At 45.8% G+C, this 104,116-nt stretch overlaps 2 protein-coding genes and 2 pseudogenes across 3 annotated transcripts; 2 read left to right on the top strand and 2 right to left on the bottom strand.

Moving 5' to 3' along the window:
* Window positions 1-7,216: 7,216 nt before the first annotated feature.
* On the bottom strand, window positions 7,217-52,498 carry EFCAB8 (EF-hand calcium binding domain 8). Its single transcript, XM_090285041.1, has 26 exons — window positions 52,489-52,498; window positions 51,827-51,982; window positions 46,156-46,274; window positions 44,132-44,235; window positions 41,641-41,776; window positions 38,790-38,895; window positions 38,488-38,572; window positions 37,867-37,991; window positions 36,850-36,923; window positions 33,785-33,915; window positions 30,376-30,443; window positions 29,885-30,036; window positions 28,370-28,507; window positions 26,856-26,969; window positions 25,403-25,630; window positions 24,618-24,688; window positions 23,652-23,856; window positions 22,609-22,821; window positions 21,357-21,485; window positions 17,843-18,064; window positions 17,134-17,271; window positions 14,554-14,722; window positions 10,702-10,831; window positions 8,737-8,941; window positions 8,552-8,650; window positions 7,217-7,854 (listed from the first exon to the last, which is right to left on the bottom strand). The coding sequence occupies exons 1-26, from the start codon at window positions 52,496-52,498 to the stop codon at window positions 7,744-7,746; spliced, it is 3,438 nt and encodes a 1,145-aa protein (XP_090141167.1). The 3' UTR covers window positions 7,217-7,743.
* Window positions 9,423-9,936, top strand: LOC150003419 (large ribosomal subunit protein eL21 pseudogene; annotated as a pseudogene).
* Window positions 52,499-65,636: 13,138 nt separating the features above from the next.
* Window positions 65,637-96,530, bottom strand: MAPRE1 (microtubule associated protein RP/EB family member 1). 2 transcript variants are annotated; one of them, XM_090286229.1, is made up of 7 exons: window positions 96,416-96,530; window positions 90,776-90,899; window positions 77,997-78,142; window positions 75,483-75,690; window positions 72,891-73,012; window positions 67,871-68,023; window positions 65,637-66,004 (listed from the first exon to the last, which is right to left on the bottom strand). In XM_090286229.1, exons 2-7 carry the CDS (start codon window positions 90,894-90,896, stop codon window positions 65,948-65,950), a joined length of 807 nt encoding a protein of 268 aa, XP_090142355.1. In that variant the 5' UTR covers window positions 90,897-90,899; window positions 96,416-96,530; the 3' UTR covers window positions 65,637-65,947. The 2 variants fall into 2 exon arrangements, with proteins under 2 accessions (XP_090142355.1, XP_090142356.1); XM_090286230.1 differs by lacking the exon at window positions 96,416-96,530 and adding an exon at window positions 96,086-96,162.
* LOC150003417 (heterogeneous nuclear ribonucleoproteins A2/B1 pseudogene) lies at window positions 78,884-79,892 on the top strand (annotated as a pseudogene).
* Window positions 96,531-104,116: the final 7,586 nt, after the last annotated feature.

Genomic DNA, 104,116 nt, shown 5'->3' with positions numbered 1-104,116 from the left:
TCAATTGTTTTTCCCATCCCCTATTTTATTAGCTCCAGTATCAGACACTAGTTGACCACTTTACTGTTCTTCCTTGTTTGCTGCACATGAGGCCCCTGAAAGCAGGTACCATGTTGGTCTTACCCACACTGTGTCCCCAGAGCCTAGCATAGAGCCTGTCACACACTTGGTGCTCCATAAACACTGGCTGGGCAAGTGGACAGCACACAGGAGGGGTACTGACACCCTGAACTGCCCAGGGTAGGGACAGCAAGGCTCAGACTCTCAGAATCAAAGGACAAACAAGGACAATTATTTGCAACAGGCACTGGTGTAGCGTGAGACCCATTAAGGATGAGCAGAGCTGGTGTGGCCTAGGCTCCCCCAAATCCCCAGGGGACGCTCCTTAACCATCCTCGCCCAGTCTGTGGTCATGTCACAGGAGCAGCATTCCCTGGAGAACACGGTGGCTCAGATGGGCAGGAGGGGGACAGGGTTGGAAAGTGGGAGGCCTGGGACCCAGCCAAGTCCCTCTCTGGCCTTAGGTACCCCGTCTACATAATGGTTAGGCTGCCTCCTGCCCTTTGACTTCATATGGTTGATGAAAGGTAGGAAAAGCCTTCAGAGAGGCAGATGCTGCCATTTGTCACCCAGGAGAACTGAGGCACCCTGGGCTGGGGCTGTGCAAGAGACAGGCCTGATCTCCTGTGTGCAGGCAGGCCGAGAGTCGGGGGGTGCTCATGCCACGGGGGCTTACTTGGACAATCTTCATGGTGATGCCACCATCTTGATATCCAGGACATTGGACGGAGGATCCCTGGAACCAGGCAGCCTGCAAGGTTCGGGTGTTGGTACAGGCTGGGCCCAGCAGCCTTGCCCTGCTCCCAACAGCGTCCTCCCTACAAGTCTCTGCTTATTTAACAACTATCTCTCTTGCTCTATAAACTAACCTTCCTGGAACCACCATCCCCTGGTGTCTGAAGGTCTCCCTGTGTGTTTGGGTTTCACTTACCTTGTCACCATTTCCTGTCTTCACACCTGTAGAGGAAGGCTGGGTATTACCCAGGCCTGTGCCTTCTCTACCTGGTGGAAAGGGAGCAGAATTGGCGAGGGGCCAGGGAGACTCCCCCCAGGCTCCAGAGTAAAACCAGCTCTGCCTGTTAAGAAACATCAGCTCTCATTCCACTAGGGGGCGCTCCTTCTCCAGCAGGATTGCCCTAAGTATCTAGTGCCTTGTTTCTGTTCTAGAATACACTGTCCACGTAATTAACACCAGCTTTCCGAGGAGAAAAAAATTCATTGACTGTAACCATCAATTTTGAGACACATTCTAATTTCTTAAACCTTTTAAAAATTGTTCTTTAATAAACTTTTAAAATTATGTCTGAGATAGTGGCATCTGATGTACTTTTATATATATATATCTGAAAACTGAGGAAATCTGGTAGTGTTAAAACTGTTGAAATCAAAAGGAAAAACAAAGATTTTTTACTAAAAAAATTTTATTTATTTATTTTTCCATTACCATTGAGTCTCCTTATTTTCCCTCCACCTCCCTCCCCTCCCGACCCCCACAGTACCCTCCCACTCACCCCCAGCCTTCCCCCACCTCTAGCTGCCATCCTCTCTCTAGCTATGAGTCTGTCTCTGTTTTGCTTGTTAGTTCAGTGTGTTCATTAGATTCCACACATGAGTGAAGTCATATGGTACTTGTCTTTCTCTGACTGGCTTATTTCACTTAGCATAATACTCTCCAGGTCCGCCCATACTGTTACCAAGGCTAAAATTTTCTTCTTTTTTATGGCCAAGAAGTATTCTATTGTGTAAATGTCCCATAGTTATTTTATTCACTCATCTACTGATGGACACTTGGGCTGCTTCCATATCTTGGCAATTGTAAATAATGCTGCAATAAACTTAGGGGTGCTTATATTCTTTCAAATTAGTGTTTTGGGTTCCTTCAGATATATTTCCAGAAGTGGGATTCCAGGGTCAAAAGGCAGATCCATTTTTTAATTTTTTGAGTTATCTCCATACTGCTTTCCACAGTGGCTGCAACAGTCTGCATTCCCACCAATAGTGAAAAAGGGTTCCCATTTCTCCACATCCTCACCGATGCTTGTTTGTTGATTTATTGATGATGATCATTCTGACTGGTGTGCGATGGTATCTTATTATGGTTTTAATTTGCATTTCTCTGATTAGTGATGTTGAGCGTCTTTCCATATGTCAATTGGCCATTTGTTTGGAGAAGTGTCTATTCAGGTCCTCTGCCCATTTTTAATTGGTTTGTTTGTTTTTTAGTGTTGCGTTTTGTAACTTCTTTATAAATTGTGGATGTTAACTCCTATCAGATGTATCAGCGAATATGTTCTCCCATTCTGTATGTTGTCTTTTTGTTCTGTGGATTTTTTCCTTTGTTGTGCAAAACCTTTTCAGTTTAATGCAATCCCATTTGTTTATTTTTTCTTTTGTTTCCCTTGCCTGGGAAGATATACCCTGTAAAGAATTGCTAAGAGCAATGTCCATGATTTTGCTGCCTATGTTTTCTTCTACAATTTTTATGGTTTGGGGTCTAACATTTAAGCCTTTAATTCGTTTTGAATTTATTCTTGTGCATGGTGTAAAAAGATGATCTAGTTTCATTTTCTGCACATATCTGTCCAATTTTCCCAACACCATTTATCAAATAAACTATCTTTGCGCTTGCTTTCTCTGTTGAACAATAATTGACTATAAAGGTATGGGTTTCTTTCTGGGCTATTCTGTTCCATTGATCTATGTGTCTGTTTTTATGCCAGTACCACACAGTTTTGATTACTATGGTCTAATAGTATAGCTTAATATTAGCTAGCATCATCCCTCTAACTCTGTTCTTCTTTCTCAAGATTGCTGTCACTATGCAGGGCCTTTTGTGGTTCCATATGAACTTTTGACATGTTTGTTCTAGCTCTGTGAAAAACATCATTAGAATCTTGATAGGAATTGCCTTGAATCCACAGATTGTTTTGGGTAGTATGGACATTATAATGATGTTAATGAAAAGAAGCCCAGAGTAGCCCAGAGCTCCTCTCTGACACATTTCAGAGGCTCCCACAGCCAGTTCTTGGCCATCAGTGTCTGCCACCCTCTCTCTGGCCCAGGCCACACACCCCACCACCACTTCAAATCCCAGGTCTCCCAGGGCCGTTCCTGTCTCCAATGTCCATCCTCACTAGGCAGCCAGAGGAAGCTTTTCAAGACACCAATGAGAGTGTACTGAACCTTTTATTAAAATGCCCTCAGGGTCCCCAAGAGAAAAGAGCCACACAGGGCTGGGTCACACACAGCTCCTTCTCTGCTGTCACTCCACTGAGCCACACTGGCCTCTTCACTGCTCTCTGAAAATGTCAATTCATTCCCACTTTTGGACTTCTAGCCTAGCTGTTCCCTCTGCTGGAAGACCCCATCCCTACTGTACTTCCCCCGACCCCACCCCCCAAAAAAGCTGCTGGCACTGGTCCGGAAACAGCTGTCACAAAGCCCAGGTTCACCACTGTTCACCATAAAAGCACCTGTGACTATAAGCTGAGCATCCCCCCTTCCAGAATCCCAGGCTATGTCCCTGGGCATTGGACTCATGAGGGATGTGTGCACATCCTAGGGGGCAGATGACCCACTGTTCTGGACCTGCCCCCTGCTCCCACACCATGGATGCTGGTGGTGCTGTCCCCTTGGGAGTTCAGCCACACAGAATACCCAGCAGCTACCTGGAAGGGCCCTGCCTGCCAGCCAGGCCCTCAGAGCCAGGCAACCCCCAGCCCAGCTCCCAAGCGCCTATCATTGCCCCACCCCTTGACCTTTGCCTCTGCAGTGTCCCTTGACTGACACCATCCCTTATTCCTTACCACCTTCCAATCCAAGACCTACTCTCCCTTCCAGACCCCAGTAAAGACCCACCCAGCCATGAACCCAGAACGAAGCCTGGATACCCAGAGCCAGTGGGGTCCACTCCCCACCCCTTCCCAGCATCTTCACCAAAGGCTTGGGGCTCACAGACAGGGTCTGCAGTTCCTGTCAGGAGGGACACTCCAAAATCCAGTGAAGGCCACCAAGGGAAAACCAAGGTGAGAGCAACCTCAGAAGATCTTCCAGGGGAGGTGGGCTTTGAGCTCATAGTTATGAGTACTTATTAGACAAATCATTATCCAGCACCTGCGACGTGCCAAGCACCCTACCTGGAGGGGGAACTATGAACAAGACAGACCTTGCCTGGCCCTGGGGAAGAGGGCAAAGTGATAGGTGGGCACACAAATACCAGGATGAGAATAAAGCAGGGCAGCGCTGGGGGGGGGGGGGCATTGAGGGGATTTTGAGCAGGGAATGGAGAGGTCATTTGATCTGCCAGAAGCCCCTCTCTGGCAGAGGACAGCAAACACAAAGGTCCTGGGCTCTGGGCTTAAAGGCTTCCTCCTCCTGAAAGCTGTCTTAGATTGCTTCTCATGGTCTTCACTGCATCTGCACACTGTTCCATGAGCCCCACCTGATCCCCACCCCCGGACGCCTGATACTTGTGTTCAATAAGATAATCTGGGGGATAAACTCATGAGAAGATGTATTGACCTGACAAAGGAGTGATGTGTGTCCCCAATGGGAAAGGGCTGGGTGTTCCTCACTGGTGTCCCCAGTCCCTGGGGCAATGCCTGGCATACAGCAGGTGTTCAGTAAGTGGTGTCAAAAATATGAAAGAGGTACCAGAAAATGAGGTCAATGATGGCTCCTGTCTGAGGACAAGGCTTCCCCAGCTCCCCGCGGTGACCTTGTGCCCCATCTCCTGGTGGAGGGTCACCTGCCCTCAGTCTGCCAGTGGGGTCATGACCCCTCCACCCAGCAGGGCCCAAGAAAATGTTTCTGCTCCCCTGGTAAATGCTTGCTCCTTTCTCTGATGGTTAGCGGTACCTTGGTGGGGGGGTGGGGGGGATGTGCACCGTCCTGCTCCTCTCAGGAGCGGCATGGCAGTGGCCCTGAGTCCTGGAGAAGGTGACTGGGGAGGGCCCGAGGCAGCTCTCATGGTTGAGGTCTACAAGGAATTGCAGCAACGGACCATTTGCACAGCCCATGAATGAGGCCACTTCCGTGGAGCCTGAATGTCAGGGTTATGGGTGGTGTGGGTTTCAGTCCTGAGAGAGTGAACCGGTGTGAGTGTGTGAGTGCAAGTGAGTGTGAGGGTGTGAGCGACTAAGCGCACACGTGCACAGAAAGAAGAAAAAAATCTAGAAAGGCACCAAAATGATCTCTGGGATCCAGATGGTTTTTATTGGCTTTCATGCTTTTCTGTATTTCCTAATTTTCTATACCCAGCCTATGCTACTTTTAGAATCAGAATAAGGCTAAAATAAGTCATTAAAAAAAAAAAAAAAAACGAGTTATTTTTAAGGCCATGGGTGGGAAAGGCGGAGAACAGATGAAGAGGAGACACGTGTGGCTCCCCGGCCTAGGCCTGGGGAGAAGGGGCAGGGGCTGTGGGGTGACCAGAGGCGCAGGGCCTCCAACCCTGCTTCCTCACACCCAGCTCCGGTGGGAAATTGACCTTCATTGTCCCACTGGGGATCTTAGCTCCTTCTCACCCGGATGCTCCAGAGTTATCTGCCGGGTGCCTAGGGAGGGCCTGGGTCAGGAGGGGCCGGGTGTGGGCAGCCAGAGAGACAGAAAGAAGTCAAACACATCTCGTCTGAGCTTAACCCCACCTTTTGTCCTGGGGCCTGAGGTTTTGCATCTTGGGCACCTGGCCACCTATTAGCTCGAATTCGGTGGCCAGAGACAAACCTCCATGGCGGCCTGCAGTGGAGGTAGCAGGTAGACTGTTCAATTACTTTAAGTGCCTGCAACATGCCAAAGCTGAAACATGTGAGCAAATGCAGTAAAAGGTTGTGGTAACGAGGCTGGGTCCATTGAGGGAGGCCTTGTTGAGTCCCAGGGTTGGGTGGAAGCTTGCCCAGGGGTGGCTTGTCCTGACTATGTCAAGATCTCGGGACCTAATGGGGACCCCAAATTTCCCTCCAGGTCAGGACTATGCAGAGAGGCCTTTAAGAAAGTCTTCCGAGGCCTGGTAATCGCCTTGTATCCTCGCCTCCCCCTTCCCTCCACCTGGCCTTCCGGCTCCAGAACCGTGAGACAACGCATTTACATTGCTTTAAGCCACCAGTGCGTGATACTTTGTTATGGGATCCCTAGGAGATGGATACAGGAATGATATTGGAGTACAGCATGCAAATGTATTTGGCCTCAGTAAACCAGGCTCCTGGGTGCCCTCTGACTCCTTAATCTAAGAACCAAACCTTGGAGAGTTTGGTTCTCCATGGCACAGAGAATATGGTGGCCCCGGGAAGGAGCACTGTGACATAGGGGACTCCCAGCTACAGAGTAGAGGGAAGTTGCCTGCAGACTGGGAAGTGTGAGAGGGAGAAGCAAGTTGAGAGAGAGATGAGAAGCCACCCATTCACCCTCTCAGGGCTGAGCCTTGGGCTGGGCGGGAGAGGCCATGGGAGCACAAGAGTTAGAGAAACCTCCAAGAACCCAGGCCTGCAGCCCACCTCCCACAGCTCTGGCAAGCTCCCTCAGAGCATGGCACTTGTGGGCACTATGATGCAGCAGTAGGAGCTGCTCTGGCTTCTCCACGGGCTGCAGATTGTGTATCCAGAGTCCCCACGTGCCCCAGTACAAGATGTGGAGTTGCCAAGAGGGCTGGTGGCCCAGCAGAGGCCTGGACAGGTGCCTCTGGGACAGAGGGGGACCATGAGGTGAAAAGAGACTCCAAAGCCAGATCGTGGCAGAGCCAGGCAAGGGTGCCACCCACCACACTTCCAGGCCTCCCTTGCACAAGGGCCAGAACAGGTTGTAAATACAGGGTTCCCAGCAGTGACAGAAGACAGACACACAGCAGGGGCAGGAGTCAAATAGCCCCTACCACCTCCAGATGGCTACTGGTCTCACTCTTGCTGGGAAGCTGGACAAAGTTTCACAGCTCAGCCCAGCAGCGTGACCCAACCATCACATCACCACGGGGACTGTGAGGCCCCTGCTCTGGGCTTCGGCCTGTCTCGGGCCAGGCAGCTGCTTCAGATGTCCTGTGGGAGGTACTCTCCTCCCAGCACCCATCCAGGGCCTTGCCAGGGGACCAGGACCTGATCAGAGACAGAGCCCCGTGCCTACGGGAGTGAGGGACACAGACCAACCTCGTGGCCGGGGGTCTCCAACATCTGTGAACATTTATTTTCTCTTCTAGGACTCTGGTGAAGAATGTCAACGCCACCATTTAGGCAGAGCATGGGCAGCCAGGGGAAGTTTCCTATCCTGTGGGCCTGGCAGGAGCAAGCCAGGGACAGACAGGACCCCATGGGCCTTGTCATCCCACTGGAGGACAGCAAAGAAGGCTGAGCCACCTCAGCTGCTGAAGGGAAAGCACTGCTTCACGGAGCATAGAAGGGCATCCTCCAGAGGCCTGGAGTCCTGCTTCCGGGAGGAGGTGACAGGCATGGGCATCACCGACCTCTGTGGGATGTGCCTGGACGCCTGGGATAGGACTGAGTGGGCAGACGGGCATGCAGGCTGACTAGAGCTGCTGCAAGGAAAGGGAGGACTGGAGCCCCGGGGAGATGGGCCTGCTGGCCAGGAGCCTGGAGCCCAAGGCTGACGAGGAGTGCAAGGAGGAGGGGGTGGGGTGGCAGTGGAAATGCGGGCCGTCTCCCTGCAGGGACACAGGTCCTTCGAGGTGTTGTGGGTCACCTAGCCGATAAGCCGGCCCTGCTGATCTAGGACCTTGTGCATCGTGATGTCAGGCTGGTGGGTGGGTGCCAGTTCGTTGAAATGCAGGCTTTGGTAGATCTGAGGGGAGATCTGTGGGGAACAGAGCAGGGGACTGTAGAACAGGTTCACAGGAAGGCGGGGCCCTAGGGTCTTCCCATCCCCCCAAAACGTCTCCAGAGTACTCTGTCCCTTTTCACATGGACCTCTCCCCAGCCCATGACAGAGGAGTTATTCCGAGTCCCCACTGCAGACACAGGGAGCTCCCGTAACGCCCCTACGGCAGATGAGGAGGGAGAGGCTAGGGAAGCTAGGATCTGCCCAAGCAAGAGGCAGGATGGGGCTCAAAGTGGGTCTTTCCCAAGTCCCCGCTCCTTTCTCTCCCCAAGGAGAGTCCCCCTTCCCTTCCCTCCACCCCTTACTGACTGTTCCTGGCACCATGACACCTGTGTCTGCTCGGAAGCAGCCCATGGTATGGAGACACGAGCAGTAAATGCACCAACCAACCAATGGCCAGACTGGGAATGCTTTGAAGGCTATTAACAGGTGCCGGGCCCATGGAGGACCTCCTCCCATAGGCTCAATGAGACTTGTCCTCAAGGACTAAACCTGCTTCCATGGCCTCAACCAGGGCCCCGGCAAACAAATTAGTTTGGAACTGTCTGGCTCAGAATTCTGTTAAAGGCCCGAAGTTCCCCTCACCCCTGCTGGGGTGCCCAGTGGGCACAAGCGTAGCACTGATGGAGCCTCCAGCCCCAGCCTCTCAGGGAACAGCCCCACACTGCCGCACCTGGTACTTCATCGAGCCATACTGCACATTGGTGGACAGGAGCTCGGGACTCCGCGACCGCTCCTTGGGTTTGTATGCTGCTCCCAGGACTTGGCTCACCTGCAGGAGTCACGGGCAAGAGTGAAGGCTCAGGACTGAGAGCTGGGAGCCCATCAACGCCTCCCGTGTCTCCCATCCAGCCTCACCTGCTTATCCTTGGACTCCCACTTGTGCCAGCTATTCTCAATTTCTTCTGGGGAGCGCACTCCAGCCCATGGAGACATCTGGGCTAACTTCTGCAGCTTGGCCCAAGCTTCAGCCTCCACATCTTCCTTCCCATTCAGGAGAGCCATGAGTGCCACCTGCTCCCGCCGCTGGTACACAAGGGCCTCAGCAAAATTCCGCTCCTCCCTAAAATGTGGGGTGGGGGGAGGGGCTTTCCTTTATAAGATGCCCTCCACAGCATAAGGCAGGGAGACCCTCCCAGGAACCCCAAGAGGATTTCTCCTTCCAGGGCCTGATCTTCTTCAACCTTCCTATTCTTCCCACAAGGCCATTTTGCCTAGGGCCCATCACTGTTAGCAAAGCACAGATTAAACTGGTCCTGTGACACAGATTAAACAATTCCTGTGACCCTTCCTATGACCCTGTGCTCCCCCCATGGAGGCCTGACACCTCATCCGGACCTCCCCTGGACCTCCCATTGTAGAAAACTTAATCATCCTCTTCCTCACAGGGAAACCCTGTTTCTGCCTTGTGTGATACCACCTCAGAGGACTATAAAGATGTATGCCTTGACAAGAGCATAGGAGCCACAAGGGCTCTATGGGTACCTGGCAAACTCCTACTTACATGTCAAAACCCAACTCCAATCTTTAAGTAATTCGCCAAAATGACTAACACAAAGGGTAAGAGGAGAGGTACCCGCTCTATGCTCTCTAGGTCTTTTAGAAAACATGGAGTTGTTCCTTTGGCTACATACATGCGAATCTACAAGAAAGGTGATATTGTAGACATCAAGGGAATGGGCACTGTTCAAAAAGGAATGCCCCACAAATGTTACCATGGCAAAACTGGAAGAGTCTACAATGTCACCCAGCATGCAGTGGGCATAGCTGTAAACAAGCAAGTGAAGGGCAAGATTCTTGCCAAAAGAATTAATGTACGCATTGAGCATATTAAACACTCAAAAAGCCGAGATAGCTTCCTGAAACGTGTGAAGGAAAATGATCAGAAAAAGAAGGAAGCCAAAGAGAAAGGTGCCTGGGTTCAACTGAAGCATCAGCCTGCTCCACCCAGAGAAGCACACTGTGTGAGCACTAATGGAAAGGAGACTGAGCTGCTGGAACCTATTCCCTATGAATTCATGGCATGATAAGTGTGAAAAAATAATAAAAGACTTCTGTACTGATTTAAAAAAAAAAAAAAACCAACTCCAAAATCTCTTATGCTATGAAGCCTTCCTTACTTGATCCACTCAATCAGGTGATTGTCCTCTGCCATCCCTGTTCTTAATAGTCCCATCACTCATCACACTGAATGGCAGCCATGAGTTTATATGGCCATCTCCCCAAGTGGACTGTGAGTTCTTAGAAGCAGGACTTGTGGCTGGATTGTTTGGGATCTCTAGAACCTAGTACAGGGCCTGGCAACCAGCAAGACCTCAATAAATGTTTTTGTGAATGACCCAAATTACACAAGACTTAGTCAGGAATAAGGGTAGAGCATGGATGGAGGAAGAACCTATAGAGGAAAGAACAAGTGCCTCCCCCGTGACTCAGAGAAAGAATCCAACTTCTGTTCAGGACGAGCCCTGGATACTCTCCTGCCAGGGCCCTCTGGCCACACGTAACTGGCTCCTGCGGGAAAGCCAGCTCTGGAAAGCCTGAACCTGGCTCTGGGGCAGGATCCCATCTAAGGACTTGGGTTTTTATAATTTCCTTTGGTTTGTACTGCTCAGTCTTTAGCTGAGCTGGGCTAAAACAGAGCCTCAGGCTCTTAAGCCACAGCTGCCACCTATGAAGTCAAGTTGTCTGCAGGTCCCAAGCCTTTGGACTTCTAGGGCCCTCCCTGAATGTGCCCAGCACCACCCAACCCACATGAGGTTGCCTGGGACTTGGAGAGGCTCCCAGCATCCCCCTTCTTGGGCCACAAAAGACCAGGTAACTCACCGCAGCTCTGCATAGGCCTTCTTGGTGACAGCTACAAAGTCATCCTTTTTCTTTAAGCTTTTATTTAGTTCATGGTCATAAACCATCTGGGCACTCTGCAGCCTTTTCCAAACACTCAGGCCAAACGTCCCTGTGATTTAACCAGACCCAGCTCAGTAACAATGACTGGCCTAGCCTCCTCCTCTGAACCCTCTGCCCCTCACCCTCCACTCTCAACAGTCAGCCAGAAACCCCTCATCCTGACCCACACTTCATGATACCCACCATTTATCAGGTATTATGCTGGCTACTCAACAAGTATCTGGAGGAATCAGACACTAGCTCTAGTATATACTTGAAGCTCAGGCCTAAAGCGTCCTGGCCCACAGGTAGGCTGAAATGGAGAGAGTACTATGGCAATGACTGAGTGATCCTCAATTGGGCTTCAAGTAGCTCATGTATAAAATGGCAATGGTATAAAATGATCGATCGGGTGTTCATCAGACATGAGGTTAGGGGTGGGGCTGGGGAGGAACAGAACTGGAGTAGAAAGTAGGTAATAAGAACAGAGAAACCTTAGTCCTACTTCTGGGCAGGGTATAGTGAGTAGTAGGCCATTCAACTGCTGCAGAACTTTTTTAATTAACAAAAACAGTTATGTTATAAAATCATATTTTAAAAAACTATTGGAGGACTGTAGAAGCAAAGAAAGCTAGATGAACTAAAATTATAGAAAGGGAAGTCTTTCCAAGAGGACCTGAAATCCAGAGCTGCTTTCTCTTCTGGGAGCATTTTCTGAGTCTGGGCACAGGCTGAGTAAGAATCGGGCTCAACTTAGGCAGAAGAAGGCTACTGGAAGGCATGATCTGCTACTGGCTGGCGTGACAGATTAAGTCTAGTGGAGTCCCAAATGCACAGTTCTTTTTTCCACGAGACACTTGCTCAGTGCTGGGGGAGTTGAGGGTCTAGGGGTGGTGCCAGAAAGACAGACTGAGATCATTAGGAGACAGAGTCCCACTGGAGGAAGAAGTCTATGACAAACACAAAAGACTTCACGCTTGGGACAACTGAAGACAGAAGTAAACTCAGTCTACCTAAAGATGCAGTCCAGTCCCAACCCAGTTCTGTCCTGATTGCATTGAGATGAACAGTCCTACACACAGAAAAGAGCAAATGTGGTGGAGGAAAATCATATTAACTTCACTCTCTACAGTTCTTTACAAAGTTCAGAAAAGTTTTACTTTGAAGATTTTTGGTTCTGTTTTGGTGTTTTTGTTTGTTTTTTAGGTTTTTATGTATATGACATGTGAAAAGACAGGAAAACATAATCAATAATCAAAAGAAGAAATAGACATTAGAATCAGACCCATAGATGATAATTCAGACATTGGAGTTAGCAGATAAACACTTGAAAATAACTATTGTAAATAACGTTAAATAAAATAAAGAAAAAATAACAAAACAGAAGAAAAAGAAAAGAATTTCAACAGTGAATTGGAATCTATAGAAAAGGACAAAAAATACAATGATACAAGAATTTATGGGCAGACTGCATATAGAAGACAGAATTAATAAACTGGAAGGCAATTTGGTAACAAATACCCAAACTGGAATGAAGAAATTCAAGAAAAAATGGAAAGAACAGAATAGAGCATGAGAGACATGTCAAAGTCAAATAAATGGTCTAGCATACATGTTACAGGAACCCCAGAATGAGAACAGAGAGAAAATGAGCAAAAGCAATATTGAAGAGATAATATCTGAGAATTTTTCAAAACAAATGAAAGATATCAATCCAGATTTAAAATGGTCAGTGAACTCCAGCAGGATAAATACAAATGAAACCACTTAGGCACATCATAGTCAAACTGCCAAAAAACAAAAGTGTCAAAGGAAAAAGGAAAAATCACCTTCAAAGTATCAACTTACAACTGACTTTTCAAGAGAAAATGGAAGCCAGAAGACAATGGAATGGTTTATTTTAAATGCTGAAAAAAAATAAACTGCCAGCTGAGAATTCTATGTCCAGTAAAATAGTAACAGTTTAAGGCAAAATAAAGATATTTTCAGAAAAATAAAATTTTAAGAATTTATCTCTAAAATGTTAACTTGATAAGAAATAATAACTCAGTAAGAAATAATAAAGGAAGTCCTTCAGGCCAAAGGAAATGATTGCAGACAGAACCCTAGCACTTCAGGAAGGAATGAAGAGCAGCAGAAATGGGAAATGTAAGGGTAAATATAACTGCTTGCAGTAATATTATTAACAATGCCTTGTGGGAAGTCGTAACATGTAGAAGTAAAATATATGTGAGCAATAGCACAAACAGCAGGAAGGGGAATGTAAAGTTCTTGCACAGGAAGTGGTATCAGGTCAAGAGTGTATATTATAATCTATAAGGTAAACACGAAAAGAATATTATAAAAATATACAATTAAAAACTAACAAGAATAAAACAGGAAAATTTTTAAATACTTAATTAATCCAAAAGACAACAGAAAAAGAAGAATAAAGTAACAAATGGAACAGATGGAAAAAACAGAAAACAAATATCAGATGAGAGACTTAAATGATGAAAGTAATTTCTTAAGATTTAAATGGACTAAACATCCAATTAAAAGGCAAATATTATGAAATGAATGGAAAAATAAGGTTCAATATAAAGAATCAAGAATATAAAAAATAAAATGAGCAATTTCATCGTAAAAAATGTTATAAATTTAAAATAAAAATTGTAAACCCATAAGAGGGGTGAAAATTCAAGAAAACCTAAGTGAACCTAATTCAGAAAGTAGAAGAAAAAAGAGGCCACCATAATGCAAGGAGGAAGAAGCCTCCAGACAAGATGAGGCAAAACCAGATTAATTTTTTAATCAACTTGTAAAAACCTCATATGACATGACAGATTATAATCAGAAGATTCTAGCCACAGAGCAAGTCTGTAGCTACTCCAAGCACTATGAAAGACTGTTTAGCAGTACCTACTAAGACTCAGTGTATATACCCTGTGGTTCAGCAGTTCCATTCCTAGATATATATTCAACAGAAACGCATACATTCATTCACCCAAAACAAAATTGTGTAAGAATGTTCATTGCAGTGTTATAGTTAATAGAGCAAATTAGCCAGAAACAACCCCAATGCCCACCAACAGGAGCACAGATGAATTAATTATGGTATATCAGCAACCAAGTACTATTTAGCAATGAGAACGAATGAATTACTACATTCAATGAACGATGGAATTGCACAAAAAATAATGTTTAGAAAAAGAAGCCAGACACAAAGGACAACCTGTCACATTATTCCATTTATACAAAGTTCAAAATCACACAAACCTAACCTCTGGATTTGGAAAGCAGGATAGTGGTTCCTTTTGGAGAGGGGTAGGTGGAGATGGTTGGGTCAGGGGATGAGGAGAACCTCAAAGGGCTGGAAATGTTCTGTTTCTTGACATAATGGTGGTTATATGGGTATTTCTTTACTTGGTGAAAATTCACCAAGTTGAACCCATTTGGTTTGGGTACTTTTCTTTATGCATGTTATAATGCAAGAATTAAGTTTATTTTTAGAAGAGAAAGGAATATACCTTGGTAGATATATGATTTTCAAAAATATACAAAGGCAAATAATAATGTAGGGTGAGTGGGTAGATGGGTGGACAGATAGTTGATGGATAAATGGATAGACTGCCAAATGGACAATTGAACAGATTCACATTCTGTAATACTATTTGACCAAACATAGCTGCTGTGGCCTAAAACCCCCCATCCCATGGGACATAAGGTTTATGCCAACTTATGTTCTAACAGGACCAGGACCAGGACCAGGAAGGGCCAGGAAGCGTGGATGAGCTCCAGCAGGACCCATACCAATGGCGTTGCCGTCGAGTTTCCAAGCCTTGACATCCCCGTCCTGGCCAGCACTGATCACCAGCTGGAAGCTGTCCACATATAGGATGTCTACCACACTATCCAAATGGCCCTTCCAGGTAACCAGAAGCTTGGGGGGAACCAGGGAAATGGTTTGGCCAGCCACGACCTACAGAGGACAGTACAGAAGAATTACTTACAGCAAGACCATCACACAGGCTCATCGGAGGGCCCCCGAAAGGTCCCTGGTCCAGGGGCCAGGGTTTTAACTCTAGACAAGTTTCAGCACTTCTCTGGCCCTCACTGACCCCTTTGGTAAAAATCATAAAAAGCATTTACATATTGTTATATTATTTACCAATGGCCTCTGTACAGATTATTCCATTTGAACACAACAACCTTACAGGATGGTATGAGTCTCACCATTTCACAAAGGAGAGAAGTGAGTCAGAAATATTCAGTAACCAGCCCAAACCATATCCCTAAGGAAGTGGTGGGGCTTAGACAAGAACCCAGGTCTTCTAAAATTATTCATTTGGGCATTGGGAGTAGTATAGGGTGAGGAAGAGGGTGAGCTATCACATCACACCATGAAAGAATAAACTCTTCTTACCTGGAAAATGAGTGAAAATATCCAAGACCACTTTTAAATAAAACAAGATTAATGAAGGGGGTCATATTTTACCATATTCAAGTATATTAAGTCACAATAATAGAAACTTTAAACAGAATAATGGAAGACCATAGAGCTCAAAAACCAACTCAAATGAAACTTTGGGGGAAAATTTGGGGTATATGATAAAAGCAGCTGGAAAGCTGTGGTAACAGAGCAGAACCAAATAAACAGGGCTGGAATACTGGAATTGGGTCACCAATTCCCAACAGATTTTAATGCGGTGAAATTTTCTTCTAACTAAAACTAGACTGGACATAATATATTTGTGCAGAAATTCACAAAGACACCTAAGACGGCAAGACGGCTATCAAAACTATAAATGCAGAGAACCTTTGACCTAGCAATCCCCTTTCCAGGAACTTACCTGTTATTTTTCACAGATATAAAATAACATATTCATTACTCACTTCTGTTTAAGAGCATAAGATTGAAAACAGCTTCAATTCCCCTTCAAAGGAATCTGTATCAATAATATATCCTATGCCTTACTACATAGCTATAAAAAGTAATGTACTGATATGCAAAGATCTCCAAGATATATTATGAAGTAAGAAAAGTAAGTTGAATACCAGTGTGTATGACATGCCACCTTTATGTAAAACTAAGGAGGAAATGACTTTATACATGTGTGTTTGTGTAAATAAATATTGGAAAAATAACCAAAAATGAATAGAAGTGGTTACTTCAGGGAACAAAAAGAACTGTTTGGGGAGGTGGGGGGGACTAGACTCCTCATTTTAAGCATTTTTATACTGCCTGATTTTTTTTATTTTTCATTGATGTGTAATATATGTACAGAAAAGTGTAGATATTATTAATGTTCAGACTGAACATGTCTGTATGATCAGACCCAGATAATGAGGCAGAGCATGGTCAGCCTCTCAGAAGTCCCTCCCCTGGCTTTTTCCAGCCACTCTACTCTCCCCACAAGGATTATACTTCTAACGGAATAGATTTTGTCTGTTTTTCTATTTTACATAGATGGAGCATTCGATATATGAGTCTACTCTCTTACGTCTAACTTCTTTCACTTAAAGTGTTTGAAGAACCCCCATTTTGTAGTGAATAGATGCAAACCACTTATTTCCAATGCTGGATAGTATTCTGTACAGTGTATAGACCCCACTTTATTTTTCCAGTCTGTATTGATGGGCATTTGGGTTGTTTCTAATGTGAAGTTATTACAAATAGTAATCCTATCAACAGTCTTACTCATATCTCTTAGAGCATAGTTTTCTCTTGGGTATAAACCTAGGAGTAGAATTGCTGGCTTTTAGAATAGGCACATCTAGCTTTAGTAGCTGGAGTTCCCAAAGTGATTATGCCAATTTACATTCCTACCAGCAGTGGAAATTCCAGTTGATATGTACCTGCCAACATTCTGGATTGCCCATCTCTTTGGTTTCAGTCATTCCAGTAGGTGTATAGTGATATCACATTATGGCTTGAATTTGCATTTCCCCAATAACTAACGAAAAGGTGCTCAACCTCATTAATCATCAGGGAAATATCAATTTTTGAACATGTAAATTTATGTATTACCTGCTCAAGAAAATACATACATTTTAAAAATTATTTTTAAAAAGATTGCATGACTTCAGGACCCTCACTGCAATGATCAAAGCCCATGAAAAATTTATGTGCATGTGTATACATGTGCATGTGTATGCATGTGGGTGTGTATGCATGTGGGCGTGTATGCATGTGGGTGTATTTGATATGTGCATCACTTGTGTTTTGCTGGTAATGGTGACATCTGGTTAATAAAAAGTTTTCCACATCAACAAGACAACCTTGAACAGGAACCAGGATAGACTCAGAATCCCAGCACAAGAGCCATGGTCCCAGCTCGTCAGTGGAGCTGAAAGGTGCTTCTTTGAGCAATCATCCAGTACCCTTCCTACCTCCTTCTCCTCCAAGGGGATGTAGTGCGGGTGCTTGATCTGCATCGCTTTAGTAATTAAGAACTGCAACTTGTTTGTTCCACTGGGTTGAGATGACACCCCATCGGCAACTGTGCAGTAATCCTTGATGTCCCAGATCTAGGCACAAAGTGTAAGTTAGTGACCCAGCACCACTTCACTCCAGCACCAACTCACTCTGTGCACCCCTCCCAGACAGCTTCTCTTCACTTTAGCGGGGCAGTTCTTACTCACACCTCTGAGATACCCAGAAGTTCAGGGCCAGAAGGGGCCGAGTAATCTTCTAGGTCAGACCGCTTATCTAGCATGCAAAGGGCAAGCCTGGCCCAAGGACAGGACACTCTTGCCTTGTGTCTCACCACAAAGCGTGAAATCAGTTCCTGAGACAACTGATCACAGATCAGCTACATGGCTGGGGGCTGAGGGAGCTGTAGGAAGACAATGATGGAGCACAGGATTTGCTGGGGAAGGCTTCTTGCAGGGGCCTTTGGAACCAGACTCACTCACTCATTTCACTGGGCGCACCAGAGCAGGAGAGGACTTCTAAGGTAACCCGCCCCACTTCCCACTGTTTCACAATTGAAACCGTGCCCAGAGGGCACAGGAACAAGGCTAGGGCCGCCTGTGGCAGAGAGGCGGCTGGAGTTTGGCTGCGGCCTGCTCCTCAATCTCAGTGCCAGCTCTTCCTCACCCTGATGTGTCCTTCACTATCTCCTGTGACAAGGATGTAGTCATTTTTGTCAGTGGCCATGGCACCCACGACCACGTCCCTGCAGTCTTTGAAGTCCACAGAGAACTTCCCCAGCAGGCCTCCGTTCCCGTGGATGGACCAGGCGTAGATGTAGCCATCAATGCAGCTGCTCAGCAGGGCGGCTGTGTGCGGCAGGCGAGGCCTGCTCTGCAGGAAGATGATCTGTGCAGGAGAGGTGGTCCTGAGGAGCCTGCCCAGGCAAGTCACCACCCTGACCTGGTCCCCCAAGTTTCCTAGACGCTCAGTGAGAATGGTGATGGGATACCCACCCTTTTGACCTAACTGGTGACCAAGAACATTTTGCTGAGCTATGAGCTCCTTGAGGGCAAGGATTTGTGTCTGTTTTTTTGTTCACTTTATCCTCAGCAACTACGATGGTGCCTGACACATGGTCCAGGATCCATGAGTGGTCGTGGAATGGAGACACACAAGTTTGATTTGTCCTAAGGCTCAAACAAGATCTTCTAAGACCTGTAACTCAACTCAAAGCGATTTGGAGGGTGAGTTCATTCCCCTTCATATCTCACCAATCACCAAAAAAAGCATTTTAACCAAATTCTTCAAGTCTTGCTTGGGTGACGTCCTTTGGTCATTCCTCCCTGTGCTCACTTTCACCGCACATGTCACTCCTGTGGCTAACATGGGGCCACAGTGAGAAGTCACGTGAAGAACGCGGCTCACCTCACACCGAGAGAGCACAGTATGCGGAATAAAGCAAGTCAGGCCAGGCGGGGACACTGGGGCTTCCCCACTCGCGCTAAGCCGGGAATTACAGTGTGGTGGCTTACGTGTTCCCCAAACATGTCTCCAGCAACAACAAGAAAAATCTCGTTTATTCTTGTCATAGAAGTCCAAAACAAAATGCTCAGCCTGCTTCCCATTGACCCAGGTTCCAGGCCACAAAACCAGCAGTCCCTACACCACAGACAAAGGCAAGCATTTCCCCATTTTTGCAAGTGTGTTTGTGCACTGCTCAAAATGTTACCAGCACCAGCAGATGAGAAAAACAATTAAATCACCCACAGGATCCCAATAACCAGAAATGATTATCATTAAGATTTTAATGTATTTCCTTCCAGCTTTTTCTAATTGCATTTTCCATAGACTTTTATCATATCTTTTAAAATCATGAAATATACATGCAAGAACAGACAAATTTACCAATGTAACAAGAGAGAGGGTCCAGAAAGATATTATAGAAGACTATCATATAGAATAATGATGGAATTTCAAGACAGTGGAGAAAAGATAAACTATTCAATGAATGGTATTTGAACAATTGGCTACCAATTTAGAAAAAAATAAAAAGGACAACTAGATTCATATATCACTCCATATACAAAGTTACTTAGATAAAATAAAAGCTGACTAAATATATAAAATCATAAAAGTCTAGATGAAAATATAACAACTTTTTCTGTGATCCTCGGATAACCAGTCCTTTTCTCTATTGTCACAAAAGAAAATAACAAAGATGGCTAGATAAAAATGAAAACCTCAGGGTGATACCAAAAGGCAGAGGTGAAAATATTTACAATATACAAACAGGTAAAGGATTGATTTCCAGAGCATATAAAGAGCTCCAAGAAATTAATACCAAAAAAGAATTTAAAAGTATATAAATAGACATTTATTTCATTGAAGAAATATAAATATATGACAAATAAACAAAATGCTCAATGTCACAAATAATCAAGGAAATATCCTCCCCAAAGTGCTGTTTTCCACCTACCAGACTAGCAGAAATGAAAGGCTAATGTTTACCTCCTCTATGAGGCCTTGCCTGGCCACCCTATTAAAACAGCGGTGTCGCCCTGGTTGGTGTGGCTCAGTTGGCTTGAGTATCATCTTGTAACCCAAAGGTCACCAGGTTCAATTCCCAATCAGGGCACATGCGTAGGCTATGGGTTCAATCTCCAGTCGGGGCACAAGCAGGAAGCAACCAACATTGCCTCCTGATGTTTCTTTTTCTCTCTCTCCTTTCCCCTCTCTCAAATGAGAATAAAATAAACCTTAAAGAAACAACAGCAGTGTCCTCTGCACCTCCCAGGCCATTCTTCCTACCCTCTTCCCAATTTTCTTGTTCCCTACTGTACCAGCTCACCGGTGACCTATCATTTATTTTACCCCCTTAACTAGAATGTCAGCCCTATCAGGGCATAGGGTTTTTGTTTTTCTTATTCACTGCTGACCCTCACCCAGTGCCTGGCACATAGTAAATGCTCAATGAATAGCAGCTGTCTGTGCTCTGACGGAACTAAGTCACCGACCCAAAAGGTGGGGCTTCGAGTCATCTACCTTAGTCAGATTCACGGATGGAAAGGAATGGGTTCTGTTGGGCAATTCTGCTTCCAGGAGTCCATCCTTTCAATATATCTCCACAAGCGCCCAGAAGTGTACGTACAAGGATGTCCGATGCACTGCTGTGCATACAAGTTAAAAACTGGAACTAACCTACCTGTCTATCAGTGGAAGACTGGCTTCATAGTTCATGATACATCCAAACTAGGGGGTACTACGCAGTGATTAAAAAGAATAAGAAAACTTCAAAGAATAAGCAGAATCTAAATTGCTGATGTAAAATCATCATCTATGACATAGAGTTACTTTAAAAAAAACAAAACAGCAAATGGCAGGACATAGCTATGATTTGGCTATAATTTTATTCAATACATCGCTGGTCTGAAACTAAAAAGACAAAGGCTAACCCAATCCGTTATCAGTGACAGTGGCCATTACTGCTGGGATGGGATGGAAAGCAGCAGCAGGAATAACACATAGGGGACCTTTATTTTTGGCTTTACACACACTTTTTTCTCTTACCAACAAGCATGATTTTTACAACTTTTACAAGTTTTTCAAGGCATTTTTATAAGAGAGGGAAGCGCATGGTAACCCTGCCACTTTCTAACACAACTATGACTCGAACTTCCACTGGGCTCATGGCAGCAACTTAGGAAACCCAGACAGTCTCTAAATTACCCTATCTTTGCAGATTAAAGCTGGAAGGGGCCTTAGGGGTCACCCCGTCCAGAGGTGACATGACAGCGAGGGTGTCCAGGGCGAGAAGGGGGAAAGGAACAGGAGGAAGTGAGAACTAATGACCCAGTCCCCTCACATGTCATACAAAACACCCTACCAAAGCACAGGAGGGCATTTAACAGTGGATTCTGGAAATGCCACGTTTCCTTCCTCCAAGTCCAGCCCCCCAACCAGGAGGGAACACTGCTCACCTCCTTAGGCAACCCCTGCATACCTGTAGATCCTCCCCGCAGACACAGCAGCCCTGAAACCAGAATCCTGAGCAGTACCATCACCTCCACCGTGCCTCTCCAGGCCCTGGGGACAACCAGGCTGGACCCCAGACCTCCAAGTTCACAGGCACTGCATTTCCCAGCCCTACCCCACTGTTCACCCCAGCTCAGCCCCCAGACCCAGTCTGAGCATCGCCAACCTTCTCCACCGATGCATTAGACGGCAGAAACTTCTGCAATTCCCCCTTTTTCCTTTCAGCCTCGCGGAGGTGCGACTGTCTGCCATAGTACATTCTTAACGGCTTGGGGCGGTCAGCACTGAGATGTTTCTGAAAAGCAAAATGGGCCTCCCAGGTCATCATAAAGGGGTCCCCCTGGTCTGTGGGTGAACAGAGACCAGGGGCAGATGCTAAGAGCAGCCACCCAGCCACACTCAGTAGATACGCCACCCTGTGAAAGGCACAGCTGGGTGTCTAACAGATCCTGGGCCTAAAGACACAGAGAAGTTCTAAGGGTAGAGACCTCAGTTTGCCTTGGGGAAAGACCCTTCCTTTGTCCTGGAAGAGACACCCTAGCTAAAGGTGAGGATAAAAGGGTGTATGTAGCCATTGCTCTAGATTTGAATACAGTGCTAAACCCCGATACTTAGAGATGGCATGAGAGCCTTATAGTGATGTCCAGTGTCTGCCCCTTACAGCAGAACTGAGTCCTAGCAGGTCCTGTGGGACCCACTTCTAGACCACCCTGGGCCTGAGAAGTCTTGCACGTTTGGAGAAGGTGCCGTTTCTCGTTCAAGCCTCGGTTCCCAGGAGTGGGGGTCAGACTGCAATTGCTGAGATAACCTGATGGGCGTCCGAGCCCCACACAAGAGATTATTGTCTTCACTGTAAGGCCTGAGCTGAAACCACACCCAGGGAGTAGGGGAGAGAGGCTCCTGTCCCCCCCAGATAGGACCATCGACAAGCCTGGAAGGGTTAATCCTGGGGCAGACTCCAGGGCTCAGAGGAGGAGGGGAGAGGTTTGCCTGCACCTGGGAGTCTGGCGTCCAGGGAGGTAAGCTTTGTTGGGGAGGCAGGTGAGCCCTATGGCTCATCTCTGCTGGGGCAACATGAGCTGGAAGACAGAGAAAGCGGCCCAGGATATAACCTCCAGTTATAAGTTCTCTGATTGTCTTCCCTCCAGGTCCTGCTCCTGAGCTTGCAGACGTGGGGTCTGGTAGTGGCTGTGTTCTGGGGAGGGACCATGCCCAGGTGCAAGGCAGCAGAGTGGGTTAGACCCCATGGGCCTAATCAGAGAGGTGCCCTGCCCAGCCCACAACACTCAAGACAAGTGAGTTAATGACCGGAAGGGCATTCTGAAAAAGTGCCCCCAAATAAGGAAACAAACACATGTTAGGTGAACTCAGGTGGCTAGAGGGTGAGGGTGGCTGCCTGGTTCAGCTCTTGCTCCCACCTGCAGGGACACAGGCCCATCTGGCTCCTTGTCTCTGGGGTGTCTCATCACAGGGGGTGCTGAAGTCAGGTTCCGCCTCAGGCTGGCGTTGGCCGCAGTCCTGGTGCTAGGGCCCCGAGGCTGCATAGAGGTCCTGAGCGCCCACTTCTTCTGTTTCTCACAGGGCTTGCTGGGCCTGAGGCTCTCAACTGCAAAGCTGTCTTCTCCTTTCACCTGTGCCAGGGAGAGAGCAGCCCCGGGACACAGCAATGCTCCAGAGGGAAATGTGGGGTCTCCGTGGCCCCATACCAACAGCACGGGGCCCTCCCGCCACCCAGGGCATGCAGCCCAGAAACGGAGCACCCTTAGAAGCATCAAACCAGAGCCTAGACCCTGTCCCTCGGCCACCCGCTCATGCTCTGAGTACCCACAAGCCACAGACTGCTCCCCTGAGGGACTCAGTCTCCTTTTCTATAAAATGGACAGTGGTTTCCAAATATGGAAGTTTAAAATAGACAAAAAGCTGAGCTGCTCTGGGAGAAGCCCCTGCAATATCCTCCAAGCATCTCTCTCCAACATGTTCAAACACAACAGGATAAGGTGATCCCAAAGGCCCTTCCAGCTTTAATTTGCAAAGCTATGGTGATTCGGAGGCTATCTGAGTTTTCTAAGTCCTGCCATGAGCCCAGGGACCCTGGAGGAGTCATGTGTAGTAGTGCTGGGTGAGACGTGAGCCGTCTTCCAGGACAGAGTAATCTACTGGAGAGAACAGGACTAGTGCCCACAGGCCCTGCAGGCGGACTGCCTGGGTTTGATCCACCACTTCTTGGCCGTGTGGCCTTAGGCAAGAGGCCTAACTTCTTTGTGCCTCAGTTTTCTCATCTGTCAAGTGAGGATAATTATGGAAACTACCACCTACCCACCTACCTAGCTCCCAACCTCCTCCAGAACAAGTCACCATCATCCCCTCTACTTCCTGGGCTGCTCCCTACTCCCAGGACCTATGTGATTCTGGCCCACAGTTGAGAGAAGACAAGAGGAGAGCGCGTCCCTCCTGACAGTACCCTCTTAGGCAGCAAGGGTGAGGGGCTCTCAGAGGCGTTGAATTTGAGGATAGGCTTGAGAATATTAACGTTCCAGAAGAGGATGTCCCCATTGTAGGAGGCGGTCCCGAGGAACTGGTTCTGGTACTTGGCCACACTCAAGACATCGTCCGTGTGGAAGGTCTGCCAGTGGTAGCACAAGGGCACCGGCTTGGTCTTGTGGAACCTGCACACACAGTCAGAGGCAGGAGGGCTGTGACCGCAGCCTGAGGCTCCATCGCAACGACTCTGAGTCAGAGGAGGGTGCTCAGGTGCTGGAGCGGGACTGAAGCTCTGCCCAGCTGACCTCCTTGAAGAAGCACCTGCGATATGCCTACTCTAAAGGCCCCGTCCTAGGGCTTTACATAAACTAATCTGACAGATCTGTGCCATTCAGGCACCTGAGTAAGGACTTGCATTTAGAAAAGAGGGATCCACTACCCTAGAAAGGCCCTCTGAGGAGGAAGGGACCTTGCACATATATTTCTTCCCTCTACCTGGAATGTCCCTCTTATCCCACGCTCTTTGCTGCTTCAGTGAGACCCTTTCTGCTCACTATTCAGGTCCCACTCCACCCACAAAATCCCTAAATGAACTTTTTCTGACCACGCCTGAGACTGAATCAGATTTCTACCTCCTCCCCATAAAAACACCTATTGAACAGAATGCACCATTATAAATGAAGTTATTTGCTTAGCGTCTGCAACCCCCTAGGAGCTCCAGGAGGATGGAGAATCCAACACTCTTGTTTACACCTCTGGGGCACACGATCCTTAAGAAGTGATGGATACACGGATGGATGAGCAGGTGAGGCAGTCCTCATTACCCACCACTGCTTTCCTGCCTGGTGTTCCAACCCGCCTGCAAAGCCAGGAGCAGAGGAACCCATCTGAAGTAGAGAGGATGGCAAGCTGCCCTCATCTACCCATAGGCACCCTTGCTACTCACATGAAATAAGTGATTTTCTTACTCCACCCAGTCACGTAGAACACTTTATTCATGTGGATAATCCCACTGATCTGTAGAAGAGGAAAGAAAACAGAACGCTAAAGCACCTTAGAGAAAATGGCTCTGGGCCCCGAATATCTCCCTAATCATACTCTCCAGGGGATGAGAATTCTCTAGAGGTGACACCACCACTTATTTGTCAGAGTGCTCTCACGTCCCATGATCTCAGCTGAGGGACTCAGGCGGCAGATAGGGGATAGCTGGAGAACAGACAAGTGATTTGGCTAAGGTCAAGTGACTGAGTGACGGGATCTGGACCAGGCCTCATCCCCCTGGCTTCTGGACTGGGTTTTCTTGAGCTGGTTAAAGGACTGTGCCATGAGGATTAGTAATGGGCTCAAGTCCCAAAGTGGGACTGCTGGCTTTGCACTACATCATACCCACAAACTGTCCCTATAACCCTGTCAGACATTTCTCAAATAGGCTCTGAAATCACCTGACGCTGCTGCTAGGAACAGAATCCCAAGCTCTCACACGCAGAGTAAGAAATGCTAACAAACCAAAAGCAAGAAGAGTAGCTAACGTTTGCAGAACGCTTATGAAGGACGGGTGCCGTTACGTATCTTCACTCTTCAAGTGAGGACTCAAAGGCTCGGGGAGGCATGAAGCCACACAATCACGTGTACAGCCTTTCAGGGAGGCCTAAAAAGGGGGCCCCACAGTCTTAGGAGCTGTGCTTTGCTTCTCAAGAGGGCCCCTGGCCCCGGCTGATGGGTCAGACTGACCTCCAGCTTGTCCGGGTTGGGGAAGGTCAGCAGGGATTCGCCAGTGCTGTAGTTCCACATCTTTATGGTACCGTCCCGCAAGCCCGTGAGCAGGCACCGCTCGGACTCATCCAGGGACATGGCCGTCAGCTCCACTTGCTGGTCACGTGTCACAGAGAACTCCATCATCCTCTTGCCTGTCACAATCTCCCACACACTCACCACGCCGTTCAGACAGCCGCTCACCACCTGCAGGGCAGCATACAATCTAGGGCTCCTGCAGAGGCGAGTGTCCCCCCTCCCAAGGGGGGCCTCCACTGGTCATGGCTGGGGCTGGCCCAGCCCCCACTCCATGCACTGAGAAGACAAAGGTTCAGGGTCCCTGCTGCTGGGTCACCCACTCTTGAGAACAGGCGTCCCTCTACTCCACAGCACAAGGCAGTGCAAGCCAGCACAGCCTTTTTAGAAGGACCCAGTTTGGTGACATGCCCTTTAACTCAGAAACAGTGTTTATCAGCATCTATCCAGACAAAATAATCTCTAATGCAGAAAAAAACTTTTATTGAAGCATCATTAATTATGGTGGGGGGAAGGGGTGGGGTACACAGGAAACTAACTGCCCCCCTAAGAAGGGGATTGTTGAGAGTAAAAGATGTTCACTCCATTCAGTGGAATATTTTGCTGCCATGACAAGCATTACAAATGCAACCATAGCAGTGAGGCTAATTCAGACCAACCCTTCTGCTGAGAATGCCTAGAAAAGCCGGGCTTGGGGGTTAAAGCTGTTTGAAGGCATTAAAGGGCCCAAAATATGCAGGATGGTGGGGCCAGGAGCCAGGATGAAAGGGAAAGGCTGAGAGATGAGCTCTAGCTTCATGTGCTCTAAGGCCACCTCTACAGCAGGTACAGCCTGGTCTGCCCAGAACCCAGGCCAGAAAAGGTGTCCAAGTGGAACTGGGCAGAGTGCCCGGGGCCCTTTCTGTCCCTACCCCTCAGAAACCATGTGCCCAGTTGCCCTGTCCAGCCCAGAGGTCTCTACTCAGGACCAGGGTGTGGCAATCTCCCCACAGCGGAAAAAGTTAAACTAGGACTTCCCTGGGAAATGATACGCAGGAGCAGCATCCGCCCTGGAAACCCTGCAGAGCAACACACCCCTAGTGTTTCATCTCACACCCAATAAAGAAGGCTGCCTGTCCAGAACGACCTGAGGCCGTAGCCAGGTGTGCAGGCTCAGAGGAGTCAAGCAACCTCTGACCAAAGGGTGGAGCTCCAGTCCCATCCTGGGCCAGCCCCTCTGCTGAGCTGCTTCTCGTCCAGACCCCACAACCCCCACCACCATAACAGCTGAGGGTTCCACATCACCCTGCCATCTGCCCTGACTACCCCTTGGATCTGGACTCATCGGGAGGCCTGGATCCTGTCGCACATCACCCAGCCTCCAGCCTGCCCCAGAGATGAGCTCCAGGCCTCTCACCTGTTTAAAAATCTTGCTGTAGAGGACAGCGCACAGGGGCGTGCTATAAGTTGTGGTCCTCTCCCAGGATTTCCCAAACTCCTGGTTCTCCATGTATCCCTTTAGGATCCCAATCTGTAATGAGGAGAAGGGCACACAGCTGGGCAGTGCAAAGGGCCCTGCCCTCAGTGACTGGCTCCAGGGAGAAACTTCCAATAAATTGAGACAGCAAGACATCCTGACAGCACACAAGCCTGAGCCTAGCAAGGACTCTCAGCTCCTCAGCATGCCTGCTGATATCTCACATCCCTATTCCATGGCTCCCAAAACCTAGTGTTCCTAGAATCCCAGAGTCCAAGGTCCCTCTTACAACCTCCGAGAAGCATACAGCCTCAATCTGGTATCCCCTCCTCCGGGAAGCCTTCCCTGACTACCCTTGCCCCAGGCTAGGCTAAGGATATTTTTCCTGTGCTCCATGAAGCACTTAGCATACAATGTCCACCACAACACACTGCATTTTCTACTAACATTATCTGTTCTCCTTCTACCCCATAGGTTCCTCAAGGGATGGGACAGTGTCTAATTAATATATTCTCTGCTCCTGACAAACAACAGGGGGTTGATAATGTTTGATGACCTGAAATGAACTTCAAAGGTCTATTTAATTCAACAAATGCTGACAGCCAGCCTGGCACTCAGCAGAGATAAAGAGACCCACAACTCCCCATCTCAAGAAAACTGCCATCTAGGGGAGAGCCAGGCAAGAGTACAAGGACAATGTATGTGTCCCCTGCCAGGGTGGCCTGGCCAACAGACGGTACAAGGCCTCAGTGGAGCTACCCCTAACTCAACCACAAATGACACCCTGGTCTCCCTTTCCAGATCAAACCTTCCCATCTACTGGCTGCTGGTTGTCCTTGCAGCTCCTATCTTGTCACAGGCCTCATCACCACCCTGCACAGTCCCTTGTGAGTCTCCCAGTCTGTCCTGTCTTCTAGGGTCAGGGTCAGGTCAGACTGCACATGAGCACCAGTTAAGTCAATTTCACAGATGGTCTTCACACCAGGTCTCTTCAGGTTCTCTCCTTTAGAGCGCCTGCTCGGGTGTGGCCCTGCCTTCCCGGAGTTCACGATTTATCAGGAAAGTCACATAAGAGCGACAGGACGGAGTTATAAGGGCTGTGATGAGGGGGAGGCATAGGTGCAAGGGAGCTTGGAGGGGGAGCTCCTAACTCAGCCTGCGGGACAGGGTGGGCTTCCAGGATGTACAGGTCAGGAAAAGAGCAGACAGAGCAGCCCAATAGAGGGACAGGCTGGTGGCCTAGAAACCGTCTTCCAGGAAATCCCAAGAAATGGGAGCCTCATGGGCCGAGCCACAGAGTCTAGCTGCTTCATCCTCATGGCAACGTGAAGTGCAGTCCATGGAGGGACAGTCTGTGCTCATCCCTTGGGTGTCCCATGGGACTTCAGACCTGGCCACAGTGGCCACCCTCTCTGTGCAGCCACGAGGTGGCCTCCCTCCTGCACAGCACTCACAGAATAGGCGCTGCAGATGAGGGTGTTGTCTTTCTTCTGGAGGTAGGCGCTGGTGATGGGGCAGTTTCCCAGAGCAAAAAGCTTCCCGCAGAAGGACTGGAGGCATACGTACTCCTGAATGTCCCATACGCGGATACTCTGGGGGGTAGGAAACAGGGAGAGAGGCTGAGAATGGGATGCAGCCGGCACTTGAGGTCTTGGGATGTCAGCAGAGTCAGAGGCCCAGGGTGCGAGCACTTCTGTACACCCACCGCACACGCTAAGCTTCTACCCTGGATCATGACCTACAGCAGCGACGTTGTTCTTAGGCTCACAGAAGAAAACTGTGGCCTGGCTCTCTCCCCTCGCCCCCAGCCTTCCCCCAGGACCTGTGCGCTACTTGAGCAGCCAACTTCCAGGGGTAGAGGACCAAGCAGGCAGCATGTGCCCCTGAAGACCCTCACAGCGCCAGCCTCCTCAACAAAGCCAGGTGGGATGCAGAGAGATGCTACCAACATCGTTGCCCAAAAGGTCTATCTGTCCTGAGGGGACCCCCCCACTCAAGTTTACTCCAGATTGAAGAAGTGTCCCTAGAAAGACCCCACAGAGGTCCCTCCAGAACACTTGTGGCTTGGAGGCATGGGCAGCGAGCTGGAAAGGCAGGGACTTGGAGTTCACGCCCTGGGTCTGCCCATCGCTGACTGTGAGGATTTGGACAAGCCCATTCTCGATTCTTCAGCAGTGGCGGTGATGCCCACCCAGCTCCAGACAACAGCAAGTGTGATGCTGTGTTGGGGATGGCAGCCTAGCTGACCCCAATGTTGCCAATTCTCAATCAACCAAGCCCCGGAAGACACAAACTTGTCCCCTGAAGGAGGGCACCGGGAACCGCTGGCTGCCTCCCCACACTGGGCAGGATGCCCCAGTGGGCCAGCAGATGGGGGAGTACCCTGAACCTATAGCTGTACAGGAGCAAAGTGATGGGGCCCTGAATGGGGACCCCTGGGCATTAGAGAAAGTTCCAATCAGTTTCTGACAGCCAGAGCAGTCGAGAAAGGGTCCCTAGGAGAGCCAGAGGTGCAAGTCTGGGTCCTGGGAAAGAGTGGGGGCAGGGAACGGCTCACATGTATTGTATACCTACTGTGTGCATACATGACACTGAGCTTTTTACCTCAGTTCTCCTCTAAGTCACTTGACAACCCATCCTGTGGAGGAGAAGACTGAGACTCAGGAAAGGGGAGAGTGTTACCCAGGACCACAGCCAGGCTGGGCACCTGGGAAGCCGGCTCCAGTGGACTGCTCAGAGCTGGGCTAGGGCCCCTCACGGTGACTCCACCTGGGGCACCTCCCTCTAGGCCTTAGACCAGGTGTAAGACCATGGGCAGGAGGCCACACCATTCCCCTGAGCCTCAGGCTCTTACCAACTGCTTCCTCCACCCCCACTGGCCAAGCTAGATCATTGTCCCCAAGCTAGTGTCTCTGCCAGGGGACAGGAACTCGCTGGGGATGGAGTGCCATGCCCCCCAAGGGCAGCACCTTGTCTTTGGAAATGCTGAGCAGGATGCTGCTGTTCTCCCTGTGCACCAGGAGGTGCGTCACCGAGACCTGATGCCCTTTCATCAGCCACACAGGCTTTTGCAAGAAGAAGGGGTTCCATAGGCGGATGATGGGGTCATAGCCGCCAGTCACTGGGGTAAAAAAACGAAAGGTATCAGTCACTGGGGGCCTGCGCTGGGACCTTCTCCCGGGCCCAGGCATCAGATCCCAGCCTTGACAGATAGGTAGGCATTGCTGCCATCCATCCCTCTGCCCTCCCCCCCCCCTCCCCTCCACCACCGTGCTAGGTACTGTGTCACCACCGTACCCCAGACGCCCATGAGTGGGGACCAGAGTGGCAGGAGAGGAAGCTGGAGAGAAACAGGAGGTTGCAAGACTCCTCCCTGAATCCGACGGTCCCCACACCCCTAGCAGCCCTCACCCCAGTTCTGCCCGGCCAACAGCTTCTGTGCAGCATGAAGCTTACTTACCCAGGAAGTTCTTGTCTGGGCAGAAATCAAAGCAAAGAATCCCTCTTTTTAAATTCAGCACTGAAAACCTACAACAGCAAAGAAGAAAGACTTTGGGGCTGGGAGCGGGCTCAGGGGAGCCTCTGAGCCTGGGGTGGGGAGGAACAGGAGACAGCAGCCCCCACAGACCCAAGAGCCCTGGAAACTCAGTGCCTTTGCACATGCTGTTCCCTCTTATCCATACATCCTGCCCTGCCAGCTCCTTCTACATGAACTCTCCTTTCAAAACTCAACTCAAAGGCCTTGAGCCCTCTAACACAGCATCCCCTGCCTCCCCCCCCACCCCCCCACTGAACTTGACTTTGAACTGGCTCCTCCACCATTCCCTGCGGGCCTAAGCCCATCACCTGAATGTCATCCCGGAGGCTCCCTTTAACCAGCCAGGCCCCAAATCCCTCATCCCATTGCAGCCCTGACCTCTGCTTAGTTCAGGGAAACCCCCCCTTCATTTCTGTTAGCCTCCCAGTGAGCCACTTAACCTCCAGACTTGCTGCCCTCCAATCTGCTCTCCCCTCCACAGCATATTCCTCAAAAAAGCAAAATGTCAGGAAGAACAATTGAATACATATATTTAATTTATTGTCAAACCAAACACATCCTTCTCCACACATATGTGTACAGAGAAGTCTCTGGAAGAACGGTCGACAAATGTTATTAGAAATTATTTCAGGAGGATGCACTCATTCATTCATCCAGGGGTTACTGACTCCTTCTCCCTTCCAGGACACCAGAGGCATAGATATGATGCCCCGGCCTCCATGGAACTTCTTTCTAGAAGGAAGCAGCATGAGCAAGTAAGTGAACAGAGTCAGGGCAATGGGCATTTAAAGATCACGGCAAGTCCTGCAGGGAAATAAACAGGTGGCTCTGACAGGCTAGCTCAATGGACCAAGTCTGCAGACAGCTGCAGTGCAGAGAAGGGCCTGGAAGGTCAGAGGGCATGCAGCGAACAACTCCACTGTGAGCAGGTCAGATGGGAGAGAACAATGGCTTCAACCAGGTGGTGGTGGCAGGAGTGAGAGAAGAGGGGAGACGCTACCCCAACCATACCTCCTCCATTGGATTCAGTGCTGGCTCCAGCCACCTGAAGAACCCAGTTCAGGCCGGCTGCTGGGAAGTCAGACTGTCCGTCCCTCTGCCCCTCCACTGCCGCGGAGGCTGGGCCCACTCCAGAGGCAGAGTTAGCGTTGGCAGTGCCAGGCCCCCTTGCAGAGGCCACGCCCTAAGAGACCATCACCATGACCAGGAAATCAGTAAGCGGTCAGTGGTGCCACCTGCCAGACAACATGTGTACTACTGCATCCAGGCAGGAGGGAAGGGCGTGTGTGGGCACATGTGCATGAATATATTCTCCAAACAACCCCCAAATGCAGCTCAAATCCCTCCACCTCCACCCCACTGGTCGACTGCAGGCCATATGTACCCTGAACTATAGCAGTGGCCTCATCACTGGTGCCCCCATCTCCTCTCCTGCCCACATGCACTCTGCTTACTACAGAGTGGCCAGAGGATGCTCCTACAGTCAGACCACACCATTCCCCTGCTCAAAACCATTCTAGAACCCTGTTTATATCAAATTCTAAATAATTGCAAAATGATGTCTTTGAGATGCTTGAGGAAAGGTTAACTTAGATTAGGTACTAGTGATATTAAATTACTATACTATTGTCTCTACTTTGGTGTGTGTTTAAATTTTTTCATAATAAAAAATGTTTAAAAAACAAACCAATTTTCAATAAAAGGGGGGTGTGCATACCTGAGTGATACAAAGGCCCTGGGGCAGGAGCGTGCCTGAACCACAAGGGAGCCAATGTGGCTGGAGCGGAAACGGGACAGGGGTGTAATCAGGAAGGCAGCAGGGCCTCAGGACACAGTGAGGTGATCCCCCTGATAGCCTCCAGCCATTGACACCCAATAAAGCAAGAATGAAACACAGATCTCATACAGGAGGTAACACTTCCACCAAGCAGAGATGAATCTCAGCAAATCAGCTCCAAGTAAAATCCCACCACATTGCCCCACTAAAAGCACGAAGCCGCGACGGAAACTCCCTCATGGCATCGGACATTCCTGAGGGCCCCGTCTCCAACCTGCAGTTAGTTTCAGGACCCGGGCAGGGACATGCACAGAGTACCCAGTTAGCAAGACACTGGATTCACAGTGAGCTCCAGGCCAGTCACCTCCCCTCCCTCAGCCTCATGTTTCCACTCTGTAAAACGAGGAACTGGACCTAAATCACCCTCTACCACCCTAGGACTGAATTCCCCTCTGTGAAACAACCAGAACACGAAGGAACAGACAGCGATGGGACCTAAGCGGCCCTCCGTCTGCCCACTGTACCTCACCCAGCTGTGCCCCCAACACAAGCCTCAAATCTCCTGCTAGTCCCCCAACACAAGGAAGCTACAGCTCAGCCTGCTCAGGAGCAAAACATCACAGACCCAAAGGCTCCAGGGTGTAAAGAGCTGGGGTGATCAGAAAAGTGCAGAGACAGGGAAACTCAGCTAAAGAATCCTCAGGAGAAAGTACTTACCGTAAAGTGCAGAGGGGAACACTAAAACAATAGAATTGGGACTTTTGATAATGGAGTGAGACAATAGGGTTGGATGGGGAGGGAGGGTGGGGGCACGAGATTCCAGCTTTATTTGTAATGTTTTAATTTTTTACAAGGACAATGTGTGACTAACAGCTGATCTTAAAGGAAGGAAGGAAGGAAGGAAGGAAGGAAGGAAGGAAGGAAGGAAGGAAGGAAAAAATTCACTCTGGAGTAGAATCTAAAAAGAAAGAAATAGATTAGAACTCTCTCCAAAAAAATAAGTACCGCCAGCCATTGAACACATACCAGAAACATGCTCATTAGAATAATCCTTGAGGTAAGTGAAGTAAGTGTGCTTATCACTCTTTGACAGATAAGGAAACTGAGGCTCACAGAGGTGAAGCAACTCACATTTATTCCTTTGGTCAAAAAATATCTTCACAGGAAAAAAAAAAGTGTAACTGTGTGGTAACGGATGTTAATTAGACTTATCGTGGTAATCATTTTACAATATATATAGACATCGAATCATTATGTTGTGCATCTGAAATATAATGTTATATCAATTATGTCTCAATTCTAAAAAAACAGACTCCAAAGCCCATGTTCTAACCACCACAGCCCACTGTCAGCCCATGGGACATGCAGTGCTTCCTTGGATTGCATGTGATTCATAGGACACTGTGCTGCCCACAGGCAACGCCACCGTCCTGGAGGTGAACCCACCCTCGGCAGGGATGGCCCCTTTTGCAGGAAGTGAAGCCAGACCCCACCCGCCTCCCTCTCCCACCCCCCAAGCCCCAATGCCTTAGCCTCGAGAAAGGTGCTTCTTACTTGAGGTTCTCAGGGACTTTGGACGGCAATATCGCCAGCACCAGAGAGGACTTTTCGATGGCTGAACAGGAGGCCACCAGGTTCATATGGGGAACAAACCTGACCTGTTGACACCAGTTGGAATGCAGAGCCTGGGAAGAGAGCGGCAGTGGTGGGAGACCCGACCCATAGACAGCCTTTCAGGCCCAGCACCCAGAACATGGCAGGTGTTGAGGGCTGGAGGGGCCCGAAGATCACTGAGCCCAATGCCCTTCTAGTGATCACAGCTCTGACAGTGCCATGGCCCAGAGCCCTAGCCCAGGTCCTGTGACCAGAGTGTGTGGCCATAACTGGTCAGTGAAAAGGCTGCTGTCGTGTGAACTCTTGTTTATAATTTCAAGGACAGGCAAGTCAGGCCCATACTAATGCTATCACTCCCTCCCAAGGTGGGAGAAAGCATGGAGTTGAGTCTGCATAGTCCACAGTCCCTGTTATCCACAGGAGCCCTGCCACACATTAACCTATGCTTGCTGGCCCCATGTTAGTCAGGGCACAGTGGGACACATGAGAACATCATCTGGTGCACCCTGGGCAACAGAAGGCTGAGACCCACAAGTCAAGGGGGTGGCCTGGCTGGACAGGCTCCAAATTTTCTGGCTCCAGCCCTGCAGCCTGACCCAGAGCTTGACCTCCCAATCCAGAGATCTTCCTTCCCAGGACTAGAATGCAGGAAGTGAGCTGGAGGGGTCATCAGGCCCTGCACCAGGGTTCGCATGCCCACCTCACTGAGTATCCATCACAGTGAAGGCAGTGAATCCAAGGCACTGAATGGAACCTGGGTCACTTAGCAACTTGGAAGGAAACCGAGCCCAAGATGAGATTCCCAGAGAAGATGTGCTGGTGTGTGACTTTATGAGAGGCTCCCAGAGCCTGAACAGTCTAACCTGCTCAAAAATAAGCATGCAGGAGCACTGGACCACCCCACTCAGACTTCCCTGAGTGTCAGATTTACTCATTTATTTGTTTACCAAAGGTACTGGGAGCCCACTAAGACCAGGCACTAGAGACAGAACAGAGAACAGAACAAGCTACTTGCCTGTCCTCAAGGAGCTGTCACCCTCCTGAGAGTGGCAGGACAATGGAAAGACAATACACAGGTTAAGAGGTGGTAAGCTGTAATTTTGTGACTTATAATAAGAAATATATATATTTGATCTTTGTCCCTGATTCTGGGGCAGAGCTCCTAAAACCCTGGGAATTTCCTAATAAGAGCTATAAAGGTGTCTTGATATTCAACACACCCAGTTTATGTTAAGGAGGTGACTTTTGGAAAGCACCTAAGGATTGGGGTTGGTTGCCTGGGGAACCGATCGTGTGACTGAAGATTTGGAAATTTTAGTTCCAGGGAGAGGAGAGGAGATGGAGGTTGAATTCAATCACCAATAACCAATGATTTAATCAATCAGGCCTATGTAATGAAGCCTCCATAAAAAGTTCAGAGTTTCCAAGTTGGTGAACATGATGGGGGAACTCAAGAGTCCGAAAACTTTAGTTTTAGTTAATAGTTAATGAGCTTAGTAGTTAATGCATGTAAAAAGCTTGCTTCAGGAACTGAAGGTGCGGCCCACCCTGACTCCAGGAGACCACAAGCAATTCGACCTTTTGCTCCAGTAGACACCATAGCAATTGAGATGGTATCTGAGCAGCTGTATTGCAGGGAGACATTCCGCCACCCAGGACACAGATAAAATCATCCAGGACACAGACAGGATACAGATAGAAAACTACCGGTCAATGGATGAAAGGATGATAAGGAAATTGCTGGTCTGCAGCTTTTATCTGATTAACCTCTTTCCTGGATTCCAAATCCCTTATCTACACTTTTTTTCCCTTGAATTCCAAATCCCTTACCTACTCTTTTTCCTCCTTATAAAGAAGGCTGGCGTGAAAGGAAATGTAAGACAGTCTGTTGGGGTACATAACCCTCTGTCTTCTCAGATCACCGGCCATCTGAATAAAGCGCCCATAAAGATTCAATCCCTGTCTCTGCTTACTGGTTCTGGTAGTGACAGGCAGCTGACTTTCTCAGTGTCAAACACGTGAAGATTTGGGGAAAGCGGTGCTCTCAGAGAAGGCATGGAACCTCCAAGCACCTTCCCACAAACTTTGCTCTATGGATCTCTTCCATCTGGCTGTTCCCAACTTATATCCTTTTATAATGTAATCAGTAATCTAGCAAGTAAGATGTTTCTCTGAGTTCTGTGAGCTGCTCTAGCAAATTCATCAAACCCAAGGAGGGAAGGGAGCGTGGGAACCGCCTTTCTCTAGCCAGCCGGCCAGAAGCACAGGTAACAATCTGGACTTGTGACTGGCCTCTGGAGTGGAGGGCAGCCTGGTGGGACCGATCTGACTTAACCTGAGGGATCTGACGCTACCTGTGTTGAACACGAGGACACGCAGCTGGTGTTGGAGAATTGCGTGGTGATATGGAAGAAACACACACACACATTGTAGTTGGTGTCAGAATCCTGTAAGAGCTGCAGGGTGATGCGGTAAAGGCAGAGGCAGGCAGCAGGGCTATTCCAGGCAAGTTGGTTAGGGACTTGAAGGAAACAGAGAGGCAAGCAGACAGGTACCTGGAGGAGGAGCATGGCAGCCTGAAGAACAGCATGTGTCAAGGGCCTGAGGTGGGAAATGGCTCAGTGTGTTCCAGAGAGAAGCTACTGGGGGAGTTTGAGCAAAGGAGTGGCATGACTGTTTCCATCTCATAATTCATCGGACTGCTGGAGAAAGCACTGAGTGGAGAAAAGACATGGGGGAACAGCTGGCAGCCACAGCGGCCATCCAGGAGAGAGGTGGTGTCTGCGGGGACCGGGCCTGAGCCATGAAGGTGATGAGAGACAGTCATGCCTGGGACACAGAAAGAACTGGTGGGATCCCAAGAGCTGCCTCCACCCCTATCCTAGAGACCGAGCCCCACGGCCTAAGACTGAACCCAGTGGGCAAATCCACTCTCTGCATGTATTTCTGAGGATGCATGTACAAATAATCACCATGGTAACAGGCCAAGGAAAGCTACAACTTACCTTGAGTCGGTAACTTCTATATAAAGGAGACTTCTCATTTAAGAGCTTCTGCGTGGAAACACTGGTCCAGTGGTCTGTTAGGGGAGAAAAATGAGGTCCATGTCACTAGTTCTCCCCCTTTGCCAGAGGAGCAAAACCTCAGAAGACACCTTGAGTCTGTTTGCAATTCCTGTGCATCTCAAAAGCCTTTTCCATCCAAACACTTGTTCAAGCTTCACTGTGTCTTCGTGAGTTCAGTGGGGTAAACACAACATCCAGAAAACAGACCCAGCAGGTAACCACTTGCTGTCCAGAGTCACAGCAGAGCTGGCACCATGTTTCCGGGCTCCCCACTCTCCCTGGCTGCTACAACCTAAACAAGCTGATTCTGTTAGGCAGCTCCACCTTTGCTGAAGTAAAAAATAAATTGAGGTCCTAGGCTCTAGGCATTCTGAAAATAATCATCTGGGAGTTTGCCATCATGCTTTAAACTACATGCTTCCGTTGTCCCGCAAACACAGGTTCCAAGCAGTTGTGTGCATGTGTTGTAAACCGAGCACGTCAGGAGCAACCACACCGGGCACAGCCCTGCCCTCCTTGCGCTTAGAGACTCCTGGCTCTGGAAGCCTCCCATGGAAGGCTCCTGAGAAGCCTCTGGGAGAAGCACCCCCAGGTCCCTGGTGCCCGCTGCACAGCTGGACATCGACGGGTGGAGGAAGCAGTGCCAGGGGACAAAGTGGGTTTAAGGCCCAGAGCAGGTAAGTGACTTCCCCAAGGTCACACGACTGACATGGGTTCATTCTTCTTGGGATGAGGAGGGTCCTGAAGCCCCTCTCCCTTAGCCCTTACCTGTACAACCTCCCACCTTCAGACGGATTGCCCACCTCCTCAGCCTCCTCCTGTCTCCTGCTGTCACCCCATTTCACCTCCCACCTCTGAGCCTCTGAAGGAGCCAAGGGCTCTTGAACAGGGGGGCAGGGAAAGGTAAGAGCATCCCAGGGCAGAGCCATTGCCCGCTTTCCCCGACGTGTTAGCTACCCCATTTGGAGGTCCTGGGGAGGATTCGGGGATTGAACAGGCCATTGGCCACATTGTCAGAGGTAAACACGATGACATTGCCTTTGGTGTCTCCAAAGCAGAACACACCTCTGTTATAGTCAGACCTGGGAAAGATGGAGACAGAAGAGGCCATGAGCAAGCAGGGTGCACCCAGCTGCAGTCCGCACTCCACCCCCACCCCCACAGTGCTCTGATGCCTTTGTCCATCTAGGGCTCGAGGGCAGTTATTGCTCTCAGCCACCCAGATTCAGAACATCTATGAATCAGTATTTTTTAAGACCAAAATAAATGAATCCCTGGTCCTCCAGCTGCTCTTTGTCAAGTCACCCCTGCCGATAGACTGCAACATTTCCAGAGTCTTCACCCACAGTGGGACAAGGCTCTGCCAGGCTTCAATGGCTGACTTGGTGGGGGAGGGAGAGGAAGAGGAGCCAACAATGACTCTGTGGTCTGAATGACCATGAAAGGTGACCCCGAAAGAGAAGCAGCTTGTGGCAAGAGAACACAGGCACATAGGATGGGAATCTTTCAGGGGATCCCAGCCTCACTGAGTGATGTGGCCACTGCCAAGACCCAGCACCAATCTCCCATGAGATTCACCAGTAGTCCATGACCAGTACACAGCTCTCCAGATCGATGAAGGTGAAGGCCCGGGCACAAGTATGGTTACTAATATCGAAGAACTCTGGAAAGAGACAAAGGAAAGGCATGTGTAGAACCCAAAGCCACATCCCAGGCCTAAGGGTCTCCGGTGACAATGAGCAGTGACTGCTCACCACCCAGCAATTCCCCCAGAGGACTTGAATCCACTCTCAAAGTTGTCTCAGTGACAGATATCTCCAAGTGCAGATGCATGACTCCCAATGGCCAAGAGCAGGATGCAGCAGCTGCTGGGGACTTGCCTATCTTCTGGTCAGTAGACGCAATTGCAACCAGGTTCATGTTGTGGAGACACACCATGTCGATGACCCACATTTGCTGGTTGTGGAGTGGCAGGATCTGGTTCAGCTGGCCAGGGGAACAGCAGAGGAGACCTGGCTGCGGAGGCTTCTCCAGGAGAGCACACCGGGAGCACAGGGTCCCCTGCCACCCAAGGCCCTGGAATCAAGCAGAGACCTTGTCATAGAGCCTAGCAACCAACTATGTTCATAGAGTGACCACCAACTACTAATGATGGAGCTTTGGATAAACTTCCTAACCTCGCTGCGTCTCAGTTTCCACATCTGTAAAATGGCTTAAAGAACCGATATCTTTACAACCCCCTTTTACAGAAGTTTGACAAACTCATTCAAGTTTTCAATGTGCATAGTTTACAACCCCAGGATCCATTTCCTGAATGCATCTATAGATGTGTTCACACGTACTCACAGAGAAGTATATGCAAGGGATACTGCCCAGACATTAACAGTGAAGGAGCTGCATGCATGCCAATAAAGAATACTTGCCAACATATATTATGAAGTGAAAAAGCAAGGTGAAAAATAGCATCATAATGTGCTACGATATATCTATTTAAAAGAAAAGGGGTGGTGTATGTATAGGCTATCCATGGAAGAGCACCCCAAAACTGGTCAAACCAGTTGCCTCCAGGGAGAGGAATTAGGGTCTGGGGAAGGAAGACTGACTTTCCACTGTCTGTCCCTCTGCATGCCTCAATCTTGTTCCCCCCAGTTTTATTGAGATATGATTGAAATATAACATTGTATTACTTTTGTTTGTTTTGCGTGTTCTTGTTTACCACTTGTCGGTGTTACCTAGTCAGCACACCTCACTAAGGAGAAGCTGACCTGCCAGGCTGCAAGGAATGAATGGAATCGTGGGAGCTAAGGCACTGAGTGTGCTGCCCAGCACTCGGTGGGAGCTTGGCGGGCTAGGGTGTCCTTCCACACTCTGGTGCCGGCCTCCCTGAACACTTAAGCAGACAGAATCTGAGCTGGCACTCGAGGCAGGGGACCTTGTGAGCAAAGGAGGTCAGCAGAAATCAACTTCTATGTCCAGGGAAAAGAGGAGGCCGGCCTGACAGGCTTGGGTGGAAGAAGATGGGAGATAACTTAGGGGTGGGCAGCTAAGGCACTTTTTACTCTCTGGATCACAACATAGGCTCTGAACTGAAGAAAGGAGACCCCACCTGAAAAAAGGAGGGAGGGGCATTTTAAGGCAGTTCCTATAGGTGGATATTCAGAAGGGATGTCGAAGGGAGAGGCAGGAAGCTCCAACAGAACTCAGAGCACCAAGAGCAGAGGTCTGCGCTAATGGCTCTGGCAGTGAAGACGATGGACCAGAGCCCCTGTGAGGCCCCTCTCTTGCCCAGGGCTGGGGTCTAATCTACACACAAGGGAGGTGACAGTAACACCCATCACCCGGAGCCCAGATGAAAGTCTGGGAGTTTCAGTGACCTGCCTGAGGTCGCATAGCTAGTAGGTGAAGCCCAGACCCTGCCCCAAACCCTGGACTTCCCATCTGCATGGCTGTGGACATGCAGCCGAGGGGCATGGATAGTACCTAGTGACTCACTCTTGACAACATCTACTTGAAAGCAGCCCCTCAAGGAAGAATGCCCAGGTCTCCCGGACCTTCAAGAGAACATCCCTCTGTCATCCTTGGCCCTCCTGGGCTTTAGCCCTTGAGGGGCACTGAAGTGACCATGTAGCAGCTACAACCAGGAGCTCAGGCTACAGCGTGTTCCCTCCCCCAGTAAACACACAGAGGAAAAGGGTGGAGTGTGCCAGAGACTCCATCCTCAGGAACACGATATGAATTCCCCCTTGGTCCTGGGCTACCAAGAGCACCCAGGAGAGCCCCTGGGCCTCCCCAGAGGTTAGTCCCCACCCTAGGCAACTGGGAGGTAGGGGGGGGGCACTCAGAACCCCCTTCCCCAAGACACAACCCCTGATGCAACTGTAAAGTCCTTGCAGTTACGCAAGGCTGATAAAAGCCCTCAGGCCATCAGCAGCATCTCAGTCAGCTTTTATCCCCAGAGGGCTGTGCCTTTCTCATTGGCTGGAGGATTCTAGACTGGCCTGGCAACAGAGTACACAGCGGGTGTGCCTGAGTGTTTTATCACTCACTGGGCTTGGCCAGGAACTACAGCCCCAAAACCATGACGACAGCAGCTTATGTTCCTCAGACACTTGCTGTGTGCCTTGCCCTGCTCCAAGCACCACGTGTGTATCGTGTCATTAAATCCTCCCAGCTGCCCTGTCCCATTTGACACATGAGGAAAATGAGGCATGGACAGCTCTATAGTAACTGGTCCTAGGTCACGGAGCTGGAAGGAGTATGTTGGGGTTCTAAGCCAGGCGGTCGGGCTCCAGCGACCAGGCTCACCACCACTGTGATTTCCTGCCTGGTCCAGGCAAAGGATTTGAATCAGCAGGATTTGGTGATGGAGTGGGTGTAACAAAAGAAGCAAAGGAGGCTGACCTCCAGCACAGAAACCTTCCACTGGGATGGGGGCACAGGAGAAGCCTGGTGGGCAGGCAGGGCTGCAGTGACACTCAGTTTAGGCAAATTGGTTGAGGTATCTGTTGGACATGGAAGCAGGATGAACATCCAGGTGGCATCTGGCTTACAGAGGAGAAATATGAGGCTCATGGTCCCATAGTGAAGCCAGAACCTGAACCCAGGAGCTGTGACTACAAGCGTGGCTGCCCAGCGCCCAAATCCCGAGAAAAAGCCCGTTCTGGGTCCAGGGTACAAAGGCAAATGATCTCTGACCGCCCCATTTGTGCTCCACGTGTGGGCCCCACTCACTCTAAAGGAGTGGATCAGCAAGAAGGACTCCGACCACAGCTGCAGGATCCCGTCCTTGGTGACAGTCAGGAAATGCCCGGTCTTCTTGAAGCGCTGGATCAAAAACTCCACTTTCACAACCTCACACCCATGACTCCTGTCGGAGGTAATGAGAGAGAGGAGCCCAAACACAACAGAGCAAAGACACAGAGGGGGAAGGAGAAGACAAGCAGGCTCCACACGACGCGGAATTCTGCCCCTCTTCCAAGCAGAGTGCTGCTATTATCAACAGTAGCCAAAAGGGAAAGAGACCCATCCCAAGCCAGTCTGCTTCTTCCTCATGGGATGGGGCAGAAGAGACAGAGAAGAGAGATTTTTGCAAACCTTTTATTGAAAAGATGGCCCAGAGAAGGCAAGTAGAGTAGGGCTTATTGACTGAAAACCGTATAATAACACTGATTCCAGCAACTGCTCTAGTGCTGCAGGGTGGAGAGGAGATAGAACCCAAGAATGAGAGAAAAGTGGGCAGGGGGCTATGAGAAATTGGGGCCTCCTGCACACAACATTTCATCACCAAGAACATGCCCTGAGCACAGCAAACAGCTTCTGGGGCAGGTCTGGCTGCAGAGGTAGCCACATTCAGCCTCCCAGCAAGCCTCAATGCTACCTGCTAGTGGTAGCTTCTTTCCTGTCCCAAAGTTGGCTAAGCCAGCTACCTGGCAATTAAAGGGCACTGCCGTTTTGACTTCCTGACACAGCACACACTCTCTTATATGATGCCCACACCTCTGGGCCCCAGCAGGGCGGGTGATGTTAGCTCACCTTATAGGGAGCAACCCAGAGGATAACCATGTCCTGGAACTAGAACCAGGCACCTTGATCCCTATTCCAGCCACAGCCCTTTCCAAATGATGCGACACATGGCTTAAAAATGACCCAATCACTGTGAAATTCTACTTTGTTGCAATCTCTGCAGAAGAGAGCGGGAGGTGTGTATCTGGACACGGCTGTCCTCTCTTCTGCTCTCAGCCCATAGCTCTGTCCAGATCCTGATGAATATTCTCAGTCACCCCTCTAGCTGTCACCTCCAGTTTTGCCTCTTCTGTCAGGGCCAAGAGACTGTGAGGAACAGACACAACAGGTAGGAGCTATGAAGTGAGGAGAGCCCTAGGAACTGTCACCTTGTGAAGTCTTGGTTTTGTCATCTACACAATGAGACAGCACCTCCATCTCCTCGGGTTGTAGTGGGATCAAGGAGACGGTGCATTTGGTGAGCTGGGCCCAGGCTCAGAACTGGCCAGCCAACCTTTAGAAGCTACTCTCTCATGAAGGTAATTAAATATTATTTGGCTATTTTCTCCTCCAAGCCTGAATGTTCTCCAGGTTTGTAGGTTGAGCATATAAACAGAACGTAGGGGCAAGCTTCTTGACATTTTTGATTCAGGCATTTTAACCACCCTTGGGAATTCAAATGTCCCAAGGAAATAAACCATTGAAGGCTTGGCTACAGCAAGCAAGATTTCCATGTCAAAATCTCTCATTATTCAATTAAGTCTTGACCCAAAACTTCTTAAGGTACCTTTTCATGGTTTTCATTTAAACCATCTTCTCTACCAACCTCTAGATTGCCGAGGGCCGGGCCGCCTGCCTTCTACCGCCTGCCTTCTAGTTCGTGGTGTCGCCATGGCCTGCTCTGGGTGTGGTCCCGAGGACAGACCCACCACAGTCCCTCCTAACCAGGCCACAGATGTGGGTTGCCACACCCTGTACCTCAGGACCCAGCTCCCAGCCCCAGCCTCCTGCACCAGGCAGCTGGTGCTCCAGCCCAAGGTGGGCTCTGGGAAGGCAGCCAGCAGCCTCCGGGCAGCCCAGTAGGACTGAGTCCCTGGAGTGCTCCTCACTCTTAGGGTATTTTGAGGGGCGGGGGCAGACAGGGCCACAGCACAGAGAGAGGATGAGGAGAAAGTCCAGAGGGCACAGCGGGGGAGGAGTGCAGGAGGAACGCACAGGTAGGGTCAGGCAGAAGTCAAGGCAGGGACAGAGCTGCATGCTTCAGGAGAGACAGAGGGGCTGCTCCCGAGGTCTGGAGCAGGCTCTAGCTCCCTATCGCTTCAGGGAAAAGCCCTGTCCCCACTGGGTGAGGCATCTGTGTCCTGTGGATGAGACTGCCTGCCCCACTCAGCCCCGGCCCCAGGAGGAAGCAGGAGGAGCCATGCTGTGGGTTAAGGACTGGGAGGAGCAATCAGAGCAACCCCACCACTTCCATTTGCTGTTATTTCTGAGCCTCAGTTTCCTCATCTGTAAAATGGGGACAAATCACCTACCTAATGCTCATGCCCACCTACTCAGTTGTGAGGCTGAAAGGAGCTGAAGGACATCAAGCACCAGGCCCAGTGCCAGACCCTTGGTGGCCCCCTCAGAGTGTGGCTCAGGGACTGAGGAAGGGTACCAGCTGCAGGGCCTGAGCAGCCCTGTTCAGACCCACCCTTCAGCCCAACAAGAGGCTCCTTACAGGGGGATGATCCTCATGGGCAGGTGGAAGCGCAGGTGGCACTGGGTCTTCCTCATCAACTCCTTTCCCTGGAACTCGCGCATCATATAATCCACGTAGTTCGACTGCCTCAGGAAGAAACGCAAGGTGGGGGTGTGGGGGGGGGGGTGTTGGCCCAGTGGTCTGAGCCCTGGGCTTTGGAAATCCAAGCCCAGCTTCCAGTGTTCGCCCCCATCCCTCGCAGCTCCTTCCAAGGGGCTCTGGGAGCCCTCCTGCCCCCAGGCTGGCTGAGGAAAGTTGCCTAGCAACAGAGCTGTTTGGATCTGAATTGGGCGAAGGGCCTATTGGCAAGTGTATCTGTGAAGACAGCATAGCAGCGTCTCCCTCCAAAGCATTTCTGTAATGCTAGGGCAGCGACTGTCACCCTTTTCCATCTCATGGCACACAGAAACTACTGACTTAAAATTCTGTGGCACACCAAAAAAATACATTTTTTGCCTATCTGACCAAAAATATAGGTATAATTTTGATTCATTCACACCAGATGGCTATTGTTGTGTTGGCTGTTGTCATTTTTTAAATTTGACAACCTGAGGGAAAAGAGGTCAGTGCCCCTGACTAAATAGTCATCAAGTGTTGCATGTTTTTAATACTCTTGAGGCACCTCACCTGAAAATCACTAGATACATCTTCACATCACTTCCACATCTGGCATCTCATCTGAGTCTATTTATTCACCCCCCCTTCATGGATGATAAGGCTGTGCCCATATAAGTGTAGATGAGTTGCCACAGCTCATCTATAAATTATCTGCAGGGGAGGACACATAAGCCAGGACACTAGGGCAACTCTCGACGACTGATCTGCCTCACAAAAGTAGGACCAAGGCCAAAACGGGCCACCAGGTGAGGCCATGACAAGAAATAGGGAGTTGTTAAGAAATATCATTGTGCCAATGGCAGAGACGCTGGACATGTGTTTATTATAGAATATTAAGGGAAATGAAAGCAAAAACAAAAACAAAAAAAACAGAATGTACCCTAAGCCAAAGGGGAGGTATGATAGGGCAGTTAACACATGGGCTCTTGCGGCAAGCTCCCCGGGTCTGAGATGGGCTTGCCTGCTAACTAGCTCCATAACCCTGGGCAAGGTTCTTAACTTTTCTGTGCCTTGGTTTCCCAGCCTGTCAAGCAGACGAAAACAATAGCACCTACCCCATGGGATTCCTGTGAGGTTTAAGTAAAATAATACCTAAAGTGCTTAGCACAATGCCAGGTGTACGTGCTATTTATCATTGTCATCATCCTGACATTAATATGACAGACTTTTTTTTTATACTTTTCTGTATTCTTTAATGTCTCTTTTTAAAGATTTTATTTATTTGTTTAGAGGGGAAGAGAGAGAGAGAAACCTCAATGTGTGGTTGTTTCTTACACGCCCCCAACCAGGGATCTGGCCCACAACCCAGGCATGTGCCCTGACTGGGAATCAAACTGGCAACCTTTTGGCTCGCAGGTGGGTGCTCAATCCACTGAGCCACACCAGCCAGGGCACTTTTCTGTATTGTTAAATACTATACAGTATATGCTCATTGTAGAACATTTAGAAACAGAAAAAAACAAAAGCATTATTATTAACATGTTCTAAAACCCTGACATTTTGGGATTTAACAGCCACAGATTTACCTGTTCCTAAGTCACCGTTAAAGGGCCTGAGGTGGTTGTGGCCCTGGCTGAAATCCCCTGAGCTGGTCGAGAGGCTGGTGTGCACTCTGTCCATGTCATGCAGAAGTCACTAATGTTTGTCATATACTCTCCTTATCCCAGGAGGGGAATGAGCTGTGATGAGCCACAAAAGTCTCAGGAGGGCTCCCCTCAAAGAATTTGGGGATTCCCTCTATTCAACATGCACCCCAGAATCCACAGGAGGCTTTCTGATGTTGCACTGTCCCCATCTTCAACCTTCCATGTGCTTCGCTGACTGGCCAAGGCCTGGACCCTCCAGCCTCCCTCCCGCTACCTGAGGCAGCAGGGGGCCCTCCTCACCCAGGTGATGAAGCCATTACAATCTCTGTCCATTTTCAAAAACAGCGCCTCTAGCATCTCATCTGACACATTGCTCAGATTCTTCTTCATGGCCTTGATGAAAGCCTCCATGACCAGGACTTCAAAAGAAAGAAGAAAGAATACTGTCCACTTCATCACAACCCATCACCGGCCACAACATGCTTGCGTGTCTCAGTGCTGAAGGGGGACACACAGAGGATCACATTTGCTGGGTTATCTGTTGTATCACCTGTTCAACATCCAATCACCCACAAATACTGGCTGCACTCCTTCCAAGCACGGTGTTGGCCCCGCCGCTAGGGGGCGGGGGGTGTACTAAAAAAAGATCAGATCCCATTTCTCAACAAATCAGACAGACCAGGCATCAAGACAAAGGAAACTTATTAAAAAATAAACAAAAGGAAGGAGTGAAAGGAAAGGAGAGGAAAGGAAAGGAAAGGAAGAAAGGAAGGAAGGAAGGAAAGAAGGAAACAAAAGAAAATAATGGCAGCAAATAGACAAATTAAAACATACAGAGGGATTCCCGGCAGGGCACATGACTAGGTTGCACGTTAGATCCCCAGTTAGGGACGCGTGAGAGGCAACCACACAGTGATGTTCCTCTCCCTCTCTTTCTCCTTTCCCCTCTCTCTACAAATAAATAAATAAATAAAACCGTTTTTAAAAAATTAGAACATTATTTAAAAAAAAACAAAACATAGAGGGGGAGGTGAAATGCATCTTTTAAAGGCAATTAAAATACAAGTTTTGGCTGGAGGGAGAGATGGGGAGAGGAAAATACAAGAGGGCAGGAATAAAATATCTCCTGTGCTGGATTTTGTGGTTCTAAGGGACTCTGCAAAAGAGTCAACAATAACATCTATCTAGATTTTTTTTTTAATGACAGTATGTATTCATAAAGTGCTTCTAAAACCCCTCCAAGTATCTGGAGTCCTTGCCCCAAAGGCCATGCATTATCCGTCCTCTCCCATCCTCCCCTCCAGTGCTGCTCCTGCATTCTCTGCTCGGCCGTGAAGTCCTCACACTCTCTCTCACACCACCACACTCCCACCTGGGGGCCTCTGCACTGTCTGGTGCCTGTCCCCCCGTCCTGCCCAGGGAAGCCTTCCTTGGGACTATTTAAGGAGGCCCCACCCCCACACCCAGCTCTACTGTCCTCCTGACATACCTTATCACCACTCCAGCCCCTGAGTTCTGGGGGTGCAGGGCTGAACCTATCCCCCCATGCCTGGGTCCCCTCCATGTTTCTCTCCGCACTAGGATGTGATGGCAGTGATACTGGGGGCCAGTCTCATCTGTGTTTATTCACACTGACCATGTAATGAAGAGGGCTCATGAGGAAACTGTGGCACAGAGAGGTGAGGTTCCATGCCCAAGGTCACACAGCTGGGACATGGTGGAGCCCGTGGCTGACCCCAGCAAGCCGGCTCCAGAGGTCCTGCTTTGACCCCACTTTGTGCTCCTCATAAAACACCCAGCACAGTGCTACAGCCACAATTATTATTCTTTATTGCTAGATTGAGGAACAAGTGAAAGCCTGAACAAAGCCTGTCCTGCTCAAAGAAGGATCCATGGTATTTATCTGAAGCCAGAGCCGAGAGGCTTACGCATTCTGAGGGGCATTTCGTGGTCCTCTGCATATGACATGGACATCATATGACAGAGAGCAGGGTGGAGAAGTGTCTTAGTGCAGCGTGTAATGAGCAAACTCCTCGCTCTAGGGGTTGAGTCCTTTCAGTGTTTAAGAAACCATATGTATTGTTCACTGTCGTATTATTTTAATCTACTTCTTTTCATAAAGGGTCTACCAATTTTTTTTTTTTTTTTGAGAAAAAAAAGAGTAGACGCAAAGGTTTCAGAAAAGAAATGTACACTGTGGAGCACAGGCAAGACCTCTGCTCGTCACCTCTGAAAGGAAGCACTCACCCATCTCACCCCAAATGGTTAATTAAAAGCTCTCAGGTTGAATGTGACAATATCACTTCCCTGGAGAAGGGGTCACTGCCAGGACCGGGCAGGAGGGCACTCTCTGGGGGGCTCCCTGACTTCTGCCAGCCCTCTCCCCTGAGCCACCAGTGACCTCAGACCACACCTGATGGTGCCTTTCTTTGTCTTGGGGCCTCCTCCCTGTGAGCAGAGGCCCCACTGGCCACTCCCACCCCCCTGGGCAGCTATGTCTCCTCCAGGTCAGCTGCCTGCCCTGCCCTGTCACTGGGTCTGTCCCTCCTCATCATTGTCCTTTGCTTTACCACGGGAGGCTCTCTGAGTGACCTCCTCTATTCCCCATCTCCACATCTCAGGAGAGAATTTCTTTCCCACGTCCCTGACTCTATTTCCAAGTGTCCCCACCCCGCCCCGCCCCCCAACTCATGCTTAAAATCCAGCTTATCTTTATCCCAAAACTTGTTCCCCTTTCCTGTGTTTGTCACCTTTGCTAATGTCGTGTCGTCATCCCCCCCCCCCACCAGACACACAGGCTGAAAACCCGAGGGGTTTTCCAAGTCCTCTTTCCTAAGTCCTCCTAAGAAGCCTTTGATCCTAGAATGCAGGCGCTGTCATTCTCCCAACCACACAGGCGAGGACCCAGAGGACACTTGCCCAAGTGCACACGGAGGCGCAGCAGGGATTTGAAACTGAATCCTGCCCTCCTCTCTGTCATAATCGCCACTATCTGATGTAGGGCAGGGCTCTTTCAACCAAGCCTCCCCACATCCACCCAGCCTCCTTGCAGGTGTACATGTGTCACCACCGCCTGTCATTCCGTCAGTCCCACTGCTGGCGTTTAGGGGCCCTGCTGAGTGAGTCACCCCTCCGTACCCCCTTGCTCCCCCCCTTGCCCCAGGACACCCCCCTCCCTCTAGCACACTGCCCGCTGCACCTCCCCTCCGCTGTTGCCCTCCTCCCCATGTCCTGGGAACTCCTGCCTTTCCAGGCAGGTTTCTAACCATGCGCACATGCATCCCAAAGTGCCCCACCACTGCCCCCAGCCCCACCCCGTTCTCTTTCTTTGTAATACAAAGACGTAGAATTATGGACTATTTTCTTATACTTACAAGCATTTTAAAAATACATGCTATATTAAAAATATTCAAGGACCAAACGTTGCCTCCTAACCTCCCCTCTGCCCTTGGGGAAATGCGCATGGGCTCCCCAATGGTTCCTAGGACACAACCACAGAGATGAGCCACTGCGCTGCGTGCTCACATCCCCTCCATCACCTCTGCTCTCTGGGGTGCTACACGCGGTATAGGGAGCCCCCCAAAGCACAGGCTTGGTGTCCGAGGCCCTGGGCCATTCCATGTGGGCATGCTGTTGGTACATGTGAGCAAAGGCCCCAGGCTCCTCAAGTTTACGTCCAGGACACCTGCCTGCGCTGCAGAGCTTCCATGAGAACAGAACAAAATCCCACAAAAGGGCTTTATAACCCATAAATCTCCGTTCCAACGCTGATGTTTATCATGCCTGGCAGTGCTGGGTAAAATGTCTGTCGGGGACCCTGCCACTGATGTCCACCCAGAAGCACCTGCACAGAAGGTAGACCCCAGCTCAGTGCCAATCCCTCCGCCCCTGAGCAGCCTGCAGGCTCCCCAAGGCGTGATGGGGCTGTGGGCACACACTCTCAAAACCCCCAAAGATAGGTGGGCACTTCTCTTAAAGAACCACAGACCCACCTCAAAGACCTTGGTTCAACCGACAGAAAACTAGGGCCGGGAAAGGGAATTTGCAGAAGAGGAGAGCCCTGTCTGCGCCCTTGTCCTCCGAGGCAGGCAGTGTTGGCCAGAGCTCCCGAGAAATGGCATCGAGCCCATGCTCAGAATACATCTGTTTTAAAGTCTTTTGAAAGAGGAAAACGATCCTGTTTTCCTTACCCTACATCAGCTAAAGGTGAATTTTCCTTTCCTCTATTTAAACCATGAGCAGTTTTTTTAAAAATGAGGAGCCACTCTTTTACATTGATATGAAAAGATTACCAATATATATTAGGTAAAAAGCAAGAGGAAAAACTTAGGTTAAAAAATATCTTTTTAAAAAAGCAAGGAGCAGACAATTGTAGGGATCCTTTTACAATGTGTACCAGTACCAAATCATCACATTGTACACTTTAAACATATTATAATTTTACTTGTCAGTTACACCTCAATAAAGCTCGGGGTTGGGGGAGCAAGGAGTAGAACAGGGTGGGCAGTAGGTCGCCACTGCGTATCAGATGGGGAGGAGACTATGCCCACTTCTGTGCTTGTCCAGCAGAGGGCAACATTTCTCTGTGTGCCAAAAAGGTTTCAAGGGAAAGCACGTTTTGAACTTTGAACTGCACGGCTATATTACCTATTCAGAACAAACACAAACACAATCAAAATTGTGGCCAAAGCTGGCACTGTCAGGATTCTCCAAGACACAATGGTGGCAGCTCCTGGCTGCCAAACACAAACACGGAAGGACTCCGGTTAGGAATCACCTCTTCAGACCGGTCACAAATGGTTCCTCCCCAGCCTCACTCTGCTTCTCCGTAAACTGGGGACTTCTTATCTTTTCCTGCCCACATCACAGTGTGACTGTAAAACTCAAAAGAAACTGATGGGGTGAGCAGTCAGGACCCCAGCACTGCTGTTCATAGTTTAGTGGATATAAACAAAGATGCCTTTAAGTATTCCTTTTATATTACTTAATATGTATCATCCCAATGGGGAAAAAAACAAGGTCTAAGGAGAGAAAAATGCTTGATGCACAAAGGATGTTCTTCACAATGTTAAACTCAATAAACCTAAATGTCCAAATATGAGGGAATGGCTTGGTCAACCACTTGCACTCATTAGTAATGAGGGTTTGGAAGACCACATAACAATATGAATCAACATGAAGAAGAAAAGAAGGGTCTGGAATTACATATATAGTACGATTACAGACATGTAAAAACACACACAGCCATATGTGGCAGAGGCCGTGGGACGTCCGCCTCGTAGTGTTCGCGTCCTCCTGTGATCCCCTCCCCTTGACCATGGTGGGACATGTGACTTGCTTCTAACCAATATGGCAGAGGTGATGAGATGTATAGGACCATGTGAACATGATTCCATGACTATAAGATTGCAGCCCCGTCTTGGTGGAGTTTCTCTCTCCCTAGCTGGCTTGAGCCTAGAAATCAGCCGCATCGGAGAACTGCACATGGCCAGGACCTGCAGGCAGCTCTTGGAGCTGAAGGCAGCTTCCAGCCAACCGCCAGAAAAAAACAGGAGCCCTCAGTCCTGCAGCTGCAAGGAGCTGGATTTTGCCAACAACTGAATGAGCTCAGAAGTGGATCCTTCCCCAGACAAACCCCAGATGATACCACGACCCCAGCTACCATCTAAGTCAGTAAGTTTGTGGATACTGTTACACAGCAATAGATAATAAGCCACAAATATGAAATTGTTTGGAAGGAAATACACCAAAATGCTGACAGTGGTTACATTTTGGTGTTTGGATTAGGGGCATTTTTTTTTTCTAGGTCCCAAGTAGCCTCCAATATGCTTATGATACTTATATAACAATGAAAAGTTTTAAAGGAGACACTGGACACTAAAATATTCGTCAAGTCTGAATCCTCCCCACACTGCAGGTACTGGGTCCCACCCTGTGCAAAAGCCAGGAGACCAAGCCCACAATGCATTACCTCCAGCTGAGTTTACATCATCCTCAAACATTTTCTCCACCTTGGCCAGGTGCAGCTCGGTAAACAGCTGAGGCTCACGTTGGAAGTCGGGCATCTGGCTGAGGATGACAGACGGTGTCGGGGAGCTAAGGACCTCCTTGCTCTTCTGGAATCTAGCTGGAGTGGACGGCTGGAGCAAATATGACTACAAAAACCAGGGACTAAATAGGTTAATTTCCAGCACTGAACATTTTAAAGCACATCTTATTGAAAGAGAGACCGTTTGGGGAAGGACAGGGTATGGTGTGTTACTGATGCAAACAAGTCTTGACCACTTTCAAACCTAGGAAGACCAAGACATATCTAGACTGCTTCTCCTAACTTTGGCAAGTTCTTTTACAGATGCCACAACTGAGGCTCAACCAGATTAGTGGACACAGCCAAGGTCCCACCTCACGCATAACAGGACTCATTTATAAGGTGCTTCGGTTCAGTAACCATGGTTTCAAATCTCCAGTGGTCAGAATTCAAGACCCCAAGGAATCCAGCTCCATGTTTCCCCAATTTGATATGGTCCCAACTAGCCCAGACACCCCCCTGGGTCAGATCAGATCATCTGCACGCCCACCAGAGCTTGTGAAGACCCATCCATCAGGGGCTTGCGACTTCCTCCTCCCACTCACCTCCCCACATCCCCCCAAAAGCTGCCCCCACCCCTTCACCCCTTAACAATCAACAATGCTTCCTCTCTTTGACTCCTACAGGTCTCATTTTGACACTTAGCACAATGCTTCAGGTCACTAAAGGATCAGGTCCTCAAAGCCTGCCGCTCACAAAAGACAGCAGGTGTATGCTGTGACATGATGGCCACTGAGTGCTGCTCCCTGAGACATACTTGCTTTGGGCTTTGGGAACCCCAGCCCCACCAAGCAAGCAAAATGCTCATCTCCTGCGAAGTTTCATCCATTCATTCATAGTCTCCACACATTGGTTGAGTGCCAGGCACTGTGGGCACACAAGGGAACCGAGTGGAGGCCTGCCTTCCCAGAGCCAGGCAGATGAGCCACGCAGGCCCTCAGATTAGAAAGCTGAGCACCAACTTTGGCTCTTCCCTCCTCCTCCTATGCATTCTTACGGTCCCTTCTACTAGGTCTTACTGTGATTCATCTCCTACATCTAAACCCTCCTCTCACACATTCGTGCCCCAGCCCGAACCCTGGCCATTTGCTGGAACAAGTACAATGGCCTCCCCTAACTGGGCCCCGAGTCTGGACTTGCCTCCCAATTCACCTCCCAACCCTGGTGCCAGTCACCTTTCTGGAAGGCAAATCTGATCCACTCTGACACCACTACTGAGTATGGCATTCGAGGCCCTTTGCAAAGTAGCCCTCACCTGTCTGTCTAGTTCCGGTGCACACCCCATGGTCCAGGCACAGCAAGGGCTCCCAGCACCCCCAGAGGCAGCACACATTGCACTTCTACTGACATTTTTCCCTCTATGTAATACAGACCATCACGCCCAGAGGTGAACTCCTACCCATTCTTCAAAGTCTGGCTCAAATGGCACCTCCTCCAAGGAACTTTTCTATAACTTTCAGGTAGGAGTCATCACTGCCACCTCTGTGCTCCCAAACTCTTTGCTCATATCTTCCGTGCATGTATGATTCTTGTGCGTCTGTCCATGCACGTGTGATAGGATACACACAGATGGAGAGTCCCAGGGCTCTGGGCTAGATTTCTGCCTGGCTCCCTACTTCCGAGCTTATTATCTTGGGCATATCACATCAATTCTCTGAGCCACAAGTGTCTTCGTCAGCAAAAGAGACCCACAATACCCACCTGGCAGGGCTGAGGTAAGATTTAAATGACACCTGAACACATGCGAGGCCCCAGCAAGCTGCAGTCACACCATAAATGATGGCTCCTATTATGACTCCTCTCAGAGTGAGCTTTTTGAAAGCAAGGGCATATTTATCTTAATTTAATTTATACTAATTTTCTCTAGAAATCCCCAGCCCCAAGCACATAATAGACACTAAATAGTTATCTGACTTGATAGTAATTTGTACAGCCCATCACACCGTTACCACAACTGGGCTGAAGAGAATTAAGTACTGTCCATGGAGAGACTGAAACTGGGTAGCCTCACATGTGCGGCCCTTGGTCCATGCAAGGCTTTAAAAGGAAAAACCAGGCTGCCTCAGCACACACTTCAGTTTCCTTTCTGGCCTAGTAAACATCTGAGTCTGCAAGCCCTGGTGAGAGGCTGATAACCCACATAGACTTCTGTGCTGATGACTGATGTTTGGGTGGCTCTGGAACATCCCCTCCCGCCATCAACTCTGATGGTTTCCTTACCTTTTGAGGATGAGGACTCTTGTTCAAGTCCTCAGAAGATACTGGTCTTGACCTAGAATAGGGAATCATAGTTGCTTGAACTCCAGTCTTTGTAACAACCATGTGGGAGGCTGGCCTAGCTGGGTCACAGGAAGGTGCAAAGGAAGTCAGGGTGAAGCGGGGGTGGCTGCCCGGAGCCCATGGACACTTCAGCACGCACCTGTGAGCATCCCCTTTCCTGTAGGGGCTTCCCCAGCAGGGAGCTTTCCCAAGCGTACACTTGTTTTCTCTCCCCTGATGGAAAAGAGCTGTCCTACTAAAGCCCTGGAGCTTCTCAAGTTACTATACTCCTGGCTTAACGCCACAAGCTTCCTATAGGGGGCCATCCTTTTTACAGAATTAAGAAAATAAGGTCCAGGGGCAGGCCTGTGTCCAAAGGGGTCAAAGACAGGCACCATGGGGTGACAGGACAGGTCCAATGTTCCACTTCATATGCCTTCCCATCCCTCCTCTGAAGCCCTTGGAGACAGTACATCTTTGGGAGAAGTGACAGAACCCTCCTGACAGTAGCCAAGGTTCAGGGAAAGTGTGGGGAAGAGGTCTGTCCCTGGAGCTCTGCTCTGAGAATATGAAGGACACATTTCCATTAGGTGAGTGGCATCTCCATAGAAGATGGAAGACGGCGAGTCTCACCAGCAGGAATGGAGAGGGTAGTACTCTGAGATGGCAGGGGAGTGGCCAAGAAAGAGTCAAGACCCACACACCCTAGGTGGACAGAGCAAAGGAGCCAGCTTGGCTTGGCAAAGGGCTCCTGGGGGAGGGGAAGGGAAGGGAAGGATAGTGGGAAAGAAGAGGGAAAAGAAAAACGGAAGTAGAATGTAGAATTTTAAATTACCTCACCAGGGAGGCTGAACAGGTGAAGGGCAGTTGTGAACATTCATCAGCATGAGATGGAAGGAGAGGAACACCGAGGACTGGTCCACCGTGTCCTAACCTGAGTGTCTTGGCAGCAGCTCAGATGTAAGGACCAAAGGAGACAGAGGAGCCCAAGGAAAGATTTGGAAACCAAGAACCAGAGTAACCAAGGGGAATGCCAGAAACATTTCTAGAAAAGGGAGCAAAGAGGGAAAGCAGCCTGATTCATGTTATGCTGAACTGTCCAATTAGAAATAAAAACAAAAACAGGGGGGAAATAAAGATTACATTTAAAAAAAGAAATAAATAAAAAACAAATACCTGGAACTATGGGGACTGAAACTTGAGGAGTGGCTACATTTAGGAGCTAGAAAGAGGAGGCGAAACACGGAAGAGACAGGATGAGTGAGCTAGGAGGATGGGATGCGTCAGAGGACTGAAATGACAAGAAAGTGAAAACGACCCTGAACATGGCAGTGAAAGGTCACCAGTGGGGAACAAAAGGTTATAGGAGTGGATTTGTAAATCAATTTCTGCTAAGGACACATGCATGTGTGTATTGGCACAAGCGTAGCAAGAGCCTAGAAAATTATACACCAAATGTAATGGCAATTGTTTCTGGCCGGTGAGATTATGGAGGATTTCTTAAGCTCTATTTTTTTCCTAATTCAAAAAAAGTCCATGACTATCTTTAAAATGTATTTCAGTGGAGTGGGTGGCATGGTGGGCAGCAATTTAAGTCACTCGTCTGTGAAAGAACGTTGTACAAAGTGGTCGCTGCAGCATTGTTCATGGTGGCAAAAAAATAAAGTGAACGGCTGTGAGAAGAAGGATGGCTCAAAGATCAGCACACCTGTGCTCAGAATGTGACCCAAGCACCCAAAAGCATGAATCTGGCCTTCTGCAGATGGCAAGGAGGGATCACCAGGAGATACGAATAACTTAGAAAAGATGCTGGAGTGCACGTGTGATGCCAATTTTTGTAAAAGAATCACTAACAGGTATGTGTTTAATCACATACATTGTGTACACACATACACATAATTTGTAAATAGGAACCCCCTTAATGATTATGAGACCACCCTCATAACAAGTCTCATCACTTTAAATGTTTGTAAGTTAATATACTATGGAATATTCTATTCTCCTACCTTAACAAATATACTTTCAAAACAATCTGGAAGACCAGTTTAAAATTCAGAATTCTTGAAACTGCTCATCCCAGTGCCTGAGTTTGGCAGTGTGGGGAGAGCCAGCCACTAAGCCCTCTGCCTACCCACTCTGTCCTGCCAAGGGGCTTGTGAATGGTGGCGTACACGGATATCCCAGCACACACAGCCAGGCTGCACTCCCCATCACCTACACTGCTCCAGCCACCTCAAGCCTAAGGAGGACTGCCTCAAAAGTGATGTTCTGAGGGGCAGGCTCCCATAGACCCTGGAGTCAGATTCAAAGCCCATTGGGTAGAAAATTTCAGTACTTAGAGCAGCAGGGGAGGGGAGCCTCTGGGTGACCTTGCTAGAGAGGGACATGGTGAGAGGAGGGACAAAATGGGACACGTCCCAGAGCCTTCTTGCCTGGGTCAAAGTGAGGGACTGTACTATCAGTATGAAGTAACGAGTACAGAGAAAAACACATAAGGACACACACTAGGTGTTGATACTGGTTATGGTTGGGGGCTAATGTGCCAAAAGATGAGCAAAGAATAAAGGAATACTAAGAAGTCCACACTAACCAAAGGCACGTGTATCATCACAAATATGTAAAGCAGAAAAACACGAGAATGTTTATAAAGAAAATGAGCATGTTTTGCTTTGTTTTCAAGTCTTGACAATTAAAAGTAACATCACCACTGAGGGAGCAAAAGACCACTGCATGCGTCCTGGGGCCCTGCATTCAGGACCCATCACCTTGGTGGTGTCACGGACAAGCATGCGTCACCTAAATCAAATCAGGGGAAATGAGGCAAACCCAAACTGCAAGGCATTCTGCAAAATAACTGGGTTTTACTCTAAAATTGTGAGTGTCAGGAAAAACAAAGAAAGGCTAAGGCACTGCTCCAGATAAAAGGTGCTAAAGAGAGCTAACAGCTCAAGGCAACACGTGATTCTGGGCTGGATCCCAGGCTAGGGGGAAATAAAAAAGCTCAAGGGCCATCAGGACCACTGGTGACAGCTGAACACAGCCTCTACGTCCTCAGATAATACTGAATTAATACTCCCCGCTTCTGACCTGTACTGTTATTAGGGAGCGGCCCTGTGCTAGGAAACACACACTCAAGCATTTCAGAGTAAAGGGGCATAACGTCTGCAACTTACTCTCAAATGGCTCAATGAACACACACAATAATAAAGCAAATGGGGCAAAATGTTTGGTTAGTCGATCTGGGCAAAGGGGAATTCTTTACATTATTCTTACAACTACTTAGAAAACTTTAATTATTTCAAAACTAAAAATTTTATGAGAGAAATGTGTTTAACCAGGAGAGAGAGAACTCTGTGTATGTTCACGGACTGAGGCAACAAGAGGGAAAACAAAGGTCGGTGCAGGACAAGAGACACACCCAAGAGACACGAAGGAAGGGCACGAAGCAGAGAGAGGAGTACCAGTCCTCCGACACCGGCAAGAAGGGAACTTCAGATGTAGAATTAAATTTGTATTTAGAGTAGACCATGAGGAAGGGCAGGAGAAGCCTCGCTGGTTGGCCTCCATTCATTCCCTAAAGTTCACCTGCTCTGCGGGTAGGAGCCCAGAACTGTACAAACCTGGAACCAGCAGTGGAGCCTGGAACAGCCACTACTGGCACACATTAGGGATGGAAGAGGAGGAACTGGTTTGCTATGTAGTTTGTTAAGAATTTGTAGGGGCAGATGAAAAGCTGTCCTGGAAATGGATAGGAGAGGCCCTCCTGCTCAGCCTTTCATCTCAGGCAAATGGTGCCCAATCTTTTAGAAGTGACTTTATCCCCAACCCCTCACTCACCCTGGCCCCATGCGATCTCCCCAGTGAAGCTCGCTGGCCATATCCGACAGAGGCTCATTGGTGTTTGACTTCCACCTCAAGTGAGATATACTGGCAGCTGTCCTGCATCCAAAGCAGCTCCTCTATGAAGTTGCTGTGGAACTCTGGGAGCTTCCACCTAACGGCAGTCAGCTGGCCACACTGAGAACTGGGAAATGAGACAGAATTCCATGTGCAGAACACAAAACGGAACATCAGAACCCATCCCACAAACCATAACAACGCAGCCATTTTTCCTCCAATTTGAGATATTCTCTTTATTGACATTGAACTTACAGCAGTGACAGGAGCTACGGCACACATTGCCAGGACAAGTGTGAGTACAAAACGACCCATTGGACAAATACAGCACAGAATGCCCATCTCTCACAGAAATTGTGGAAAATGCCAGGGAGCCTTATGACAAAGCAGGGTTCACCATAACCCAATGGTGAACTTGCTCCCACAGTTGGGACAAGAGAAGGCACAGCACCAGCTTCTTAACATACCCTCTGCACGAGCTCCAATTCTTTGTAAAGAGCAAGGCCACAAGAACACTGTATGTGAGAGGGGGGCCTACACATCAGACTTCAGAGCAGGCCTGGACTCGGCGCAACATGGTTCCTTCATGGTCCATGGCCCAATGCAGCAGGGTGAATGGGCCAAAGGTAAATCTCTTGGGGAATTTCAACCAGGGACATGGAGTCCAGATTTAAAGATACCCAGCTACATCACATTTCTTGATGACATATGTGTTACCGAAATGTAACTGACCATGACATAAGACACTCCCCCAGACCTACACCACAAAGAGGGCACCACAACTTTATGGAAAAAATTTCTGATCCCATTCCATCAATAACAGAGAAAAGATTTTACCACATTGTAGAACATTGAAAGTAGAGTGGTTCAATGAAATGTCATAAAAGATACAGGTCTTTTAAATCAGTTTTATTAAACTAGGTCTTAATAAGCTAGGAAGGTTTATTTTAAAAAAACAGTAACAACAAAAAACAAGGCTGGAGGCCCTACATTTGACTGCTTCCCAGTATTTTGTTGTTTCTGGCCCAGTGCTTTCATTTCCAATCCAATGTTATTGTTTCTACATACAGTAGTTTCTGCATTTATCAATATTTTTATACAGGCTAAATTCTGTCACAATAAATATACTTTTCCTTCCCTAGAAAGAAACATGAAAAAAGGAGAAATATTAAGATACATTCCTTTAGGTAAGGAAAGGTTCAGAAAACTCCCACCTAAAGAGTGAAAATAGAAGCAATCAATAACTCAGGTTAGGGGAAAAAAAAAAAGAAGAAGAGGTAGGATGGAAGGACATTTGGAAGGAAAAAAAAAATCTCCTAGATAAACCTCTGCACAAAAATAATTCTGGGAAAAAGTGCCAAGTCCCACTTGAGACTAGTTCCAGCATCACCTGCCAACCCTAAGGCGATTCTGAGTCCTAAGAGGAGAGCTGGAACGCTGCCAGGGCTGCAGTGACTGACACAGCTAACTGCTCCAAGGCAGGCTCCTCCGCTCTCTCAGCAGCAATGCCAATCTTCTCCTCCCCAGTGTGACCACTGTGGGTTTTAAATCGTCAAAACCTGCATCCTAATACACAATTATACATCAATTATACCTCAGTGAAGTTTAAAAAGAACAAACTTGCATCTGCAGCTTTTATATCATTTTTCAAAAATTTTAAGATGCAAATTGCTTTGCTGAATTTAGTTTGTAAGAATTTGTAGGGGCAGGTCACTTAGGGCCAAAGGGAGATAAAGCTGTCCTGGAAATGGGTAAGATATGTTCTCCCGCCCAGCCTTTGACATGTATGTTAGCCAAGAATAGAGGCTTTTTCCTTTCAAACACAAATAAATGAGATAGATTTCAAAATGCTGTAATACAAGAAAAAAGGCAGATTCTCAATGTGGCTACTTACCCATCTCCTCCCCGCTAAAAAGAATAAAGGTGGGGGAGGGCGGTAAATATTAAGTCAGAAAGTTAAAAATCCTTAGGAAATTTTTTAAAAATAATTTTTTCATTCAACATTGAATTCTTTTCCCAGCCTTTCAAATTAATAGGGACGGAGGTATACACACAGCCTATAACTACCTATAAAACACACTTAATAGTTTATTCCATTTTTCCAAGCAGCATTTAAAATATCCAAGTAAAAACAGCCATCATATATAATTACACACAGTTGACTCTCACATTGTTCTGTAGAAAAACATAAAATACCCACAAATAATGGTGTTATCGTGTTAGAAACCTTTAGAATGCTGAAATCCAGGTGACCTTGTAGTATGCTGGATCTTAAATATATATACGCACACACACACATATATTAATAGGCCCCTTTATGAGAAATATAAATAGCAACACGATAAAACAGCTGTGAAGCAAGAGAGGAAAGAAATCTGAAGGTCACTCAAGCTGCGATTAGGATAAACCACAACCTGGGTACAACACATCTAGATTCCTGCACTAAGTGGTGATCCGGGGATGGAGTAGTATTAGCAAAGCTCTCACTGAAGCTTGCTGCAGTCTGCAAAAAAAAAAAAAAAAAAAAAAAAAACGAGCACTTTTGTTGAACCACTTGTTACTTCTCCTCTAAAAGTCTCTTCTTTTGTCAAAACTTTTATTAAAACACTACCACTATATACTCTTTACAATTTCATTGTCAAGAACTTTCTTCAAAATTTCTCACATGTGTGTAGCTAATGCCGAGAAACACTGTACTTTTCTTTGAACCAAATTTTCCCTCAACTGATGAAAACTGGTCTCCAGAGGCAACAGTTGCCAGGACTGAGCACTCCCCTACTCTTTCCTGTGCCAGTGTCCTATTGGCTTTTATTAGAGACCCAACAAACATTTTCTGGCCCAGAAGGGATCTGGGGGAAACCATCCTCCCGCTCAGGGCCTGGAGGAGGACTCTGTCTCAACTCCGAGTCCTTGGCCTCCTGATCATAGAAGTCTCCCTCATTTATTTTGGTAAAGGTCAAAGAAGGGCTCTAGCCCCATATTCCCTTTAAATATTCTATCTACCCACTTGTATATTTATTTAACCTTGGACTTAACTTTGATAGTTTACACTACAAGCTGTGTGATCATTCATTAAGGCTGAATCTTAAAAACTCATCTCTGTTTCCACTGGAAATTTGTAAATAAAGCCAGCTTTGTTAAGACTTTCCCTGCTGGACTGAATCTCATATGCCAGTTTCCCAAATCTCATTCCACCACAAAAACTGAAAGTTAAAGACATCAGGGAATAGCCCTGCTAAGTTGGTTAAAGCATCATCCTGACACATCAAAGTTGTGGGTTCAACCCCTGGTCAGGGCACATACAAGAATCAACCAATGAATGCACAAATAAGTGGAACAACAAATCAATGTTTATCTCTCTCCCTTCCTCTCTCTAAAATGAATACAATTTTTAAAAAATCAGTCAATAGAATAAATTACTCTTCCTGCTCTTCCTCATACCCACATCCACCCTATCCTCACCAATAATTCCTGCAGTCTGTGAAAACCATTCTAAGTAAACCAGGAAAAAGTTAAGGGAGAAAATTTTTTTTAGTTTCTGAGATAAGACATCTTACAGGAATTTCAGACTGCTGACAGATCCCTTTGCAATTCTAAATCGCTCTCTTGATATAAAGTTTGAGGCTTTGGTGGCTGACCTGGCTTGCTTTCAAACGGTCACAGCACAAAGATTTGCCTCTCCCCACCTGCAGACACATGTCTGTGAAGGCTATATTTTCATTTTACATTTCAGAACTTCAGAAGTATTACAGACTATTTAAATTTTAGTTTATATATATGATTTAAGATCTTGGATTGAGGGGCCTAGAATTCCTACTCTAAGGCTATGCTTACTTAGATAACCAAATTAATGAAAGCTACCTAAAACCTCAACAGAAAGTTTCTGTGCTCCAAGGACTAGAGTATTACCACTCTTCAATTCAGACCTTCGAAAGTTACAACTGTAACAATCTGGCTCAAGTCTTCCGGGTTAATGGTTCTAACTTAAGTTTCAATGGGCTTTCTTTCAGACAAGGACTCTGAATATTCAGTTGTATCTTCACATGTGAAAACCATGAGAAAAAAAGTTCCAAGCATCAGAAATAAATATGAACTCATCTGGTCTTATAATTTTATAAATGGAATGTGTGAATTAAGAAGTATGACATATTCCTAATTTTAAACCAATAGCAACGGTGTCAAGACAAATGACTGGTCATTCACAAACACTGACCACAGGCTCAGGTTCAGCTTGGTTCACAGCAACTATTTCCCCTCTCTGCTGACAGCAGTCAGATCTGGGCCACTCACACACTAGCAAACTAATCTGATTAGGCTGATCAGGCTTAATGCCTCAGTTTTGTTTGCACATTATGATTAACTATGCTGAACATTACAAAAGGAGCTCCTCATACCAAATCTTAGAAGACAATCCTTAAAGAAAAACTTCTCTAGGTCTCTTTGGTTATAGCAAAAGAAAAGCCTTCCTTTCAAACATCGTATTACATTCTTAAAGAAAATCCAGTTTTTTAAATCAGTGAATCTGAATTATTGAATCAATGAATCTTCATAAAAGGAAATGATGGAGTGTGTGTTTAGACCTCAATTTCACAAAAAAACAACAACAAAAAAAAAAGTGAAAATCACGATTTGAAAACTGAAGGAAGCTGGGCTTATCAATACCACCAAGCTAAAAAAGAAACACTGAAAAATCTTATTGCTTATTTTAGAAAATACTCAAAGCCTATCTTGAATGCCCTTCTGATTTTTTCAGGACACAAAACCCCGCCCTATGTTTTTCTGATCTAGAAACAAAATTTCAGACTGGATCTGAAGAACCCATGCGGGGCCATCTAACGTCATCGCTGCTGTCAGCTCACTGAGATCAGTGAGGGAGGCACTTCAGCTGACGTCTACATCCCTGTTTTGCAGGTCAGAACAGAAGAAAGGTCAATTAGCTCAAAAGTCACAAAGCCAGTAGGGACCTAGAAGGACTAATTCCTCTACCCTCCCACCACCACTGAGCCCCCCAATCCCGTGCCAGAACAGGACTTGAACTTGCAGGCATACATGTAAGGAAAAAGTATAGGACTCAGGACTACATCAAGCCTAGGTCATCTGAGGTACAGAATAAAATGCAGACTTTCAATCTTCTGACTTGAAATTTCTGGAGATGGACTTTAGAAATATGTCAGTCAAGTTCCCCAGGTGATCTTGAAGCCCATCAGTTTGAGGACCACCAACCAGCATGAGTGAATCCTAAATCCACATCCAAATCCAGCCAGAAAACCCATTTGTTTACCTATTCTCCATGCAACACAGAACCTGCCAAGCAAACCAAGCAGCTTATTCAAATTTACTGTACCAGTGACCTAACCTGAGTTAAGTCACACGAGAAGACTTTATGTGCCTCAGCCTCAAGAGTCAGGTCAATGGACTTAGGTCAGAGGTATACACAGTATCAGCTTCACTCTTTCCAAGGTAACTTCTCAGTTGACATCACCCAAGAGTATCTTTGCAAACTCCATGCCCTCCTGAAGGTGTCTTCTTATAGATTACCAACACAGTTGGTGTTAAATTCCTTCTGAAGGTGCGTAACAGTTCAAGGAAGGTGCCAAACCATTAACTTCTAGAGGAAGTAATATGGGTGTAACCCTAGTCAAAATCATCAAGTTGGGTTTACAGAGCATCCGTAACTGTGGTAGGTACTCTAAAGATCATACAAAAAACTGCCTTCTACCTATTTAACTTTATTTCATATTGAAAATGGGAGCAAGTCTTCTGAACTCATTTCGTACGATAAGACAATTTTTAAGAGAAAGAAAAAAATAATGAAAACTTCAGGTTTATTTTATAAAGATTGTGTTCAATGCCTTTAAAACATACTTTCAAGAAAAACAAACATATAAACAAGGTATTTCCCCATGGTCCTGCTGTATAGCTGAGGAGGAAACAGCCTAAAAAGGCATCACAGGAGCTAGTCCAAGCCTTGGACTTCTGAAGTACCTCTCACAATAGTATAAAATGCAAAACAGCAGGAGGCTGAGAAATGTAATGTGAAGAATGGGGGGTGGGGGGCAGGCTCAGAAATAAGCACATTTGAAAAAACAGTGAAGGATTTTAAAAAGATCAGTCCTAATTTAAGAAAGAAGCATCGGTACCTTATCGTTTGAACTTAGAAGAACATACCCAGGGCAAGACAAATTTCAAAAGACATGACACACTTGAAGTACAGAATTTTATTTAGAAACTGTTTAAAGTAGAAAAAAACCCTGTCAAGAAAGACCAGGTGGAAAACGGATTCCCAATAAAATGGAATTTTAGGGTAACAAAAGTCTAAAAGGCCACAAAAGAGAAATAGCACCACTGTTATTTGAACAATGGCTAGTTACTTGCATTTTTGGCATTGATAATCACGGAACTGGATCTGGGTTTTCCTCTGAATTCCACAGCATGCACTACACAACAGTTTATCATAAAATACCTGCTTTCTACACACATTTTAGGACAAACTACCACCAGAAACAAATCAATACAAATACATCAGGGGCTGAGCAATCTCAGTAGTGGGTGACACAGAATTTGCAGAATTCTGCTGAACAAAGGAAATGAATAGGCTGCGGGCAAAGCAAATGAGCGAGTGTTAAGGAATGAAATATTTTAAATATTAATAATTAATTCAGACATGGTACTGTATTTTCTGCAAAAGAAAATTTACATTTAATAACACGCTAACAAATTTTATCTCCGAAGAGATTAGTGCACTGGCAAAGTACTCTGTAACAGCGGAGGGCTGTGGACAGCAGGTACCAGAAACACGCAGCCTTGCAGATCCCAAGGCAGCGATGGCCTTCACTGATCACCCCCTTTGTCAGGGGTCCAAAAGGAACTTGCAGCATGATCACCTGCCAGCTGAACTTCCACTCTAAGCAGCAGACTTTAAGGAGCCATAAAGGAGTCCCCAGTGGGCAAGGGAAGCAGAGAAATATGTTAAATATAAACTTAAAAGACAGTAAAATGGGACACAACCCCCGCTCAAATCCCAGAGATGTGGGCAAGTCCCCAAAAGTAGTTGTTAGATTTAAAAACTGAACACACCTCATTTCCCAAAAAAAACCACAGTACATAGGAATCTCAGGGGTAATTGGAAAAATCATCAGAGAAATGCTCAATGAAAATCAAGCTATTCAACTCAAACATCTCAGGGTTGAAACACACCCTGTATTCATTCAGCCAACAGTGCCTCTTGCTTGTTAGCAGAGATGCAATTGGTCAAGGAACCAAATGGCTTTACAGAGCAGTTTTTTAAGTCTCCTTCTGGGCCAAGGTTAGGCCTGTGAAGATTCAGGCAGCCCTGCGAGGCCTGCGAACAGCAGGCTCCAAAGTTCCAAGGTCTGGTCCTTCCTTCCCAGACGCAAGGGCAACACACAAACTCTCCTCTCAGGTTACATTTCATATTTTGAAATATGGAAGCATATTTTAAATACTCTTAAGGCATTTATTTATTAAAACGTTCTTTGCCAAAATTTCAGATTAGCTTAAAATTCAAATCAGTCTTATCACATAAAAACACCTTCTCCAGCAATCAGTGGTACCGGCGTCCGTATGGTGAGCCCATGGGTTAGCCTCTTTGTTTCCTAGATGAACCCACTAGATGTTAATACTGCTCTGCTACAAGATAAAAGTTCCTAACTCAAACTTATTGGAAAAGGAGTGAAACTTCTGCAAAGTGCACTTTAAGAAGAGGTACTTTTTGCTTATGGAAAGAAACCAGTGAGTCCTCTAAGAATAATAAAAGGGAGTATTTTACAGTTAAGCACATGATTTGGAGTGAAGAATTCAGATGTTGCTCTGCTGCCAGGATGTTAATTAATACTCTTCTTGTTCCTCCTGCGGGCCCCCTTCATCAGGTATCACAAAGCCTTCCTAAAATGGGAAAATGAGAAGGGAAAGCTATTACTCAACACTGAATAATCAGTTTCTACTGTGGGTTCACTGTCCTATATTCAAAGTCAACAGTTCTTCTTGTCTCTACCACAAACTTGGCATTTAATGGCACAAGGCCAGGGGACCACTATTTTATTCCTTAGGCAGTGGGCTCCATCTCACAAGACAAAAAATGAGCACAATCAAATGGTGACGGATGTATATACATTTTCTTGATTATAGTGATGATCTCATGTCATCAAGTTGTACTTAAATATGTACAGTTTGTTATGTCAACTCTACCTCAATAAGGTTGTTTAAAAAAGGAGCCCTGACTGGTGTGGGTTGTGTGTTGTCCCCTAAACCCAAGGTCGCTGGTTTGATTACTGGTCAGGACACATGCCTGGGCTGCGAGCTAGGTCCTGGGTTGGGAGCCTGCAAGAGGCAACCAATTAATGTTTCCCTCACACAACGATGCTTCTCTCCCTCTCTTTCTTCCCCTCTTTCCCTCTCTCTAAAAATAAATAAATAAAATCTTTTTTAAAAAGGGGAAGGGAGGAGTTCAGGAAGGGAAAGAAAGTTACCCTCAACAATCCCTGAGGTCACCATAGAGTTCAGTAGCATACCATATACTCTCAATAAACTGTCTACAGCCAGTTTTCCCTTTACACATTCCCGACATTTAGAAATCATGCTTGCTATTTATGAGTGTTGTGGGTGTTTTAAGTGTTTAAACATAAACAATGCCTGTGCAAAAATAGCTGCAAGATTGACCCAACACAAAGGGCATGGGCAATGAGCAGGTTTCCGGGGCATTCTGGCACATACTACTGACTACACCAACATAAAAACTGGACTTCCCTTTCAACCACCATCTTTTTTTTTTTTAAACAAATCTCTACGGTTGAATTTACTTAACATATAACTCCACTAAAATAATACTCAGACTAGACTAAGAACCCCTAAATGCTCATCATCTTTATTTTCATCATCTGGCACAGAGCAAGCCTGAAATAAAAATTTATTTAACAAATTATCAACTTTTCAGTCATCTGTTTTAATCCACCAAATTCACTTGGTAGAGGACAGTGTTAATGACAGCATGAATATTATCTTACATCTGCATACTACATACACATTACAAATTACTTAGACATATACCGTAGTTTGATCCTACAGACCTTGCTAGCAATGCAGAAAAATTATAAGTAAATACAGTCATTAAACTGTGGTACCAAATCCTGACTCTAGAAAGAAATCAGTCTTCTGGCAACAGCAATTTTAGGATATCTGCCTCAGGAACTTCCCTGATCAGCGAATGTCAAGACTACACAGCATATTCGGCTATGTAATACACCTGTATCCCAAGAACGGTGGCCACAAAGCACTTTGAGGAAATGACAACCAGGCAGCTCCTGGGAGGAAGGAAAAAGGTACACTCTGATGGGCAGCAACATCAAAAAGGGGCCATGTGCCTGGCTCTCCAGGGCATGTGTGGGGCCCCAATAAAATGGAGGCTGCAACTCAGGCTGAGGGTTCCAAGCTGCAGAGTACAGAGGGGATGGTCAGGCTAAGAACATTTCATGGCACTCATCACCTATCAGTGGCCACAAACTACAGAAGCAGGGCAAACTAGCCATCTACTTCCTTCTATTCCTGCCTCTCAAGGACTCACAGGCCTCAAGGCAAAGGCTGTAGCTGGGCAGAAGTGCCTCCTGGCTGACTCTGAGGGGTCAAAGGTGAAGTCCTTTGATGAAATCTATGCTGGAACACAGCAAGCCTTCAGCACTGAGTTTGCCAAAACTAACTAATAAAATTTGTTTTCTCAGGTGGCAAAATGACAAACATCCTCATGTCAATACATACATCTGTGGCATAAAGAATGTCCACAATCCTCTGCAATACAGGGTTGTTTTCCCCCTCATTCTCCTGGCAAATCAATTCAATGTTCCTTAGCTTTCCAAAGTAGAAATCTCTTTCTTTCTCCAAGTCTTCGACGGTAAGTTTCAATACGTTGACCTGCACAAGACATTAAAAAGGGTGAGACACCTAGCATTCATGTATCAATAACATATCAAACAACCATCAAACCCAAAAGATGTGGTCCTTCATCAAACTCTCTAACATGGACAAAAACTCACTTTAGTATAATGTCAGTTCTCTTCAGCCCCAGATAAATAACATGGGTTTGTTCATGTCCACCTTGACTATAATACTGTAATTCTTAGGGAAGGGCAGACAGCACCATGGAACATTTAGAAACTTCTTAGGAATTGAGAAAAGATCTAGGAGAAAAAAACTATGAAAGCCTGAGACAAATATAAAAGCAAAATCCAGCCCAGCAGGGCAGCTGACAATCATAAATTGGGTCAATCAAGTCCAGATCTTTCTGCATATGGAGGTCAATGGAAAGAGAGGGTCTGGTCCAGGGCAACAGGGTAGAAATGGTGAGCCAGGAGGGGAAGACTAGCTAAAGACGACTAACACAAGCCCAAGACAGCTAGCACTACAGGAAGCCTGGGCACAGAAAATACAATGTTTTTTTTCCCCATCCACTCCCACCTGCATATTGGGGGAAGGGGGCAATCCTTGACCCAAACGAAAATCATCTTCCGAGGAGAGAGTCCTCACACCTGTCTTTCTCCAAAGAGAGTCTGAAAAGGGAGTGAAGACAGTGGAGGTAGGAAACAAACCACATTCCACTGCTAGGTCCCTCCACTGAGCATCTCACCAGCTCACCACTGCAGGAGCCTTCAAGAGTTCCACTGAGGGGCTCTCATTTCCACAAAGGGGCAATGAAAAAATCAATCTCAGTGTTTAGGCCAGGACTCTATCTAGCCAAGAGTAACAAATGTCATTAACCCTTCCGGTCCTTGATGTGTTTTAAGCATGGTACGTTCTCATTCCAAATCTTGGTACGTTCTCATTCCAAATCTATGACATGTGAATTCACTTTAACTCTCACTGAATGTAAATTACAAGGCATACCATGCAGCATAAAATTCTCAAAGGATTTACAGGCTAGGGCCACATGGAAACCAAGCCAGGAAATCAGAAGTAAAGCAGCTGTAAATAATTTGGGTAACAGAGATTCTGAGAGCCAGAAGGCACCACAGAAATCTAGTCTGACCTTCTGAACTTAAAGCTGCAAAAACTGAAGCGAACAGCTGATCTAGCTTCCCTACAGCCTGATGAAGGAGCCAGACTCAACCCAGGGATCAAATACTATCCCAGGTGGAAGGAAGCTCACCCTTCATAACCTGCAGTCAAGAAGCACCCAGAAATGTGGAGCAGGTGACCAGAACTAGCAGGACCATTCCATCAGAGACTAAATGTCATGCTCACCATCAAAGGCCTAAAAAGACCAAACTAGAAGAGTCAAGGTTCTATTCCAACTACAGAAATTACTTTAAAAAATTAGTTGAAGTTTCAATAAAGTACTACCATCACCTACTGGGCAGCAAAACTAAACTGTCCATGTCCCCCCATTCTCCCAACCCCTGCTTTAATTGCTGTGGTTGCCTTTCCTTAAACATCAGCCCCACAGTGCAGTACCGGCGGCGGCGGCGGCGGCAGCCGTCCGTCTCGAGAGACGATGGTGTAGCTTCTTAAGAGTCTATCTGCACGGCCGAGAATGGCTGTGCAGTCCGACTCGGGAGTGACACGGTATCTGTCTCCTCCCGTGTTGAATCGACATCTTGCGATGACGCTGGAGTGTCCTCTCCAGTGGAGCTGAAGCTACAGAGCCTGGGCAGGGTGATATGGAGGGTCTGCTGTTGCCCATGCAGCAGACCCCCCCTCTCTTCGCAGCTGAAGGGTCCAAGGGAAAGACGGAGTCAATACAGCTTGGCTTCAGGTGCGCCGCAGGAGTTGCCGGTGTTGACTACAACGTCAAACCGCCTTAGGGACTCCGGCTCCGGATTTTCTGTCGGGGTTTACTCCCTTAGCCTTTCCCCTGAAGAGGTATGCCGCAAGGCAGCGGAGGTTTTTTGGAATCAGTTTTCCTTCTCTGATGTGCCCTGACTGGAAGATCGAACCAGCGACACTTAGCTCGCAGGCCGACGCTCAATCCATTGAGCTAAACCAGCCAGGGCTACAGTGTAGTACAAAAGGGGATAAAAGGGCAAGAGTTGACCAACTTCAGCAACAGGAAGCTGCCCTGAATCTTCAGCTCCAAGATCCTAAAGCCTGAGAAGAGGCCTTCTAATCACCTTAGTGATCAAGAAGAAAAGGGAAACCAAAATAGCTTTAAAATGTATGCTAGCTTAAAGTCAACTACATACTCATGTTTCACTAGTGCCTCCCTCACAAACTCATTAAAACTTTCTCTGGGCTACGCATCACTCAGGGCACCAGAACCCAATCTTCTGGGCCTCACCTATAAGGCCAAAGCAAGCATCCTCCCATCATTCAATAACTATGTATCTACAAGAAACATTAAGTACATACTAAGCCAACCGGCTTTCACTTGGCACTCCCCTTAATGTTGCTTTATGAGGTTATTTAAAATCTGTGGCTGCTAATCAACGTCACTCTTAGAATCTTCTCTTCTAGTAAAGTGATAGCTATAAGCTAAGAAACCCAAGAAGAATGCTTAGGACCTGCACTGGCCAACCTGGCAGCTATGAGCCACACATGGCTATCCGAGCCCTTGAAATGTGGCCAGTGCAACTGAGATGGGCTGTACACACTAAACACACAACGGATTTCAAAGGTCTAGTAAGGGCCTTCAAATGTGTAACATCTGTATTGATTATATGTCAAAATGGTCATATTCTGCATACACAGTCATACCTCAGTACTCATGGACTTCAAAGCTAATCAAACCCTGTACTCATCGCATTTTGAGGAGAAAAAAATTAAGCGCTCGGCACTTGCCCAGGACTCATTGCACTGCTAGAATCTGTATGAGTCACGAGGCTGCCCCACAAGAGAAAACGTTTCATCGTTCAGTACTCGTTGGTTTCAGCACTCGTCACAGGTTCCAGAACAAATTAACGAGTACCGAATTACCACTGTATTGGATAGCGTGTTATTAGAGTTAATTTAACCTTGTTTCTTTTTACTTTTTTTTAATGTGGCTACTAGAAATTTTCAAGTTATATATGTGCCTCACATTTCTGGTTCACATTCTATTTCTATTGAACAGCGTTGGTCTGGACTAAAATCAACTAAAAGTAAATTTCTCCACATTTCAGTGCTACAGATCTCCCAAGGTTATGAACACTAAAAGGTAATCTGCACAGAATACATTCTTCTCTTAGCCTAGCAAGCGCATCTGGTTCGATTTCTGGTACTAGTGATAACCCCAGACCTCCACACCTTTGTCATGGCCACAAATTCAAATACCTTCAGGGACCAGAAAGATCGTATAATGAACCAAGGGAGCGAGTAACAGGGTGTGGTAAAGACTCTGGCAACCTGGAGAGAAGCTAAAATCTTTCATATTAAAAAATAATAATAACACAGGCCAAAGTACTTCTGAGGCAGGGCTGAACCAGCTGTGTATGAGCTGGGTTCAAATCCCAGCTCAAGTTACTTAACCTCTCTGAGCCACATTATCCTAATCTGTAAAACCTCATAGGGCTAATGCAGAAGTGAAATTAAAGTACTTAATCACATAATGGCACACACTCTAAAAATGTTAGCTGTTTTTCTGTTATTAACATTCACATATCCCATACACATAATTAACACTCATGTACATATTTCATACACAAATTTTATTCCTGTGAACTTTAAAAAACACTTCAGGTCATATCTCACTCTATAAAGACAACAGACAGGAACGACAAGAACCACAAGTTTCTATCCACTGACCTTACCCAATTTCTCCCAACACCATTCCAGGCACATCACATAACACCAGCTCAAAGAACGAGCTCCACTTCCCAGGAGCGATACTGCTTCCTGTGTACACCCAGGCCCGGAAAACGAGTTACAGCCGTCTTATTCTCCAGCACTTCTCTACTGCAGTGACAGCACCCACAGAATGCTCAAGGCAGCCACACAAACGGGGACGGTGACCCAGTCACCACAATACTCCTAACGCACCTAGGACCATGAGTCACACACAGCTCAGAGAACTGAAAAAACGAAACACGAGCTTTGGGCTGTCCCACACCTGGGCCACAAGAGGTGCTAGATGAAAACGAGGCTGTGTGCCCCAGGTTTTAAGACTTGGCTTTTAGGAAAGTGAAAAAAAGTCCAATCGCAAACTCATAGGGATAACGAAGCATCCAGATTTTAAAGCTGGGATTAATCAAGAGAATCACCCAAAAGCAAACAAGCAAATAACCACAAGCATTAGTGAGAAAATGTTTAAAACTTTTCCTGATCCATAGACCTCTGACAAGTACCTTCAGGATATTAATTAATCCAAAAGAAGACATTTCAAATCACTGACCTATTAAGAACAGAAGAACAGGCTTTTCATACCAGTTTCACTCTCAACTTAGACTTCAGAAGAGAAACTGTGAGATCTTTTAAAAAATTATTCAGAAAGAAACTCCTTATCTTTTGTCAGAGCCAAAATTCAAGAGACACTCTGAATCCCACAGAGCCCTAAAATCATTCCAGAGACATCAACAGGGTTCTACTGCATAGGTGGGCTTCCAAACTAAGACACTGGTTTCTGTCACACTAACAGATATCAGAAACACCTGAAACCCGTCTTCCACGTCTACCCCCACCTCCACGCTGCCCACACAGCTCCTGACAGGCTCACACCTGCCACATGCCCCACACGGCTCCTGACACACTCACACATGCCACATGTTTCAGCAGTCAAAGTAGGTCTTTTGAGACCATGAGTAAGCCTCCTCTGGTCAGTGCTGCTTGACTTTCCCCTGACATGACTCCAATCTGGGTCACAGGAAGGACCTACCTGCTGCATCAGTTCAGCTGCTTCATCATCCCCATTGCCCATACCAGGATTCTTCCGCACCACACCTGGGCCAGCCTTAGGGGTTGCAGTAGTTTTGTGTGTCGCAATGGGTCTCTGTGGAGCTGAGAGAGGAGCAGAGGTCTTTCTAAGAGCAGAAATTTCAAAACAATAAAGAACCCACCAGACAACAAGAGGCAGCTGTGACCAACTGCCCTCCACAGTAATGCAGTGAAGGAACCCAATGTTGAGAGTTCAGCACATACGACAACACCCCCAAGTTTGCCCAAAGTTCTTTTATCCTGGCAGCAAAGTTAAGTACCAGTTTTAGCCACAATCTCTTGTACCAAATTAGTCCGTCAGTGAGGTCTTTTTGCCACTTGGGTGAATAGAACTATTATCTGAAAGAGGCACACACAGTTGCTCTACCTTAACTCATTTCCTACCAAGCCACCAGCAGGGCAGCTTCAAGGCATAAAGGCAAATTGCTTGCCAGGAGTGAGTTAACAGTGCCAGCTATGGCTGTGTACTCACAGTTCCCCACCTGGAAAGTAAGATACCTCCTAACTCAGAACCTGAGATTCCTTGGATTGGGAAGAGCAAGGTGGTAGAGATTGCTCTTACAACTAATTACTTCAAAACCCCTACCTTGCTTACCTTTTAGAAGGTGTTGAGAAGGGTTAGGAAAGAAAAGCAGAGGACTGACCAGGATTTGCAAACTTCTCTCAGTAGTAATAGCCAGAAGCAGACAAAGACAAGGAAAAAGTAGTAAAGGGGCCAAGATCTACAAGTTAAAATAATCAAGACTAGGCTACCTCAAAGCAAATGTATCATTTATGATTTTATTCATTCATCCAGCAATCATTTTGTAAAGCTTATACATTATGCCAGGCTTAGAAATATCTGATTTTCCTGACATCCTCTATTATTCAGTAACCACAAGGCCTATTACCTACACACAATAACAGGCATTTCCTCTGGATGATCTCTAGTACCATCTCCAGTACGTTTTCTTCTAGTAAGTTTATCCTGAAGACTAAAGGCTTAATGCAAGTCTCCACTTGCCTGTTAGCCACACCTGAAATATGAAATGTACATATTCCATTCTAAGCAGCTAAAAAATAAAAGTACTCAATATTTGGAGAAACTGGAGCCCTCATGTACACTACTGATGGGAATGCAAAATGGTTCAGCCACTTTGGAAAATAGTCAGGTAGTTCTGCAAAAGGTTAAACATAGTTACCCACACAACCCAAGGATTAAGCTCCAGGAATATATACCCAAGAAAAATGAAAATGTATGTCCACAAAGAAACATGTATAGGAATATTCATAGCAGCATTATTCCTAACAGCTAAAAAGTGGAAACACAAATGATCAACTGATGAATAAATAAAATGATATAGTCATACAATGGAATACTAGTCACCCATAAAAAGGAATTAAGTACTAACACATGCTATAACGTGGATAAATGTTGAAAACATGCTAAACGAAAAAAGCCAGACACAAAAAGACACACATTCTATGATTCCATTTATATGAGATCATATAAAAATTAAAAAGTACTCAACATCCCTCTCTTCCAACCAGATGGCTCAGCCTCTTTCTCAAGGTACAATGGGACCTTAACTAATATTCTTGCCACCTTCTGGAAAAGGAAGAGTAAGCATCTGTAGAACATCCACCCTGTCCCAAAATACAGGTGCATTCTATAGATATACTACTGTAAACACATTTTGAGAAACCTACAGGCCAAGACTTTTTAGAGGAGGTCTCTAAAAACAGCCCCCCACCCCAACAACCCCCAGCCTCCCAGATTCTGCTGGTATCAAAGCAAGCCAAAGCCACTTAACAGCTAAAGTTCTTGGGAGGGCAGGGAAGCTGTAAGTACAGGAAGCTGATCTACAGACAGAATGATGATGCAGAGAGCCAAGAACCGTCCCCTGAGAGACCTAGAAAGCTCCTTAAGTTCCTGGGAGCTCAGGTCTGGTTGTAACAGGGCTCTGTGTAATGTCCTTGTGTTCAAACTAAAGCTCTTTCATGTGAACTAACCTCAGGGGTTTCTATTCCATACAACTAAAGAGCCTTGGCAAAACTACACACAGTAACTCATCCAGACTTCAAAAGCAACCCTCTGGGACACATATTCAAATTCTCATTTTATACAGGAGGAAACTGTAGGGAAGAGGTAAAGTGGCTTACACAGGGCTAGAGACCTTAAAACCACAACCACAGGTCTATGTGATGCCACACTACATGCCCCTGCCACATAGCTGGAATTAGGCTCCTTAAGCCTATAGCTACCCAAAATTCTCGTTAGGGCCCTGGCTGGTGTGGCTCAGTGGATTGAGCACCAGCCTGTGAACCAAAGTGTCATTGGATTGATTCCCAGTCAGGGCACATGCCTGGGCTGCAGGTCAGGTCCTCAGTTGGGGGCGTGTGAGAGGCAACCACAAATTGATGTTTCTCTCCCTCTCTTTCTCTCTCCTTCCCCTCTCTCTAAAAATAAATAAATAAAATCTTTTAAAAAAAACTGAATGAATGAATACCTGGGAAACTATTATTTGGAAATAGTATCTGCTCGGTTTTTTACCTGCACTGCTAGAGCTGAGAGGTTTCTTCGGTTTGTTCAGAGCTGGAGCAACAAGGGAGGGGGCCACTGTAGTTTCTTGACCTTGTCTGGCAGCGACAGGGTCATAGTCTTTTCCATCATAGTTTGCATCAAAAAACTTCTTGAACCACTGAACGAATTCAAAATTGTCCTGAAACTTTCCTTTTACTAATTTGTCCACGGGAATTATCTGCAAAGAAACATCAAGACTGTTTAGCCCAAAGCAAGAGGCTTTTGGCAAGCACCACATGTTCATATATCAAATTGGTATAAGGTTCTAAAACAATTTAGAGGCAAGAACTTAGTACAAAGTAAACAGCTGAAAGTTTAGAAAGCAAGCTTCATCCAGCTTGCCTTTCACAGAATACTTCTATCTACCAAATGCCTTCCAAGTCCATCAAAAGGAATCAGAAATGCAAAAGGATCAAGTATCACATATAAGTCACATACACAATCCCAAACCCATCCTAATATATGACATTCCACTTTGAAGAGCAGGTCTCCTGTTTAAGTTGCACGGCCACAGTGCCTGTCACAAAACACAGAATCCAGAGCACAAACTAACACAAGTATCTACAATAAACCATGTTATGTTTTTATAGTAATTCCAATCCTGTTAAAATATACTTTAAAGACTCTAAGTTTTGTTATTATACAAGAATACTGTATTATCAGATATTACTTCAAGTCACTGGACTACTAATTGGCCAGAGGTTAACTATCTTCAAGAATTCCAGGTACAATGGCATTTTTATAAAAAATGTATGTAATAATCTGAACTATACCCACCCCTCTAAACAAGTAAATATAAAATTACTTTGTATAATACTGAAACATTTACAAATAAAACATTGTCTGGAATTCCAAAATAATCCAAGTGTACATGTGGTAGGGTAGGGTTCTAGCGGAAACAAAAACTAGACGTGAGTTGGTAACTGTGGGGGTACAAAGGGGATTACTGCACTATACATTTGCTTTAGAAAATTACCTTAATTAAAAAAAACATCAAATTCTAAAAAAAGAAAAAGATAAATTACTGTATATAATAAGCTGCACCTAGTTTAAACTATGCCTGGTAACTAAATGATATTCTTACAATATACATGCATATCTTATATACTGCAGAGATAAAACTAAAATAAAGACTGAAGGCAAAATAAACAAAAACCAGACAAACCAGCAAGTTAATTAGGGGGTGATTATAAGCTTTACTAAAAAAAAAAAAAAAAAAAAGTTTTTCCCAAAAAATGGCTTAAAAGGATAAACCCTTCTGATAGGAGAGGGTAGAAACTGCTTAATTTTGCAACAGATACACACTGCTTAACAATGGGGATACATTTTGAGAAATGCATTGTTAGGCAATTCTGTCATTGTGCAAACATCATAGTGTGCACTTACACAAACCTAGATGGTATAGTCTACTACACACCTAGGCTACATGTAATAGCCTACTGCTCCTAGGCTACTAACCTATACAGAATGTAACTGTACAACACCTCACAAGATCCAATCAAGCACAAGACAGAATGATGCAACAGACACAGTCAAGACAGGATGTGTGAGGCTGCTGCTGGCATGACACAGCATACTGTTTTACAGCAGACTTTTTCTTTTAAGTAGGAAGAGTATGCTCTAAAATAACAATTATGGGGCAGGGGACAGCAACGGGGGAGAAATGGGACAACTGCAATAGAACAATAAAAACTAAAAATAAAATAACAATTAAAAAGTATAGTAAATACGTAAACCAGTAACATAGACGTTAATTATCATTATCAAGTATTATGTAGTATACACAGTAATTACCTGTACTATATACTATACCTTTATGACTGGCAGAGCAGTAGGTTTACTTACACCAGCATCACCACAAACACTTAACACGTTGTGCTACGATGCTACGATGTCACTAGGTGATAGGAATTTTCCAGCTCCATTATAATCTCAGATAGGAGGTCCTTTATTAAGTGAAACATTATGTGGCTCATGACTATAATCTATTAGTATTACCTACTAAAACAGAGATAATCTTTGTCCTTCTGAGGGCTGGTAGACAGTGTTTCTGGTACCTTTAAATAACCTTGGGGGCAAGAGGGAAATTCCAAACCCAAAGGAATCTTCCTTGTACCTTGCGTTTACAAAGCAAGTATTTCTATAATCTTCTCTATTAGAACTACTTATTGTACCATATGATACACTTTACGGAAGTAAATTCAGGGATTAAAGAGTTAGATCTCCGACTAATAGATTAAACAGGTTGATTCCTACAGATGGTTACTAACTTCACTATAAAGAAAGAAGACAGCAAGGGAGCGGGGGTGGGAGGTTAGAGGGAAACTCTGCTCCCAGTAAATTCTATGTTAACTAGAGAAAAGATAACTATGTAAACTGGGAAAAGAAAAAAGAAAATGTTCAAAGTCATGGACCAGCATCTGTCTCTTTAGTAATAATTACTAGTCAAGAAACAACCCAAACAAAAGAATAAAATGTACCTACTTTGTCAACACCCATTCTCTTAAAACCTGCTTGTAGTATTTTGAAGTTCTGGATGTATTCATGTTCTAGCTTAGCTTGGAATTTCACTTTCTTCAAGGCAATGGAGCCAGGGAACAGCATGTCCATAAACTGACAATAGGCAGCCCCTGAATGAACAATAACAGAAGAATGAAGTACACAACAGATCATTAAATGTTATTATTAAAGCAGCAGGGTGAACTTTACTCCCAACTCCACTTAACCCAGGTACAGTGGACCTACAAAACCCAAAAGCTTCAATACCACTTGACTTTGAAGTCATTTTTAAAATTTGTGACAAGGCTGTGGTTTTACCTGATAGGTTCTAGAGCACATTTGTAACTTGGAAGACAATGATGAGGAGAAAAGGAGTATTTCTATGAAATATTAAAACTACTCTTTATTAGAAACTAACATAATAAAACGACCACTGCAAAAAAAATGAATGCATAGTATAGAAAAAAGGAAAACAGTGATATTTTCTGATTTTTTCAAGGACATACCCTTCTCCCTCATGAGCAGGAGGGCTTTCCCAAATATTTCAAAGATCCATTCTCTGACCTAGGTTAAAAAAAATTTTTTTCTACAGACTTTCTGAGCTTTTCCCATCTCTACATAAACTTAGCTATGTTTACTGCAGCATTATACATAAAAGCCAAGCTATGGAGGCAACCTAGGTTTCGTCAATAGACAACTGGCTAGAAAAGCAGCGCCGGCCTGCCGTGTGGAGGTTCCTCTAGAGTGTCATTTCTCCAGCAGCGGCAGTTCTCACTACAGCGCCAGGACGAAATCTGGCTCGTGTTCGACCGCAGAGAGCTGTCTCTTCTCACTCGGCTGCGGGAAATCGTGCTGAGGCAACTGAGTCCGCGATGGAGAGAGAAAAGGAACAGTTCCATAAACTCTTCATTGGTGGCTTGGCTTTGACACCACAGAAGAAAGTCTGAGGAACTACTACGAGCAATGGGGGAAAACTTACAGACTCTGTGGTAATGAGAGATCCTGCAAGCAAAAGATCAAGATGATTTGGTTTTGTAACTTTTCCACCCATGGCTGAGGCTGATGCTGCCATGGCTACAAGACCTCATTCAATTGATGGGAGAGTGGTTGAGCCAAAATGTGCTGTTGCAAGAGAGGAATCTGGAAAGCCAGGGGCTCATGCAACTGTGAAGAAGGTATTGGTGGTATTAAAGAAGATATTAAGGAGAATAATCTTAGAGATTACTTTGAGGAATATGGAAAAATTGATACCACTGAGATAATTACTGATAGGCAGTCTGAAAAGAAAAGAGGCTTCGGATTTGTTACTTTTGATGACCATGATCCTGTGGATAAGATTTTGTTGCAGAAATACCATACCATCAATGATCATAATGCAGAAGAAAGGCTTTGTCTAGACAAGAAATGAAGGAAGTTCAAAGTTCTATAAGTGGAAGAGGAAGCAACTTTGGTTTTGGAGACTCCCGCAGTGGCGGTGGAAATTTTGGACCAGGACTGGGAAGTAACTTTAGAGGAAGATCTGACGGCTATAGAAGTGGTCGTGGATTTGGGGATGGCTATAATGGGTATGGCGGAGGACCTGGAGGTGGCAATTTTGAACGCAGCCCTGGTTATGGAGGAGGAAGAGAAGGATATGGTGGTGGAGGACCTGGATACAGCAACCAGGGTGGGGGCTACAGAGGTGGTTATGACAACTACGGAAGAGGAAATTATGGAAGTGGAAATTATAATGATTTTGGAAATTATAACCAGCAACCTTCTAACTACGGTTCAATGAAGAGTTGAAATTTTGGTGGTAGCAGGAACATGGGTGCACCATATGATGGAGGAAACTATGGTCCCAGAGGAACTGGTGACTATAGAGGGAGAAGCCCATATTGAGCATCTTCCTATTTGCCATGGGCTTCACTGTATAGATAGGAGGATGACAGCCCAGAGGTAACAGAACAGCCTCAGGTTTTCGAAATAACAATGTTAAGGAAACTCTTTTCCCAGTCATGCATAAGTATGCAGTGACATGGCAGAAGACACCGGAGTAAATGCAGAGAGCCATTCTGTGGATAGATTGGATTATTTAATAACATTACCTTACTGTGGAGGAATGATTGTAAAAAAAATACCTTTGAGACCGTTTCTTAGCTTTTTAATTGTTTATTTCTAGTGGTTTTTGTAAGAGTGTAGAAGCATTCTTTCTTTAATAATGTTAAATTTGTAAGTTTCAGGTGATATTTTTAAAGATTTTTCTCAAAAGTTTTGAAAAGCTATTAGCCAGGATCATGGTGTAATAAGACATAACACATTTTTCTTTTTAAAAAATGTAAGTGCACGTATAGAGTTAAGAAGCTGTTGTATATTTATGATTTAATAAAATAATTCTAAAGGAAAAAAAAAAAAGACAACTGGCTAAAGATGTGGTACATATTGGGTTAGCCAAAAAGTTCCTTTGGTTTTTTTCCACAGATGGCACTAATAGCACTTAGTTGTCTTTAACTTCATTCAAAACAACTTTGTTAGAATGTATTGTGACAGCTGTCATATCAACGTGCATTTTTTAAAAATTGGTGAATTTTTGTGTAGCCATTTTAATACTGAAGATGGGAGAAGATAGGCAACATTTTCAGCATATTATGCTTCATTATTTTAAGAAAGGTAAAAACACAAGTGAAATGCAAAAAAGAAAATGTGTGCAGTGCATGGAGAAGGTGCTGTGACTGCTCAGTTGGGTCACATGTGGTTTGCAAAGTTCCATTCTGGAGATTTCCTGCTGAATGATGCTCCACAGTCAGGCAGACAGTTGAAGTTGGTAAGAATCAAATCGAGACACTGCTTGAGAACAATCAACATTATACCACGCAAGAAGGCAGCCAACATACTCAAAATATCCAAATCAATAGTTATTGGTGAAAATGAAAAATTTGTCTTTTATTTTACAGAAAAACCCTATGGACTTTTTGGACAACCCAATACATACAACAAAATATTACTCAGCCAGGCTCTGGCCAGGTAGCTCAGTTGATTAAAGCATCATCCCGATACATCAAGGTTTCAGGTTCAATCCTATCTATCCCCAGTCAGAGCACATAGAAGGATCAACCAATGGCCCTGACTGGTGTGGTTCAGTGGGTCAGGCATCATCCTGCAAACCAAAAGATCACCAGTTTGATCCCTAGTCAGGGCACATGCCTGGATTGTGGACCAGGTCCCCAGCTGGGGGTGTTCGGGGGCGTGTGAAAGGCAACCAATCAATGTTTCTCTCTCACATTGATGTTTCTATCCCTCTTTCTTCTTCTCTAGCCCAATCTCTAAAAATAAATAAATCTTTTAAAACTTAAAAAACTCATTTTAAAGGCCACTACAAGAAGTTATGTCATCCCATTTGCTCCCCAATTTCATTCCTTCCCCCACTTGCCCATTTTCCTCTAATGCCTACTAACTGAACTCTTCTAACAGAGGGCAGGCTTCATTGTGCACTTACTGAATGTCCAGGGCTAATTCACCAAAGAAACAAGACAGGGGAGGAGGTAAGAAATCTAGTCACTAGGCAGGCAATAGATGTTCCACAGAACTCGAGATTGCCACTGTATGTATAATCAACTTATGTTAAATCAGGCCAAACAGGCTCCCTGCCAGTTTCAGCATAAAGAGTGTCATTGTCATTGTTTTTGAAAAAAGATGCAATGAGAGCAAAGCACTTAAGTGACAAGAGTGACATTCTTAGTAAAAAGGAGCATCAGAAAGCAAAAGCCTGATTTTCTGAAGTGGCTGATTTATTATTTATCCAAGAAAAAATATACTGAAGGTATTCTATGTAGCTGGCACTACATTAGCAATATTTATATTTTAAAAAACAGGGACACTAACAGCATCCTAAATTCTAGGGGACAATGACCCAGTGTCTTCAACCAACTTATAGCATGAAGAGGGGTAACTGTTACATATTTCTAGATATTTACATTTACATGCTCCAGTAATTGTTATATTTGAAAAGATTTAATATCAATATTAACCAATGTAACCTCAATAAATTTAATTTTCAAAAATTAAAAATAAAAAAATAAAAGATCTAGAAGTCACAATTTACCAAGTGCAATGTATAGAACTTAGCTGGATCCAGATATATATATAAATCAACTTGAATAAAAACACACACATAGATTATCTTTTAAACATCTATACCTGTAGCACTGCCTTACACATTAAAAAAATATTTGTCAGAAACAAAATAATGTGCTTTTACTAAATGCACAGTATTTGCAAGCCATCTGTGGGAGACCCCAGGCATCCTGAACAACTGTCCAGTGCTCTTTTGCACATTATACACATTCTTAGAATACCCTACAGTTAAGTAAAAATGCATTTCCTGAATTAGGAGGAAAAAAAGAGATACACCATGCTGCTATACTCTAAACTGGCTGAAACAGAGTTAATGTGTATTACAAAACAAATGAATTGCCAATAAAAATGGCCCAAGCAATTGCACAATGCACAAAAGAAATGTAAATGACCAATGAACACATGGGGATCCAGCCTAAGGAAGTAATTTTTTAAAAGCATGGCAGCCCCAGCCGGGTGGCTCAGTTGGCTGGAGCACTGTCCTGTACACCAAAAGGTTGCAGGTTTGATCCTGGGTTGGGGCACATACGGGAGACAACCAATCGATGTTTCTCTCTCACATCGATGTTTCTCTTTCTCTCCTCCCCTCTCCCCCAAAATCAATAAGCATATCCTCAGGTGAGAATTTTTAAAAAGAGGAAGGGGGAATCTACACATGAAACTGGTTATCATAATTTTATTCACACAAGTAAAAAATGGAAGCAGCCAGTACTAGTCTTGAGGTGGCTGAAAGGCCCCTGCGAAGCCTACTGCAGCACTTCCTGCACCGTTACATCCACAGCGAGCAATGGCAGCACAACCTAGACAGCTGCTGCGAATGGGAAAACACCAGAGTGCCCAGGCACAGCGGTCCCTCTGTGAGAGTGAGAATGTGGAGTCCAGGCTGCACAGAGCAACCTGGTGTGGACCCCGAGGCAGAGCCCCCAGCAGACTGGCATCTCCCTCTGCTGGAGGAGGAGAAAGACCAGTAACAAGCACCCATGCACAATTTCCTCTGGTCTGTTTCAAATGGGCTGTTGCAGATCATAAGGACTGGGACTCACCCAAACATTCTATAAGTACCTGGGACCTTCTGCCTGGTTTGGAACATGGAGCCCGACACCTCCAGCTCTACTTGCCCATCCCTCACCTGCATTCAGGGTGCCCCACTGCTGCCATGCTCTGGAAGGCAATTCTGACCACTGCACAGATTCCAGGAAGCTGAGCACCACTGCAGACTGCTGTCAGGTTGGGCTTTATCAGGCTCACCCCTGCCCTCCCCTGGGGACAACAGCACAGGAGATGGCCATCCTGAGGTCTAGAATTCTCAGATAAACTCTTTAAGTGGTAGCTCTGACCTCCGTGGACATGTAGAGGGATCTGAATGAAGTAACTAAATGGTTTTGCTCCCATGAACACCTATACTGGACCTGGGTTGGTGATAACCATGCATTGCCAGCCACTGGTGTTCACTCTTGGCTACAGCCTACCTGCTCAGTTCCTCTGTAGACACAAATGGCGCGGGGTTGTACCTCTGGACCAGCACGCTGCACCTCCTAGGCTCACAGGAGGTGAGATTCTGGTTTTTAAGAAATGCACAGAGCTACAGAACACACCATCTTGCATAAAAAGGGCTCATGAACTCTTGGCTGAAGAAACCCAAGCCCAAGACTCATGAAATTTTGGTCTGTTTCCCTTAAAATTTCCACTGATCATTTTTAGAAAAAGTGGAATATGTCAAAAGCCATGTTACACATTATATTCCAAAGAGAAGCCAAAAATTAATCAACAACTTATTGAGACTGGTAAATTTCACATTTAACGTTGTACTCTGACAATGCTAGAATTTTATATGCTTATACTCTTGTAGGTGTTTTAAAAATACATGTATATAAACCAACAAGAAAAAAAAAAAGGAAGCAACCTATTATCTCCCATAGTAGATGCAATCAATTACGTAAATTTTTAGCATACCATCTGTCTGGCAGAATATTATGGAGGCATTTAAAACATTTCTTTTACTTCTTTAGGAAAAGCTCAAGATTTAATATTAAAAGGAAAAAGCAAGATATATAAAAAGATTTACATCTCCACATATATAAAAACATCCCCCCTGATATATATACATAGGAAAAAACGAAAAATGTGTTAGGTTAAACCATATGAAATTATTGCTTTGTAGATCGAAAATGATTGAATGGCCATACCTGAGGAGTGGTACTGAATGCATTATAGTTTTAAAATATTTAATTATATAATACAGTGTATATGTTATAATCAGACCATCATCAAAAAAAAAAAAAAAAAGAGGCAAATGTTTAAAAAAAAAAAAAGTACAATATATCAGCTGTTTTATACAAAAGGGCTGAAAACTCCTGGCCTATAAATGTCTCCACTAGGCACAAAACAGGTTAAAAAGGAACTTCCTTCTCACCTCTACCTTAATAACAAAGGCTGGCAACCCAAGCAGAGGACCCTCTTACAGGGCAGCTGTCCAAACAACCCACAACAAAACAGGTCCACGCAATTTGTGGCTTAAGGATGCAGACAGACTTAGGATAGGATCAGCTATGTCATGGCATCAACTGCCAAGTCTAACTGCCACAGCCCCGCCCTACCAGAAGCTGTGCTGAAAACTGAGAACACAAAACAAGGATACTATGTGGCTGACCCCTGCTCCAAAAGCTTACAGTATCTCAAGTGCAATGGCTCTCTGCCCCTTTGGGTCAAGGGTCCCTTGGAGAATTAGACGAAAATTGCAGCTAACACTCTACACAGAATAATGCTCCCCTATCAGAAAAATGCCAGTGTTTTACACCTCAAATATACAGGCAACACACTTGAACTACTAAATATAAGTGTTCAGCCTTTAGGGGGTAGGTGAGGCTTGAGTCATTTTAGAGGGTGAATAAAACTTGGAAATAGAGGGCTGTGAGGAGTCATTCATACAGGCATTAAAAATCATCCTCAAGAAATTTAACATGGGAAAAATAATCCTATTTTAATTTAAAAGTAGGAAACAAATATATACAACACTTGTTTGTATGTTACTGTAACAATCACTAATATCAATAGATTGGAAACAAACTAAATGTCCATTAACATGAAACTGATCCAAGGAAATTATGGTATACCCAGCCACTAAAAAAAAAAAAAAAAAAAAAAAAAAAAAGGCATCTGATGATACATGGATATGGAACACTCTTCAAAATATACACTGTGATTAAACATGTTATCATTTGTGTAAAAAGGGGGGGAAAAGCACGTGCACACGAACACACACACACACACAGGATATGGATAGATGGGTGTTCTTGCTTGTATGTATACACTCTCTGGAGGCTACCCAGCTAATAACACTGGACTTCCTCTGGGAAGGGGAACTGGGTAGCTGGTAGACACCAGTTAAGAGGGAGATTTATCACTGTTTTACCTTTCTGTTCCTTTTGAACTTTAAACCATTTTGAGACTTTCAGCAATTCAAACAATAAAAAGCATATATACAGCCCTGGTGGGATAGCTCAGTTGGTTAGAGCATCAGCCTGATATATCAACGTTGCAGGTTCAATTACCTGGTCAAGGCAAATACAGGAATCAACCAGCGAATGCATAAATAAGTGGAACAACAGATCGATGTTTCTCTCTCCCTTCCTCTCTCTAAAATCATTTTAAAAACCCATACATACAGTACATCAATTACATTTATAGGAAAATACTGGTAGTACAGGTAAAATGAGTAAGCTTGGGCAAGTTATTAACCTCTATGCCTCACTTCCCTATCTGTAAAATGGTGGTGATAGTCCTGACCTTCCAGATTATATATATAAAGCACTTTGGGAAGTGCTTGGCCTATAAGCACTCAATAAATAAAAGCCATAATTAAGAAAAAAATACAGCTAAAAGATAACAATGACTATCACTAACTTGTGACATTACAATAGACTATGGTTTTCTAATGTTTCAATAACAAAGACTTAATCACTTATAATCAAAGGAAAATAAGTTTCTTGTCTTTTGTTTTGCTTTAATTAAGGCAAAGAATATCAAGAAGGTGCTTGAAGACTTAGGCAAAAAGTTGGAAGCAATACTTCCTTGAGCACAGGAGTTACTCAATAAAAATGGTCTCTTAGAAAAGCTGCAAGCTTATGTGGTAGAACAAGAAAGAAGTGAGCGTGAGGGAACCTAAAAGAAATCTGTGCCCAGTCAGGGGCCACTGGGGCAGCAGTGAGCAAACTGAGAAGGGGCTGGCCCTGGCTAGTGTGGCTCCATTGGCTGCACCAAAAGGCCATGGGTTCCATCCCGTCAGGGCACATGCCTAGGTTGCTGGTTTGGTCCCAAACAGGGGTGCGTACAGGAGGCAACTGATGGATGTTTCTATCCCCTGTCCCTTTTCCTCTCTCTAAAAATCAATAAATGTATCCTTGGGCCATTTTTAAAATGTTTTTTTAAAAAGCTGAGAAAGGGCTGGATCCAAAACGCCCTTCAGAAGATACATAGAATTTATCAATTAGAGTAAGATGCTTCTAAGGCCTGCGACCATGGAAGAATGGCAAAATCACGGCTCCCAAAAGGAGCATCTGCCAACCTGAGAAGAAAAAGTGAGGTAGGCCTGGTTAGAGGCATGGTCACACACCCTCAGAGAGAAATAAGCAAGCTGAACAAGCTGTTTTATAGTAACTCAAGGGCCTACAGCACCCCACAATAAGCTGAGGAAAAGGGGCATCTCACACTTGCCTGGGAGCATGTGAACACTCCTCCTCTTCCGTGCAGCACAGACACATCGGAAGAGGCCAGGCTGGAGGAGGGAAGGCAAGGAGGAGAGAAAAGGGAGCCAGGAACATTCTGTGAGGGCCACCTGACAGGTTCAAAGCACCATGCTGGGCTCCGGGAAAAGTGTGGAGGGGCCTGAATACGGAATGGAACTGAGGAAACAGAGGAATGGGTGGCAAAAGGAAACCGGTATCCTCTTTTGACACGAGCAATCCCTCATCAAAATCCTTCTCTGCGATTAGGTTTGTTTTCTTGACAACTAGCTCTCCAAAACAGGGCAACTACAGAATGTAATGAATCTTGAACAACCTTCTAACTCTGTCACTGAAAGTTATCCTCACCTTATCTCACTACGAGAGCCAAGCACAGGCTCATTTCACTGCTGGGGGGGCCGGGGGGGAGCCCACAATACTGACAAAATGCAGCCATTCCACAGGCAGCCAGCACATTAATAGTGTAGGATCTCAGAACCTTGCCCTCACAAGAGAAAAACGTAATCCTACTTTTTAAAACTTGTGTTTGGTAGAGAATTTTAATTTGTTTGATTCTCTTCCCATGTGAGCTAAGAAGAGGAGGCGCCAGAGTGAAAGACTATGGGATTCTGCTTTGACCTCAGTAAACACAAGGATCTGTGGAGCCTCATTTTCTCTGACTCCAATCCCCTGGCAGCAGGCCTCTTCAGGGGACAGTATCTGCAGCTCATCCTGTTTGGTCTCATACTGGAAGCTGAGACTAGGTTTTCTAAACATTAATGTGAAAGAAAATGCAACCATCTACTTATTCTAAGGGAAGCCCTACAGGGCTCTCAAGAGGAGAACTAGTTAAGAATGAATAAGTTTGTTTACAAATCACAGTTAAGTGTCCTGCACTTACCATTTTCTACTGGAGAAAAGTATTTTATCCAGAGCAAGAGAAGTAGCAGCCAGGAGACAAAGTTGAAATTCTTCACAGATTTTTAATGAGGCAATATTGTTGTAATTAATTATATGTAATTAACATTTAACTCTCTTCCAAATGTTTCTTTTATTTTTTTATACACTTTTAAAAAATTTTATTATTGATTGATTTTAGAGAGACAGAGAGAAGAAGGAAGAGAAAAACATCACTTTGTTGTTCCATTTATTCATGCATTCATTGGCTATTTGTTATATGTGCCCTGACCAGGGATTAAACCCACAACTGTGGCATATCAGGACGACACTCTTAACCAACGGAGCTACCCAGCCAGGGCCAAATGCTTCTCTCTTTTTTTTTAAGACTTATTTATTTTTAGAGAAGGGGAAGGGAGGGACAAAGGGAGGGAGAAAAACATAGATTTGTGAGAGATACATGGATTGGTTGCCCCTTACATGCCCCCAAATGGGAACATGGCCCGCAACCAGGCATGTGCCCCGACTGGGAATCAAACTGGTGACCTTCTTGGTTTGCAGGCCGGCACTCAATCCACTGAGCCACACCAGTCAGGGCCCAAATGCTTCTTTTAAAAAGATATAATGCGTATACAACAGAAAGAGTGTGGGCTGTGTGGTCAGAAAAATCTGGGTTCAAAACCAGGCTCTATAATGCATGAGCTGTACCCCATGGGCAGACTCCTCACCTGTAAAATGAAGATGTGCCATCCCTAAAGAGATCTATACTCACCTCCAAGGTCTGGTACAGAATCCATATCTGAGTGCTATTTTTACACCAGTTTACAAATGAGGAACTAGAACATTAAGGGACTCCAAAGTCACAAGGTTCAGGGCAGACTGAATCCTCATCCTATCATGACAACTTCCTGTCTGAATGAGCTAAATCTGGAGCCAGATCAGCACAAGTACATCTAATCTACATACAATAAGAGATCTCATTTTCCAATTCACTAAGTGAAACATACTTTGAGGTATACTTACTGAAAGAGGTAAATTTTAGGGAGAAATTGCTATTGAAAAAGCCAGCTCAAAAGAAAACTAGGATGACCTTATCCCCACATGAGTCATAAATCACGGGTTAAACAAGTGCTTTAAAAGCCTCAAATAAGGATGTGGTAATGAAACTGAGGAAACTAATAGAAAATGGGGAAAAGCAGCCTATATTTAAAGCTAACAACTTACACCTCTGACTAACAAAGTAACTCTTATTAATCAGCATGAGCCTTGGGCACCAGCTGTTCACTGAACAACTTCATATGAAGCCTCTCTCTGACCATTCGTGAAACTGAGATTAAGCTTCACAGGGGAAATAACAAGACAAGCCAATGAAACTAAGACCAAGACTAGGACTCAGCTCTAAAATAAGGAAGTACAAAGCTGAATTCATTTAAAAAAAATCATACAGCCCAGGTCACGTAGCTCAGTTGGTTGGAGCGGCATCCAGGTGTACCAGGGTTGTGGGTTCTATTCCTGGTCAGGGCGCATACAAGATTCAACCAATAAATGCATAAAACAAGTGGAACAACAACAAATCAATGTTTCTCTCTCTCTGCCCTACCTTCCTCTCTCTCTCAAAATCAGTACATTAAAAAAAATCATATAAATGAAAGCAGTAATTTTAAATTGATCCAAATCACACCAGTCAGTGAAGGAAGTCTAGAGTGAGTAGGGCACAGAAGTTGAAGAACATGGGTTCTTGATTTAAATGATGGTTGCAGTCTCAACTGTTCTTGGCTGTATAATGCTAGACTTGTTACTCAATTTTTCTAAGCCCATTTCCCCATCTGTACATTGGGTTAATAAACATCCCTACCTCATGGAAGTATGAGAATTAACTGAAGAAATATGTGAAAAACATTTACATAACCCGGGTACACATGATTACTGTCATTACTAGCAGACTCTGAGGATTCTAATTATCTATCACTAAGAATTTAAATAGCAGTAGAATACATGCCTCATCTTTCTCTGGCATATTCTTGACTTGTGGTAAATCCAGTTTGGATAACCTGACACATTCCCTATGTCAGGGCAGTCAAGGGTAGACAGCCAGACTCTCAAAAGATAAGATAGAAAGTCCTTAGAGAAAGTAGAAACGGATAACATCTTTATGAAAAACAATTACGAAGAAACTAAATTTCATGCCCTTTGAACTAGTAAGTCCATTTCTAGCAATCACTGAGGAAATAAACAGAGATTTAGGTTAATGGTAAAGGATACTCGACCTAGTCATAGTCACAATGTAAAAATCAGAAACCTAAATGCCCCCAAATTGGGAAGATAGTAAACAACTCCAGCATATCGATAGAAAGCAATGGTATACAGCCATTACAAATAAGTATTGAATAATTCCGAGAGTGACTGGCACTAAACAATATCCACAATATAAGGTTAAGTTGAAAAACTGTACAGAAAAGTAAAATAAAAGAACCAAACAGTGGCTTCTTCTGAATGGAACTACTAGCATTTTTCTCTTCTTCCCAGTTTTCTAAATGTTATACTATTTGTATATATAAAAACAGAACATGTTTGTGTTTTTTTTTTAAATCATTACCTCTCTGCCAAATTTTATTAAACAGAAGTTCAGTAAAATTGTGGTTGAAATGGCATTTGCCTGACTTTGATCTTGTGCTTCTTGGAATAAGAAAGGTCACTGATGAACTAATATAGAACTAGAACAATTATAATGAGTGTCCTCAAATAAAACATTTCAAATCTAAATGTGAAAAAGCGTGAATGGAGACGGTAGGGCTAAGCTGCAGGCCTCAGTACGCAGTCTTTACAACAGGAGATGATGGACTTGCAGGCCAGAAGCATGCTCATTTTAAGCACAATTCCTTTCAGAAGTAGAACCAGGGCAGGGCTGAGGAGAAATGGGTCAGCCCTAACATAAAATCTGAACCTGTGGCTTCTGCAGTCAGATACAGACTTGCACGTTCCTGAAGGACCTGCAGGCTTTCCTGGAAAAGTGGTCAAGTGAATTTCTCTTACCTGAGCACAACTGTTCAATCTTTGTTAGATTCAACTGCAGTGACTCATTGATCCAGGCCAGCATGTCATGTCGACTGAGGTTATCGCTGGTGACTGACGTTGAGTATACATTCACTGCCATCTTCTACAGCATGTGGGGAAAAAAGAACGGTCTGCATTATTAACCATGCAAGGAAGAGCAATCACTTCCTTCCTAGTCAGTCACCCAGAGCAGACCTGTGGGAATGCTCAACTTTTAAGCTTTGCCCTCTTTTCCAAGAGGCCAAATCAGAGACATCAGGGTCCAGCCATGAGACTGGAATGAAACATGACCTGAAATGAATTGCCCAACAACAGCCAGCCTAAAATGTAGGTCCCATTTTAATGTAATTGGTATAAAATTTTAAGCTACAAGAACACTAAGTAAAGGGAAGGTTAAATGCTTTATGAAGGGAGGTTGATGAACAAGCAAGAATGTTGTCTGTTTAGAAAACATCAGTTCAAGCTTATCCATTAACATTAAAATGTTTACAGCAGTATTCTTCAGATGATGGGTTTTTAATTTTTATTTTATTTTTACAGAGAGGAGAAGGGAGGAAGAGAAACAGCAATGCGCAAGACACATAGATTCGTTGACTCCCGAACACCCCCAAATGGGGACATGGCCCGCAACCCCAGGCATGTGTCCTGACGCGAAATTGAACTGGGGACCTTTCCGTTTGCAGGCTGGTACTCACTCCACTGAGCCACACCACTCAGGGCAGATGGTGGGCTTTTTATTAACTTATCCTCTTTATAGTTTCACTATTTTCCAAATTTTCTTCAAGGACTATATCCACTTTTATCATCAAAAGCAAGCTTTTCAATAACCTAAGTACTACAAAGGTGGTAGCAAATGACCTTACAGTGAAGAATCCTTGGTACTAATTCTCTGTTTAGCCACCTGGAGACAGGAGGGCATCTGAGAGCCTACTAAGCACCAGGAACGTCATGAACACTTATCATTTAATCCTGACAACTCTCTGCAAGGTTCACTTGAATCTCCTGCGATTTTACAGATAAGGTGTTTTAATATAGAAACCCTGCAAAGTGGCAGGCAAGCCTGCCCAGCTCCATCATCCACATTCTTTCCCCTAGCCTGGAAAATGCTACCTCTCACCCCTTCTGCCAGGCTTTGAAATTCAAAACAACACACACAAAGAAGAAACACATTAACTTAAAATGCTATTAAATGTGGATGCCATCATCACCCTCATTCAAACTACAAATGTTTATCAAGAACTGTTCTAGGGACCATGAAACAGATAAGCAGGAAAGACAAATGGCTTGTCTGCAGAGTTCACATCCTCATAGTGGAAGTCTAACACTGACTGAATACACAAAACAGATGTCATTTCATACTGACCACTGAGGCAATGGGGGTGGAGGGAATGTCCTCAGGGAAAGCCTCTCTGAGTTGATGTTTGAGCTTAAAAATCAGAAGGAAGGTCTGGAAGAAGGGTGGCTATAGCCCAGTGAGCAAGAGAAAGGGAGAGCAGGAACAGAAGTGGGGAAAGAAGCGAAGAAGCCAGATCATGCTAGGACTCTTCAGGCCATGGTAAGGAGTTTGGATTTTAGTCTTTAACTGTTTATAGTGTTGTGGGGTAGAATCAAACTCTCATTTAAGTTTGAAAAAGATCACCCTGACTGCTCGGTAGAAAACAGACTGTGGGAAGAGAAGACTTAAGCAATGTGAGATAAGGACAGGCTAATTCAGATCTAGATGAAATCCTGGGGCAAGTACCACGAGGACACACAACTATGAAACACTGGATTTCATAGTGACCTTGACACTTACAATTTTCCTCATTTCATGAGACACCAATACAGTAGTCCCTCTCTATATCGCGGTTCACTTATCGTGGCCTCACTGTATCGTGGGATTATTTTTTAATTATATTTAATTATTTATCGCAGATTTTCCGCTATATTGCGGGATTCTGCGGTACTGTATACATATGTTGTTAAAGTTACATAGGTTTAAGAGTGTAGAATATGTTTAAGAACATAGTGTTTATAAAAGTGTGGAAAAGTGTTTAATAAGGGAGTGGGAAAGGTTAACAGGGGACTGGGAACAGTTTATAAGTGTGTGGGAAGGGTTTATAAAGCCTTAAAATATATATAAATACTAAAATAAATGTAAGGTTCCTACTTCGTGGATTTTCATCTATCATGGGGGGGTTTAGAACATAATACCCACAATAAGTGAGGGAATACTGTATTACCAATGGGGGGTAAGGTGCTTAGCAAATTCAAAACCATCTTAAGACCCCATGCTGTCTTGTGACACTATTCTGTGCCCTCACACAGCACTTGGCAAAGTGCCTTGCATACAGTGGATACTCAGTAAATGTTTTCAGGTTGACAGGACAGTATCGAAGAGAAAAAAATGTATCTATATAAATTTTCAGAAAGTAAACCTTTAACACTTTTAAAGTCTTAAATTCAAATGATAAAACTATGTTATACATGAAGCCACTGAGAAATTCGTCGTCGTCGGCAGCCGTCCGTCTCGAGAGACGATGGTGTAGCTTCTTAAGAGTCTATCTGCACCGCCGAGAATGGCTGTGCAGTCCGACTCGGGAGTGACATGGTATCTGTCTCCTCCCGTGTTGAATCGACATCTTGCGATGACGCTGAAGCTACAGAGCCTGGGCAGGGTGATATGGAGGGTCTGCTGTTGCCCATGCAGCAGACCCCCCCTCTCTTCGCAGCTGAAGGGTCCAAGGGAAAGACGGAGTCGATACAGCTTGGCTTCAGGTGCGCCGCAGGAGTTGCCGGTGTTGACTACAACGTCAAACCGCCTTAGGGACTCCGGCTCCGGATTTTCTGTCGGGGTTTACTCCCTTAGCCTTTCCCCTGAAGAGGTATGCCGCAAGGCAGCGGAGGTTTTTTGGAGTCAGAGTTTTCCTTCTCTGATGTACCCTGACTGGAAGATCGAACCAGCGACACTTAGCTCGCAGGCCAACGCTCAATCCACTGAGCTAAACCAGCCAGGGCCTCACTGAGAAATTAATCCCCACATTATCATAGCACTTCATTTAAACCTCTACAATAGGCATTATCACACTGGACTGTCATCTCTTCATTTCTGAATGATTCCACAACCAGATTTGGGCCAGAAGGCAATTTGCTCTATGCAAAGAGCTGAGGATTTCAAACAAAGACAACCTGGATTTGAACTTGAGGATGTCATTCATTAGTTGTATGACTTTGGGCAAGTTACTTAACTTCAATGAACCTCAGTTATGAGTTAATGCCACTTATCCTAAAAAGATGAGACAAAGTTTAAATGATATAAGGTATACAAATACTTGGCATGCTACCTGATACAGAATAGGTATTAGGTCCCAGACAGAGAGGGACTTTGTCTCATCCTTCTACCTCCAGTGCCAAAAACAGAGACCTGCCATGACCATTTCTCATCTGGATCCACTGCCACAGCATTCAAATTAGTCTGTCTCAATCTGTTCTTACACAGCAGCCAGAGATAATTTTCTGAGTCACAAATCAGATCAAGTGTCTCTGTTTAAAACCCTAGAATGAATGAATAAATGATATGCATGCTATGTGCAGAACACTATTATCAGGTACCAGATAACAGAAAACATGGTCCCAGGCTGAGCATTTGTAATCTATTTTGGCAACTTTCATACATACATCAGGTACTGTGTACGTCATGCTATCAAAAATTGTAGGCAGCTGGTTAAGCCACTGACCGCACCCCAGTTCTGAAAACGTTATAACCTTTCATCATCATATAATTCAAAACTCTTTCATTACCAGTACATTCATACCCGGTCCCATGTGCTTTGCAAGCTCTGCATCCACTAAATACATGGGGTTAGGAACCCTATGAATGCGCAATAAACATCCACTGACTTAACCAATTAATGGGCCCTTCCAGGCAATCAAAACAGATTACAGTCCATTTTGGAGGAAGTTCACTCTTCCTCCATGATTCCATTGCTTAGCCTCAATGGAAGAACCCATGACCACCCTGCAAAACTCACCCTTAAATGATTCCTTGAACCAGGCTTCTGAGTGCCTTGAAAAAGCTTCCTCCTGCCTCCCCAGCTAACTCACCTTTAGCAGTTCTCCTAGAAAACTCCCAAACTCATTTTGATTCAATGCTAGCTGATAAGCACCCTATTACTTTCAAGACACCATACTGAGGGGTATAGAAAGAGGGGGAGGGAGATGCCACCAGAAAAAAAGCGATGTGACCCTGGATAAACACCTCACCTTTTTGAATCACAAATGGCTCACCTGTAAAAGGTGAGCAATATCTTCTGCACAATGTGGTAGTGGGGATTAAATGAGAACCTAAGTGAAAACTACATTATGTCCTAAGCTTCCCTATTGCCAGAAACTGTGCCAGTCTGACATACCATGACAAAGGACACACTAGTATGAAACACACTCTCTAAATCTGGACCTCAGAGAGGCAGCGTGATATACAGATTCAGAGCCTGAAATCAGGAGTCACAGACATGGATTCTGCCACTTGCTGCACTTCATAAAGCAAATCACCCCTCCTCTAAGATTCTAAGTCCCCTCATTTATAAAATGAAGATACTATCTCTTACAGACAGTGATATATTAAATAACATAATGCCCCATCAAGCACTTAATACAATGCCTGATACATAACAAGTGCCCAATTAGCAAATTATTGTTATTATTATTACTCTTGGAAATATCCCATTAGACGTGGATGCCAGATCTGCTGTACCCTTCCTTCAATGGGCCTCAGGATCCTCATCCTTCAAATGGGGCAGAGGCCAAGCTCTGCCCTGTAGCACCCCAGGGGAGCTGTAAGGCAGGGATTGGAGAAGTACTGTTCATATATTGTCTTCCTAATAATTACATGAAATTATCTTGTCCATCTATGCATTTTCTCACATCCTGTCTCCCCACCACAATGTAACACTCCTGGGGAGCAAGCCTTTGCTCTCCTGCTCCTGAGTACATAGCCCAGTGCTTAGCACAAAGCCTAGCACCTAGTAAGCGCTCAACAAACACCCAACGAAAAAAAGGAGTCCATTGAGCTGGCTTGGTTTCTGTCACTCAGTATGTTAGAGCTTCATGTACGTAGTACTACCATTGTCTTCATTTCAGAGATAAGGAAACTGAAGCCCAAAGAGTTTAAAGTACCTGCTAAAGGTCACATAGCAAGGGAATTGAACCCAGGTTTGAATCAAAACCCGAACTCTTAACCATCAGGCAACACCGCCTCCTACAGTGGGGGTCCTCAGAGCTCCCAGCAGGACCCACTTCAACAACACATACCCTCTACCCGAGCCAGCCAGCCAGAACCTCCCGCCTCCTCTGTCTGGGTTCCACAACTCCGCCACGGCCCAGAAGCCCCCACGCGCTGTGGGGCAGCCCCCGCTTCCGGCCCAAAGCCCCGCCCCACCTCCAGGCAGAAAGGAGCGTTCTTCCCCCACGAAGCCCAGCCCGCGCGCGCCGGGTCAAGGCCCCGCCCTTCCCCCCATCCGGCCCGAACAGTACCGCCGTGAAGACCTACGGGCACCGCACGCGAGGCGTAGTGGTGTCTCCCCGTCCGAGGCCCACGCGGCCGACCCCCGACGGCCGTCCCGTGCCCGCTACTCAGCTCACCGGCTCTCGGCGGAACCCCGTCCACTGCCCGTGCTCGGCTCCGGTTCCGTCTTCGTCTCGTTCAAACCGTCCGACCCCGCCCGCCCGCGCGATGACCTCACACGCACCTCCCCGTTACGCGACGACGTAAAGGGTCGTCATCGCCCGCCGGCTCCTTTTATAGAGACTCAGCGCGCGCAGAGGGCGGAGCCCTGTCCTTGATCGACGGCTGAGACGCCCAAGGGGCGGGGCACCGAATGCCGGGGCGCTGCAGCCACGTGATTTGCCACAGCCAATGAGGTTCTGTCCCGGGCCGGTGCGCCTGCCTAGGAGGTGAAGTCCTGTTACAAGTTCTCTCTACCGGTAGCCAAAAAACAAATTGGTTTTACAATGAATTTCTACAAAAATGGGCTATTAAATAAAGATCCTTGATTGGGGCTTTGAGGAAAGACTTAAAAATGTCACTTCAGGGACACATTCTATAACCTTATAATCTCATCGTCCGTCTATTTTCTTGTTTATATAAAATCATCTTGTTTGTTTATGCCTTTTTGTCTGCCTTTCCACAATTTCCACGGAAGCAAAAATCTTCCCAGTCCAGTTCCACCTGTGTCCCAGTGCCGCTATATGGGTTTTTAGAGTTTTGCTGAAAGAATGAATTACCTCCACTTTACAGAAGAGGACACTGAGGCTCAGTGAGGTTAATTGGCTGGCTCAAGATCAGAGGTTGGTCCAGGTTTCGAGCTAGTTTCGTGGTCTACATAAAATTTATTCATGTGTTCAACAAAGATTTATATTCTCTGGTCAGTCAGGTCCTAGGTATTTGTTGGTAAGCAAAAACCTGAGAGGCTCTGAACCCTTAAAATTTCCAGTCTGATAGGGGAGGCACAAATCATAACGACACAAAGACTGTCAGGGGCGGTATTCAGCAAGGGTGATGGCACCTCAATGCATTGAGTAGGGTCCTGGAGCCCACTCTGGGCCAGGCCTCACCCAATTAGTTGCTAAAGCCTGGGGAGGTGTTCAGGGAAGATTGCAGGGTGGGGAGCTGGGGCAGGAACTGTTGATCAGTCAGTCTGGAAGCATATCAGTATTTTAACCACGAGTATTGCTGGTTGTCTCTCTGGTAGTGTAATGCTCCAAGAATACACCACAATGAAATCTGACCTCACCTGAATAGTGGAAGAAGGCTTCCTAGAATTGATACATGCCCTAAAAGATGAGATGTTAACCTGGCAAAAGGGTTAGGATAGGAAAGGGCAATCAGGAGAGCACAGCAAGAGCCCTGTGCCCAAATGATTAGCGTTCTAGTGAATTGATAGGAAGCATGGATAATCGAGAAAATTTTTTCAAAAGCACTTAGGAGTATCTTTCTTCAATTATCCATGCTTCATAGCAAAATGTGTTACTCTCATTTTATACACAAGGACATTAAGTTTCCAATAGGCTAAGTGAATGTGGTAAGTGCAAAGCCAGCAGGTCTCGGTTCAAATCCTAACACTGCTAAGAGTTAGAATTAAATGAGATGTGTAAAGTTCTTTTCTTAATTTTGATTGAGTTTAGAGAAAGAAAGAAAGAGGGGAAGAGAGAGAGAAACATCGATTTGTTGTTCCACTTATTTATGCATTAACTGGTTGATTCTTGTATGTGCTCTGACCAGGGATGGAAACCACAACCATGGCGTATTGGGAAAATGCTCTAACCAACTGTGCTACCTGACCAGAGCTAAGACATGTGTAAAGTTCTTGATCACTCCTAGCATACAGTATGTGCTTAATAAATATTAGTGGTTTCTGAACCCCTTTTGATTTATGTTAATATTCAATTAATGTCAGTTTTTGTCAGCATTATCCTTAAGGCCATTTTGGCTGGGGGGCAGGATATTAGTGCAAGAGATGTGATCAGTGGAGAAACCCAAATCAAGAAAAGCATCAAGTGCCAGACTAGGATTTTGCGCCTGGTTCTGGAGACACAGCACATCACAGATTTCTGAGCAAGAGCCGCCAAAATAAAATTCATCTAGCCTCCAGAGAGGCAGCTCCCAGAGAGATGAGAAAGTGGCAAGTGATCTACTCAGAGTACATTCTTGTCTCTGAGAAGGGGGCTAGTCAAGGTTATCTGGATCAGATTAAGCCTTGTCTGCCAAGAGCCAGAGGGTAAAACAAAAAAAATATGCATCTTTAAGCAACTATTTTAATATGTAAAGTCATTTCATTATCACAGAAATTGAGTCTCCTTTCCAAAAAGGAAACAAAATACTGTGACTTCAAGGCCTGAGTTTTCCAAATGCATGACGTTTCCTTTTTTTATTTTTCAAATCCTCACCTGAGGATGTGTTCATTGATTTTAGAGAGAGAAGGAAAGAGAGAGAAGCATAGATAGCACCCTGTCTAGGGATGGAACCCTGAACCCAGGCATGTGCCCTGACCCTGAATCGAACCGGCAAAGTTTTTGTTTTTTGTTTTTTTGGTGTTTGGGACAATGCTCCAAGCAACTGAGCCACCTGGCCAGGGCTGTGACAAGGTACTTGAACTCAAAAATGGTGTTGGAAGGTCTCAGCTGCCTTGAGGACCTCGAGCCCATGAAGGAGACAACTACAAAAATAAGTCTTCCATCTATCCACAGGGAAGGAGGGCTCAGATTAGGGAAAGGCTCCTAATCCTGCTTTGGAATGGAGGCCAAGAAGGGTTCCTGAAAGAGGTGAGGATGAGAGGACTAGTCAGGCAAGGGGGAGGAAGCTGTTCCAGTCAGAGAACGGCATTTGCAAAGACTCAGAATAAAGTTACCAACTCTAATAATGCCAACCACTGTTTTATTTCTGCAATGTGAGAGCTCAGGATGAACCAAAGGCCAGAGAGCACAAGTAAGTTTTAAGGCCTGAAGCAGCAGGATTTATATATATACTGTTGTTTGTATGTTTCACAATCAGACGTTTTCAAAATTAAAAATAACCAAGCGCAATGCATGATTCTTGAATGGATACGGGTTGAAATATGTATTTATTTATTTATTTTATATTATTTATTTTTCTTCCTCTATAAAGGCATTATTGGAGCAACTGGCAAAATGTAAATAAGGCCTGTAAACTAGATAAAGAAGTGGATGAATGTGCATTACCTGATTGTGATAAATGTACTAAAGTTATGTAAAACAGTGTTCTGGTCTTTGGGAAATATACAACGAAGGATTCAAGGGTAAAAAGACATCAGTCTGCAATGTAATCTCAAATGATTCAGAAAAAAATACCCGTCACCTAAATTCTTCAAATGTTAACATTTTGCCACATTTATTTTTGTCACACTCTCAAATGGGAGTACATCAAACTAAAAAGTTTTTTTTGCACAGCAAGGGAAACCATCAACAAAATGAAAAGACAACCTGCTGAATGTATATTTATTTGTTAATGATACATCTGATAAGGAAGTAATATCCAAAATTTTTAAAGAATTCACACAACTTCAGACCAAACAAAAATAAACAATCCAATTAAAAAATGGGTAGCCCTGGCTGGTGTGGCTCAGTGGATTGAGCACCGGCTGGTGAACTAAGGGGTCACCGGTTCAATTCCCGTGTCAGGGCACGTGCCTGGCTTGTGGTCCTGGTCCCCACTTGGGGGCCCAGGCATATGAGAGGCAACCTCACATTGATGTTTCTCTCCCTCTCTTCTCCTCTTTCTGAAAATAAAATCTTATAAAAAAATTTTTTTAAATGGGCAAAGAATCTGAATAGACACTTTTCCTAAGAGGCCATACAGATGACCAAAAGACATGAAAAGATGCTCAACTTCCTAATGACCAGAGAAATGCAAATTAAAACCACAATGAGATCCTACCTCACACCTATTAGAATGGCTATCATCAATAACTCAACAAACAACAAATGCTAGCAAGGATGTGGAGAAACGGGAACCCTTGTGCACTGTAGGCAGGAATGCAGACTGGTGCAGCCACAGTGGAAACCAGTATGGAGTTTCCTCAAAAAATTAAAAATGGTACTACCTCATAACCCAGTGATCCCACTTCTGGGAATATACCCGAAGAAACCTGAAACAATTCAGAAGAACATATGGAGCCCTCTGTTCATTGCAGTGTTATTTACAATAGCCAAGATTTGAAAACAGCCCAAGTGCCCATCAGTAGGTAAGTGGATAAAAAGATGTGGTACAACTTTGGCCAGTGTGGCTCATTGGATTGAGCACCAACCTGCAAACCGAAAGGTCGCTGATTTGATTCCCAGTCAGGGCACATGCCCAAGTTGCAGGCCAGGTCCCAGGTTGGAGGCATGCGTGAGGCAACCATTGATGTTTCCCTCTCTTTCTCCCTCCCTTCTCCTCTCTCTAAAAATAAATAAATAAAATCTTAAAAAAAAGAAAAAGATGTGGTACACTTACACAATGGAACATAACTCAGCTACAAAAAAGAGTGAAATCTTACTTTAGGACAGCGTGGATGGACCTGGAGAGTATTATGCTAAGTGAAATAAGCCAGTCAGAGAAAGACCAATATCTTATGGTTTCACTTACATGTGGAATCTAATGAACAAAATAAACAAAATAGAAACAGACTTAGAGATACAGAAAATAGGCTGACAGCTATTAGAATGGAGAGGGTTTGCGGGGCTGGGTGGAAAAGATGAAGGGATTGCCCTTGGCAGTGTGGCTCAGTTGGTTGGAGCGCTGTCCCGTACAATGAAAGGTTGTGGGTTTGATTCCCGGTCAGGGCACATACCTAGGTTGAGGGTTTGATCCCTGGTTGGGGCACATACAGGAGGCAACCAATCAAGGTTATTCTCTCTCTCCCTCTCTCTCTCTCCCTTCCTCTCTCTCTCTAAAAGCAATGAAAAAATGTCCTTGGATAAGGGTTTTTTTTTTTTAAGGTGAAGGGATTAAGCAAAACAATACAAAAAAACCCTTATAGACACAGACAATAGTATGGTAAGTACAAGAAAGAAAGTGGGGGAAGGTAGAAGGTAGAAGAGAGTAAAGGGGGTTAAATGGTGACAAAAGGAAACTTGACTTTGGGTGAACACACAATACAATATACAGACGATGTATTATAGAACTGTACAACTGAAACCTATATACTTTTATTAACCAATGTCACCCCAATAAATTCAATAAAAATTAAAGATTAATAAAAAACAATAAAATAAACTTAAGAAATCGTAAAGTTAAACAGAAAGCAGGAAGGAAGAAAGAAGGTAGAATGGACAGGGGAGAGGAGGGAAAGTAGGTTGGAAGAAAGTAAGAAGGGAAGGAAGCAAGGAAAATAGGCAAATTGCACCCCAGGCTGCAAAGCGTAGCAAGTAATTTCAAGGTCCAGCAAAACAAAAAACAAAAATACTCATACAAAAAATTTTTTTAATGGAATAGATGCAGGTGGGAACAAGGAGAAACAGTACAGACCTTGGCTTCACAAAACAGATTCCACCTCACAACTCCTTTACCACTAGCTGCGTGGCCTTGGGTTTGCTATGGGACCTCTCAGTCCCAGTTCTCCTACCTATAATCCTGGTGATCACAGCACCACTCCAAGGTTGCTAGGAGGGTTCTCTAACAGTAACAGTAAAGCCATTGCCATTTGCTGAGCACTTACTACCCACGAGCACGCTTCCATGCACTTCACATATGCTGAATCATTTGATTCATACATCAGCCTTAAGAAGTTGAAGGGGTGGACTGGGGGGGGGGGGGGAGCAATGGGGAAAAAAGTGGGACAACTGTAATAGAAAAACAATAAATAAATCAAAAATTTTTTTAAAGTTATTATCCCTGTTTTACAGTTGGGTAAACTGAAGCACAGAGGCTATGAAGGGCACAAGTTAGCAGGGGGTAACGCCAGAATGGGCACCCAGTCTGGCTACAGAGAGTAATCAAGGCCCAACCTAGGCCTGAAACGGAGGATCACTCAAGAAGCAGCAGCTGGCAAGAAAACCATAGGAATTTAGGTCCAGCCGAAGACCCTGTCTGTCTGGTGTTGACCCCACCTCCCAACGAGAGCTGTGGAACTGTCCAGAGGCCAGTCCCTGTGCTCCCAGGCAAAATCCTGTCCACCTCCTTATACTCTCCCTAACAAGGAGCAAGGGGACCCTGGCGGGGGTGGGCGGTAATGGACACTTCAACGCGAGACGCTGATGTTGCTACAGCCCAGCTCCTACTATGCAACACTTTGGAGAATACTACCCCTGTCTTTCCTTGTTAAGACTTTATTATTAATACATTAGTATATATTGAATGTTACCATCATTACTGACACCCAGTCACTTACACTGCGCTAATGGCTTGCCTTATCTCAATACCATTCAATGGGTGTGAGGACTTGCTGCATGCCAGGCACCAAGCAAAACACTACCCAAATTGTGCCCTTGAACTCTTGAACACTCACAGCAGCCCTAAGAAGTAGATAAGATTTATGACCCCACCTTTTAGAGATTAAAAAACAAAAAAAGCATCCCAAGGGTCACCTGCCCAAAGTGACACCAGCAACATGCCAGACCAGACCCTGGATACAGCCCTAGGCAACTGGAAGATAGCTTCAGAAAAGGCTTCCATGTGATGCCAAACCCAATCCATCTGCCAGAGCAGAATGTTCATCACATTCTCCGCTTGCCACTGAGCCTGAAATCACTCGATCCCAACCTGGCCATCATTGAGAAAACACATGAAGAACTTCCCTCACAGAATAGGCCTCCCTACTAGTCTGCCCCACAAGCAGACCAGGACACCAAGGGCACCTCACCTGGAAGGCTAGTCCATCTCCTCTCTTAGGGTTTTGAGGCCAGGGCTGTTTATTTTGCTTCATCCTGACCTGGCATTTAATGCAGCACTGTACACAAGATGGCTTAACAGGGAAGCCGAGGCCCTTGGGGTCTCAACACCTCAGAGAGCAGTACCAGCTAGCTTCCTAATTGCCAATTGTCTCACCATAGCAACTCACATCTGGGCTGTTCTAGCCCAGCGAGACCTAAAAACAAAATTGGTTTCTCATTCTCCACTCCAACTAGAGTTTAAGGCACACAGCTATCTAGGATTATAACCTATCTTGCATACAAAGTAAGAGAGGCTCAGAGGTGCCAAGTCCAACTCCGCTCAGTTGCGACACTACACCTGCCTCCCCCGTTTACACACCTTTCTCCCTCTGCACCAGCTGACTGGGATACACCTCTGGAGGGTACTTCAATCTTCATGGGCTCCTTCTCCCTGACCATGACAGAGGTAGCAAGACACAAGGATTATGGCATACCGGGCTTGGGACACCTGGCTGTGATCCCAGGTAAACTTTAAGACTGCTTAAGGGACATACAATGTTAAGCTTAGAAGAGGAACAGATACATGCTCCTCCCAAAGAGGTGAGGCCAATGGCAGCTATGTCACAATCATGAGGCCGCTCCCAACCAGTCCTTTCCCAGGCACCAAGTCCTTTTCCTGAATGTAGCTGAACTGCAACATGTAAGCTTGAGAACCATGGAACGAGGTGCTGGAGAATCCCACACAGAGGCATAAAGAACTGGGAGAATCAGCCCGAGCTTCTTGCATCAATCATCTTGATCAGCTACCCAAGAGCTGCAAGAAATTGTCTGGAGATGGCTGCTCCAGACATCAAGCTTTTAAATGAATTCAGACACTCCAGTCACTCGTTTTGGGAACCAAGGTTTATAAGAAACCCATTCACTAGCCTATTGCAGTCCTTGGACCACAGACATGGAATTCTGTCTCCACACCAC

This window comes from Furipterus horrens, unplaced genomic scaffold, assembly GCF_987537825.1.
Source record: "Furipterus horrens unplaced genomic scaffold, mFurHor1.1.pri manual_scaffold_8, whole genome shotgun sequence".
Lineage (NCBI taxonomy): Eukaryota > Metazoa > Chordata > Mammalia > Chiroptera > Furipteridae > Furipterus > Furipterus horrens.
This window is presented reverse-complemented; position numbering and strand designations above follow the sequence as displayed.

Bases quoted from the DNA above. Each gene is read 5' to 3' on its own strand.
- EFCAB8 (XM_090285041.1), bottom strand. The intron at 21,486-22,608 runs GTGGGAGCAAGA...TTTGCTTTTCAG, and splicing joins ATGGGCCTGTGTCCCTGCAG to AAACATCTCAGTGCTGACCG. The intron at 8,651-8,736 runs GTGAGGCTGGAT...TGACTCCTGCAG, and splicing joins GGGAGTCCAAGGATAAGCAG to GTGAGCCAAGTCCTGGGAGC.
- MAPRE1 (XM_090286229.1), bottom strand. From the start codon at position 90,896: ATGGCAGTGAATGTATACTCAACGTCAGTCACCAGCGATAACCTCAGT. The intron at 73,013-75,482 runs GTAAAAAACCGA...CTCCTCTCTCAG, and splicing joins TCTCAGCTCTAGCAGTGCAG to CTCCACAGAGACCCATTGCG. The intron at 66,005-67,870 runs GTATGTATTGAC...TTCCCATTTTAG, and splicing joins ACATTCTTTATGCCACAGAT to GAAGGCTTTGTGATACCTGA.